This window comes from Coffea arabica, chromosome 1c (assembly GCF_036785885.1).
Source record: "Coffea arabica cultivar ET-39 chromosome 1c, Coffea Arabica ET-39 HiFi, whole genome shotgun sequence".
NCBI lineage: Eukaryota > Viridiplantae > Streptophyta > Magnoliopsida > Gentianales > Rubiaceae > Coffea > Coffea arabica.
This window is the reverse complement of record NC_092310.1, coordinates 48,798,286-48,939,006: the sequence shown is the minus strand read 5'-3', so window position 1 is coordinate 48,939,006 and position 140,721 is coordinate 48,798,286. Positions and strand designations below refer to the sequence as shown.

General features: G+C 36.2%; 14 protein-coding genes, 1 long non-coding RNA gene, 1 other non-coding gene and 1 pseudogene across 40 annotated transcripts in view; 11 read left to right on the top strand and 6 right to left on the bottom strand.

Moving 5' to 3' along the window:
• Positions 1 to 5,651: 5,651 nt before the first annotated feature.
• Positions 5,652 to 6,155, bottom strand: LOC113694843 (uncharacterized). The gene has a single exon (XM_027213739.1). It carries the CDS (start codon positions 6,153 to 6,155, stop codon positions 5,652 to 5,654), a length of 504 nt encoding a protein of 167 aa, XP_027069540.1.
• Positions 6,156 to 10,723: 4,568 nt separating this feature from the next.
• On the bottom strand, positions 10,724 to 16,073 carry LOC140035137 (outer envelope protein 61-like). Its single transcript, XM_072074875.1, has 11 exons — positions 15,835 to 16,073; positions 14,775 to 15,005; positions 14,259 to 14,315; positions 14,033 to 14,161; positions 13,769 to 13,846; positions 13,608 to 13,678; positions 13,392 to 13,441; positions 13,012 to 13,210; positions 11,841 to 12,375; positions 11,406 to 11,549; positions 10,724 to 11,265 (listed from the first exon to the last, which is right to left on the bottom strand). The coding sequence occupies exons 1-11, from the start codon at positions 15,928 to 15,930 to the stop codon at positions 11,119 to 11,121; spliced, it is 1,737 nt and encodes a 578-aa protein (XP_071930976.1). The 5' UTR covers positions 15,931 to 16,073; the 3' UTR covers positions 10,724 to 11,118.
• Positions 16,074 to 28,661: 12,588 nt separating this feature from the next.
• On the top strand, positions 28,662 to 32,515 carry LOC113725785 (uncharacterized; annotated as a pseudogene).
• Positions 32,516 to 35,911: 3,396 nt separating this feature from the next.
• Positions 35,912 to 47,409, bottom strand: LOC113723471 (kinesin-like protein KIN-12E). The gene is made up of 22 exons (XM_027246554.2): positions 46,954 to 47,409; positions 46,027 to 46,182; positions 45,846 to 45,929; positions 45,185 to 45,304; positions 44,522 to 44,635; positions 44,320 to 44,412; positions 43,598 to 43,687; positions 43,422 to 43,492; positions 43,244 to 43,318; positions 43,011 to 43,098; positions 42,384 to 42,442; positions 42,130 to 42,193; positions 41,572 to 41,637; positions 40,854 to 41,012; positions 40,673 to 40,777; positions 40,276 to 40,511; positions 39,991 to 40,060; positions 39,256 to 39,312; positions 39,072 to 39,128; positions 38,702 to 38,761; positions 38,481 to 38,560; positions 35,912 to 38,287 (listed from the first exon to the last, which is right to left on the bottom strand). Exons 1-22 carry the CDS (start codon positions 47,230 to 47,232, stop codon positions 36,151 to 36,153), a joined length of 4,320 nt encoding a protein of 1,439 aa, XP_027102355.2. The 5' UTR covers positions 47,233 to 47,409; the 3' UTR covers positions 35,912 to 36,150.
• A 2,099-nt stretch (positions 47,410 to 49,508) lies between these two features.
• On the bottom strand, positions 49,509 to 51,681 carry LOC113723468 (strigolactones hydrolase CXE15-like). Its single transcript, XM_027246551.2, has 2 exons — positions 50,569 to 51,681; positions 49,509 to 49,990 (listed from the first exon to the last, which is right to left on the bottom strand). Exons 1-2 carry the CDS (start codon positions 51,273 to 51,275, stop codon positions 49,684 to 49,686), a joined length of 1,014 nt encoding a protein of 337 aa, XP_027102352.2. The 5' UTR covers positions 51,276 to 51,681; the 3' UTR covers positions 49,509 to 49,683.
• Positions 51,481 to 52,821, top strand: LOC140035126 (uncharacterized). Its single transcript, XR_011839079.1, has 2 exons — positions 51,481 to 51,617; positions 52,499 to 52,821. It is a non-coding gene; the product is annotated as an uncharacterized lncRNA (long non-coding RNA).
• Positions 52,822 to 52,969: 148 nt separating this feature from the next.
• LOC113723469 (uncharacterized) lies at positions 52,970 to 56,411 on the bottom strand. 2 transcript variants are annotated; one of them, XM_072074852.1, is made up of 4 exons: positions 56,243 to 56,411; positions 55,755 to 55,791; positions 53,260 to 53,343; positions 52,970 to 53,124 (listed from the first exon to the last, which is right to left on the bottom strand). In XM_072074852.1, the coding sequence occupies exons 1-4, from the start codon at positions 56,327 to 56,329 to the stop codon at positions 53,072 to 53,074; spliced, it is 261 nt and encodes an 86-aa protein (XP_071930953.1). In that variant the 5' UTR covers positions 56,330 to 56,411; the 3' UTR covers positions 52,970 to 53,071. The 2 variants fall into 2 exon arrangements, with proteins under 2 accessions (XP_071930953.1, XP_027102353.1); XM_027246552.2 differs by having other exon boundaries at positions 56,000 to 56,400.
• A 1,841-nt stretch (positions 56,412 to 58,252) lies between these two features.
• LOC113723470 (uncharacterized) lies at positions 58,253 to 62,164 on the top strand. Of its 11 annotated transcripts, none has more exons than XM_072074831.1 (8): positions 58,253 to 58,423; positions 59,028 to 59,129; positions 59,424 to 59,545; positions 59,698 to 59,839; positions 59,950 to 60,008; positions 60,092 to 60,284; positions 61,236 to 61,325; positions 62,130 to 62,164. In XM_072074831.1, the coding sequence occupies exons 2-7, from the start codon at positions 59,069 to 59,071 to the stop codon at positions 61,319 to 61,321; spliced, it is 663 nt and encodes a 220-aa protein (XP_071930932.1). In that variant the 5' UTR covers positions 58,253 to 58,423; positions 59,028 to 59,068; the 3' UTR covers positions 61,322 to 61,325; positions 62,130 to 62,164. The 11 variants fall into 11 exon arrangements, with proteins under 11 accessions (XP_071930932.1, XP_071930925.1, XP_071930920.1 ...); XM_072074824.1 differs by lacking the exon at positions 62,130 to 62,164 and adding an exon at positions 61,788 to 62,033; XM_072074819.1 differs by lacking the exon at positions 62,130 to 62,164 and adding an exon at positions 61,679 to 62,033.
• Positions 62,165 to 63,935: 1,771 nt separating this feature from the next.
• Positions 63,936 to 73,491, top strand: LOC113723473 (uncharacterized). Of its 9 annotated transcripts, none has more exons than XM_072074790.1 (9): positions 63,936 to 66,699; positions 66,786 to 66,959; positions 67,726 to 67,800; positions 67,890 to 70,255; positions 70,836 to 70,910; positions 71,596 to 71,641; positions 72,250 to 72,391; positions 72,582 to 72,695; positions 73,117 to 73,491. In XM_072074790.1, the coding sequence occupies exons 1-4, from the start codon at positions 64,371 to 64,373 to the stop codon at positions 70,250 to 70,252; spliced, it is 4,941 nt and encodes a 1,646-aa protein (XP_071930891.1). In that variant the 5' UTR covers positions 63,936 to 64,370; the 3' UTR covers positions 70,253 to 70,255; positions 70,836 to 70,910; positions 71,596 to 71,641; positions 72,250 to 72,391; positions 72,582 to 72,695; positions 73,117 to 73,491. The 9 variants fall into 9 exon arrangements, with proteins under 9 accessions (XP_071930891.1, XP_071930895.1, XP_071930885.1 ...); XM_072074794.1 differs by having other exon boundaries at positions 72,582 to 72,826; XM_072074784.1 differs by having other exon boundaries at positions 71,559 to 71,641.
• Positions 73,492 to 83,085: 9,594 nt separating this feature from the next.
• On the top strand, positions 83,086 to 88,437 carry LOC113723475 (putative late blight resistance protein homolog R1A-4). The gene is made up of 2 exons (XM_072074779.1): positions 83,086 to 85,876; positions 85,970 to 88,437. Exons 1-2 carry the CDS (start codon positions 83,185 to 83,187, stop codon positions 88,315 to 88,317), a joined length of 5,040 nt encoding a protein of 1,679 aa, XP_071930880.1. The 5' UTR covers positions 83,086 to 83,184; the 3' UTR covers positions 88,318 to 88,437.
• A 2,846-nt stretch (positions 88,438 to 91,283) lies between these two features.
• Positions 91,284 to 96,780, top strand: LOC113723474 (putative late blight resistance protein homolog R1B-8). 2 transcript variants are annotated; one of them, XM_027246556.2, is made up of 2 exons: positions 91,284 to 94,158; positions 94,252 to 96,780. In XM_027246556.2, exons 1-2 carry the CDS (start codon positions 91,425 to 91,427, stop codon positions 96,537 to 96,539), a joined length of 5,022 nt encoding a protein of 1,673 aa, XP_027102357.1. In that variant the 5' UTR covers positions 91,284 to 91,424; the 3' UTR covers positions 96,540 to 96,780. The 2 variants fall into 2 exon arrangements, with proteins under 2 accessions (XP_027102357.1, XP_027102358.1); XM_027246557.2 differs by having other exon boundaries at positions 91,286 to 94,158; positions 94,255 to 96,780.
• Positions 96,781 to 103,742: 6,962 nt separating this feature from the next.
• On the bottom strand, positions 103,743 to 104,246 carry LOC140005900 (uncharacterized). Its single transcript, XM_072047120.1, has 2 exons — positions 103,937 to 104,246; positions 103,743 to 103,873 (listed from the first exon to the last, which is right to left on the bottom strand). The coding sequence occupies exons 1-2, from the start codon at positions 104,244 to 104,246 to the stop codon at positions 103,743 to 103,745; spliced, it is 441 nt and encodes a 146-aa protein (XP_071903221.1).
• Positions 104,247 to 108,487: 4,241 nt separating this feature from the next.
• On the top strand, positions 108,488 to 108,594 carry LOC113687221 (small nucleolar RNA R71). Its single transcript, XR_003447722.1, has one exon. It is a non-coding gene; the product is annotated as a small nucleolar RNA R71 (small nucleolar RNA).
• Positions 108,595 to 118,323: 9,729 nt separating this feature from the next.
• On the top strand, positions 118,324 to 122,977 carry LOC113725449 (putative late blight resistance protein homolog R1B-8). The gene is made up of 2 exons (XM_027248641.2): positions 118,324 to 120,486; positions 120,581 to 122,977. The coding sequence occupies exons 1-2, from the start codon at positions 118,614 to 118,616 to the stop codon at positions 122,830 to 122,832; spliced, it is 4,125 nt and encodes a 1,374-aa protein (XP_027104442.2). The 5' UTR covers positions 118,324 to 118,613; the 3' UTR covers positions 122,833 to 122,977.
• Positions 122,978 to 127,232: 4,255 nt separating this feature from the next.
• On the top strand, positions 127,233 to 128,978 carry LOC113725390 (receptor-like protein 9DC3). 3 transcript variants are annotated; one of them, XM_072074763.1, is made up of 2 exons: positions 127,233 to 128,643; positions 128,778 to 128,978. In XM_072074763.1, the coding sequence occupies exon 1, from the start codon at positions 127,592 to 127,594 to the stop codon at positions 128,612 to 128,614; it is 1,023 nt and encodes a 340-aa protein (XP_071930864.1). In that variant the 5' UTR covers positions 127,233 to 127,591; the 3' UTR covers positions 128,615 to 128,643; positions 128,778 to 128,978. The 3 variants fall into 3 exon arrangements, with proteins under 3 accessions (XP_071930864.1, XP_071930856.1, XP_071930845.1); XM_072074755.1 differs by having other exon boundaries at positions 128,749 to 128,978; XM_072074744.1 differs by having other exon boundaries at positions 127,236 to 128,643; positions 128,739 to 128,978.
• A 7,006-nt stretch (positions 128,979 to 135,984) lies between these two features.
• LOC113725693 (putative late blight resistance protein homolog R1A-10) lies at positions 135,985 to 140,061 on the top strand. Of its 2 annotated transcripts, none has more exons than XM_027248997.2 (2): positions 135,985 to 138,862; positions 138,956 to 140,061. In XM_027248997.2, exons 1-2 carry the CDS (start codon positions 136,135 to 136,137, stop codon positions 139,894 to 139,896), a joined length of 3,669 nt encoding a protein of 1,222 aa, XP_027104798.2. In that variant the 5' UTR covers positions 135,985 to 136,134; the 3' UTR covers positions 139,897 to 140,061. The 2 variants fall into 2 exon arrangements, with proteins under 2 accessions (XP_027104798.2, XP_027104807.2); XM_027249006.2 differs by having other exon boundaries at positions 135,987 to 138,862; positions 138,959 to 140,061.
• LOC113741654 (putative late blight resistance protein homolog R1B-8) overlaps positions 139,984 to 140,721 on the top strand; it is a 5,310-nt gene continuing 4,572 nt past the window's right edge. For both annotated transcript variants that reach the window (XM_072074716.1, XM_027269241.2), the window contains exon 1: positions 139,984 to 140,721. This exon is cut by the window's right edge and continues 1,993 nt beyond it. In XM_072074716.1, coding sequence (XP_071930817.1) covers positions 139,984 to 140,721 — 738 coding nt within the window.

Genomic DNA, 140,721 nt, shown 5'->3' with positions numbered 1-140,721 from the left:
TCCTAGAAACTCTTCTACTCTTAAATATTCCAAAATATTTTCTGAAAATATCCAAAATATAATCTAAAAACTCTCTGTTATAACAAAATTTTTCAAAAACACCCCTAAAAACAACTAACCCAAACAGTTTTAGAAAAATAGTATGTTAGATTAATTTTTTCAATAAAGGTAACTAATTTTTCTTAAATTGTGTGGAAAAAAAAACATAACTATCAAAATTAGATTGAGAGAATGGTTGAATTGATTTGAAGCTCCTTTTGCTTTGTAGGGATGTACTCCAAAATCTGAAAGTATCACGTGAAAGTGCTAAAAAAAAAAAACAAATGTCATTACTTATTTAGCAATTCATCACGAAGTGGTCAGAATGCCCAAAAAACAGAAGAACCAGAAATAAATGAGAGCATTTACTGAGTGCTGGAGTTTGCATAGGAGCTGAATTTTCAGTGTTTCATCGCTCACTATGCACATTAGTGCATTGAAACTGTTATGTGGGTGAAAATTTTCGAACCATTCTCAAGCTTTTTTACTGCAGTAACAAATGGAAGGAACAGCATTGAAGCCAATTTACTAGTTACATAAAATCATGATTCTTCATTTCTTCTAGCTCCACTTTCAATCCCTCTTCATTTTTCTTTTTTTTTTTGTAAGATTTTAAATTTTAGAACCAAACAAATTACAGGTACAACATCTTATGAATTTCTACAAAAGAGTGTCATATTCAAACGACATTCATAAAAGATGAATGTGACATTAATGTTTGACGGGCTACAACAATTAGAACAAACATTTACCAATAAGTGGCAAGATTTCAAACGATGTTTTGAAATCATACAAGACTTGCAGAGAGCTTAGGAATAATTGGACGCTAAAGTTTGAAATAGAGCGCGTTTTCCACTCGAGACTATTTCAAGCAAGACTTGCAGAAAGCTTAGGAATAAAGAGTAGTGGCAAAATGTATCACCGAAGAAGTGAAGAGTAGTTGCTAACTAGTACATTAATTTCTCTGCCTCCGTTTGGATAGTGTATTTTACGAGGGTTTCTACAAAATTTTATTATAATTTACTGTAACATTATTAAATAACTTTTTCGTATTTGAGTGTTTGGGAAATATGTGAAATTTTTTTTATTTTTATTTTTCTTTTCTTTTGTTGTTTTTTTTCTCCTTTTTTCCTTTCATCTTTTTCGTCTCTCCTTCCTTCTTCTGTCCCACTGCCGCCACCCTCTTCCTCCCCGCTACCATCAAACGGTGGCGTTGGCACTTCACTCTCCCTACCATTTTTTACCCTTTTCCCTCTCTCCCTCCCTCTCCTTCTCTCTCTTTCCCCTTCTTCTGCTTCATTGATTTGGCTACATAAAAAGGAGAGAAGGAGGCGTGTTGGATAAAGGGAGAGGTAGGAAAGAGGGTAACAGGGAGGAAATGAGGAGAAGGGGAAACAAAAGGAGAGCGAACTGCTCGCGCCGATGTTGGTAGTGGTGGTGGGAGGCTAATATGGGGGCGGCAGTGATGAAAGTGTAAATGGTTAGGAATGGTAGTAGTAAAAGAGGAAAATGGGTGTGTATTTTTTGAGTATTTTGAAATGCGTATTTTCAAAAATGTATGTGTTTTTAGCGGATTTAAAAATTTTGTCAATTAAAAACAAGCTAAAAAAATAAGGATGCCAAACACACCCTATGATTTGTCTCATCCAAATGTATTGGAAGAAAAGAAAGTATAATAAAAGGAGGTTAAAAAAAATTGAACTATACTAGTCTTAAAATCTTCAAAACTAAGACCTCAAATCCAACCGTATAGCTGACCTCTAACGGAAAAGTTCACTAGTTTTTTTTTTTTTAATTTGATTTGAAAGTGAAACCCCTCCCCCAAAAACCACCAAAGTAAAAACAAAGTAGTCCAAAGGGAAGAAAAGGAACATATGATATACCAAAAAATAGTGGAAAAACGATTAGAATGAGGAATGAAATATCGGACAAGACAAGATTCTCTCTGCTATAGGAATTGCACATACTATTTAGCAAAGAGGAGAAGATTACTCCTTATAAACAAGGAAATGTAAAACCAAAAATTATATATGAAACTAATGCATAATCTAAAAAACATAAGCACATTGCGTTGTGAGTACATTGCATTTTCATGTGCAGTGCAAATCATCACATTTGAATATCCAAAATTTTCAAAAATGGAAAGGTATGAATATATATATATATATATATATATACACACACACCAATAGAAGCAATCATGGCTAAAACTTCTTAATAGGGCAAATATAGGTTCCAAAAAGTTGTTGGTGAGACCAGCTGGGTTCTGCCACATTAAGAACACAAAGTATTTTTTTTTACTTCTCTTGAGGTTTTCTTTTGATGTCTTGTGCGTACCAAATAGAACATTTCCTTGTATATATCTCATTCTATTTTTATTCCATATCAAAATTTAACGTACACGCATTTTCAAATTAAAAGGTAATGAAAACATGATCACAATTCTGTCATCAATATCTTGGTCTCTGTCACTTTGTAAGTGATTTTCATCTTCATTGGAGATCAACATAATGTCTTTCCCTTACCGGTTAATAAAAGTGAAAAAGAGATATCTATTCCTAATTATGTGGGTGTCCCAAGTAAATTTTTTTTTCCTTGGAACATGTTTTATGAAAACTAACGTGAAATCTTGGTAAACCAAATCATTAAAAATTACAGAAGTAACTACAACAACATCCAATTTTTTCCAAAAAAAAAAGTTGGACAAGAGCTTTCTTCTTGCTTCCATATATCAAGCCCTTTTTTTTTTGTTTTAAAAATTTCTAGAAGACTACCATCATTCAATATGGAATTGTGGATTGACCTGGTAAAAGAATCCATTCATTTCAAAATCTACTGCTAAAAGTCCTCAATTCCAACACCTTAATCCTAAATTTCAACCATGACTTTATTGTCACAAGTGCAATAATAGACAGCTACTATAGTGACAATACAGCGGTATACAACTATACATAATTCAAAATAGCTTTTAAACCCTTTTACTTTTTTTCAGTTTCGTGTGATATGCAATTGAAATCTTGCCAAAGGAAGGCGAGAAAGAAAGAATTCATGAGAACACAAAAAAAGTTGGGGAGAACAATCAATAAACCCAAAAGACAAAATCTTCCATGCATATGTAAATAGGGAGTTTTTGGGATAATTGTTGACAAATTTCATCTGCCTCATGGAAGGGTAATTTGGTGATTTGCTATTTGGTACCTCGGCTTGGTTGAGCAGATTGTACAACAATTTAATACATGGGAGTCCCCTAGTAAGTACTTGAAATTACATTCTTACCCTTTAAGTGACTATTTATGCTTTCTTGTGCATTTATTTGTCACTGAAGAAACAAACTGCTTTTATTACAAAGCTAATCAATCATCTGTTAGAATTAAGACACAATCAATGAGAATTAGTGGAGGAGCTATTTGTCATGTATGATATGATATCATTGGATTGTTATGTATGATATCATATCATTGGATTGTACCTTCTTTAAAAAAAAAACAAAAAAAAAATTGGGAATCTGCACTTCTTTTTTGGTGGAAGCAGGATTATCCAATGACTGATGATTGCACTGCTAATATTTGCTCTTCATGTCCCCATATATTCATGATGACATGCTGAATACAGATACAATTCTGATCTCCTTTTTTCTGTCTTATTATCAGCTGTGGATGATCATGACAAAAGTTGTCTCCAGATGCTTGATGAAGGCCACAATGTTACAGGTGCGTGTTTTCATCCTAAACTTCCTATTATAATCACCAATACAGGTGATGGTATTGGTACCGTCCACGTATGGCATGCAATGCAACCACCTAAAGGTAATCTATACATTCATCCAGGCCATATGATGGATGCTCTCTAATACTGTGAATTAGGTTCTTACATCACAATTTTTATTTATTTATTTTTTTTGCATGTAAAAGGTTTACTTGAAAAGATACAAGTTTCTCACGCTTGTTTTGGTGTATCAGAAATTTGACTTGTACCATTTAGAAACTCAACATTTCAATTATTGACCTTGTGGGAGTCCTGTCTTCAATTCGTTTGGATTAGCTGTTTTCTGATGTGTTTTTCAAAAAATTTACTGTAACAGTGTATATGAAGATTTTTTTGAGTTGTATACATTTGTGTATTACTGTAATATTGTATTTGAAAAACAGGCAAATCCAAACAGAACGTGTAATTGGCTGTAAATTTACCAATTAAAGCACAATTACTTATTATGACTAATGATTTCCTCAGATTCAAAAAATAGGTCAACTTTCTTCTTAAATGAACATTACAAATTTATTAATCGCAACTTTGATTACTCAATTGCAACAAAGGATTCTTCCCTAATTAAAAGACTAATAACAAGCACTCAAAATCTCCCCATCTACCAAAATCACAAATTAAAGATTATAATTTAGCAGCACTAGAAAGTGATTATTCCACTCATATCAAACGGCTAAACTTCTACACTTTATTGATCAAATAACTCTTGATCGAGTTGCAATACTCCCATGGCTAGGCAAGCCTACAATGGATTGATCAATACAAGTTTTGGGTATAAATTTTCATGTTTTCAATTTAGCAACTTGAAAATAAGAAAGATAGAACAAAGAACAGACACAAAGTCCACAACAAAAGCAAAAGCCTTGCTGCAAATGTTTTGCAGAAACAGACTTCTACTACTAAAAGGGATCCTCTGTTATCTACCACTACAAAATTTGGAGCCACCCCAATAGAAGAAATTACAGCTTCAAGAATCATATTCTCATAATCATAGCCTATTGCAATTGTCTCTGTACTTTGAGATTGCCTCAATGCAGAAAAGGAGCAAGAATGAGTCCTAGTAAATTAAAGATGAAACATCAGAGATATCGAAAACCCTTTGACCTAAAACTAGCAAAAAAATTGTCACCAAAAGTTAAAAAAGAAAACCACCAATAGTAGCAGGTTGCAAACATATTTTAATAGACACACATAAGCTTTTGCATGGTGTCTAAATCAAGAAGAAAATGCATAGGCTACACATTTTCACACTTCAATAAAGTATCAAACTTCATAATTTGGATGTCTAGTTGAATTTTTATAAGATAGCAACATGCTCAAACGTAATCAAAATTGGCAGGCAAAAAAGCAGGAAATACCTAGAAGGCACTTGAGAAAGAAAAAGAAAATGCCAAAGCAAGATTTTGGATAAAAGATGCATTTTGAATTTTTGATGGAGAGCAAAAGAAGCCCTTCACTCACTACATAAAACAAGAAGACAGAAAATACCTTTGAAGACCTTTTGGTTCACTCTTTACAGTTGCCGTATATATACATAACATTTCAATTTTTTGGCCTGTTGCCTATACATTGCATACCTTGAAGAAAAACAAGTGATCAATCAAAATTCAGAACTCCAAACAAAATCACAACCGTCAACCACCACTCATCTTTGATCAATCACAATCAAATCCCTTTCTCAACTACTCATTTTTTCTTTTTCTTTTTCTTTTTCAAGCCAACTACTCATTTTTCATCATCCCAAAAGCCCCCTTACCTCTTTTTTTTTTTTTTTTTGTGGAAAAAAACCCCCAAAATTTACCTCCCAAAGAAAAAGGGAAAAATCTTGGGGGGAAAAAATCATTAATCAATTAATCTTCCCTTTGAGAATGACTTCTCCAAAACCCAGCCCCGTAAAACCGGTCCCACATTTCAGAATCAAGATCAACGGCGTCCATTACACCAACGCCCTTCTGATCATCATCATAACCGTCAGATGATGATGATTCATCATCATGATGATAAATCCCATTCGGCCCACTCTTATTTTCCTCCAAATTCTTCTTCTTTTTCTTTAATAATCTTTTCCTCTTATTTTTCTTCCAGGCCTTTTTACACAGCCCCTTGGGAACTTTATAGACGGCCAAGATGAGCAGGTGCATCACCGCGCATGGACAGCAGCAGCACACGGCGGCGCACTCCGCCGTAGTCACACCTGCAACTTCCCCTATCGTCCTCCCACTCGGGCACTCCCTCTCGTCCTTCACCGCCGCAGTCGCAGTCGCCGCAGCCGCAGAGCCACCGGGTAACAACGGTTGCCTCCTATTCATCGTGGGCGACTCAATCATAACATGCTGAGCCATCGCCGTCGCCATCTCTCTCTACCACTGAGTCAACTCACTACAATCAAAGGAAGGAAAAAAAAAAGACAAAACGATTCTTCACCCCAAGGCAAAATCCAAATGGGTTTTTGTTTCTTCTCCTTTTCTTAATCTGGGTTTTCGACCTAAGCCATGCTTAAGCCCATCTAAGGGGAAAAAAATGATGGGTTCTTAAAGGAGATCAGATTTATGGGGGGCAAATTCCAGAAAGCACTAAAATAGGAAGAGGAGATGAGGTTAAATTTGGCTAGAAGCGGAGAAAATAGGGGGAAAATCTTGTGGATGGAGAATTATAGCAACCTGAATCTTCAATTATAGGGAGATATTTCAATTAGTGCTTGAGTTACAGTGGCAAGAAACAAATTGGGAGGACAAGTGGGAGACGCGTCAGCAGGTGTGCGGAGGGAGACATTTGAGGGCCAGACGAAAGACAGATAAAAGAAGAAACACGCAAGTGCGGATTTAACGCATAGATATCACGATTTTGGAAGTTAGTTCTTATATTATGTGATTTTGACCGGTCACGCAACTGAAGTCTGCTTGTGGGTTCGACATTAATGGGACCAATCCAATGAACCATGGAAACTGCGTTTATTACAATGAGCTCCTTGAGTTTTACCATATTTACTATGGATTGATTTAGGGTAGATCAAATTTGCAAGTTAAACCACACTAATCAAAGGTAGGAGGATTTAGAATTGGCATGTGTTTGTTGAGAAGCATAAAAAATTATTAGTACACAATTTAATCTTTATCGTGTAATTAATAAGGATACAGGTGTCCGCGTCCGTTTTACGGTCTGCGACTAATCTTGTTCGAGCTGCGTCGGGCCCCTTGCAAGAGAATCTCTCCCATCGTTGTTTTTTTCATTCCTATGGGGTTTTGAACCCGAGACCTCATGGTTAAGAGATGCAAGCCCCTTCCACTTGCACCAACATCCGTTGATTAAGGATACCAATTTATCAAGATTAGCTGAAGTCCACTATTATTATCTCAGAAGTGTATAAAATATGAACAAGGTGTAAAATGTGAAAATTTTATGTAAATTGGTATCTTTTCTTGCCATAATATTGCTTGTATGGCAATTATTACAAATTTCTTTAAACTTAATTACTTTTTTTTCCACATATGAATGTTGTTAACTGGGTATTCTTGGCCTGGTAAAATTGTTTAGGCTCTCAATTGCGACGACGTCCCTCTCTATTATCCTTGCAAATTATAAGAGTGGCTTAAAAATTAAGAAATTTGAGGAGAGATCATCGTAATATTTTAAAATTTGGGGAAAATTTTCATTACATTGAGCTCGAGCAAGAGCTAGTCTTGTTGGCCATGAAGAATAAACTAGACAGTATTTCCTTCGAGAAGAATTAGTTTTTGCTTCCAACTTGAAAATTTTTGTTGGAGACAAATTAGGGATGTTTTAATGGTTAGGGACGTGACCATAATATTGGACCTGAAATTTTGATTTCATTGGCCCTATTAGGCTGTTAATTTGTTAAAAAAAAAAAAGTCAAGGTAGCCACCTCCATTTTTAAAGAAAACATTTGATATACTTGTTCTAGAATTTGTTCATTTTCAATCTTGTAGTGTCTAAGCATGAAGTATTCCTTCTTTGTCAAATTCTAATTATACGATCCAGCTATCAACTGCAGTGTCTTTTTAAGTGTTGCCATCAGTGGCTGGAATTTCAAGGATTGCCACCAAAAAATGGCGTTGAATTGGTCATCTAATTACCAAGAGGATCACTAAGTCAGCAAACCATATTCCCATTTTCCATTATTTTTTCTTTTGTTTTTCGAGAGAAGTCACCAGAAATGGGGGCAACCGTATTTCTTATTATTCCCCCAAGAACACAATATAAGAGAAATCCATAGATTTGATCAAAATTTGAGGACAAGCCCCTATTTTTTTAAATTTAAAAAAAAAAAAAGAACTTATGCCATTCTCTCTAGAAGTAATTTTTTTTTCAGTTAGTACTGACAAATTAGTGCTATTTATTTCCCTCTAATTTCCAATCATATTGATATTTGCTTATTTTCAATTCACACGATCTCAATAGTATGCCATATGCAAATACTAATTCTTTTTTTTTTTTGGTAAAAGTAAATATTAACTCTATACTATGTATGTTTCCCAATGCGTGTCAAGGAGCTGAAGAGCAAATTTTTACAAAAAATTTAAAAAAAAAAAAGAAGAATTTTCACGTGTTGTTGCTTAGCAATTAATCCTGAATTAGTGACAGCTCATTTTCTTGAAAAATATTACTGATTGTGTTTCCACACGACATCTAGTACTTTTGCGGAATTAAACCGTTGTCGATGATTGGATTTGATCAGGTGGGAAAGGTCATAGCAAAACATCTAATGACAATTTGTTACTTGGAGAAATTAAGTTCCATGTTTGACTTCTGGTAATCTTGCATTAATGATGTTTAATGACTAGTTTTCGAAATTTAGGCTCCTACGCTAGAGGGAAAGGGGAGACTAAAGAGGCTTGAATTGGGAACTAGCAGGTACACAAATCTTACTAAATCAAAGGATGCTCTGGTTCCACCCTTGAATTTTTTTCACTATAAGTGGGATTTGAACCTTCACCTACAACCCAAGAAGAGACTTAAGTTTCACTTAATGATTTGAACCCTCACCTACAACTCTTGAATTTCAGTTCTACACAGTCAATGGCGAAACTAAGCGGGCAGCGGCAGGGAGGGGCCACCGCCCCCAATTTCTAGAAATGAATACCTTGTACGTCATTAAATTTTGACCCAAAAAAAAAAAAGTACTCCGTTAAATTTTGAGAATTTTTAAAGTTTCCTTTATATATTTGGCTATTTGCCCTGCTATGTTCTAGAAAGTCATGCTTTCTCCTCTTAAGAGTTTGAAAATTTTTCAAAATTTCTTATATATATATATATATTAAGTTAGGATTAAGTTTTTATCCACTATTAATATAGTGAATGTAAATATATGTCACTTATACAAAAAATAAATTTAAAATTTAAAATTGAATTACCTGACGTGCATCTACACGTATTAAAAAAAAATTACCGCAGATAACGTAATTTGTCCCCCAAAACTTTTTAAAATATTTATATTGACTCCACAGTTTACATGTATATATTTCGCCCCCTCAAACTAAATTTTCTAGTTCTGCCATGCAGTTAAAAACAAGTTGTAGTCAAATAAAGCCTCAAGTACACAAGTAGGTCGAATTAACACCAAGAGCATATGGATAGCACTAATAGAGATTTTGGCTATTTGTCACAAAATTTGGGACTTTCAATTTCCTGAGTAAATATGAGAGTGGAAGAAAGTTTGGTGGGTGTGGAGGAAAGTCAGTTTGGTATAATCTTTGTAAAGAAAGTCAATTTGGTGTAATCTTTGTAAAGCTTAAGGGTAGGGGTTGGTGGTCCGATGATAAAGTAAAAGTGCCGCCTAGGGCTTCGATCTCTAGCCTTTTCTTTATAGGAATTTTATTTGTTTCAACAATAAAAATGAAATTTACTCGACAAAAATTTACTCGAAAAAAGCTTAAGATTGAGACTCCATGAACTAAAATTCTCGACTTTTATTCTTCTCTTCCTTCTCTCAATTTCTTAAATCCTACCATTTCCCTTAAAAAAGGTGAAGTGTTTCTTAACAATACAGAATGTAAAGGCAGTTGATCGAAACAGATGATTCATTGTCAAATGGTGGCTATACATCTTTTTCGGACAGAGTAACTGTGGCCTTCGATCTCACAAGCCCACAACTTTTTGCTCTATTGTACTATTTCATTTTGACTTTCCTCGTCATACATGACAAAGCAAACACTCGAACCATAAAATGCCAAATGATGTCGGCTTGGGAAAGGAGGCTGATCCCTTAAAAAAACATGCTTTTGCCGAAAGAACCAAACTGGTCGACGGAAACTGGATCATGGATGAAGCAATTCAGCCGTGGCCACGAGGTTAAGAAGCATTCTGATGTGACCTTGGCTGCCTTCAATGTTGGAGCTTCCAACATTGATTTCACCTTTGACCAGCCTCTTTTCAAGCCTTTAGTCTGAAATGGCCTGCAGCTGGCTCAACAATGACAGTAATTTTACACAGTGATAATAGATGCTGGCATTGCTCATGCCAATGGTCTTCAAGAAGTAATGGCGGGCTAGTTAGTTAAATTTGACGTGGAGAAAATAGACACTGCATTGACTTGGGAATCAAATAAATATTGGTACTATATTATTGAGTGATGGTTTGGCGATGCAAGAATGAAGTTCTGTAAAAGTAACGTGAATCACTTAGTGACAAGGAACCATAAGCGCTGCATTAGCTCTAATCTCGTGTGTTTGGATAGTGAATTATTCGAGATAATTTTGTAAAAAATACTGTAACATTTTTTAATGTGATATATGTGAAATTAAAAGATGATTGAAAAATATGATGATGATACAAACGAGTCAGTGTGGTCAGTGTATGTAAATAAGGTGAAAATAACGTGTAATCCAAACACAATACGTTAAATCCTTTCAGGAATGAGCATTTGTTGCAAATGTATGCACTTTGAATATTCAACTACACAGGGTCGTTCTAAGCGAAAAATTTATAGAATCAGTAGTATTATTTTCATCTTAAGCACTAGAATTACTTATGGCACTTTTACTCAGAATGTTACAGTAGACAAGGGCTCGAACACTTGGTTCTCCCTTCAATCATTTATTCTAAGTTACAAACGAAAGAATTTGATAATGAACATAAAATAATAATAAAAAGAGTGAATTTTAGAGGCTAGCACATTACAAAAACAAACAGAGGATGATGTCTAGGATCCACTGAATGCACCTCCACACAAGTTGGCATATAGGTAGGTATCTTCGGTCCAGGGAGAATTAAGGACCAATGAAGACTAATCAACCCGTTCTGTTGTTAGTTTGAAGATCATTTGTCATTCTGCTGATGCTGGTAGTTGGCAGCCCCAATCTACTTACCAATATAACCCAACCAGTGGAGGAAGACTGCCAAAAGAAGCATGAGGATTGCCAAAATCATACCGGGTCTTCCCAGAAGCCAATTCTTTGCCTTCTTAGCCCCTTCCACTCCTCGTTGCAACCTATCCGCCCACCTCATCTGCAATGTGAGTTGTTCAATGTTTAGAGGGTACATCCAGAAGAAATAAGCATGATAACGAATGGCCTGAAAAAGGTAAAGCAAGAAGGCAAAGGAAAATGCAATGATTTATATAGAGACAATCTCAAAGCAAGAGTTACCATTCTATCCAAGTCTTCCGGTGATAAAGATGACATGGCTTGTTGAGCCTTTGCAGCATCATCGCGAGAAAGCTTTAGTCCAAATTGTTCACTCATGCTTGCCATCATGTCTGGGTTCATATTTTTAATCATTGATGAAAACATCTGCCAGGAAATCATGGAAATGAAACAATTAAGCAACAGATAAATATTCTACATATGCCAACATAGCTGAACTTCCACCAAGTAAACAGACAAAACCTGCTAAATTCCATACACAAACATAAACGAAATTCCATTAAGTAAACAGACAAAACCTGCTAAATATAAGTACGATGCATTTTTTAGATATAGACAGCAAATTTGAGGAAAGACTAGTTTCAGAAAGGAAAGATGTATGAATAAGATGCCATTGATCTCGATGATAATTTGTTCCTTAGAAAATAAGTTAATCACCTGCCGCATAGCTGGATCCTTCATTTGGTTTCTCATTTGTTCTTGCAGATCAGTACTTGAGCTTGGCATACTCGACTGAAAGCTTCTTGAACTCAGGAACTGTTGGGAAGTAATACTTTCACTGGCATTGTCACTAACAATTGCATTGTTTTGAGTATCTCGAGTTTTTGACTGGTAATCTGATCTATAACCACTAGAAGCTGCAGATGATGATGCTCCATCAACCCCTTTAAAAGAAGATGCCATTTCAGACATCTGTTGGAAATCTTCAGGTGACATCTTGCTCATCATTTCTGATGCCATCTTGAGCATGTCAGGACTTGCATCAGTTGGCATTGATCCTCTATTTAAAATTGGGTTACCTCCTTGGAAGGAGGAGGCTAGTTTAATCATCCTTTGAAGTTCTTCAGGAGGCATCTTGCCAATAACACTCGAGGCAGTCCTGATCATATCAGGAGTTATACCTTCAGCTTGCCCATTACCCATAGCAGCTAGGGTTTCAGGATCTGTTTGAGAAATAAGGTTTTGGAAGGATCTGTATTCCAATGCAAAGCAACAAAAGGCTGACATTCAGGAAATAGTAATCCTTTTACATATTTAACTAACAGTATGAAATCAATAAAATGCAAGATCTATTTAATGTTGAACATGCCCATGCATTACAAAGCCTCAATCAAATCAAGATGCAGAATGATGACATGAAAAAATACTTGTTACAAGCAGAATAACGATCAAATGTGCCAATGCAGATACAACCAAATGCATATTAAATTGAACTGAACAGAGTAGCATAAAGCACAGAGAATGTTAAGTAATTATCCAATCTGCATGAAAAATGTCCGAAGGCCAGCCCTGCATTTTATTGTCTCTTTTTTCTTCAAGAACAAATAAAAAGGAGTCCAAGAGACAATTCTAACTTTTATACAGATGAAACTTTTCCTCTGGAAAGAAATGAAAATCAGGCAAATTGTGTACACTTTCCAGCTTCGCCACACCCAACATAGACAAAAGGAAAAAGAAAGAAAGAGTGAATGCACACAGCCCTTGTTGTATTCAGGTTCCCTGACATTGTCACGTCATAGTTTTCAATTTTAGCACTGCATAACTTCCGGTACTAACTTTGATAGAGGACTATTTCTGTCTAATTAAATTGTCATGCAGCTAAAAATACCTGATAGATTCTGGATCATCTTTTAAAGCCTGCAAATACTCTGAACTTGTTGAATGAGGACGCCCAAGGATATCAGGTTGATTCTGAGAGTGGCCACTGGTTTCTTGTGGTTTGGTGAAAAACGATTCTGCAGGAGGACTATCATGGCTTGCAGATGAGCTGGTTGGCTCTTCGTCGGCTATTTCCTCAATAATCAACCCTACAAAATGGAAAGGAAAATCAAGCCTCAACACAATAGAAATGAACATAATCTTAGCACAAAGAAGTTACAAGAGTTATGGCTATTTCTGAATTTTGAGACTCCATCAGATTGAAAAACCAGCATATATGGGCCGGTTAAATCTACATTCCTACTAATTGTTGATGGAAAATCTACATACCTCTTGATTTTTGAGCACGACCTTCTTTCATCAGATTTTCCTTAGCATCTCTGCATGAGTAAGCAGCGCAGACTTAAAACTCAATTTCTAAAAGCTTTGAGAAGTAAAGCAAAGTCAACAAGAACTTACACAGTAGGGAAGATTAGCTTATGAGGTTATATGACACAATCTTTGAATTTTTAGAGTAAAGGGCTGTCTTAAGTGAAAAAGGGATACCTTAAAACATCTGCAATTGTTTCATCATCAGGAGAAACTTCATGAGCTTTACTCAAGTCTGAAACAGCACTCTGACCCAACAACACATGCACTATGTTAAAACAATAAAGGTAGTCAAACTTGCATTTGCAACCAACCAAAAGTCAACTAAGTCAACTAACTTCAAATTGTCCCAATGCTTTATAGGCTTGACCACGGCGGTAGAGGGCCTTGATGTTGCTCCTGTCATATGCCAAAACCTGGAGCAATACACATCACAGTAAGATTTCAGGCAGCATTAATCATTTTCCATAACAATCAGCAGACACTAAAGGTAAGTCTCCAAGAGCAAGTGCTAAAACAGACAGACACAAGAATATGTCATGATGATTTCAGCAATTAGAGCACAAGTATCTGAGCCGAGAGCAAAACAAAGGAAGCCATACCTCTGTACCTTCCTTTATGCACTCATCATACTGTCCAGTTTTCAGACAACAAGACATCAAATTAAGAGAACATGCTGAAAGAAGATTTCTGCCTTTGGAGGTAGGAATGTCTTTCAAGTTATTCTTTGCCTTTAAAAAAAAAGGACAAGTCAGTAATTATCAAGATCACAGTACAGCCCGGCTATGAGGAACCTAAAGATACAAACATCTCTAGTGCTATACTTACTAGCAAATATTTTTGCAGGGCATCAGTATATCTTCCCTGGCTGTGAAATTGGTTCCCCTGTAATATACAGAAAGAACCATATTTATATGCAAATCTAATCCAAAGCACCGACTCCAAAAATAGGGCAGAGAAAAAGATAACAAACAATGACACTTCCATGGAGCACTAAATAGTCATATTTCAGAAGCGCAGCTGATAAATCACTTATAGAAAGCCCACCCTTAATGCAAACTTACATTAAATTTTCAAATTTCATTTGTGCTTCTATTTTCAATATTGAAGTGTAAAAGAAAAAGCAGTCAATATAGAGATTTCATAATCTAAGAGGTAAATTAAGAAAGCAAATATCAAATAAATGTATAGTCACTCAGATTCTAGTTATGATTATGTTAATACTTACTTCCAGCTTATCAATTCATCAGTTTCAAGTCTCTCACTGAAGAAAGTAATGAGAATTCAAAACAACTTCTAAAAGTTTACATTTGCAACATTACTCTCTGGTGGCCAATGAAATACCTGTTTCTTCAGCATCTCAGCAGCATTTATCTCATAAGCAACCTGTGCATCTAAGTGAGTGCGCATAGCTGCAAGCTCTTCAGGCGATGCATTAGCCATCTTCTCACCAATCTCAGCCATCTCTTCTGGCCGTGTATGCTTCATCTGTTCTGCAGCATTCCTTAAGTCTTCAGGCCTCAGGTTTTTCATGCCTTCAGAAGCCATCTTTAATAACTCAGGATTGGACATCATCTGCAATGTCCACATTGACAATGTCCAATTAGGTTGCACTAGGATACATTTGAATTACGGTTTAAAATTCATGCACAAAAGAAAAAAGAAAAACTAATGGAGGAGAAAAGAAAAACAAGAAATAGATACTGTTAACACAACCAAATCGACAAGCAAAGTTAAAAATCTTATGAAATCGAGGATTTAAAATGGATCAAGAGCAAACTCTACTAATTTCCAGGTGCAGCTACCAGCCGTTCCCTAACCCCTAATTCCTTACCCCATTCTCCTTTCACTGAAACTTTGACCAGAAATGAGTGAAACCACATTTAACTCAATTGTACATTGTCTTCGGAGCACTAATCAATATCTTAGGCCCACCCAATCAATCAGTAGAAAAATAACCATAATTGGCAGATAACTCTGAACCTCAAGTTTCGAAACTTAGAACTTCAATAAGACAAAATCATGAAAAGAAGCATGCTCAGAAAGAAACATTAGTAACTGAAGTAAAATGTAAAGAAAACATTAGTTGCACAAAATTACAAAGCTACTCCAGATAAGTGAGACAAGCTAAGAAAATAAAATCATCTAATGAATAGGACAGCTACATAACAAAGTTACATCGTACTACACCTCGTATTTCGTCAAAAAAGGAGCTCATTAAAGCACATATCCAAAACCATAAATCCTCAAAACGAGGTAAATAATGATTATTAAACTCAAAATTACAACACGGCTTTTCCTTAGAATCTAAAAGGGTGTCCTAAACATTCTCAAAAAACCCAAAAAAACAAAATCGAATCCAAAATTCACAAAAGGGGTCATTGTAAAATGCATCCGAAATTACCTGTTGTTGAATCCGGGCTAACTCAGCCGGCGACATCCGGCTAATCTGTTCTTGAGCCAATCTGATCAATTCAGGATCCATCATACCATTAAACATTTTCGTTTCTCCAAAAAGAATTGAAACAAATTCAAGCAAAATTTATCAATTGTAAGTTATGAGCTATTCAGATCCCTATATTTCTTTCAATTTGAAAAACAGACAATTCGTCGAATTTTGATGGAATCAAGAAGGGATTTTGTGGGTTTTATTCGGTTTATACCTACTTATAAAGGGGTAGTTTTTTAAATATATTTCATGAAAAGGACAAAATTATTGTCCGTGTTGAATAGGTTGGACGCCCACCAGAAAAGAAAGAGAAAAATAGGAGTTGAAAAACATAAGGAAAGTTTGAGGGACCCGGAGATGATTGGCATATGCTCCTTCAGCCTTGTAGAAAGGGATAATTTCAGAAACCTCCCCTAGGGTTTCTAACTATTTAACAGGTCTCCGTTCAAGTTTTAAAAATTTATACTAACCTCCCTTAAGATTTATTATCTTGTAAGATATTAGTCCATCCAACAATTAATAAGTGATATTAGAAAAGAGAAGATAATATAATTTCACCACTATTCCTCATCTACTAAATTATTTAATTAAACTAATATTATGCTAAATATTAAAGGAAATACTAGAATTTGCTGTTTATCATCAGGTATTTGTATAACATAGGCATCAAAAATAATATATCATTCAATATACTTCATGTAATAGAAAATCCAAATTGCTCTTTCCAGTTACAAATTCATTGTCAAACATAATCAACAATAAATAATTAAAAAAAATTTGTAAACAAAATATTATAAAGAGTAAACTTTAATACCATAAAAATTTCAATAACTAACCTTAATATGTTGACAAGAATATTTATGATGTTAAAGTTTGTTCTCTATATTATTTTGGTTGCAAATTTATTGATTATTTATTGTTGATCATGTTTGATAATAGGTATGTAACTAAAAATAATAATTTGGATCTTGTATAAAATTTTATACTATTTTTTTATGCTATATGTGATTTGATCTCTAAAGATAAATAGCAAATTTTAGTGCTTTTGTTTAATCTGCAGGTTGGTATTAAATTAATTAAATAATATAGTAGATGATGGAATCATATTATTTTTTCGCTCCTAACATCACTTTTTAATTATTAATTAGATCTAAATGTTACAGGATAATTAACCTCAGTGGAGGTTAATGTAATTTTTAAAACTTAAAGGAAGACCAGTGAAATGGTCAGAAACCTCATGGGAGGTTTCTAAAATTATCCCTTGTAGAAAGTTTGGGAATAAATTTTTAGCCCAAGTTGGATTCTGGGAACTTGATGGCTTTTCACTTGATATTTGGAAAGGGAAATAGATTTATTCTGTTATGAATCTAAGGGTGCGTTTGATAAAATTGAAATTTAAAAATTAAACTCTAAAATTTGAAATTTGAAATCCGAATTTATTAAGTTATTGAATTATTAAGTACTAAATTGAATACATTTGATTGTATATCATATTAAGTAATAAGTGAATAACTTGTCACTTATTATTCGGAACAAATTTTGTCTAGAAAATTCGATCCTACTTAATTAATTCAGATATTCAATTTTTAGTTATCAAATGCATCTGAACATATTAAAATCTAAATATATTAAGTTAAGGTGCTAAATAGGGTTATCAAACGAAGCCTAAGAAGAGGAAAGAAAATGTTAATCATGCAACTTTATTAGATTCTTGAGCTAATAATTAATTAATAGGTCTACGTGTTCATTAAAATAGATGTATTTGAGGTGTTAAATTTTTAAAAAGATAAAACTAATTAGGAATATATATGTTTAAGAAAAGATAATAATTGTTAGTATGTATATACATGGTAAGTTAGGTGAAATTTAAGTGTATTAATAAATACCTACTACGAAAGGAGTAGGTTGGGTGGTTCGGAGGAAAAAGTGTAAGGGAAAATGACCTGTTTCATCCCTCACATTTCGTAAAAATATTCTTTTCGTTCCTTATATTTAAAACGAAGCAAATTGGTCCTTCACATTTAAAAACCTAAGCTTTTACATTTTAGAAATAAACTTTCAATTGTGAATCAAACCATCTAACAACCCGGTTACAAAATTTAGGGGTAGAATTGGTAGATCACTCGCAAAAACATATTTCCAACAAATAAATTAAAGCAATTAAAAAATCTTAATTAAAACCAATTTGCTTCTTCAAAAGAACGAAATAGTGCTAAATGTTTAAGGGTTTAGTGCTTGAGAGCTTTAGCACAATTTTATTCTTTTGAAGAAGCAAATGAGTTTTAATTAAGATTTTTTAATTGCTTTAATTTATTTGTTGGAAATATGTTTTTGCTAGTGATCTATCAATTCTATCCCCAAAATAGAGAGGGAAGGTTTTTTTTTTAATTGTTAGTTATATTTGAGATTTGTATGAATGTGTTTTTGGAAGTGTGTCATTGTAGTATGTATTTGAAAAACTTTTTTGTGAAAAAAATGGTAAATCCATGCAGACCTTAGTACCTTACATCTTTCAAGTGTTTTCACGTGGTTTTAACAATTTAAAATATTAATACCTGAATAAAAGATGAATATAGGTTGCATTGTTTACCATAAATTAAAACCAAATAAAAATCATGTCACATAATCTCATATACCGAGTTAAATAAAATTAAAAATACTCTCATACACCAAGTTAAATAAAATTAAAAATACTATTTCTAGGCGTGCATATAAAAAATGATATGAAAAGGAAAAGAAATAATGATTGATGTAGCAAGGGCACCTTTTTTTTTAACCCAGGAGACCTTGGTCTATTAGTTGATTTTGAGATTATAGAATTTAAAAGTCTTGGGTTCTAATTCCTTTATGCCCTCCCCTGCTAGAGAATTTTTTTTTTAAAAAAAAGTGCACTTTTTTTTTTCTAAAAATATTAAGGAGTACAGTGCCTATAAAAAAAAGTTTGAGAGGATAAATTGCAACTTGGTGTATATTACATTTAATCCTTATGGACACAAATAAAATCTTGGCTCTAGAAACATTTAAACTCCTCCCATTTTAAAACAATAACCATTTCTCAAGATTTACAAAATAGAAAAAATTCCACTTATTTTATGTACATCCTTAAATATTATCTAATAATATTGGCATATGGTATCCATATCCCAAAAAAAAAAAAAAGAGAAAAGAAAGAGAAAGAACATTTTGGACAAGGATTTTTTGACTTTATCATACCAAATCTAAGAATCACAAACATCTCCAATCAAATTCAATGACATCTTTTCTCTCAAGGGTTAGTTTTCAAAAGTATTTAGTGTGTTCCACCTAAAATGCTAGAATAGATGGCAATTGTCGTCATACAATTAAAGTACCAGTGCAATGATAAGTTCTGTTGTGGCTTTGACATTTTCACTCTTTTTTTCTATTGTCCATACTGGCCTAACTCTTGAGCCAATTTGATCACCTTAGGATCCATCTTACCACTTACAGTGGGAATGTTTGAACTTAAAAAAAAAAAAAAAAAAAACTCAAAGGAGACAAGTTCATAAGTTTAGGGTGCAATTTATTCAAATTTTATAAGTTTAGGAAGCAAAGGAAGAGTTAAATGCAAATTGAGGTGTAAAGGGAGATTAGTTCTTTTATTGACATGCAAAGACTACTCTTGTGCATTGTGTGCACATCCCTTAACTTTGTTAATTTTGCTTATGGTATAAATGGGATCCATTTGAGAAATTCAAGTGCAATTTTTTTTTAAATTGAAGTTTAAGATGGAAAGTAAGAATTGAGTGCAAGTTCAGGGGGCAAAGTGAAATTTGTCCTAATATATATATTTAGTCCAAAGAAATGGTCGTCTTCATAATTGTTTTTGGTTAATTATAATTATGACAAAATGAATTTTCTTAGTCATCAAAGCCAACAAAGAAAAGGTATAACTTTAATGTGAATGACAAACAAAACATTAAGAACTGATTCCATTTCAATCCTTACTATATTTTTAAGGACTGATCTTATGCCTATGTCCTGCACAACGATTTACATGATCATGAATTAAGCACAACAAATAATGCCACAGTGTTCTTATGGTCTTTGTCTTCTTTCCCATCTTTTTTGTTATTCAAAGTTGCTAATATAGTAATTTGCAATGAAACTAACAAGAAAAAGTGAAAATTTCTTTTTATTGAAATAGTACAAAAAATTTCAATCATTTAAGTATTATTTTTATATAAAAAGAAATAAAAGTAAGAAAAATTCTTCAATTGTGCATCCTCAAAAGCTGTTCTTGTGGTGTGGAATGAAGAAAAAGTGAAATTAAGAAAGATACTTATTCTAAATATTTGTATCAGATTTGTAGGCTAAAAAACACGTATAAAAAACACTATTCTTGTCGTTATGTTTATTCTATAAAAACTACAATATTAAGCACTCTTATATCTAATAGTATATTCTGCGAAATCATTTGTTTTTGGGTAAAAAACAAAAAAGTCCTATGTGGTAAACCTAATATACAGAAAAATTCTCTGTAATTTCAAAATATACGACACAATACCCCGTGCTTTGAACTAAATTATAAAGGTGGCATAATCCGTTAAACTTAACGGAAATGGATGAAATGACTAGAATGCCCTGATATAATTCAGCAAAAGACAGATCAAAAAATCATTTGTTTTATTCTCTAGATAGAGAGAATTTAGGGTTAAGGGGTAGAATAGGTATATTTGTTAAAAATTAGGTATAATTTTTTTTTTTTAGGTTCCAATAAGTCATTTTCGTTAAGTTTAACGGATTTCGTCATTTTTATAATTTAGTTTAAAATACGGAGTGTCGTGTTGTATATTTTAAAACTATGGGAGGCTTTTCTATATATTAAGTTTATCACATGAGGTTTTTTTGTAGTTTACTCTTTGTTTTTCTTCCAAAGTTGCTGCAACTTCAGCATGAAAGCATGTAAAGAAAGTAATTTTTTCATTGTCACCTATACTGCCTTTTCCTTTTAATTTCTTTTCCGCGACAACAAGCGTGAAGAAGCTTGGATGCTATTTTCTCTTTTCACAATAATTTTCCACCTAGAGCTTCTGAAACATCAAGTATATGTGACTTATCACATCCATACATTTCTGCAAGGCTCTTCAGACCAATCAACGTATTTTTATTTTTTACGTTACCCCAAATTTTCTTGGACTCTAGAAATATTTGGAAAACTTGAAAACTTGATCCTTTTATCTGCAAATAGTTCATACTTCATCTTCAATCCCTAAATTCTTTTCTGCATATTTGAGTTATCAACAACATGACAGTTCTTACTGAATTGTTTCAAAGCTGATAGCTTAAATGGAAAGTTTCCATTCTTCTTGGCATCATACTCAAGAATCCATCAAGATGTCTATTAGCAATAGTTGATTCTCTTCACTTTTGTCCCTATCCAATTTATCTTCTACCTGACCTAATCCACTTGCTTCTTCCTTTGTCGATTGAGAATCAGAATCAAGATTTTTTCTTGAAGCATCAATAGACTCTTTATTTCCACTATGAGCTTTTATACCTTGATCAGTATCTAATGTCATTGCTCAAAGTCATTCTCTGCAGTTGATGATTCAGGGGATGGAATCGATGGCATCAGGGATATCCATCCACTATTATATTAAGTTTGTGTTAAAAATATGAGTTCAATAAAATTTTTCATCATAAATAACACTTGAATAATGCTAATATCTATGAATATTACAAATTGAAGATAATGATTCATTTATCATCAATTCCAGATAGCAAGCTATATTAGCATTGATTTTTATCCACAAATTTTGCCGATGAAATACAAAGTTAAATATAATTCTATGAAATTTTGATATCATATTGCAAATATATTGAAAAAATATCTTATAATTCTTTCTTATTTTTAAAATACATATATATATTGTAATATAAATACTAATATTTTGTCACAAATTCAACTATTATTCGTGAACTATAACACTAGAAAGTTTATTACATATTTGTACTTTTGGTTGGAAATAAGAGGTATTATTCAAAATATTTGACAAATGTACATAATATACAAGTTTTTCTAAATTATATGTACAGACATACATTTATATATATTTATATATGCATATTACAAGCATTTACTAACTATGATGATGAGTAGATAACAAAGTTTCTGTGATTATTTAATTTTTCTTCTATCACCTATGTTTATAACTGTCTACCTCTCTTTTTTTTTCTCTCAACTTATATTTGTGAACTTTTCTTCTCTACTTTCATTAATGAATATCAACAAAATAGACTTTCTAAATATTTTTTTTAGTTCAACATACATATATTTCTTTTGTATTGGTGTAATTGCTTTTGTTGTCATGGGTCTACCATTTATTTTTTGAAAAAAAAAAGATATCTCAACTGTATTACTTTGCCTCTCTATCTATTCACTGCATTAAAAATAATACTGTCAACTACTATAAATAGATGTTGGTGGCTTAGCAAGTCCTAATTTTTTCAATGTCCCTTTGCTTGCCCCTTCAATCTTTTCCTAATTTCTTTTACTATTTTTTTTACATCAAATGACCAATATGAATTATTTTTCCTTTAAGAATTCTTTTCTTCCATCATAACATCACAATTAAGTACTAGTTTTTCTGTCTCCTTATTTGTTTTACTCTTCTCTTTTTTGCATAAGTAACCACCAAGAGTTGAATTCATTCTCCTCAATTATCACAACCACTGCATTCTCTATTTTTTTTCTTATTTTTTGTACGTTTTTCTTTTAATTAGCAATCAGCTAAAATATGGATTTGAATGATCTGGAAAGTTGGATAATGCCATTTTTTGAAGGAATTGATTGAAAATCAATATTGAAAAGATAGATAAAGTGTTGGAAAACAAGATTTTTGGGATTGAATTGGAAGTTTCTCCTGGTCCATCAACTCCTCATAGACTGTTGAAAGATTTGGATGTGGGTCAAATGCTTATTTTATTGTAAATTTAACTCAAGATTATGCTATCCAAAAGAAATTATAGAATCTTCCAAAAGTTATGATGTTGCTCAAATATTTTCTTAACTTTGATCATATTTTTTTCTATTGATTTCCCTAAACTCTACATATGTAACAAAACACTTAACCTAAATAATTTCAAATGTAGGACGGTACAAGATACTTAATAGTGATTTTCCAAGTAAACCAAAGATAGCTATTAATTTTTAATATTTTCAAATAAATCAAAGAGGTAATTATTAATATGTAATATTTTCAACAAATACATATGGAAATATGTCTCATGTTTAAGGCTCAAATGAGCTTAGTCAAGTCAAATTTGGATGTAACTGAGTTAAATTCAACATAATTTTATCAGACTCTCTTTCTCAATTGGGCTCTCAACATCAAATTTGAACTCAAACTCGAACTCAAGTTTGACCACGATGAGCTGAAGTTCAAACCTAACCAAGATAAAATAAAATAACAAATGATTATAATACTTTCAAAATGAATAAAATAAACACTTTACTTCAATAAATAATGAAAATATGGAAGATGTACATGTGATTTTACTACTAATGAAAAATATATTAAAAAATATATAGGATCAAGTAGGTCGAGAAATGTACGAGTTGAATATCTTTGTACTTAGGCTTAACTCAACAACTTGCTAAGTCAGCTTGAACTCTATTCATGCTCTATCAAATCGAGTTTCATCGAATCCAGTTTTGACCTAGCTTGTGAGCCAGATCAATTCACTTGCAACTCCACTCATGTCTAATAAATTAATTTTATTAACAAGAATTTAAAAATGACATTATCATGATTTCTTATTACTATATAAGAATGAGTTTTTGTCTAAGGGTGCCTTTGAATTTCAACTGCAAGGGTAGGGGTATTTTGGAATTGTGAAGTTGTTTGAAGTATAGTTATAGATTGGGTACTACTTAGGGTAGTATGTATTTTCCTGTATTTACCAAAATGTCCTTATATCTTGTCAGATGCAGTGGTGATTTGTTAGTGTGAGATTATTTGATCGCCTTTTCAATAGTGGGTACAAGTCAAAATAGCTTTTGTGTTAGTGTAATTGCTTAAACGTTCTTGCAGAGACATTGATTAGCTTGTTTTAATTCAGTTATAATATCAATTATTACCCTTACTTTACTATTACAACTTGAAGACATTCAAATTCCGTTTTCATCTCAATTAAAGCCAGAACGATGTAGTTTGCTAAGTAATTTATTTCTGAGCATCAGTTTTAGCTTCATTTCTCCTTATGTATCCTTATCAATGTGTGTCCCTGTATTTCATATAACATGAATGTATAGCATATTTATGAGTAAGAGAAATGTTAATATTTAATTAATAAAAATCAGTACAAAATTTATATTGAATGCCTATAATCACAGGAACAACCAACTGGTTCAACTTCTTCTTATTCAGTGCCATCTTCATAGCACCAATGTTCAGTAGCTTATCAATTAGAATTTTACTTCTCGTTCATCAGTTGCTAAAACATGTTTCCTAACATTATTAGAAGTTGTTTCTTTGCTGCCTCTTTTTGCATTTCATTCTTTTCACTCTAATACGCAATTATTGACGTGACTAATTCAGGTGCACAATTTCTATCTATGGCTTTTAATTCCAATTTAGGTGAGCAATTTATTCTAACTTTAGCCTCATGGTTTTCCTGACTTCAAATGCAAATGTCTAATTAATTAAGTTTTGCTCCAAAGTTCATACTTACTATTTCCTTAGTTCTCACACAACTATTCTCATCTTCATTTAAACGAAGAACAATAACTGCTGACTTACTCGAGTTGTTGAAAATTCAACATCTCACTTACAATTACAGCACTGTTATTCAAGTGATTGAGAGATAAAAGCCACACTACTCAAAAGATGGAATATCGAAAATTGTTCTTCATTAATGGTCAAACAATGTACAAAAACACAAATCATACAACATAAATTCTATGTTTTCCTACTTCTGCTTCAATGACTATTACCACAATGGTTGCCATGTATCATTTCACTTTATGTAAATTTACTAGTTTAAAGAGTCATTCGCAGTATTTAAACAATCAATTTCTAAATTACATGCATCATCTACACCTTAAATGATATTTTCTCCATTTCTCATTTCTTCCATGGTATGATCATATCTTTCTTTTCCCTTTTCTTTTGCGTCAGTCTTTCCTTATAAACCAAAACCACTTTCATAAAAAAAAAAAAAATTTATCTAACGTTTTGTTCTAATACTTTTTTGCTGTACAGTGATAAAATGTTGGAACACTAATTTATGTTGTACATATATAATTTTTCAACAAATTCTTCAAAACTTATAAAAGGTACTATATTTCCAATGCAAAAGTTCAACCTATTTTCATCACAAATTCTACAAACAAAAATAAATATTCATGGATTATGAATAACACGACTCCTATCTAATAATTGCAAGAAATTGATAGGCAACTCGTTTCAGATATCTTTATCTTCCACCTTGACAGAAATTATAAAAGGAACGATTTAAATTTTCTTTCAAAAAACTAATAAGTAAGTATGCCTCTTAAATAACACTAACAAAGCATTCATATGTTCAAACCTTCCTGCAATTACTATTCATATTCAACCATAACCTATAAAAGTAGATCCACATACCAGACAAGTCATCAGTGTTGATCAACAGTTCGACTAATATCTGCCCAAATACTAAAAATACATTATAAATATATTTTCATTAACAATGTTATGTAGCTGTCAACCAATGGTACTAACTTTTTGGTATGAAGATACCTATGATGAAAGCCAACTAATGGCTTACAAATATTAAAAAGGAGCTATTAACTCAAAAATGATTTCTGATACTATATTCAATAATTTTGTAACTCTTAACCAATCTACAAGATAATAGAGACAATACAAGGATAGCCACTACTATAACAAACTATTACCATTCGCAATAAAAAGCTAAACGCAACGGACTACTAGTTGAACTTCATGTAAATATTAATACCTTCTAGGGAATGAAACTTATGAATTCTGCTTTTACCTAATCTTCCATTCTTATCAAGTTTAATATATGGTTATTCTTAATTTTTTTCATGATTCTCTTTTTCTGATTACAAATTAGTCTTCCATGCTATTACATCAAATAAAAATTACTACTATCTTAAACCATAGGCACCAAACTCCCACACAACCTAGTAATATTTTACAATTATATACCACCCTTAGAATTAAAAGATTCCTTATACTATATAAGAATGAGCTATGGTCAAAGAGGGGTTTTGAATTTCAATCGCGCAGATAGGGGCATTTTGGGAATATGGAATGATGTGTCACTTTTTTAAAACTATTGGTACAACTCATGCTAGCATTTGTTTAGGTATGTTTATAGAAATGACCTCATAATTGTACATTTAAAGTTTGTATTTATGGAGACATCTGTGTATTTTTGGAATGGGGGATTATTTTGCAATTGTTTGTGCATTGGGCACAACTCATATAAGCGTATGTATTGGTGTAATTACTGAAATTGTGTTATAATGCAATTAAAATAAGGAGACGTTGCTGATAACTAACCGTTTAGGGATATTCAATTGTCTAAAACAACTAACAATTATACCAACATATGAGTTCCCATGTCTGAAACCCATGTCTTTGAAACAGCTTCCACACCAGCAATTAAATAGCCAAAAACGTGGGCTTGTTGATGAATTAATGTCTGAGCATCGGTTATGGTTCTTCCAATGCCTCCTCCTTCACATTCTTCCATTTTTCCCCTTTCGGCTTCCAGGATTAGGCTATTTTTGCTGCCTTTAAACTCAACATTTTAGAATGGTCTTCACCCGAAGTTATTCGTGGTGGTTCAACTTGAGGTGAGTTTTGTTCCATAGTTTTATTATTTATGTGGGTGATTCTTGGGGTTAGCATTGGATGCCGTTGGAATATTGGATCTAAATTACGCAACCAAAGGCTCAAATTTTACAAAGAACCATAACTAATTCGAATCTTTGTTGCCAGTTTACTTGCTGTTTTTGGGTTTCTTTTTCATTGTTCATCTTAATTAGCTTCCTCTTTGTGCTTCCTGTGTAATTTGACTTGTGTGCCTATGATGTGATAGGAAAAGAACAATACTAATGAATAGTAGCTACAGAGGCTACCAAGAGAAAAAGACCGAACACCGAAGAATAGTGAATTCCTAGATTGGAGCCAATGACATATCAAAGAGGAAAATATACAACTATATAGTATATTAACATATTATAACACACTATATAGGTTGTGATAGAAAATTAATCATGCACGTCAACCTATAGTGGTCATAAGTTCTTCTTTTTGTTCGGTTTGTGTGCTTCGATTCATAGTAATGGATAGTAATAGTAGTTTGGCATAAGGTGTCTGTTGAGTGTACAAGGGTTTCTTCCTTGTAACGGGCCTATGGATGATTGTTGTTGGGGTAAAGTATTTTACTATTACTGTCTCCATAGTTATTAAATCCGATCCGTCCCGATGGTTGAACCAGTCAAATCGATGAACCCACACATGGAACCGGACCTGTTTAGCGACTAGAGTTGCAGATGGCTCACTTTGAACCGTTTGATTCGGACGGTCAAACCGGTAACTCGGTAAACTCGGCAGGTTTTGAAAATTTTTCTAAAATTACTTTTTTACCCAATTTTTTTAATTTGACCTGCCACACTAGCATGGGTATTGTCATCTTTTTGTCAATTAGATGAGAAAAATTGAAAAGGGGTTCAGGAATTAGTGTTTATTTCTCTCTTTGACACTTAGATTTATCATTTATGTTTGTATGTAATATCAATATGAATTCATAAACTAAAAAACATGTATGGGTATAGTTTATGTGTGTGAACTGTGAAACATAAAGAGGTTATGACTTGTTAACATTTAAGAATTTATGTACTTATATTATAATTTATATGTTTATTTAATTATATTATATATATTTTTATTATGTAGTGTGACCCAACGATTCAATCAGTAATCCACCGGTTGAACCACTGACTCGCCAGTCCAATCCTTTACCAACCTGATCCTTATGGCAGGTTGATGCCCGAGTTGGTTTCAATAACTCTAACTATCTCTAAATAAGCAGACACACTTAATGTCCTCTAAACTACTCTATTATCTATGTATTTCCTGCTACTCATATTAAGTAGGATTCGGTTAATATGCATTATTATCAGCAACAATTTTATTAATATTACTTAATGCGTTGTTATCCTACTCTTATCTTCATTCATTTGTTCACCTTGCAAAAAATATTGAATGCACATAACTCTTTATTAATCTAAGTTGCCTATTATTTTTTACCTATTGAATAATTCTTTTTAGTCACAGGCACCAAACACCCGCGCATCCCCCTATTAAGTTTCTTATACAAACTAAGTTAAATTACAAGTGTCACTCTTTTAATTCCTCCATCATTTAGATGTTTTTAAGTTGCTAATTTTTTTTTCATGTAAAAAATTACAGCATCAAATTTCTCCTTTAAGTTTTTGGAAATAATTAAACTACTTTTTATGACATTCTTTTTGTATTTGCAGTAATCGTATTTTTCTTCATTACAGTTACATTTTCAAAATGATATATTTTTCATACATTTCTACACCACTTGAATACTTCCACGACAGTTACGGTTGCTTGATTGGAAATTGTATGAAAAAAAAAAGAGCAAATTTCCATCCCAGTAGAATTCAAATCAAGTGTACACATTTTGCCATGCTTGCCCGTCTACTGAGGTTGGGCTTAGTTAACCATAAATGGGCTTGACTACTCCAAAATTACGCAAGGTAGCCAGCAGGCCTACAACACGACCAATCCCAAAGCCCACAATCTCCTCTCTTTCTTCCTCTCTCAGCTAGCTCCCCTGTAATTTCCTATAGAACCTGAAACCCTAAATACTGCAGACTTTCCCAATCTTGGAAGCCCCAGAAAACCTTCCTACTTGTTTCTTGATTCACAATCATGTTCCTTAATCCAGAGGAAAAGAACAGCCGATACAACAAAACACTGAAGTCCAGAGTTACCCCAATTCTTCATAGGAAAGAGCCCAACAGACAATCTCTGCATCCCTTTCTAAAGAAACCTTTTTTGCCTTGTTCTTCTGTATACTTATATCTCTAGCTCAAAATTTGCTGTCTTTTCTTGCTTTCGTTTTATTGGGTTTTCTTCAATTCGAGGATTATTTTAAGAAAACTGTCAAAAGAGTTAACTTTTTGCTGCTTGTACCTGTTTCTTCAAGTTCTACAACTCGGTTTTTGTAGGTTTGTTGTTCGCATAGGTTTTGAATTTTCGGTGTAATTAGGGTGACCTCTGTAATTGTTTATTCTTGATAGTTTGTGGGATTACTAGGGTAGCACAATGGGTGATTTTGACCGTACGAAAATACGAAACATATGCATTCTTGCCCATGTGGATCATGGGAAGACCACACTGGCTGACCACCTAATTGCCTCTTATGGAGGTGGGGTGCTCCACCCTAAGCAGGCGGGTAGGCTTAGATATATGGATTATTTAGATGAGGAACAGAGGCGCGCTATAACAATGAAGAGCTCTTCTATAGCTCTTCAGTATGAGGACCATTCGATAAATCTTATAGATTCCCCGGGTCATATGGATTTTTGTAGTGAGGTATCTACTGCTGCTAGGTTGAGTGATGGGGCTTTGGTGTTAGTGGATGCTGTTGAGGGCGTTCATATTCAGACTCATGCTGTCTTGCGTCAAGCTTGGATTGAGAAGCTTACGCCGTGTTTGGTTTTGAATAAGATTGATAGGTTGATTTCTGAATTGAGATTGAGTCCTATGGAAGCGTATACTCGGCTGCAGAGGATTGTACATGAGGTTAATGGGATTGTGAGTGCATATAAGTCTGAAAAGTATTTGTCAGATGTTGATTCACTTCTTTCGGTACCTTCTGGGGATGTTGGTGATGATAACTTTGAGTTCGTAGAAGACGATGAAGAGGACACTTTTCAACCTCAGAAGGGAAATGTTGCATTTGTTTGTGCATTGGATGGGTGGGGGTTTAGCATTCTGGATTTTGCTGAGTTCTATGCTTCCAAACTTGGGGCTAGCTCCGCTGCACTGCAGAGAGCATTGTGGGGTCCTCGGTATTTCAATGCAAAGACAAAGATGATTGTTGGCAAAAAGGGTATGAGTTCTGGATCTAAGGCAAGGCCCATGTTTGTTCAGTTTGTTTTGGAGCCACTTTGGCAAGTATATCAGGCTGCTTTAGATGAGGATGGTGATAGAGGAGTTCTTGAGAAAGTTATCAAGTCCTTCAATTTGTTGATACCTCCACGTGAACTTCAGAACAAGGATCCAAAGGCTGTTCTTCAGTCTGTGATGAGCCGTTGGCTCCCATTGTCGGACAGGATATTGGCAATGGTGGTTAAGCATATGCCTGACCCTATTACTGCTCAGTCTTTCCGGATATCTCGCTTGCTTCCTAAGAGGGAGACCTTGGACAATGCTGGCAGCTCTGAGGTGCTTGCTGAAGCAGAGGTTGTGAGGAAATCCGTGGAGGCTTGCAATTCCAGCCCTACTGCACCTTGTGTTGCTTTTGTTTCCAAGATGTTTGCAGTGCCATTAAAAATGCTTCCTCGAGGAGAGGATCTGCGTAATTATGCAGATGACGCTAGTGGTGAATCAGAAGAATGCTTCCTTGCATTTGCGAGGGTCTTTAGTGGAGTTCTACATGCAGGACAGAGGATTTTTGTGCTTTCAGCTTTGTATGATCCATTAAAGGGGGAACCAATGCAGAAGCATGTGCAGGAAGCTGAGCTGCAGTCTATTTATCTGATGATGGGTCAGGGGTTGAGACCTGTTGCCTCTGCAAAGGCAGGGAATATCATTGCCATTAGAGGTCTTGGCCAGAATATACTGAAAAGTGCAACTCTCTCATCCACAAAGAACTGTTGGCCTCTCTCAAGCATGGTTTTTCAAGTTGCACCCACTTTGAAAGTTGCAATTGAGCCTTCTGATCCTGCTGATATGGGCGCACTGATGAAAGGTCTAAGGCTTTTGAATCGTGCAGACCCATTTGTTGAGGTGGCAGTGTCTGCTAGAGGTGAACACGTGCTAGCTGCTGCAGGTGAGGTTCATCTCGAAAGATGCATTAAAGATTTGAAGGAGAGATTTGCAAAAGTAAGCTTGGAAGTCTCTCCCCCTCTTGTGTCATACAAAGAGACGATTGAAGGCGAGTTAAGCAATCCATTAGATAATCTGAAGCAATTGAGTGGCAGCTCTGAAGTTATTGAGAAAACTACCCCAAATGGAAGGTGTGTAGTTCGAGTGAAGGTGATGAAACTTCCAACTATGTTAACGAAGCTGCTTGATGAGAGTTCTGAGCTTATTGGGGATATTATAGGAGGTAAATCTGGTCAAGATTGCAAAAGCTTGGAAACATCGAGAGGTAGCATTGTGGATGATGGAAATCCAATTGAAGCACTGAAGAAACGCATTATTGATGCTGTTGAAAGTGATTATACTAATGGAGATTCAGAGGCAGACAAAGAACGATCTGAGAAATGTAGAACACGGTGGCAAAAACTCTTTAATAGGATCTGGGCTTTGGGGCCTAGACAGGTGGGTCCTAATCTTCTGTTGACTCCAGATACAAAGGGAAAGTTTGACGATTCTCCTGTTTTAATTAGGGGACACCCTTATGTCTCTGTTAGATTGGGATTCCTCGATGGCTCTGATTTGAGTGGTGAATCAGCTGATACATCAGGAGTAACAGATCAAACTTTATGGCGAGAAGCAGAGAGTCTCGAGAGCAGTGTTGTGTCTGGATTCCAATTTGCTACAGCATCCGGCCCATTGTGCGAAGAACCTATGTGGGGTTTGGCATTTGTAGTTGAGGTTTATATATCTCCACTGGCTGAGCAACCAATTGAGGCAGATGCTTCTGCTCCACAGTCAGAGCAGTATGGCATCTTTGCTGGACAGGTTATGACAGCTGTTAAGGATGCTTGCAGGGCAGCTTTACTTCAAAGAAAACCTAGGCTTGTGGAAGCAATGTATTTTTGTGAGTTAAACACACCAACCGAGCATTTGGGTTCCATGTATGCAGTGCTTTCAAGGAGGCGCGCCCGAGTTGTCAAGGAAGAAATGCAGGAAGGGTCACCTCTATTTACTGTACATGCCTATGTTCCCGTTGCTGAAAGTTTTGGATTTGCCGATGAGCTGAGGAGATGGACTTCTGGTGCTGCAAGTGCTCTACTTGTCCTTAGTCACTGGGAAACACTTCCAGAGGATCCTTTCTTTGTACCCAAGACAGAAGAAGAGAGAGAAGAGTTTGGAGATGGTTCGAGCATGCCACACAATACAGCAAGGAAACTCATTGATGCTGTGAGGCGCAGGAAGGGTCTTCCTGTGGAAGAAAAAGTGGTTCAGCATGCAACAAAGCAGAGAACATTGGCTCGTAAGGTATAGCAGCCTCTTATGGTGCAATCTTAGTTGACCTTTGCAACTCTTGTAATACGATACATCGCCTCATACACATTGTGGTCAAAAGAATGTAAGGTTGTTGTGAGAATAGTAAATTTTTTCCCCCCAGAAGAAGGCTGTAAGGTATAGCTTATTGATGATATCTGTAAGGTGTATCTTGTGGAGGAAAATTGAGAAGATATGAGAAATATTAATTGTTTTCTATTAAAGGTACGAGTATAATATATGAGAAATTGGCTTGCTAATGATTAGAGGTGTCAAAATGGGTGACTTGGACGGGTTTGGGTTGGGTAAAATGGGTAATGGGTATAAGTGAGTCAACTCATTTATATCCATTTAATTAGATAGATAGGTATAAATGAGTAAGTTAAAAAATGAATTGGGTAACCCAATTACCCATTTATAACTCATTTATTTTAACTTTTTGCAAACTCATTTAAATTCATTTTTGCAAACTAAGTTATCAATTTATACCACTCTTTGTACCCATCATTAGTTTTAAATATTTACTTATAATGTTCAATAAACTTAATTACCAATTTTTTTCATTTATACTTTATGTTACAAAATTACCTATTATTTAATAATTGAATAATACGAATATAAAAATTTGAATTAAGTACTATAAAAATTAATATAAAAACTTAATCCAAAAATTTTGAACCCCTAACATTTTTTTCATATATAAATTTAAAATTTCATTTTATAAAGATAAGAAAATAGGCTAAAATTTATCATAAATTGGTAATACTAAAAAATGAGCAAGTTAACAAACTAAGAAAAAATAAAATAATAAGATAAAACCAACAAATAATAATAATAATAATAATGTTAACATCATGACAAAATGAAAATTTTGAAAAAAAAAAAAAAAAAGGTAGGGGAAAAGAAGAGATTTGGGGGGAAGAGAATTTTAAATGGGTTAATTGGGTTTGATGGGTTACCCAATAATACTCATTTAATAAATGGATATTATTGGATAACCCATTTATATCCATATACAAAAATTTAAAGGCCTGTTTGGATTGCGGTTTTTCTTCGAAAAATTACGTCGTTTTCCGTGATCACATTTTTCTATTACCTTTTTTCCTCACATATATCAAATCGCTACAGTAATTTTTTCATGAAAAATCATGAAAAATACAATCCAAACACAACCTACCCATCTATTTATGGAGGGTATGGGTAAATCTAATTAAATGGGTTGATTTGCCACCTCTACTAATGATAAGACTTCGCATTGAGCTATGCTGCAGCTTATGTGTTGTAGTCCTATAAAAACATAATAACAAAGCCAGTTAATAAATACCTTAATGAGCTTTACGCTCCTGATATGGCTGGAATGTTAACAAACTCAAGAATCTGGTGCATGATAAGTTCCTGCAGCAGGTTACTTACACTCACCTTTCTCATTTCTGCTTTTGCTGAGACACTAATCTGGAGTCTTACTGCTGACAGTGATTGCGTACAACTGTTGCATTGTATACGAGCTTTGAACCAGAAGGTAACTCCTTTCTTCCAGATAATGATGTGCTCAAGTGCTAATGGTTATATTGTTTTCAAAAGGTTCTTGTATCGAATTCTGCCAGACATGAATTATAATGCTGTAATTAGTTCGTGTATAAGAAACTGCAGTCCTAAGGATGTTTACCAAAAACATCATCATTTAATTCCTTTCTGGTATTTCATTTGTCCATCTGGGAAAGTTAACTGTCATGTTACTGCTAAAGATCAAAATTGTTTTGCACTGCCTTTAGGGATAATTTCAGAAACCTCCCTGAGGTTTATGACAGTTTCACTGCACTCTGCTGAGGTTTTCAAAATATCTTTAACCTCCCTTAAGACTAATATTCTTTGTAACAAATTAGCCCAATGCAATAAAATCAACAATAAAAAATGATTTCAAGAGTAAGAAGAATATTTCATACCAAAAATATCCCTTAACTTATTACTAGTTGGTTGACTTAGAATCAAAAGGAAGTATTAGTTAAAAATAGATAATAAAGGCTAAACTCTAGCATGACTGTAATAGAATTTAGTAACAATGACTATTTTTTATAGTACTACATAAAATAGCAAAATCAAAGTATTTGAGAGGAAAACTTGTTATTTGGAATCGAGATTTACGCAAAACATTCCTAAACTCTTTAGTATCAAAATTTGAAAGATTTTGAAAAGGAATTGAACAAGACAAAGTATGGCCTTTTCAAGAAAAAAAAATCACAATAGATGGCTAATGTTAAAAAATATAGAATATACTAAAATATGATTTTTTTTGAATTATTTCTTTAATTAAAAAAAACCAACTCTCAAGCAACATTTGGATTAATAAAAGAGTATGATTTTAATGTAAAAGCAAATAAATCAAAGTAGAAAAATTTTTTTCTAACCATCTTGTTTGGATTACGTATACAAAGAAAAGAAAAGAAACATTAAAGAAAGGAAGAATAGATTTATGTGCAGTTACAATTTATCCATAACGTAATAAAATCTAATTGTAACTATATTTTAATACTTTACCCTCTTTTTGTGTATTTTCATATTCATCTTGTTATTCTTATGAAAAATTTATGAAATAATAATATCTAAATAGTAATTTTAATCCTTTTTTAGGAGAAAGAAATTGCAAGAACTACTAAAATATAGAAAAAGAATTTTAAAATGTTACCAATTATTGTTATAAAATTTAGTATTCAAGATTTTCAAAATTTTTTTATATTCAAAATCATGGTTAATTTAGTACAAGTGACTAAATTGTTTCTCTCCGTATAAATACATAGTATTTCCTAAGTTGTAAGGATAATAAAGTCATTTGACTACCCATGAGGTAAACATTGCACTCCAAATAGTTTATAGGGGGTAAGTGATATTTCTAAAACTTTAGCAGAAGATAGTGAAATTGTAAAAAGCCTCAAGGGAGGTTTTTGAAATTATCCCTTGCCTTTATATGCTATTCCGTTTGATGTGATTATAGTAGTGGGATAATATCATAAACCTATCCTGAAGTTTCTCTTGATATCACCTAGCACTTTCAAAGTATTAAAAATATTACTTACCTTTCTTACTTTTGTTGTTAATGTAACAAAACTTTTAAAAGTTCTAAACTACCCTTTCACTTGCTAAATCAAAATATTCCTAAATCACTTTGTTCACTTCAAGAAAATCATCACCTCAAAAATAATTTCTTGCAGTAGTACCACATCATAATACTAAACCCCATAAAAATATAAATTTTAAAAATAGAAAAGATATTTGAAAAGAAATACACTTGCATCAATTCCACTCTCTATATTCAACCCTTGTCCAAACCGTTAAATTGTATTGGTCATTATAAAAATCAACTCAACATAAGCAATATCACACTTTATCACAATCACAAAAAATAAAAGATAAACAAAATTCAATTTATTATAATTTACAAATAAAATACTGCATAATCATCCAAAACATAATAAGAGAGAATAATAAAAAAAAAAGAAAAAATAACAAAGCAACTTTCGTTTCTCTTTTTTAAATTTTTGAGTCCCATTTATTTGATATGTGAATTATGTGTTAAGTGAGATTTAATATAGTCTTTTTATAATTATTAGGGAAGGTAAGTAATATTTCTAAAACTTTAAGAGTGTCAATTGATATTAAGAGAAACCTCAAGGAAGGGCTCTGATATTATCCCTATAGTAGTGCACAATTCGCACAAGTCAGGGTAACTTCAGATCGGGCAATACATTACAATAAGCATGGGGTGAGACGATCCATATTAACAAAAAAAAAAAAGAGCAGGTTTGCAAATCATGCAGTCAGGAAACTGCATTAACAACAAAAGAATTATCAAATCATTCAACACTCATTTAAGTAATGAATTCAACTCCATAACTGACATCCTTATGCTATGAAGATCCTCCTCAATCTTGTCAGACACAAAGCAGGAATGGCAAGAAATTGCCTCCAACAACTGTGATTTTCTCTCCGTTGCTACTGCTTTTGCTCTCATTAAGTCCTCTATTTTACTTGATTCTGACTGCACTTCTTCATCCAAGATCCTCATTTCTTCCTCTTTTAGTTCAGTTTCAAACATATGTTGATGATACTCGAGTATCATGTTCTCAAATTCATCCCTTCCGTTTTCTTTCATCTCTAAAAGCATCTCTTTTTCTTTAATGATGCTCTGAAGCTTGTGACCCATCTCTTCCACTGACTGCAGAGTATTTTCTATCTCATTACTGACAACTTGTATGTCAACCTCCACCTTCCCTAGTTTATTGTTCATATGCTCAATTTCCTTTCTCGCGAGCCCAAGTTTTTCCCGAGTCTGCTTTACTTGATTTTGCAATTTTGTCTTCTCTTCCTCGGACTTCAAAAGCTCAGTTGCTTTACCACTCAGATGCCAACTCCTCTGTGAGTGACGGGCGTCTGTCTTCTCAAAATTATCTATGGCAAAGAGAACCTTATCATTCTCTAGTCTCCGTGTTTCTTCCTCCACTTTTGACTTCAGGTCAGCCAGGTAGTTTTGCATTTCAATTTCAGACTCTTTTATTTTTACCTGTGCATCCATCATTTGATCTTTAGACGCTTGCAGACGGGCCAATTCTTGTTTCTTCTGGTTTAGATGCATCGATGAAGCACTCAACTTCTCTCTTGCTTGATCTTCACGTAGCTCAAAATATCTAATTGATGAAGAGAAGCTCGACAAAGAGTATCTCAGTGCTGCCAACTTCTTGTCAAGAATGACTCTCCTCTCATGAATCTCTGTAGAACAAACCTTCGATAATGCATACTCTTGTTGTTTCACCTGTAGGCCATTTTCTAGCCTTCCAATTTCTTGTGATAACTGATCAACCTCAAGGATTGCTCTCTCAAGCGTACCAAATATACTCAAACTTTGTGCAGAGTCTGAAATCTTCTCTTGTGCTTCAACAAGCTTCTTTCTAAACAAACTCACATCTTCTGACAAGCAAATTGCTGCTGACCTGTCATCTATTTTTGGACTGCCACCAGATTTCTGATGCCTCAAACCGGTTTTGTATTCAGATGAACCAGCTTCATTCGGAAGTAGGCCCCCTCTTACAGATTCAGATTCATTTAGTATGACAGTTTCAACTTTATGCTGTGCACTTTGCCCTGAAACTTCATTCTCTGCAAGATCTGCTATCTCAGAACAAGTCAAATCTTCAGATCTGTCATTGTCCTGACTACTAACAGAACATTCACTGGCATCCTGCACATTTACTTCATACAAACCACTTTCCACCAACAAGCTTTTTGCATCAACAGATATTGAATTATCTTCTAACTTAAGAAGATGTCCACCCTCCATCATTGTTTCGAGGAAACCCGTTTTGTTAGAAGTAACATTCTCATCAACCGGCATGAAAGATTCTTCAAGCTTCAGATGATTTTCTTCATACATTTCAACAAGCTCAACCGGGCGGTCACACTCAACTCTTTTCTCAACACTTTTCTGTTCATTGGAGGCCAGAAGTCGTTTAAGTTCATCCCTCTCTTGCATGGCTTTCTCATATAGCCCCATCAATTTCTCATTTTCTTCATGCATCTCCAGAAGTTGATGCTTTACATTCTGAACCTCTTTATTCATCTCCAGTTGCTCCCCAGCAAATTGGCTGTCATGATATTGTTCTTCTTCCATCCGCTCTTCGGATTTATGAGTTTCCTTACCATCAGCATGATTTTGTGCAACTGCCGCTTCATATAGTTCTATCAGTTTGTTATTATCTTCAATTAGTACTTTTAGCTTCATCTTAAGTTCATCATTTTCTTTGGACAAGAAAATGGCCATCTCATGAGATTCCGCTTCCCTTTGGCTTGCTGCAGCAATGGCATCAACCATTGTTTTTAGTTCTATCTGCTCAGGTGGAGCAGTATTGGGTATCTGATTCTTGGCCATTGAAGGAAGACCAGGCTGATTTCTCAGTGCATCTTGAGTCCTCTCAGCTTCTAGTTGTCTTACCAAGTCATCTACATGCCTACAAGATATTCGGACACCAAAAGAGTACTATGGGATCAGAAATGTCCAAATTCAACTCTGAAAGCGAAGAAAGGCAGAAGGTACGGGTCAACTATATACTAACACCAGAATCTATTACGTATCACCGTCATCCAGGGACGAGAGATGACATGGGTGACCAAATTCGGGAAAAACAGAGAGCAGCAATATACCTCTGCAATTTTTCTTTTTCATCAACACAGCAATCAAGCTTCTTCTGAAGACAATTCAGTTCTGACTGGTTCTGAATGGCCTGATAGAGTTTACATAATCTTTTTTTAGTTTAAGGAACAAAAGTTTCGGCAAACAAATAACTAGATAAACTATAAACCCTGTTATGCTGCTAGTTGCGTGTATTTTGCAAAACAGAGCTTTCGAACTGCTAGAAAGTTACCTGCATACGAAGGAACTCATTCTCCTCATTGATCGATGTACGCCAGGGTGATGCAGAGCCCTATATTCGAAATATTTTATACGAAATTGGTGCAGTCTGTTAGTCAAGATTTTTTACTGAAAAACTGTAAACTTTTATTTGACAAGTTACAACTCATTCTTTTAGCCGAGTAGCAATGCTGATTGGTAAAGTTTCTATTGCCTTTGTGGGTACTTGTTATCCAAAAAATATACATATGTATTATGTTTTCCGATGGACCCATAACCCAAGGGCTGATGAATTACCCGCCTGCTTACTTTTGCATCTATAGGAAGCAGTAAAGAAAAGTCCACAATAAAGGTAATTAACAAAAAAGTGCAATATGTCTTACATGACTAGAAAGCAGTAGATCGTCACCACTTGAAAGCGTAGGCTCAGAGGTTTCTTTCTGTGTGACATAGATAGAGAACAATGTTATAGTAGCCATAAACAAGCTAGAGACCTTCTCTGGCCCATTACGCTGGCCAAAAAGTAAATAAATGACAAATCCAACTAAATCAGAAGTGTAAACTAACCGGAACAATCATCGGGTCTGATTCGTGCATGAGTTTCCAATCCAGAGCTTCTAGCAACTACATTTCACAAGAAAATTAACAAGGGCTATATTCTAGTGTGAGCCAATATAGTAAAGCACACAGAGCAAGGAGTCCCAAAATGCCCCTAAATGTTATAATTCCTAAGGCAGGAGTAAACTAGGAAAGATCTTTCGCTTCCTTGCTCTGAAAATGGACATCTATCTATATGCATGGATTTGTGTACTCCTTGAACGAAACGCAAAGTGGTATTCTTCCATGTTTCTCTAGTTTTTAGTTGTTGTTTGTCTCATTTCCCAAAGGGAGCAAGCTATCGAATTTTAATGATGAACATTAAGTTTTAAATAGCACTAACAGGAAGCTGATATCAGTGACTGTTCAAAGAAGGAAAAGGTAGATATGGGAAATAGGGAGAAAAGGAGATGTGAGAAAGATAAAAATAATCTAGTAATATATCAACCTTGATAAGTACTCTATCATTCTTGGTCAGCCAATTCATTCAAGAGATGGCATTATCCAATTTTGGGAAAAAAGCAGGCGATTTAATTCAAAAGCCCTTTCCAGAATTCAATTTCTGAGTTGAAATCTACTAAAGATTGTTTGATACTGCAATGTTAGTGTTTATTGCTTCATGCGACGTAGGCAACATTACAGAATCAAAAATAAAAGAAATACAACACTAAGATAAGAAAATAAGGCGACATGCCGTGCATTTACCTTGTTTTGCAAAGTCATTATCTGTTCATTCATTCTTTCACGTTCCCCTTCCTCACAAAATGATTTCAATCTGCATTGTCAAGTATATAACACAATTAAATCATATTCTTCAGAAAAAAAAAAAAGAAGACGTAGATCATGATATTCCTAAGGTGATGCAAAAGCAACTAGGGAAAATTAAACATTTGATTCCTAAACTTTCAAAAGTCCCTGGTCAAAACTATCAAACACGATTGGCCTGTTCATCCATGAGTTGTTGAAAGAAAGAGAGCAACAAAAGCTTGCCTTCTAATCTCTTCTTTCAATCGCAGGTTTTCCATAGCAAATCTTGTCGCCTCCTGGTTGCGATCAACCTGAGCACGTAAGACCTCTATTTCGTTCAAATGCTCCTCCCTTTCTTTTAGCAAGTGAGTCTCAGCCGAGATCTTTCCAGAAGCAACAGCTTCTAGTCTTTTTATTCCTGCTTCTCGAAACCTTAATCTCATCTTGAGACCTTGGATCTCATCTTCTCTTTGTTTGGCCTAATTCATGAAAGGAAACAAAAAAGTTCTGTAAAAAAGTCAAGGACAAACTTCCAGATCAAGTCATCTTCTTTTCTAGACAATTTGTCATCATCAGAACCTGTGCCCAGACCATTTGAAACAGATAGAACAGAAGTTTAAGATGTTTATAGTAAACATACCAGCTTCATTGCAGCCTGACTTTCATCAGCCAGGGCCTTTAGTGCAATGTCTTTATCCTTTTCCCTCCTGAAAGCCCCTACTAGGGCAACTTCATACTCTTTCTTCTGAAAATATAAACTCTTTTATCAATATTCAGAACAGGTTTTAGCAATCTCTACAGTATCAGGAAACAGTACTTACAGTTGACATTCTTTTGTTAGAAGTAAGTGGACTTGATAGACCATTGACTCCTTCCCATTTAAAGTTTCCAGGGGATCCGGGAAAAGATACTGCCAGAGGATCAGTTTCATGGTTCTCAGCTACTCCATTTGCTAGACTCCTTAAACGTGCTACTTCTTTCTGTAAACCACAGGCAAGCAGATAATAAAAATGTACGGTATAATACCAAGAAACTGTTGCTGACAGTGATATAACATAGTCATCCATCATCCAGCAGATTTAGGCGAAGATAATTGCCAATTCTGATGATTTTATAAGCTCTATTTTTGAAGAAAAGTATAAGAAACAGAATAGCAGTATCAGATGATAAAAATTAATCCAAAATGGCATAAACCATAGATGTTTAATCGAGCATTCTGTCTATTTATGGCACTTAATTCTTAACAAATCATTTTCCTTTTCAAACAAATGTAAAAAAATCAACACAGAGATTAACACCAGCAATGGCAAAATTTAACTACATCTTAAAGAAATTACAACAGTGAAAGCATCTCCAGAAAAACAAAGGGTTTCACAGCAAATAACTTGCTCTGAATAGGTTACAGACTCGAGCATTGCACAAATTTTAGGGGGAAAAAACCGAAAAAAGTATAGGATTAGACTCTTTCATGGCTTTTACCAAAAAGTCAATTGCACAACAAGAAGGATGAATGAACAAGGTTTTTGCAGAGCATGATACCTTCAGATTTTGGATCTGAATCCTCATAGCAAGAACATCTCCTGAAGCATCTTCGTTGACAATAGCCTATATAATTAACAGAAAAGATCAAAAAAAGATAAAACAGAGAACAGAAAACACAAAATGTCAGCTTCAGTCAACAGTGATTGTGCTCTTTTAATAAATCTTCAATCAAGTTAAGTTGCATCCTAAGAATTCATTCATTCTGACTCATTTTAAACTACTAATAGTTCTCCTTCCTTTTCAAGACAATAAGTATGACACAGTAAATATAAGCCATTGCATTTAATGACATGCAATTTAAGTTAAGGGACCAAAAAGCTATCAAAGAGAAGTAACTCTACAGTTAATTCTATGGTACACTAATAACTCCAAGTGGAATGTTTCCTGTCTAGACAATCATCCAATTAAGCAAGTGTGAGAGTAACCACCACACCATCATGCCATGGCAACCTTTCAATAGGCATACTAGGTGGGCTGGAATAGGAAACCTCAACTATCGCATGCATGAGATTAAGTTCAAAAACAACATGAAGCAACCAGCTGAATACAGCTTACATGATTTTTTATGTATTTGGCACGTTGGGCAAACTTCAATGTGCTCAATGTCTCCAGTGAACAGCTGCGAGGTACCATTTTTTTCATTAAGAACAAACATATCAATATTCAGAGTAAAAGTACAGGAATAAAAGAAAACATATCAAGTTGCTAAACAGTTGAAAGTGTTGTGGCCCTGAGATACTCTTTAAGAAACTTCTTCAATCATATACAAGTTGATAGGACACACAAGTATATTAGTTCAGATTGCTAACCTGCTAGATGGACTGATATTAGCAATAATACTTGTTTTTGCATTTCCACCCAGTGAGTCCTGAAACACAGGGAATAATCAGATCTGTACAAATACAATATTTGCGCATTTCCAGTTAGTACAAACACAATATCAAGATATCTGTACAAAATGCGAAATGACAGAAGCAACAAATGGCCTGCACAAGGAAATATGAGAAAACCTGTGCATAAATGAAATAAAATAATCCAGATGGCAAACCATCAGAGAAATAAAAATCATTTCTACCATTATAAGCAATGTATAGTTAAATGAAGCTTCTCACTGCTGATGATCATTATTTCTACCATTCAGAAATGATACTTTAGACACATTTATGCTGTCATTTCATCTGAATATGTACTAGTGTTGATATTAGATATCAAGCCATAAATAACTCTAAAGGAAAAGGAAAATCAATACTTAACTGTACTACAAAAAAAAAATCTAAAAAAACTGATTCTCGATTTTTTGTGATCTAAATTGACTTGGCTGCAGTAATATGGTCACAATCGCACCTATTTATTGAACTTCAATCAGCATGCACATCAATCACTCTGTACAAGCATGCATGCAGGAAGAATATGAGTTAAATGATAGTTGTTTTTACCTGAAGCAAAAATGTGAGCTTTGAATCTCTATAAGGAACATGAAGTGACCTTCCATTGGACACATTCACAAGGTTCATAATCACAAGCCTGTGTATCCCATAATGAGTTAAATGTTCAAAGGTGTAATAAAAAATAACAAAACTAAGAATATGTGGACAGGGAATAGCACTGTAAATTTTCAAAAGCTCTTTGTAAAAAAATTAAGGATATTAAAAATATGAGCATCACCAACCCTAATGTGGAAAGAGATTTGTTGATGTTGGTAGCTTCCTTTAAACGTTCGCCTTCTGCACCGGAGCTCTTTTGCCTGTAATTGTAAGATTAACATAATGATTAATAGTTGAATCTCTATATAATGCTATATCATTACTCAAATGAAAAAAATCTTGTCCACCATTTTGTTTATGTACCTCTCAGAACCAGCTAAATCAACAAGATTAAGCCGTGCAAACCTATGGTGAGTTACACCTTGTGATTCCCACTGAAACGAAAGAAATAAGCAAATAGGTTACATTTGTTAAATTGAAAGTTTATTTATAACAAGCCAAGAAAAATAGAGCAAAAACAAGAATTGTATTATTGTTACCTTGCTTTCTAGCGTACAAGTGAACACACTATGTGAACGACTGCTAGCATGATTCATATTGGTTGCAGCAACCTTTCTGTTTGTTGCCCCCTGGATGATAGTCACAGGCAGAAAGGAGAAATGCAATTTGCAAATTACCAGGTTAGAGAAACTCTGGTGAACAAGAATGTAGGACAAATCCTGCAGTTTACTAAATTATGACAAAATCAAAATAAAAAAGTAAAATGCTACACCTTTAGAACCTAAAAGGGATAATAAGCTGTCTGATGTTTTAATTGATCGCAATCTTGGACAAAACCCTGTACACTTCCTAGCAAAGTTTATCTTCTAGGGAACAATAAACTAGGGTGGGAAGGTGAAGTTTTGTTTATTCATTATTTTGTTAGAAATCCATCACTAGACATCATGACCTGCTCCAGTCTATAAATCTGTAAAACCAGTTTTGTCTTTCTACAGCAGCATGACCCAGAATTATGACAAACATAGTACAAAAATGAAGGATACTTCAGTTCCTACAGCAGAGCAATACATTTTGTTGTGTAAGAATTAAAATTTAGATTAACCCATTTCCTTTATTAGGGAAACTTCGTAACAGAGTCACAATCTAGAAGGATATACCAATCCACACTTTGAATTAGAGAACAGGGTATGGTACAACAATCAATCTTGCCATAATAAGACTAAGAACTTATAACATGTATCATAGGCGTGCCATGGCTTACCTGAAGAAGTTTCTGAATCACATCTCGAGCACTTGTCACTTCTACCTCAGTAAGATTCTCTACATAAATTCCCTTCTTATTATCTTCTCTTATCTGCCAAGCCAATCAAAGCTCTCTTAAGTTGTCATTTCACAGGAAAGGATTGTGATAAACGTGAAATTCCACAAAAAATGACATCAGAGTGCTACAAATTGTCAAAAACCTGTAGATTCACAGAGGAAGGATCCAAAAGATCAAGAATTTGCTCATTGTATATTTCTAGAAAAGAACATCTGCAAGTAAATCTTAGTTTTTCCTCTCTCCGTGCCTCCCTTTCCTGTAGAAGCAAAAAAACTGTAAGTTGAGATGGATAATGTGGATCTCTTAACACTCAGAATATTTTGATGATAACCTCAACCTTACAAGTTGATAAGCCATTTAAAGTTAAAGCCAAATGGAACTATCTAGCTGTTTCCATATTAATGTGCTCAGCATTTGCATGAGGGCAATGCACGAAGGATAAGTCACAAGCACATGAATAAGTTTACAACTAGAAGAATGTACTGTGTTTTGATAGTTGTGATAGCAAATGAATAGAGATTTTCCTCATTAGTGTAGGATATTTCACCACTTACATAATTGTTTTGACAAGTCAAAAACAAGTAGCATGTGAGAACTTCTACAACAAGATTAATCATTTCCGAAATATACTCTTGCAATCAAACTCAAGTTGATTAAAAACTCTAAAAAGGAATATTTAATTGCTTAAAACCTTAATGTACCCCAGTATAAAATCATATGATTGAGGGAACTTATCCATCAGTCGAAATATAGAAGCCAATAACCCATGTATGCTGAAGGTGCATCTAAAACGGATTTAACGCACCTTTTGAATTCTTGAAAACAAATACTCAAACACTCTAGGTGTCATCCCACTGTTGACACTATGTCTTCTGGTTCCTCCCTCTATATCTCCAAGCATCGTGTGAGTTTTCCCACTTCCAGTCTATTTTTGGAAAGAAAAACAAAGGGAAATTAAAATTCTTGTATCAAATAGACAAACTAAAAGAAAACACAAAGTTCACTGCTAAATAACTTCATTGTGAAGAATATCTAAGTTCAAACATAATTAATGACCTAAAATTTTACTTCAAAAATCAAAATTTCCACAAGTTTTTGCATAAAGTAAGAAAGTATGCAATTGGTGACAGAGTAAACAACTAGGATGTTTTTTTTACTAGTGGAAAAAAAGGAAAAAAAAAAAAAGCAAGAGTCCTCTAATGAGGAAAAAAAGAACTATGATTTCTTTTTACTAGAGGAAAAAAGTGAAAAGCAAGAGTCCATTAACTGCCTCATCCCAAGCAAACATTGGAAAAGAGTGGTCTCCTATGCAATTTTCACCAGAAGCTTGTTTATTTTGAAACTGGGACTCCAAATTGTATCATCTCTAATTAATGCCATGAAGCCTAACCTTGTATCTAGCTACTGACAAAGTTATCCAGAATGAATTGGAAATGAAACCAATAATCACAGAGTCCTTGACTCACTTGGCCATAAGCAAACATGCAACTATTGTAGCCTCCCATGCAATTTTCCACCATGGGCACCCCAGCCACTTTAAATAGCATCTCCTGTTAACATATGTTCAAAAAAAAGAAAAAAAAAAGTTAGAAGACATGAGGAACAAATGTGAACAAAAAGACATAGTAGCATGAAAGAAATATTTACCTGGCTAACAGTTTCATCTGCAATAAGGTCGAAGGTAAAACGTGATTCAGGATGTCCTGTCCAAGTAATTGCCTGCGAACTATCTTGCCTGACACATCTGCCATGTCCTTGCAATGATATCTCAGAGCTACTCAAAGGACGAATTCTTATAATAACCTGCACATTATCGAGATAAATATAAAAACACAGACCTAAAATGAGTAAAACCTGAACTTAATTAAAACGTTTGAGGATAAATTGAACTCTGGAACAGTTGCCACATACTTTATACTTTAACTATTCTTAACTCTAAGGATAATCCACTTCCTACTAGTATTAACTATTCAAGATTTGCAGATGTCCATGAGCTTGGTGTCTCCTTCCTAAGCTCGTTGAAGAATAGCTAACAAAACATAAATTTTCAACAAACTTTTGACTTTTGAGCTCATCGACTATTCTGCTTAATATTCAAATTATTTGAGTTAGCTATTAAAATTTCATATTTTATTTAATTGAATGAGCAGTATAAAACTTTTAGTAGACAATGAATGATTTCTCTAGTTTTTTCCTTAGCTAGCAACAAAGAATTATGAGAAGTCTATCAAATTCTCTTCTAAAATAAAATCAGCCAACTATCATAATCCGCAATTTCTATTTCCCACAACGAACAGGGAAATATTTAGCAATTCAAATCCTTCTTGCCTAAGAATCTCCTCAGGCAACAAGTTGATGAGGTACAACCTTCAACGCATTAAGTACAACACCAAACTGTTACACATTACAGCCAAGTCCAAATTTTGCAATCGGTTCTTAAAGTCTGGAGCTTGCTAAAGAAATATTCTATTCAGTATCCAAGCTTCAAATCTTTTACCTCAGCTTCATCAATATCAGTTGAAATTCAGCAAAAAAAGAATTGAAAATGAATGTGAAAACCTAGATAATCAGTACCTGAACATTCTGCTCCTTCCAGAAGGAGGGGTCGTCGTGAAACTCGAAACTCCTAACGAACGGCGTAGTTTTGGAATCATCATCATCATTAAAACCACTCTCGCTGAAACTCCTAATAGTCAGGGAGTTCGATTCCTTCGTCGCCGACTTAAACATCAGATCCGGAGTGCTCTTAACTGCCGGCATCGCCGACGAAACTTCGGATGAGGATGAAGAAGCATGGTCGTGATATCTGAATCTGGACTTAATCGCGCTCGCTGCATCAGAAAACAATGGCATTTTCTCAGCAAATTCAGAACTGATGAAGAATTAGGGTTTAGCAAAATCTGGATTAATGGAAAAGATTAAAGGAAAATTTTTGGGATAGTTTGTGAAGAGGATTTTGTTGTTTGGGAGTGGAAATGGGGAGTGTGAAATGGAGGCGTTGGAATTTGAAAGAGGGGGAAAGTTTTGAGTGAGGGAAGATCGGACGGGGGAGGAGGAAGGAGATGGACGGTTAGGATGCGGGGATGGAATTCAAATGTGGAGGGGAGTAAAAGAGAACCGTTAGAGATTTTTTTTTGTTTTTTTTAATGTGAAATTTTGAATCATACGAGTCAAGAAGGTGGAGCCCAAGAGTTTGGCTCCAAGAATTGTCGGCTTTTGGAGTTCAATCTGGGATTTGATTTAATTAATTCAACAAAAGTCGTTTACGAGTTGAAAAACAAAAAGTCAAGAAGGTGGAGCCAAGCGGGGCTGGGGCATGTTATTGTGTCCTCTATTGATTAATGATAATGGCTTTTTATTTATTGCAAATGTTAATCGCAATCCACTTTTTATAATGACACTCTTTTTATCATTTTTATTTACTAAACTATATGATAAAAGAATATAGTGAGAGTGTCATTATAAAAAATTATACCATGACGTCAAAAAATGTTAATCGCACTCTATTTTTTATAATAGTACTCCCGTAATTATTTTTGTCATATTTCATAGCGTATTTCATAAAGGGCTTATTAAATAGGTCTTGCTTTAATTTTTCCCCCCTTGATATACAATTATCTACCAGAAATATCTTTTATTATTTTTTTTTATTTTTCCTCTCTCTCTCTCTCTCTCTCTCTCTCTCTCTCTCTCTCTCTCTCTCTCTCTCTCTTTAAAGTCCTCTTAATCTTCATTGCCCCTTAGTCATTTCTCCTTTTTGAACCAGAATCCTCAGTGCACCAATCATCAATAATCCTCAACCAATCTTTCCTTTAAATCACATCTAACCCATCAAGATTTATATCAAATGACTCAATTTATTTTAGAAGTTTCAATTTAGCTATTTGATTAAAAAGTGAAAAAAAATCCAATATGTAAATTTTTTTTCATGCCTGCAGATCACACCAGCATTGCTTGCCACCATCACAGGCTTGAAATCTAATCGAAGGAGATGAATCGTTGGAGAGATCAAATGTTAGGGGAAGGGAACTAGAGAAAGAAAGAGAATATGCTAGACCAAAAGTGAATAAGTAAAATAATTTCTATTGTTTGAAATGGTGAGCTTGTATTAAAAAGCAAAAAAAGATTGACAATATGTTTTATGATACTTGCTTTCGCTTCTATTGCCAATTCTTTGGTCTTTTTCCCTAGGCTAGGAATGAGTTATGCTAAAATGATATCAGAAAAAGGTGGTAAGACCACAGCAGAAGAATATCTCTTGTTGTGACAAGAAGGAAGAGTTCAGTAAAATAAATGCAAAAGAAAATTTAATTAAAAAAAAAAAAGGAACCAAATTGTGGATGTCATGCAAGGCGAGAACAACTCTTCATGAACTATGACAATCACCTATATACATTGCGTGGCAGATGACTTAAATGATTAACCTAAATGGAAATTTATAACTCATAGAGATAGTCTATGAACTTTCTGTTATTGACAATAAATGTCACAAAAAATTCTACATCTATTCCACACTAATTTTTACATTCTTCGTTAGCGAGTATCAATTATCAGTTACCTTGAAAACATTCGTTTTGGCAGGAAGGTTCTTTGAAATATTTACCTTAGCACTTTATGTAACGTAATATATGTGAGATCAAAAGGTGGTTGGGAAATTGTATTTATGATGTCAGTAAAATAAAATTTGATTTTTTTTTTTTTTTTGCAAATCTTGATAACCAAACATACCTAATTTGTTCTGGTAGTAGGCTAACTACTAGTTAAAGGAAATATCATATGCATTATGGCATCAGGATTCAACAACATGATCACATAAAAAGGTTGTATAATTATTGACCTTTTTTAGCGATGTTGTGAAATAGATATGTTCGAAATTTCGAAATGTCATACTTACCCTTAAATAATCTTCGTATAGAGTTGTGAATTTGGAACGGGACAACTAATTCCCATGAATAAGTTGCAGTACTTTTGTGATTTTAAATTGATGATCAACATCTCAACGTCATTTCAAAAATGAACTTATTCTCTGAGTAAAGAAAAGGTTGTTAAGTCAATTGATTCCTGTGTATCTCCAACTTAATATCATTTGTAAGGTGATGAAACTTGAGATAAAGCACAAGTCAGAGACAAAACAGCAATGGAGGCTATAATTCCTTGGCACAAATTTGTAACATGAGATATTATTTGAGCAATTACGGAACACATGATGACATGAACAGAAAGACGTACAATTGCTAAACACAAATGAGGCCTCAACTGTTCCTTTTCTTCTTCGTTTGAAAAGGCTCATTAAACATTGAGTACTTAGGCAGCATATTCAGTAATAAACTGTTTAATGATTCCCATCAACTTCTTGGAAGCTTCAGAGTTGGGATTTATAGTGAAAAACCCATGTTGCTGTCCTTCAAATTCCTCGTACTCAGCTTTCTTTCCCCAGCCTTTCAACTTCTTTGCATACTCCTCAACCCTATCTTTCAATAAATCACTTCCTGCACAAACCACTAGGATGGGATCAAGATCAGCTATTTCCAGGTTGGGGCTTAAGGGTCCAAATGGGTTTATTAGTGGATGGTCAGTAGTCTCCCCAGCTGGTACTGATAGCCTCCAAAACCTAATTCATCAATCAAAAATAACAGAACATATAACTTGCGAAATTCAAGATGTTGCACTTGATAAAATCACAAAATTTACCCATTTGAATTGCAAGTTTTTGTAGAAAAATATACTGTGGGTTAAAAAAGTGATTACAAAATGTGTCGAGAAAATTTTGCTACGAAAACTCGCAATTCAAACAAGGAATTCACATAACTTGTACGTAATGAGTTCCTTAAACAATTACAATCGCTATCACTTTGTGTCACTTTCGATGGGCATGACACGTTACAACTACTACTTTGCATCACTTTTGACACGTTTAAGTTTATGTAATATGAGAATCGACAAAAACGTAAAAAGTGATCTATTTTATAATTATTGTATAACTGAAAAACAACCTTTTTATTTTTTGTTTAAACATGTATGAGGCAATCTTGGAAAATCACAAAAACCCTTAATAAAAATTTGTAATTTGTCAAAAAATATCATTATGTGTCTAATTAGCCAAAGGGAGAGTATTTAGTGCATTTTTATTGAATTAGTGTATTCCAAAAAATATGAAATTAGTGCTGCATAATTAGCCAGCCAGCTGACCTGTCAATGAGCTCCCAATTCAAGAATGCATCTTTTGGCCCTTCAGCTTCGGACTTGGTAACCACAGTCCCGCCAAAGAAAGGAGCCAGAAGAACATAGCCCTTTACTCTAACCGGCGCCAGCTGAGGTGAGCCGGCTCCAAGCTTAACCGCCAAGTTATGAGATATATTTCCACCAGCCGAGTCACCCGAAATGAACACACTGCCAAAGTCAGCTACATCAGTGAGCCATGTATCCTGCTCCTCAGCCACGGCTTGGGCCTGAAGCCATTTCACTGCCATGAACCCATCTTCAATAGCAGCCGGAAGCCGGTTTTCCGGCGCCAGCCGATAGTCAGGAGATATGATCACCGCTTCAAGCTCCTTAGCCAGCTTGAAGCAGTAGTTCTGGCAATTGGGCCATGCACGTGAGCCAATGCAGAACCCTCCTCCATGAATATAGTAAAAGATCGGGACCTTCTTCGACGACGTCGCTGTAGCCGGCTTGTATAGCCGGAGCTGAAGATTGCGTTCTGGGTCGAAAAAGGCGTCCTTCCAGAGCACAGAGCCGTCGTCTTCTACAGGCACTTCGAAGCTTGGTTTGGTGGACCGGACAATTGAGCCGTCGCTATAGACTCGGAGGACTCCCCGGCATTCGTCCACCTCATACGGTTCAGTGGCAGTGGCAGAGGCAGCCGGCGGAGCCTCCGGAATAGCCGTATCCGACATGTCTATTATATGTTTGATAAATTGTCTGAGAGAAAAATTATTACTAGGAACAATTTTATGTAATCAAAAAAATAGATGGGGGTTAAATAGTATTGACGAAAGTCCTAGTGGTTTAGTAGGACAAAAGGGTCTCAACTACTGATCAAGCTGAATTGGAATTGTTGTTGGCATTTAGTTTGTGAAATATATTTCGTTTTAGAATATTTGTGGATTAGGTTGGAAATGTTTATGTAAGCAAATTCTTTTGAGTTAATGTGGTGCCAAAAATAATGGACAGGATTAAAGACAAAGCTTGTTCTTCCACTTGAGCCAAAAGGCTAATTGCTGAATCACTTGTGAGCTGTGAGTTCTATACTTCTTCTATTGGTTTGTTTCTTCAATTTTTTGACCTGTTTCTTTTGGTGTTTTGAGTTTTGCTCTTTTGTTGAAGCCGAATTGATTCTCTATCCAAGTCATATCTAGATTGGTTCTATAAAATCATAATATAATTACCTCAAATTAGTGAATTTATGGGTGAAAAATTATATTAATTAAGTTTTAGTACTAACATGTAACAAGTGTGCAACTTCTTGAAATTTAAAATGGAAAATATAGCATTCTTTGTATCATGGTGGCCGGAGGAGAGTTGATGAGATTAACCATTATAAGACTCCTTAACAGATGGCCTACATGTTAGTCTTTGCTCATGGTCAGAATACAAAGCTGGCAGGCCTGTCAAATGGAAACTTAGGTAATCATATGCCTAAGATTTCCATCTTATCTAGTTAGGTAGGCCTGTCAAATGGAAACTTAGGTAATGATATGGCTAAGATCTCCATCTTATCTAGACAAATGGAATGGCAAAGTGATAAGTGATTTCTTCATAAATGGCAAAGTAAATACGCCTGCCAATTGGGATCATTCATGTCTTGAAAATAACATGGTGACAGAATTGCACTCTTCCTAGCTAGCGTGGATCCAATAGACAGGGGATGTAGTATGCTTTTGCTTTTATTACCAACCTTCTGTAAAGTAGAAGTTTGTCAATTGATGATTAGTTGTCTTTGCATGTAAGCTCCCAAACAATAATTAGATGTCTTTGAATGCAAATTATGCAATCCATACATACATATACGATCTACTATATAAGTCTGTTTCTTTTTCCTTCTTTTTTTTGGGGGAAAATATAGCACATAAGTCTTGATACAAGTTCTTTTTGGATCATTCCATCCTCACCACTAAAGGCTGGAGCATCGCTCAAGGTTGGAAATTGTAGGAAGAGTAGAAGGAAGAAGGCAGTAAAATGCTACCAAATACCATGTTTTGTGGGATTACCAGACCAAGTGCGATGCATAAGTAGCTGTCTGCAATTGTTAATGGCGACGGTTGAAACATGGAGGGCAGAAACAATCCACGAGTGTCTTTGCGGCTTTCAGCTCCTGTTTCTGTTTCTGTTTTTGTTGTTAACTTGATAGAATTTTCCCAAAAGAGAAACTGATCGATTACCTGGACTACTATTTTCCCACTTTCAGTACAATTTTCCACCTTTTTGGGTGTCCTATAGCAACAGACAGGTGATAATATGCCATACAAATCATGCATATTGACCAAGTCAGGAAGTGTAGATAAAAATGATACTAACACCCCGCACCCTACCCCCCAAAAAAAAAGGAACAAAAAAAAAAGATGGAAACTGTGGAGTGGACCAGTAAAGATGCTAAGAAGATAGTCTTGAATAAATGAATTAGGGATATGACATTATCTTCCATATTGGCAATTACAAGGGGAAACAGCGATTCTGGGGGTTCTAAAGTTCTTTACAAACGTCTTGCATATCCAGAACCTCCGCACTTCTTACACAGTATCAAACCTGTAAAATGATACCTTTGGCTGAACAACACGAAGTGATAAAAGTGCAACAATATCAAGTTTATAAACAATGTATTCTTAGACCTGTTAATGCTCAGAAATATTAATTGTGGTACACAGTTAAAAAGTAACAAACCTGCACCCTTGCAGACCCTGCAATCAACCAGCCCTGTTTCCATTTTCATCTTACCATCATTGCAGAAGACACATTTGGTACCACCTGTCGTCAATTACCAAAGAATAGTTCATCAGCTATGGGGGAAATGACTACTAACACGTAATGAACACTTCCATTTATCAACAGGTATCTGAAATCATCACGGCTTCAAATCCAAAAGGACTACAGATATTCACAGAAGTCTTCAAGCCAAACAAGAGTGATTACGTACTCATTGGTGACCCTAACATAATTCGATCCACTTATGTATATACCAGGTTTTAACTGATTGGAAAATTTTAAAAATGCATTGAGCTAAATAAATCGTTCAAGGGCAATAATACAAAACTCATAAAGGACAAGTAATTGGTCAAATGAAACCATAATAAGGGAATAGCTAAGGGGAATAACTCGTCCAGTACCACTATACTCTTAAGAGTCTGCGGGCTGCAGAGCAAAATCACCGCTCAAACATTCCAGAAATGACGCGCACTTTTGCCTAACTATCCCAACTTGCTCCCACCAGTTAAACTCCTCTCGATATATTATGATTGAGTATGTATACCTTGTAATGTAGTTGACGCTATCAGGTCATCTGATTTCTGCTTCTTCACTTTCCCGGGCAGTGCCTCAGTATACCATATGAAACTTAAAATGACTTTGCTTTTACTTTGGTGATGGAAGCTGTAAGTAAGAGAATTGAGATGATTCATTTAGTTAGACTTCTAGATGGTGGTTGAGAAGTGTTTCCATGGTTCTGGCCACTGATGCATAAGTGATTGGACACTTGAGATTGATAAACATAAACAATAAGGCAAATGACTTGGTGGTTCATATTTGAACTTTGTACAAAGCTGCAGAGGGCTAAGGGTCAGCAATAGGATGGTTTAATCTAGAATCTGTAAAGAGCCATCTCATAGGGCCAATGTCAAAATAGGATTCCCTATGTGCTTGTTGAAGTCAAACTATGTACGCCTGGAACAAACAGACCTTTCTAATATTCTAGTTAGGTTTATGAATCTAATTAGAAGTTTATGCTCATAAAATATGCTCCAAATCTTAATCCTTTATCCTTGGAGCCAACTACATAACATATTGTTAGGAGAGCCTAAAATTGCCCAAAAAGAAACCAAGTGGTATTTTGTCAATCACTCAGAAGCAAGTAGTGAAACAGCAATCCAGTATGACTCATGCAAACGCACATCATAGAGGATATTAAACTAGTAAATTGACTTAAAAACTCCCAAATTGAATTGTAGCAGCTCTATTTTCGTTTTGCTTATGCTTAACCAAAGGTGAAAAAGAGTTACTTAAATCCTGTTCAATTAGCAATTTTGAAAGGTTAAGGTAGGTACAACTTTAAATACCATCTCAAGGATTATGGTGCTAACAAGGGACAAAGTATGATCTTCATTCTTGACCTTCCCCTTACACCATCCTACCCATTCCTCACCCTTGGAAATCAGTTTCTGAAGCCTTGCAACTTCTGATTATTAGGTTGTCACTTTGATTCCACATGGTGCCTCTATCAGTCTATTTTTGCAAAAGGAGCAGCTCAGGCAATATTCTGTTGAGTCATTGAAGCTAAGTACCATCCGAGAAAGAGAGAAACATGGTCTTCTTTATGTACCAAACGAATTACTATGAATTCTGTCAATTGGAATGTAACCATTCATACAGTCTTAGAGCTAAATAGCTAAAATTTCCAATATGGTATCAGTTGGAAATTCGTGAATCAATTGTACGTCAATTCCTCAAATTAAAGATGCTCATTTTGACACTGTTCCAAAAGCATATATCTGATTAATACAGACACACTTTTGAACGAAGTAATACCAGATTAATATTCCACAATCTGCACTTAGAAGTTTATTTTCAATTTCACTGTTTCTTTAACAGACTTAAGAGATTTCTTCTCATTGGACATAGATTTTTCATATTATGAAAAAAGCAGAACTTCAGGCTATAAACCTTTAAATCACATCTGGTAAAAAGATTCCTGAAAAATTCTACCTCCCTATTTTCTTCTTCACTTTCTTTTTTCCTTTTCTAATCAGAAAGCAAAAGAGTAGCTTATATTTGGACATTGAGATGCTTGATTTCCACTTTTCATAGCCTTACACACAAAACATGCCAACCAAAATCTGCAGTGATCATCAGCATTGCTCGACCAGAAAAACCAAAAAATTTCACCTTTGTGGGAACACCAAATAAGACATTAGAGAGAGAGAGAGAGAGAGAGAGAGAGAGAGAGCATGTCTCGAAACTTAACTCTCGACTTGACTTGACTTATAAAGTTTCCTGCCAATCTGCATTAGATTTTTTGTGCATATAAACGAAAACACCAGTTTTTAATACAATAATGTAAAATTGCACCTAAAAATTCACTTGCAATCTACATGCAAGTCAATTGTGCAGACTAAATGCACGTATACTAATGTATAAAGAATTTCGTTCCAAGAAAAAGAGATTACCATTTCCAGCACACCTGTCACAAGGAACAGGATCCCCCTGCACATACAAAACCACAAAAATAACAGCTTTTTAGGAAAAGAAACAAAAACAGTATGCTTATAATTTCAAGCTGCACTAGATAATCCTAAAGCATGAAGAAAATTTAGTGTTAAAAAAAGAACAACCCTTTTGCCTAATAAGCATATGAAGCCAAATCAAGCAGAAACCACAAAAAGATAACAAATTTAATCAACAAAAAGGCAACCTTGAGGCCAAGAAATAGGGAGAGAGCAATGGCAGCCAAGACACTAACAGTGGCCAGAAAGGATTGGGTGTCAACCGGGGGTGTATCAAGGGCAGTGAAGAGCAAAATTGGATGCTTTAGTGTTGTGGTTGTGGCAGTGGAGTGTTGTTGAATGAATTGGAGCTTGGAAGAACAAGAGGAAACTGAGGAAAGAATTGAGATTTCTGAGTTTGTCAGCAATTGAGTGGGAAGAGAAGAGCATACCGTTATGGGACATAAAAGAGATGATGAACTTGAAGAAGATGATGAGGGAAAAGAGTAGAGTGAGGAGTGAGCCAGTGGCTTGGCCATTGAGGGGATTTAGGCATGTGGAGTAAGATCAAATTTGTTTGTGGAGCTCAGCTTTTCTTTGGCCTCTAAAATCAGCTGCTTCACTGGTTTTTTTTTTCCTTCCTATTTTCCTTTTTTGTATGTTGTTATTTCCTTTCCTGCATTTTACGTTGATTCACTTTTTTTTTTCTTTTTTACTTCTGCTTCTTTTGAACTATTAGCCCTTGGTCTATCTTTCTTCCCTTTATTTCCTTTTCCATTGTTGCCATTTGGTTGGTGTTTGAAGAGAATAATGCAAACATTACACAGTGATAAACTCCCACGAAAGTCTATTCTAAATGCATGGTGAAAATTATTTGATCTAGATATTTAACAAGTAGTAGCTAGAAATTTTTTCTACCTCTCAGCCTATAAAAGCCTTTTCAGCTCAATAAGCATTCTATTAAAAGTTTGACATAAATCATAAAAAGAGAGAAAGAAAATAATTTAAAGCTAATTTTTAATAATTTAAAGAAAGTAAGTTGTGGTGACTAGGCATGTTGGCAATTTAGAATAGTGAACTACATATTTCTTTTTAAGTAAAATGATATTTTATAAGGTATCCACGTTTATGCACAGAAACAAAGTAAACATTATTTTTTTATTATTAACTATTTTCACATTTGCATATATTGCTTAAGTAAGTCAAAAAATAAAGTAAAAAAATAACCAACTTCCTTGTTTTTAACTATTCTCACATTTGTGTATATCGTTTGGGCCATTGTCATGTCATAATTTTCAATTATTTAAGCATTTTCATAAAATTTAATTACTTTTTAAATTATTTTTTTGGTTTTGATGTAGCTATAGTTATTCTTAAGCAAGACCATTTTGGACTGCTATATCTAAAATGATCAAGGCAATGATTTTTTACATTACCATATTCAGGAGTTTTTGAAACCAACATAGTGCTGTGTTTCAACTCGCACATGATAAACATCATACATGTTTTTTAGCCTATTTTTCTTTAATTGTTTGGTATTTTTACACTTTAGGATGGTACAATGCAGTTGTAAAGTTAAAAATAATTTGGAGAGAGAGAGAGAGAGAGAGAGAGATAAAAAAAAAAGAGAAGAATATAATCCTTATACACATTTGATGATACTAATGTTTTAAAACTAAACTATTTGGTGATAATATTCTTTTAAAAGCATATAGTAATGAACATTATCTCGGTTGATTTTTGAGTTGGTCCAATCTTCGAACTCGCAAACGTGAAAAAAAAAACCACCCATTTTAATGCAAACTAGAAAAGTTGGATGTTTCAATTAGCAAACCATTAAATTGGGTGAATTTACAAAAATTATTTTGTAGACCTCTATTGTTTTTTGCCAGACCTCTAGTTATCAACCCATAAATTTAACTAAATAATGACAACTGAATTTTTTATTCTCATAATCCTTAAGCTGTAAATAATTGGCATGAAAGGGCTCAAATTTCATTTACCATACAATGAGTTTTTTTTTTTTTTTGGGAGAATACAATGAGTTTTATTGAGCTTAATTTGGTCAGCGTTTATTTTATTATTTTATAGTTCACTTTTTTTCACATTTTTTTTCTTTATTTCAAACATTCCTCCAATTTTCTTGCCTACGCTATTTCACTAAATAACCAAAGAGAACATAATGATTAATATTGTTAAATTTGCTATCTTAACTTAAAAGATGAAATATATTAATGTTAATGATATATTTAGCTTTAAATCTTAGTTCATTACTCTTCAATATTGATTTATGATTTTAGAATACTTGTATGTTTTTACTTAAGATTACAAATTTACCACTTCAATTAATTGTACGAGTCACCCAATCGCTTCATGTAATTTTATTGATTTGTATAATTATCTTTTAGATCATAAAAATTAGTTTTAACATATTTATGATGTCTTGAGTCATGACCCTTGACCCACTTTTTCCGGTTCGACCAATTTGGTCTGGGTTTCAAAATCGCGGGTGATACAACGTCCCCCCATCGCTCTCTCGATTCACCGTCCTTGCCTCTGAGAACTCATCATTTCCTTCAAGAAGAAAAGGAAAAGGACACTATCAGAGCGCAATTTTCCTCCGAAATACCACTGTAAGCTGCTTCTCATGCTCTCAATGTCAACATCGTTCAAATTATATATAGTTTACATGCAGGATTGAATTTTTTTGCTGGGTATTTTTGAATGGTCTTGTCTCAATTTTCTTGGTATTTCCATATTTCATCTGCAACTTTGTGACTACTCACTCCATTTATGTGGAAAAGGCTGTGAATATGGTTGAAATAGACAGTTTGGGCCCTGCTTTAGTTCAGGTTGAGCAGAAAAATCGTTGTTTTTGCCCATGCACCTCAATCTTTTGATAAAATGTCCACATGAGAACCCAAAAAAGAAAAATGCAAAGGAAAGAGAGATTTTGTTGCTTTTTGTGCGTTAATGTGTGAAATTGTGTTTGTGTGCATCACGCGCAAGGAGGCAGTGTTAGAGAGGAAGCAAAAAGAGAATACTCTGGTGTTAGTGGTTGCAATTTGGGATTTTAATTGATTGTTTCTTGAATACAATGTGCAATTTATTGTCATTGAATAAAGAAGACAACAATGGTTGTCTATTAGTACATTTTTCCTACACCTTACAGTTTTATCTTTGAGCCAAAGTCTCAGAAAGTAACACTAATTTAGCCCTGTCATGCACCTTACTCAGGTACAAGTGCCTAGGAGGAGGGGGAACAAAAGGAAAGAGTGATGCTTGGGATTTCTTATGGGGAGCTGTTTCTCATAATTGGTGCTACTGCTGCTCTAATTGGTACGCTATTGGCTATTCCTCCTTGTATAGATTTTGATCTTTACATCTTTTTGATGATTACCTACGTATAATTGATGTAGATTCCAAATATGATGAAAGAATGTAGTAAATTTTATTGTTTGCTATCATGACAAAGTGTGTTGTATTTTGGGGTTTTTCCATTTTTGCTTGGGAGGCTCCAAGGATGATCTTTGGAGATGATACTTTCTATCTCTTGCTCTGGCATATGTGCATATGTATTAGAGTCAACGTTGAATTGAGGTTTATGTGTTGATATTCATAGCTGTAGTTCAGGCCCAAAGGATTTGCCAATAATTGCAAGAACTGCGGGGAGGTTAGCTGGAAGGGCAATTGGATATGTCCAAGTGTTCCGTGGCCAATTCGATAGTGTTATGCAGCAATCTCAGGCTCGTCAGGTCTCTCTCTCTCTCTCTCTCTCTCTCTCTCTCTCTCTCTTATATACATATATATATATATACACACACACATACACACATAGATATATGTAAAGTGCACTTTGTCTTTCAATGATGTTGTAGATGAGCTGTACTAATTTTGTGTTTTGTAGGTGCATAAAGAACTACAAGACACTATTTCCCAACTTGAAGCCATTCGTCATGAGATTCGAACTATATCTTTCATGAATCCTGGTCCATTAACACGCAGCCTTGTGGAAAATGCTGTGAATACATCTCCTACCAATGGTATAGGTCTGCTTACAACTCTTGTTCTTAAATAGCCACAATCTTCTTTTTCCAGGTTTTCACCTCATTAACTCCCCCCCCCCTTCCCCCCAACCGTTTTTTTTTGGTTGACTTAGATGAAACTGGGCTGGGAAAAGTTGATAAAGAGAGCATTTCAGCAATCCCCACTGCTAAGGTTCATCATGTTGCTTAGAATCTACTTCCTGTTACTATTAGCAATGAGTTTTATCAGCAGGGGTTGAATTATGTCTTTCCTAGGGTTATGCTTCACAAGCCTCAGCCTCATCTGACATGCACAGCCAAGCTATAGCTTATGCAAAGTTGGCTGAATCTAAGTCATTGAACCCTGCTTCTGTGAACAATGAAGTTCTGAATGAGTTAACGGATGAATCTGGTCTTACCATCCTACCTGTTTCAGCTGAAAGTGCAGGATTGTTACCAAATCGAAAAGGTGTGAGTCGTTTTCTAGTTTTGGTTTTTGCCAGTTTCTGTCTTTCTTCTTACTCTCTAGTCTTTAATTGTGCTTCTATTTATCATCTAGACTTTTCAGTCTCCCTTTTGCTTTTTGGGTGATTTAGAGGGTATTTTCCAGAACTGACCTATTATCTGGAATAGGCAGTTAAATATCTTTATGTTTGACGATGCTCTAAAAGGTAATTTGGATTTGTATCTTACCTTATCTGTTGGTGGCACTAGATTAAACTTTTATTTCCTTGGTGAAGTTAAGACATGAACAAGTATTACCAGTTTTTATCAGGTGCTTGTTGCCTGGAATGAACTGGTAGAAGCTGAGGAGATAGTTTAGCTACTGCATAGTTATTGCAAATTTGCTTTTTTCTTTTTAGCATGTCCTTTTAGAATATGCTGCTTCATTTGATCTTGGAAATCAAGACTCTTTGTGACAAAGATTAGGCAAGGATTAATATAGTTAGGAGGAAGAGGTGGGCCCACCAGAGATGGAAGCATCTGCCTTGCTAGTTAGCACAGTTGGGAGGCATTTGGCAAGGCGATGTCACCATTACAAGAAATTGTTATTTTCTTTGGTAGAGACTGGGAGCTAGAGCAACAAAATCAGCTAGAATAAACAATAACGCACTCTCCAATCTTGCAGGCTGTTGGAGTCTGCCTGGTATAATGCATCATTGGTGTCTTTTATTTTGTTCCACAACATTAGGTCACAATCTACTGCATCCATTGATTACTAAATCTCGGAATCTTAGATTTTTATTTTAATATTACATTTTGAAAGTAAATGTTGGACTGTCGAAAAAGCTTGTGATTTAGCCTGCTGGTACATGAACCTGGCATCTTTAGGTTATTAGTGAAGCTGCTAGGATTAATTATGCCACAAAGAACTTATTGCTGATAGTGATATCAGATACGGTGATGGGATCTGATATAGTTTTGGAAGCAGTCTTGGAGGCAGAGGTGGCTCGTAATGCAAAAGACTTCTTTTCACAGCCTCAAAATCTAGAAAAACTTGAATGAGAAGGTATTATTCTGTTATCCTGATAAAGAGTTAGTGTGTTTTGCTTTTTGGTATTTATGGATCCTGAAGAGTGATGTTTATATTTTACAAAATATAGAATGTGCTATTGGAATATTGTCAGTTTAAAGAAGAATTACAAATGTTCTGACAAATAAAGAGGAATAAGCAATTATTATTATTAATTATTACTGTTTTTTTGGTAGTTATTAATAGAAAGCTGTGACCTGTTGTTTGTTTTTAGTTTCTTTTGCTGTTCTTTCTTTTTCATTGACCTTGAAAGGAAGATATCTTTGATCTATAATGTGGCTAGTTCTGGCTTTGATTCCGGGCTGTTTGACCGGCTTGGCATGTCCCAGATTTGAACACGATTTTGTTCGACAATCCAGCCAGCAAATTAGCTAAGAGGATCAAGCTCGGTACTAGTTGCAACTAACCACATCAACCTTATGCTTTGTCAAAGCGAAGCTGCCTGCCGTAAAATGGAATTTAAGAACCTCTGTTGTGCTGTTCTACCTTCACTTCTTGCAAATACATGCAACATCATTTCAAAAGGGGATGGATGATGATTTAGCCCTGACCTAGACCTTGGTCTGTTTACTGTACTGGCACCTTACTATTAGATTGTGAATATTGGAGATGCCTTATGCTGTACTCTTACTTTTAACTGATGAACGTCTCCAGCTAAAAGCTGTTTTTACCCCCCCTTCTCTAGATCTTGTCGTCTCTACTGTTTAGGCTGTTCTGTTCAATGTACATGCATGTACCTAATCATGGTGGGCTTTGTGCTTTTTCGTCTCGTAATTGCAGATCAAGATGATTACGACGTCAATGTTTACTTGGTACTTTCTTATTCGACTCTATAAGTATTAAGCTAAAAACAAAAGTTTGCCTTCAGGATTCTTTCTCAACTAGTAAGTGTGAACTGACTAAAGTTTACAGATGACAAAGTTTGGTCCTTGTACAAGCGTTTGGAGTCTAAAAATACCTTTAACAACATGTATTCGGATTCCGAAGGTTTTCCTACAAAAAAAATAAAAAATGAAAAAGCACCGAGTTGATCTAGATATGTTCATTTCTAGTAACTCATTGGAAATTATTCCAATCTGGAATTGTAGCCATCTACAATCTTGGTGGTGGTTGTGAGCCGCAGCTCTCCTATCATGACAACTGAAAATCAGAAGTGTTTTGCTCCATTCTCACGACTCGTGAGTGGCCTTTCTTGTCATATTTCATTCCAAATCTTACTAAGTTACTATATTTCATAAGAAAAATGCAATATAGCTGTCTTCCTGAAATAAAAACTTAACAACAACGTTACACAATTACCCTCAACGATATCAATAAGTCATTCAAATTTGGAGCTAGCCTTAACATGTTACGGGAGGGTTAATGTTGGAAAGCAGAAACTAATTTTTATAAAAATTAATAAAGCAGGAATACTTCTTCAATTTCCTTTGACAATATGGTTTCCATATTTTTGGGTTTAACTTTGTTTTACAGTATGGTTCCCCCCCCCCCACCACCCCCCTTTTTTTTGTTTAACTTTGTTTGGAATTTCTTTTCTTTTAGAATACTAAATTTTAGAAGACAGTAATTGCATCAACACGAATATCCAAAAATATCCCTCATCCAATTCGTATTTGAAGTTTAAGGCACATTTCATTATTTAATTATGCAAGGGTATTACTGAAAAGCAAAAACTGCATTACTAAAACACCAAATCACAATGGTGCTTTATATATATATATATATATATATATATATATATATATTGAAGGCTCTAGATAGTAATTATTTGGGATACTTTCAGAAACCTCTTTTGAGATTTCTGACAATTTCACTGCCCTCCCTTGAAGTTTTAAAAGTTATTGAAAAGCAAAAACTAAATCACTAAAACACCAAATCACGTTGTCACTTTTAATATATATATATATATATATATATACCTAATGTGCAGAGAGAATGTGAAGGCTCTAAATAGTAATTATTTCTCAGGTAGAAAATTTAGCATCACTGAAACATGTAGGTGGACAAATTTTGCGCATTCCTCTCATTTTGAATTGACGTCAACCCACACAAAGATCATAAAAATCTAGTTTTTCAATAAGTAATCATATTGCACGAAGTGTTAACTTTTCTTTCTCTCAATTAATTACTCTGGCGAATCTTCAAAAAAAATTACTTCTAAAATATTGAAACTGATAAATGCAGGTTACATAATCTCCTGTCTGCTAGTTTTTGACACATTTCCGTCAAAAAAAAAAAGCAAACTCTCAGATTGCCTTATTTTGATCAGTAGGGAAAGACAACGTGATTATTCTTCTAAAGTTTTAAGTTAATCCTCTACTTTGGAACTCGTCTTATACGATGAAATCTTTTCTGGGATCAAGATTCTTTTCTTGAAGTATTTTCGTCTTACAAGATGAAAAAAAAAAAACATACAGGGACCTTTGTGTTTTTTGTTTCTCAATTGCATGTTGGGAAAGCAATTTTCTCTCAAAAATTTTTTACATTTTTGTGAATATATTTCTTAATTTTTTTAATTTTATATATCAAATTATTACAATATATATTTTTTTCTATAAAAACTCCACAAAATAGCAATCCAAACGGGACTAAAAAGATTACAAATGTTGTAAATAATACTCAGTAGACAGGGGACACAATCCCGATTTCTTAAAATCTCATGCATTTAACTTGTATCTCTGATTTTGAAAATTACATCTGTGATACGCTACTAGTGTCCTAAAAAAATTTGTGCGTAAAAAGTTTACTGGAAATGATTAACTTATGGATACCTTATTCTTGTATAAGATGAAAAAAAACCAAAATTAGAATACCCATCAGGCTAGTTCTTTCTAGATTCGTAAATGCAACATCGGTGAAGTTTACAGAAGCAAAAGTTTGGCCCTTGACTTAAAGGCTACTCGGTGTTGGCAAAAAAGCATCGTGAGAGGTAGAGAGGAAAAAGATCACCGTACCGGTAGAGGTAGACACAGATCTGAGAATAGTGGAAGAGGGATCATCGGATTCGGCGCAAAGCAGCGGATGGGGAAGTGCGTAAGCTGCATTGATTTAATCTTAGGTAAGCTGCAGTGGCTGGTGGGCGAGGGTTATGATGGCTTAAATAAGCTGAGGGTGGAGTTAGGACTTGTAAGAACATTTCTTCTGTGTGGACGGCATTCTTCTTCAAGCCTTGAAGACTCTGTTGATAAAAATGGGCAGCGTTTTTACTCTCTTCTACTTGAGGATGGATTGCCCCCTGCTGGAGAGGTCTCTTGTTTTCGAAAAGTTGTGCACACATTTAGGGACCAAATCAGAGATGACTACATCCGGATCTTGGAAGCCATGCTGCACAATTTGCAAGGTTACAAGGACTCGGCCGGGTGCATGCTTCGATGCTATTCCGCTATGCTGGATCGCATAGTGGATCGGGATTGTTCTTGGGGTTCTGAATTCCTGGATTTCTTCTCCTCCTTGCTAACGAATCTTGATGATATTCTCTTCAGGGGCGAAGCCTGTAATCCAGGATTTGCCACACTCTTGGCGCCCCTTCACGAGAAGCTAAAGTTCTTGAATGGTGTCTTACAAGGAGAAATCCCGGACAATATCGAACATAAGAAGCATTGTGGATTTTTGGCTGTATATACAGCTTATCTCTGCTTCATGTGTTGGTTTTTGAGAGATTATAATGAAGTGTCTGATTGGATTAAACCAAACATTTCCATATCATTAGAGAAGATTTCTGCTTTTGCTGACCAAGCCCGTTTGACTTATTCTGGTGTCTGGGCATCTAGATCATTCTCAAAATACATTGATTTAATCCTAGATTGCTGCAAGGATGATTGTGGTTTGAATGAGCTGAAGATAGAGCTAAGACTAGCTAAAACACTTATTTTGTGTCAAGGATTTCGGTGTGATGAGACTAGCCATTTTGCATGGATTGTTGCTGAAAAGGCGAAGCAGTTTCACTCTCTTCTTCGTCGATTAGATGATGGATTAGCCCGAGCAGCATCTGATTTTCAACAATTTCTTAGGCAAGAAATCAGTGAATCGTATGACAAGATTTCAGATAAATTTATGTCTTATGTAGAACTGGATTTGTGTCCTTCTTTGGCCCCTTTTTTTTGGGAAGATAATTTCATAGAATTCTCCCAATCTTTGCTAGAGAATCTTGTGGATATTGCCGTCTGGGGTGAAGCCTGTGATTCAAGACTTGAAACATTGCTAACACCCCTTCAAAAGAAGCTAGTATTCTTTAAGAATCTCATTCTCTTTGCCAGGTTGCACGGCAAAAACCAGCTGGAACTTATGAAGTACTGTAAGACTCTAGTACCATTTGCAGCAGGTCTTTGTTATAAATGCTGGTTCTTTAGAGAAGATAATACGGTCCTTGATGAAATGAGCTCACAGATAGCTAAATTAATCGAGAAGTTCGAGTCTGTTGTTTACCAAGTCCGCAGCATCTTGGTTTGCGGATCATCATCGCTCACTGTGTCTACGAAGATGCATATGATTATAGCAGGGGAATTTGTAGATTCTCTCCTAAGTAATCTTTTGGAGCTACTACAACATTGTCCTACCAGGTTTTTGGAATCTCTGCAGCATCAAATGCGGATACTCTATGATGGACTGCAATTTTTGAGAAACATTCTCAAGAAGCAACAAGAGAAGTATGATGGGTTACCTGGAAGAATCAAGTGTATTATTGGAGTTGTGGTCAATGATGCTGGGGTTGTAATTTTCTCACTTCCTCAATATAACATCCCAGAAGCTTTGGCCAAGGAAATAGATATTAAGCTCTTTTGTTTGCTGGGGAAGATAAACACTATCAAGGCAGCCGTTGATGAAAGCTATCCTGTAGTGCCAAGGTTCAACTTCCGTACCACTAATGTGTTGGGGATTATCGATCACCTTCTAGATAAATTGAAGGAACTAGCAAATTATAAAGTTGATCCAGTATCTTCTTTTGCAAAGGACAGATCTGACTTCTTAAGATCATACTTGGAAAAGAATGTGGAGCATCCAACAGGGTGTCCTGAGCTTCAACCTCGAAACATGCAAGATCTTTCATTCCTAAGGTCATTCTTGGAAAATAATTTGGTGCAGCACAAACAGAATGAAAAGCTCCAACTTCAAGCAATGCAAGATGATCTAGTATTCTTAAGATCATTCTTGGAAAGAAGCAGGGAGCATCCCAACTACCATGAAGGGCTCGAAGCTCTTTGGAGTCATGTTGTGAAAGTGGCATACAAGGCAGAGTTTGTTATCGACTCGTTAATAGTTAGAGATGTATCATTTTATTCTCTGTTGTTACTTGATAATGTCAGAGAAGAAATTGTTAACCTTGCCCAGAAAGCTACCGAGATGTCCAAAGGTAATATCTCAACGATATTGAATAGATGATTATATTACGCTGCAAAATTTCTAATTATATTGTTCTCTATTTGGTTTTCAAAACAGCAAGCAATAAGCGGACTATTGAAGCACTCTACCAGGTGCCATCAGAGGGTGGTATCTCAACAAACAACAAAGCTGTGGTAGAATTGAAGGATGAGGCGCAAGCAAAAATTGATCAACTTATAGGAGGATCAACGCATCTGGACATGGTTTCCATTGTGGGTATGCCTGATCCAAGTAAGGCAACTCTAGAACAACAAATCTACCATGTTCCTTTAGTTACATCTCACTTTGACATTCTTTGCTTGGTATTGTGTCTCCCAAACATATTTCAAGAAAAATTTGTTGCTCGAGATTTTGGCTTGCATTGACAAAGAAAGCTCAAGATTCAAAAGAAAAACTCTAATTTACCTGAAAATCTACAAACGCTTGAAGAAAAAGAAATTCATGCAATTCACCAACAACTTTTAGCATCAAGAACAAATTTAGCAGATTTAATTGCAAGGCAACATTTGAAATTTGTGAGACGAAAAAAATCCACACATGTCGGGTATGCCAACCAGAAAGTATTAGCTGCTTTCAATTTTCTGAAATATTTCCGAGCTCTAATTATTTCCTAATTACTATTGAATTGAAGTAAAGGTCCATACTTTTCTTTGCATTCTGGAATCAAGAAAGAAGGCTGTAGGCTACATTTAAACTAAAATTAAAGTTGAATGATGGGGAAAAAAGGAAACATCAAACAGGAAAGTCATTGATTAATTAAACATTGACATGGAAATATTACAACAAATATTTTGTCCAGTAGGAATTTAGAATAATGGAGGGGTAATTTTGTCCAATAGGGGATAAAGTGAGACCAAAAAAAAAAAAAAATGTTAGGGATAAACTGAAAATTGGGGTATGCTTGAAGGAGACTTCTTGTGATTAACGCTATATTTCATATTATCTATTCCCTGGTGTTATTTGATAACATTTTATCCTCTGATGTTATTTGATGAAGTTGCAAAAGGAATTAAGCGTGTTAAGAGTGAAGCCCAAGAAGCTGCCAAGAGTTTGAGGCATCTGACACCACAAGGTAATATCTCAACATGGATCACAATAATGTTAGCACTCCATTTTGTATTAATGATATTTCATTCTCTTCTTAATTTTTTTGGAAAACAGAGATAAGCAAGACGAGTGGAGCATCCTACCAGGTGTCATCATCGGGTAGTATCTCAACAGTCGATAAAGCTGAGGTGGTCTTGCAGGATGTGGAGCAAGCAGTGATTGATAAACTTATAAAAGGTCTAAAGCAGCTGGACGTCATTTCCATTGTGGGCGTGGCTGGACTAGGCAAGACATTTTTGGCACAAAGAGTTTACCGTGATCCTAGAATTACATCTCACTTCCACATTCAGGCATGGAGTTATATCTCCCAAACATATTGCAAGAAAGATTTGTTGCTTCAGATTTTGGCTTGCATTGATCAGAAAACTCAATTTTCTGAGAAGGATGAATATCAATTGGCTCTTGAACTCTGGCAATGCTTGTTGAGACAGAGGTTTCTTATAGTTTTGGATGATGTTTGGGACATCGAAGCGTGGAATGCTTTAAAATCTTCATTCCCAGAGAAAAACAATGGAAGCCGAATACTCTTAACAAGTCGACTTACTGATATTGTTGGCAAACCTTGTAATCTTAGGACACTTAGTGAATCAGAAAGCTGTGAATTACTACAGAAGAAGCTGGCAGTTATTAGAGAAGGAGGCTATTCTCAAGAACAAAACCTTCTTGGGTGGAAAATAGCAAAAACTTGTAATGGGATGCCTCTATCAATTGCCATTATATCTGGTATCCTTGCAACTCTCGGTGAAGCTGGTTGGGAAGAAGTTGCAAAAATGGTAAGTTTAACTGCCATGGTTGGTGCCACAGAACAATGCCGCAGGATACTAAAGCTGAGTTACAGGCATCTGCCTGACCATTTGAAGCGATGCATTCTTTACTTTGGAGCCTTTCGAGAAGATCAAGAAATTTGTGTTCGGAGGTTGACATGGTTATGGATCGCTGAGGGATTTGTGCAGAAAAGTGAGTCGGAGTGCCTAGAGAAAATAGCAGAAGGCTATATAAGGGCTCTAATCAACAGAAGCTTAGTTATGGTAGGGCAACGAAGATACGCAGGTGAGGTCAAGACCTGTCGCATTCATGATTTGTTGCATGTCTTTTGTGTGAAAAAAGCCAAAAAACAAAATTTTCTGCAATTGGTGCGAGGGTATGATGAGGATCTTACATTTGATGAGCCATACAACCCACGTCGATTATCTATTCAAGCTCAACCAAAGCATTTCATCAAATCTAGGATAATTTGTCCCCAGATACGCTCTCTATTATATTCATCTCGAGATTTTGGGGTCCGCCAACTCCGGTGCAATTTTCGTTTCATTTTTCTCCTGAAACTTCTTAATGTGCTAGACTTGGAAAATATTAGTCTAGGTTCTGATTTCCCGAGGGAATTATGGTCGCTTGTTCAACTGAGGTACTTGGCAGTTCTAGGTTGGCTCAAGAATGGCATTCCATCCTCACTTGAAATGCTCTCAAATTTGGAAACTTTTCTCGTGAGAACAAAGGATGATGTTGGTCTTTCTTTGTTGCAAGATACTCTTCTAAAGATGCAGAAATTGAGGCATTTGCATGTGTATGGTGCTTTGATTGATATTAGATTGGCCAATGATAACCTTGAAAGCTCCTCCCTCTTGAACAATTTAGACACTTTTTCAACTATGAAGTTGTATCTGGGGCAAAGCATGGAAAAGATGATTAGAAAGTTTCCAAATATCCGTCAACTAAAATGCTGTCTCGTGGAATCAGCAGAATTTACTGCAGACAGCAATAGAGTCATGGTAATGAACTTTCTGAGTCATCTGGAATCACTGAAGCTGAATTTAGGTAAAGTGACTATGCATTGTGTTGAACTCTATCTCCCCTCCAGTCTACAAAAGTTGACCCTGGAGGAATTTTCCTGGTGTATAATTTCCACAATTGGAAAGCTACCCAATCTTCAGGTTCTCAGATTATATAGACAAGCTGATGGGGAAGAGAAACAGGACAGTCAAGACATGGAAAATAGTGAAGAAATGGAAGACATGGAAGAGGAGATATTCTTCCCAAAACTCAAGTTCTTGAAATTGAAATCCTTGAAGATAGTTAGGTGGAAAGGCTTAGGACATTGTTTTCCCAGTCTTGAAAAATTAGTTTTGGATGATTGTAAGAAATTACAAAAGCTCCCTTCTTGTTTAGGGGAATCTCCTCTTAAATTGATTGAGGTGCATCGATGTCCAAACTTGGATAGGAATTCATTTGAAGGCATTGAGGAACAGCAGATGGATTATGGAAACATGGATCTGAAAATCCTTATCTCGGAAGAATTTGAGGAGTCTTCTTCATGGTCAGATGGAGATTCAGACGGATGGCTACCAGAAGAAATTGATGAGTCTTCTTCATGGTTGGAGATTCAGACGGATGGTCAGGCTAATGATCATCTGCCATAAGAGGTACTATCTTCTGTATGGTTCTGTTTACATTGATGTCGTATTTGTCGTTGTAATGCATAAATAAGTTGCTATGTGTTAATAACAAATTAACGTACTATTTGATTAAATTGATTGCTCAAATATTGAGGATGGGTATGCTTATAATTTTTCCAGCTGTTTACACTTGTATCTCAAGTATCTGTGGAACTTATATGATGGAATATAAACTTACCTTAGTGATTTATACGTAAAAGACATGTTTCATCTGGAAAATGGGAATACGGAATCTGATACGATCTTATATTTGTGCTTATTTAGTTTGTCAAGTGTGTTGTGTCATGTGACATTATTTTTTTAATCCTTAATTTTATCCCCCCACCTGTCTCCACATCCTTCTCACCTCTCATTGTCAAGCCTGGAATTCGAACTTTGAACCTAATAGAGGAGAGAGCTCTGAGAGTGTTAAACATTTCTCTAGTCACTGGGCAAATCCCTGTGGTTACAGATGTTACAGGTGTGATGGTATATACTGTTGGGGTATATTCTGTGCTCTGCTATGCATTTAGCTTGTACCCTAACTGTTCTGCAAATTAACTGCTAGGGTGATGGTGTGTTGAAGGTGTGCCAGCAATGGTTGTTAAGAGTGGGAGCAAAATTTGACAGATTGTGGCCTAAGGTAGTAATTTGATCAGAGGTGTTTCAGTTCAGAACTGTCCTCTGGCTCTGGAACTCTCATCATTACACAAAACTGTCTTTTGAAGTTTCTTCTAGTAATTGCATTTTTAAGTACTTTTCAAGTTTCTTCCATTGAGTGCTTTTTAGGGTTTCAATAATCTTGATTCGATTATTGAAAACTATCTTTCTTTTGCATCTGAGCAAATACCACACGTAGCATATCTAGCCACAAAATATCTTTTTTTTTCCCTTATTTACAAACCATTTGTACGAAGACTAGATGCTGGGCAAAAGAAAATGCCAACTTAGACTAAATAGGGAGTTTTTGTTTTGAAGTGTCTATAGTTATTCTTAGGCAAAACCATTTTGGAATGCAATATCTAAAATGATCAAAGCAAGGATTTTTTACATTACTGTATTAGGGAGTTTTTGAAACCAACATAGTGCTATGTTTCAATTCGAACATGAGAAACACCATACATGCTTTTTAGCCTATTTTTCTTTAATTGTTTGGCGTTTTTACACTTTGGGATGGTACAATGTGGTTTTAAAGTTAAAAACAATTGGCGAGAGAGAGAGAGTTAAAAAAGGGGAAGACATATAATCTTTTTATTTGTATCATTTTGTGATACTAATGTTTTAAAACCAGAGAGTTAAAAGGACCAACTCGGTTGATTTTCAAGTAGGTCCAATCCACGAACTCAGGGCGCAAATTTTCTTCAAAATACCACTGTAAGCTGCTTCTCATGCTCTCAATTGTCAATCTCGTTCAAATTATGTATAGTTTACGTACAAGATTGAATTTCTTTGCTGGGTATTGTTGAATGGTCCTGTTTTAATTTTCTTTGTATTTCAATATTTCATCTGCAACTTTGTGACTATTTGCTCCATTTATGTGGAAAAGGCTGTGAATATGGTTGAAATAGAAAGTTTGGCCCTGCATTAGTTTATGTTGAGCTGAAAAATTGTTGTTTTTGCCCATGCACGTCAAGCTTTTGATAAAATGTCCACATGAGAACCTAAAAAAGAAAATGCAAAGGAAAGAGAGATTTTGGTGCTTTTTGTGTGTTAATGTGTGAAATTGTGTTTGTGTGCATCACGTGCGAGGAGGCGATGTTAGAGAGGAAGCAAAAAGAGAATATTCTGGTGTTAGTGGTTGCAATTTGGGATTTTAATTGATTTTTTTAACACAATGTGCAATTTATTGTCATTGAATAAAGAAGACAACAAAGGTTGTCTATTAGTACATTTTTTCTACACCTAACAGTTTTATCTTTGAGCCTAAGTCTTAGAAAGTAACACTAATTTAACCTTGTCATCATGTCATGTGCCTTGCTCAGGTACAAGTGCCTAGAAGGAGGGGGAGCAAAAGGAAGAGTGATGCTGGGAATTTCTTATATTGGCTGGAAGGGCAATTGGCTATGTCCAAGTGGCCCGTGGCCAATTCGATAGCGTTATGCAGTAATCTCAGGCTCGTCGGGGGTCTCTCTCTCTCTCTCTCTTTCTACATGCACATAGATATGTCTCTGTATGTTTGTGTCTGTCTGTATACAAAGCACATGCATGGCATAGTTAGTGATTGAGGTTCACTGGCTAGACAATTAAAATATAAAGTGTACTTTGTCTTTCAACGATTTTTGTAGATTAGCTGTACTAATTTTGTGTTTTGTAGGTGCATAAAGAACTACAAGACACTTTTTCCCAACTTGAAGCTATTCGTCATGAGATTCGAACTATATCTTTTATGGCCACGTGGACAATGCTGTGAATACATCTCCTATCAATGGTATAACTTCTTCTTTTAACCTTTGTTCTTGAATAGACTGCATTTTCCCTTTTCAGGTTTTCACCTCATTACACGTCCCACCCTACTCTTTTTTTTTTCCGACTTAGATGAAACTGGGTTGGGAAAACCAGGTAAAGACTATCTTTCTCTTATCCTGATAAATAGTTTGCATGTTTCTATTTTTGCAAACTATAGGATGTGCCTATCAGTTTAAAGAAGAATTATAAATGTTTTGAAAACTAAAGAGAATAAGCAATTATTATTACTATTGTTTTTGGTAGTTATTAATAGAAAGCTGTGACCTGTTGTTTCTTTTGAGTGTCTTTTCTGTAGAGTTTCACTCCTGTTCGTTCTTTTTCATTGACCTTGAAAGGAAGATATCTTTGATCTGTAATGTGGCTGGTTCTGGCTTTGATTCCAGGCTGTTTGACAGGCTTGGCATATCCCAGATTTGAACAAGTTTTTGTACGACAATCCAGCCAGCAGGCTAGCTCAGAGGATTAAACTCAGTATTAGTTGCAACTAACCACATCAACCTTATGTTCTGTCAAAGAGAAGCTGCCTGCTGTAAAACGGGTTTTGCGAATCTCCGTTGTGCTGTTCTACATTCGCTTCTTGTAAATACATGAAACATCATTTCAAAAAGGAATGTATGATGGTTTAACCCTGACCAAGACCTTGGTCTATGCATTGTACTGGCACCTTCCTATTAGATTGTGAATGTCAGAGATGCCCTATGGTGCACTCTTCCTTTTTAACTGATGAATGTCTCAGGCTAAAAGCCGTTTTTCCTCTAGATTTTGGTGTCTCTACCATTCAGCCTGTTCAGATCACTGTATAGGCATGTATCTAATCATGGTGAGCTTTGTGCTTTTTTGTTTCGTAATTGCAGATTAAGATGATTTCTATGTCAATGTTGGCTTGATACTTTCTTATTCGACTCTTCATGGATTAAGCCAAAAAAAAAAAACAAGAGATGGCATTCACGCTTCTTTCTTAACTAGTAAATGCGACTTCACTGAAGACAAGTTTGGTCCTTATACGGCAGTTGAATGATAAGCTTTGGTGGCATCTAAAGATACTTTTAACAACATGTATTCAGATTCCAATGGTTTTCATAACAAGATTCCTTTTGATTGGCAAACTTTTTGAATAGCTTCTAGGACGAAAGATTCTTACAACATTGATATGAATCATCATCAACTGTCTGTCATGGATTTCCTACTTTTACTTTTACGTTTGTTATTCAATTTTTCCAAGTCATAGCATAATTCGCGCTGCTTCAGTCGATTGCTGTAGCAACCAAAGTGGATTATGCATACTTCATGAGAAGCGGATCAGATGCTATTGTCTAATTAAAAGCTGCTTTCTTGATCTTTCAACTTGTTGAAAAGATTTTTTTCTTTAAAAAAGTTCTTTCTTTTGATTCGTAAATGGTTATTCCACTCAAGTCTATATATGCTAGAAAAAAGTTGGCTGTCTATTGGTAGAATAATGTTTTCAATGAAGGAAAAAACTATAATCACTTCTTATACTCGATGTTTTACCAGTACTTTTATTGGAAAAACTGGGGGGTTTTGATCATACTCGGTTATTGAGAGGCAAAGAAGAAACGAAAACACTTCCCATAAAGGTAGAGAGAAATCTGAGAAAACAAGAAGAAGAGGGACAATGGCAAACAGAACAAAGTAACATGGACTGCATAGACCGTGTCGGTTAATTACTACAGGATGTCAGCTATCCAAACAACTTATAATAAAAACTGAGCACACTTTTTTTAACTTTTTCCTAATCTTCTACGGTTGGGTATAAATTATTGTTCTCTATCTCTGAATTGGAAAAACTTCTTGACACTTGAGAGCATAAACTAGCATCATAATAGCTGGTTATTAATCAATGAAAGTACTCCAAATAAGATTATAGAACTTGTTAAACCCACAATAAATGCATATCACTTGAAAGTGCAGGCTATCATAGGACCTTTTTTTTTTGGAGTTAGTAACACTTTATCACCTACCCCAGCTGGTGATAATTTTGGAAGGTTGCATGAAATTGCAGGAGCTCCCTTCTTGTTTAGGGGAATGTCTAACTCTTCAATTGATTGAGGTGCATCGATGTCCAGAGCTTGTAGGTTGTTTAGTTCAAGACATCAAGGAAGAACAGATCAACTGGGGAAATGAGGATCTAAACATCCTCATCTGCGAAGAAATTGAGGATTTTTCTTCGTGTTCAGATTGAGATTCAGAAATATGTTGACATTTGTAGCAAATGAATGTACCATTTGATAAATGGATTTCGAAAATGTTGATTACTTTGTGCCAAATGGTTATACATGCATCCCAAGTATTTGTGCAGTTCATTTGACTGAATGTAAATGTAAAACAATCCGATTGTAGATCTTTTTAGTCATCTGTGTTGTGTCATGTGAACAAACTGGTGATGGTGTGTTTTGTGTGTGCTGGGAAATGCTGTTTAGAGTGGTAGCTGAACTGGATACATCCTGGCCAAAGCTGTGAATCTCAGGCATGTCGCTCTCAAGTTTACAAGAGGTTCGCTCTCCAATTTTGTTGGAGCAGAATATTTATGGTCCATTTTCTGCAGATTGCAGTTGGAATTATCATATCTTCTAGTTGATGTCAACCAAAATAAAAAACAAAAAAAAAAGAGAGAGAAGAACTAAATCCAGTCTTGCTATGATCAATAGTATTTTTAATAAAATTATCATTACGGCCTTTCTTTCCCCTCGATAATAGAGAAAACGGAGTCCAACTGTGCTTGCCTACTTACTGGCTTGATGTTCATAGCTAAGACCTAAATGAGCCAAGGCTGAGAAAAACTTTGGTGATTCTTCTGGAATGATTAGTGTTCAGGGATTGAAATTGATCAGTGCAAGTGATTCAATGCTCCTTCCTGCTGCTAGTTTGGATCCCCAAGTCTATGAGAAAGTAATGGCCTACTTATCTTTGCAATGGATCTTCTCTTTGTGTAACAATCTTGATTCTCTCAAAAGTCCTTTCTTTCAAGAAACATGTCAAAGAGGATACACTATATCATCCATTCTCTATCAACTGCAAATAAACTGAGATACACATCAGAATTGAATGGAAAAGACACATGGAATTTTGCCTTGATAGATTAGACAGTTGCTTTCCTGGAACATTCATTGTTTGTTTGACCATTCAGAATCTCAATGTAGTCCAGATTTCTGAGCAAGAAAAGCAATCAGGGAATAAAAGCCTCATTTCCACACCTCTTTTTGCAGCCTGCAATATATGATGGAACTTGGAAGTGCAGTAGAGGTGGCGTGTGAATGGAATTACTTAGTAGTGATAAGCAAGCTGCAAAAGCATTTCAATGTTAAAAATTAATCAATAATGCCTGTAGAGCAACTGCACAGATTAGGAGAAAATGAAACATTTGCCACTTCTTCTGATCGACAACATTTGACAGCAGAAGGAATTTTTCTGTCCAAACATGACTCTTCAAAAAAAAATAATAATAATAATAATGCATTCTGAAATTTTAAATTTTTTTAGGGGCTTAATTGGGTACTTCTCAAATTTGTTGTTTTCCTCCCATATCATATTTGAAAGAATTTTGTGCTAAATTTTTCTAAAGCAAGTCCATAAAACAAAAGGAAAGCAGATAAAATAAAAGAAGTATGCCATGTCTTGTTACCAAATAATTCTACTTCACTATTAATAAGAGTATGCATATGGATTTTATTATTATAATTATTATTATTATGTAACAGGGGCCACCTAAATCACACTAATAATTATCGCCTAACTTGCATTTGTCCTTTGAATATATACAGCTACAATTACTGACTGCCTTGAATTTATATACTTTTGTCATTTAATTTTACTTTTTAAAAATAAAAATTAACACCTTAATCCAATTCTAATGAGTGTCTGATGGACCCTTTTTTTATATATATGTGTGTGTGCGTGCGCGCGCGTATATATATATATATATATATATATATATATATATATATATATATATCACATGACAAGGTCAAATTAAGTACAAAGTAAATTCATATGAGTAAAAATTGTAAATCTCTATTTCTGCATTATGTAAACATGCTTTCTATTATTAGGAAAAATATGAGCCCGCTTGGATTGTTATTTTCTAGAGTTTTTATAGAAAAATATACTATAGTGATTTAATTTATGTGAGACAAAAAGTTGATTGAAAAAAATGTTTGCGAAAAATACAGAAATTTTTGCGTGGAAAATGATAATCCAAACAACGCCAATAACTTAAGCATGCATTCTAAAGAGTAATGGGTTTTATATAGTGTTCTAAAAGCCAGGAGAAGTAATAATGCCCAAAAGAGTTGGTCGGTAACGGGCTAATGGCCTAATGGGGTCCTCCTTTGAGTGCCCAAAAGAATGAAAAGATAAACGGCATATTTACTTTGCTGTTTTTAGAATCGAAAAAGAAGGGAAGAACGACAACATTCTACTCTTCCACCTCCTTCCATGCTGGTTGGTTACGTCCCCCTTCTCCCCTGCCTTCCTGCTTCATCTCTTGCAAGCTCTCTTTCCTATCGTCTTTCTCCATCTCTCTCGGATTTCTAGTACTTGGGACTTAGAGATAAATCTCAGATACTGGAAGAGGGATCATGCTCAGTAGAAGAAGAGAGCAGCTAGACTGACTGCATACTTTACATTGATTTAGCCTTCCTCAAGCTGAAGAGGCTGGTGGGCGAGGATGATTTCTGCAAGAAATATCATGGATTGAATATGCTGAAGGTCGAGTTAAGACTAGTGAAAACATTTCTCCTCTGTGCTAGCAAATTGGGGGTTCTCCATTCGCAGCATTCAAGAACATGCTCGTGAAAATTTGCAGTGTTTTTACCCTCTTCAGGGTGGATTGCCCCTTTCTGGAGAAGACTCTTGTTTTCAACTCAAGAGCTTAAGGAAAGTAATTAGAGATGCATACGTATGGATGTCAGATTCCATGTCCCAATCCCTTTCTCACCCTGGATTCCTGTCCAATACAAAAGATATTGAGCCATCGCTAGAGCTGCAGCTTCAGTGGCACTGGAAGCAAAGGATGCCTGAATGCTATTATATGTTGGATTGCTTATTGGAACTGAGTTCTTCTGACAAAGGTGAATTTTTGGATTTCTTCCACTCCTTGCTGGAGAATTTTGAGGATAATCTCTTATGGGGTAAAGCCCGTGATTCAAGATTTGCTACGCTCTTGAAGCCCCTTCAAGAGAAGTTAGTATTACTGAAAGATTTCATATGTTTTGTCCGAAAGCAGGGCAAGTACAAGAATGAATTTATGAAGCACTGTGGTGTTGTGGCAGTGTCTGCAGCACATCTTTGTTTCCTTTCTTGGTTTTTCAGGGATGATAATCATGTGCTTGATGGAATGGACTTGAATATTTCTGAATCAGTAGAGAAGATCAACCCTGTTGCTGACCATGCCCGTTTGGCTTATACGGGAATCCGGGAATCTGGATCACCATCACTGACTCTGTCTAACGACGATGACTTGCATTGATTCAATCTTAGATATCTGCAAGGATGATCGTGCTCTGAATGAGTTCAAGGTAGAGATAAGACTAGTGAAAATAATTTTTCTGTGTGCAAGGAAATTGTGTCATCCCTTGAAGACTAGACTTCTTGGAAGTTCTGTTTATCGAAATGGGCAGCAGTTTTGCTCTCTGCTTCTTGAATTAAAGGATGGATTGCCCCACAGCAACTTGGCCGGAGCAGCCTTTGATTTTCCAGAAACTCTAAAGAAATTTAGGGAAAACACAAATAAACTGTACGTTGAAATGTTGGACGCCTTATCGGTATCTCAGTCAAGAGTTATATGGGATACAAGAAATTTTGAGCCATCTTGGAGGCGTGATTGGCATGACTATCCTAAGAGTCAGGCATCGTCTCGCAGTATGTTGGATATCTTTTTGGAATCCAGTTCCCCTTCAAGGGATGAATTCATGGAATTCTTGTACTCCTTGTTAGAGAATCTTGTGGATATTGTCATCGGGGATGAAGCCTTTGATTCAAGACTTGAAAAATTGTTGGAACCATGGTTCAAAGTCGCAGTCGTAGTCCAGACCGTTTCACATTGATCTCGACATATCGGTCGCAGTCTCAACGAGACTCGAATTTTTGATATATTTAATATTCTAAAAATTATTAAAAAATATGAAAAACAAAAATTATTAAAAAATATGAAAAACAAAAATAATTAAAAAAATTAGTAAAAATAATAAAAATTCAAGTTGATTCGGAATGACTCGGAGTGATTTGATGTGATTCGACCGTTTCAACCATTTACGGTGACGTCTCGGCGAGTCAAATATCTTGGAATTGTATCGTTCCGATATCGTATCGGGAAGGTTCGAAACGGTGACAACTCGACCGAGTCTTTGAACCATGATTGGAACCCCTCCAGGAGGAGCTAGTATTCCTTAAAAATTTCTTTCTCTTTACCAGTTTCTTAGCAAGCCAAAGCGGAAATTTATGGAATTGTGGCTCTATCTGCAGCACATCATTGTTACATTTGTTGGTTTTCCAGAGATGATAACCAAGTATTCTCTTTACTTTTTAGGAGATATACGTTCTTCTCTTAGAATTTTATTTTTACCTTAATAATATGTAAATGTATTCAGTGACCAACGGAAAGTGCTCATTTTAGGTGGCTTTAGAAAATTTTTTTTTGTCCAGAATAATACGTTGAAATTCAACATATCTGTATAAATAAATTGATAGCCATTCATAATATAAAAAAAGCAATTTATGTAATTTTTTATGACTACAAGCATAACCCTAATGCTTATTTAAGAAGTTAGTCCAATGGTGAGGTTTTCCCATGCACAGAAGATATGTAGTTTAATGATTGTAGGATTTGTGGGTTTATTGCATTCTTGTATATTTTTATTAAATATCTGTGTTGCTATTTGTTACTACTTTTAATGTGAATATTTCACAGAGCTAAGTAAAATTGTGCTGGCTCCACCACTAATTTTACATACAAATATATCATCTCTTGTTACCTCTGCTTTTTGGGCTATTTAGGTATCTAATCATAATGATCTTTGTGTTTTTTTGTCTATCGTTTTGCTAATTAAGATGATTCTTGCGTCAATCTTTACTTAATTCATGGCTTTCGCGTTTGACTTTTTTGTTAATGTAATATTATAATTTCATTAAATTTGCACAAGTGATAAAAATTACATTAAACGGATTCAGATACTATAGATGTAAAGAATTAATAAAAGAATTACACTGTGAAACTCAAAAAATCAACAAAAAGTTACCGGTGGGGCTAAATCCACACTCTCTAGTCTAAAGTCACACATTTTACGCCAAAATGTCTATAAGCCCGTACTATTTATCAGGATTTCATAGAAACTTTTTCATTAGCAAAACTAACCTTTTGTGATGGAAAAAGATAGCGCCAATGAAGTTTATTTTCTCTCCCACTCAATTGCATCCTTTTATAATTCCTTTTCCTTACTTTATGATATTCACAATCCATAGCGAACAACTATTATCATCAGCTGCAAAACTCCAAACTTCTAGTTCCAAGTGAGTATGAAATCATTGCCATGATCATTATTTTTTTTATTATCAATAGATATTTGAAAATCAAGTATCACTATTCAGTCTTGATCCTGAAATTTTTGTTTTTTTATTATCAATAATATTGGGTTTTCTTGATTGGATATTTAGATTTCAATTTTCTATGGAGAACCCATATTCATGTGTTTATTTGGATATCCAATAGAGATCCTTACATATGTTAATTTCTAAATTTCTTAACGTTTTTCTTCGTTCCTTTTGTTGGCCTTGGTTGAAACAATGCCAACAAATGTTATTACTTCTCTTATTACGTATGAGAAGATGAGAACTGTTCTGGTAAATTTTTGCTATACTCTGGTATATTTTAGTTGATGATGATAGTTGTTACTATAAGTTTTCAGTATTGGAAGGTAAGGATGGGGAATGATAAAAGGATGCAGTAAAGTGAGAGAAAAAATAAACTTGATTGGTTCCATATTTTACCACCACAAGAGGTTAGTTTTGGTATTGAAGAAGTTCCTATGCAGTCTCGGTGAATAGTGTGAGCTTTATAAACATTTGGGTGTAAAAAGTGTAGATTTATATTAGAGGGGGGTGGATTTAGCCCCACCCAAAAGTTACACCATGAAACACAAAAAGTAAGGTAAAACACTTATAGTCCCAAGGATAATTGTACATATTTCCAACCACCAAATTTGCTACCTAATTGCTTCAAACTCAGATGCTAGGGTGTGATCTGACGAAATAGACCTAAGGAATTTCATATATGACAACTAAATCTACAAAAACTCACATCTAAAAAAAAAAACAGAAAAATTATGAAAAACTTCAACTATGAATCCTTCGGAGAAAAGAAAACTTTTATTGGGAAACTTTAGGAGAAAAAAGCTCACATTAAAATACCCTAAAAAATAATAAATTCTTACTAGAAAACTCTAGAAAAGACTTTATTAAAAATATAAAAGAGAAAAACAGAAGCCATGAGAGGGAAAGAGTTATTGTGTTCGAGAGAGGAGGGAAAGCTAGTGCTTTCGACACGCCAAAAGAAGAGGTCAATGAGTATTCTCACGTGAGTTTAAGGGTGCGTTTGATAAACTAAAGTCTGGAAACTGAAGGCTGAAATCTGAAATCTGAAGTCTGAAATCTGAAATCTGAAGTCTGAATTCATTAACTTATTGAATTGTTAAGTATTAAATCTAATACATTTGAGTACATATCACATTCAGTGATAAGTGAATAGTTTATCACTTAATATTAGGAGCAAGTTTTGCCTAGAAAATTCAGTGTCATTTAATTAATTTAGATGTTCACTTTTTTGTTATTAAACGGTCTGAATATGTTAAGATCTGAATTTATTAAATTTATTAAACGGTCTGAATATGTTAAGATGTGAATTTATTAAATTTAAGTGCTGAATTAGATTATCAAATAGGCCTAAGTCTTAAGAAAACAATAGATGGCCTTCAGGATTCTCTCTTCAATTATAAATGCAACTTCACTCAATCTTATGGATGAAAATTTTGGTCCTTGACTAACACAAGCAATACTTTGACTCAATCCAGCAACTAATTTGAAACTAAATTAATGATTTTAATATAAAAACATGTCAAAAACTAAAATGAGTCGAAATTCCAATGCAAGAAAATTTTCAATTAAAATGATAATTTCTTTCTTGGATTTACATTTGTTTTGTCGTTAATATATTTTCTCAAAGCATTGAAGATTTTAAATATAAGTTAAAATTTTCGTAGTTCTAGATAGGAGCAAAATATGAGTTTTATGCATCTTGGTGCCTCCATTTTTGTGGTTTTCATTAAAAGCATCATTTTTGGCGCTATGGTGAATTCATTATTTTGGCAGTAGAAAGATAAGTGTTAGCAGAAGATTTGTCATATTTATTTTTAGGAAGAAGGTTATATGTATCATTTAACATTTGAATCCCTTAAAAATAGCTTTCTAAAATATGAAATAATTAATGCATTAATTAAGCAGGTTGTTTCTTATCCAGTTAACGAGTGCCGAATAGGCACCCATTATAAAATCCTACTATATAATATACATAATCTAGCAAATAAAAAAAAATTTTACCATTATTATTAAGTCCTTCTTTGAATTGTAGGTCGGAGATTCAAACCCTATCTGCAGTAAACAAATTTCAAAGGTGGTGTTAGAACACCTTTTTGATCTAGTCAGATCTTTATATCTGCTAGCTCCTTACACAGCCTCTCCTCGCTATAGGATATGATAAATTATGCTATACAAATATTATCGTTGCAGGCAAAAATAAAAAAATAAAAAATTTTTACCATCATTATTAAAACAATGTCATCAAATGTTCGGAGCCAATTCAGGCGTCAATTATCACCACAACACTTTGACCCAAAAAAAGAAATCCAGCCCTTATTTTACAATCTAAAAATAAAAATGTTACCCTCATTATTGAAAAAAAAAAATGCCATGACAAGTTTAGCTCCAAGTTAGGCGCTTGAATCTGTAGTCTGCTGACTATTATATACCAAACACAATGATGAGTTTTGACCTTAGGCTGTTGTGCGCTCTTGAGAGTTAAAAAAAAAAAAAAAAAAAAAGAAAAGTAGTTGATGCAAATTGTCAAAAAAAAAAAAAAGGAATTAATTTCATTTTGGTCCTCCAAAGTGAATGGAAATTTTCATTTGGTCTCTCAAATTTTGAAAAATCTCAATATGGTCTTGCGAAATAGCAATAAAATTTTCAATTTGGTCCCTCAAACTGAAATAGTCTCATTTTTTGTACTCTAGAATAAAATGGAATTACAACTGTTCGTTTCCTTTTGACGAGTGAAAAAGTTTTGGGTGGTGGTGACTTGTGAGTCCATTTCGATGGGGTAGAGAAGAAAAAAGTCGACAGACTTCCGGAGATAGAGAAATCTCAGACAAAATACTGGAACCGGACTCATGGATTACAGAAGAAGGCAGCAGGACAGCAAGTATTGCCCTGAAATAATCTTAGAAAAGCTGCAGTTGCTGGGGGACGAGGGTGTTTTCTCCAAGGATGATGGAAGTTTCAGGATGCTGAAGCGGGACTTAGAAGAACTGAAAGACTTTATCCCGAATGCGAGGGCATTGGAGGATTCCTTTTTTAGCCTTGTAGAATTTGTTCATCCAAATGGGCAGCAGTTTTACTCTTATTTTGGATTAGATCAGGATTTTTCCCGCTTCCACTTGATTGGAGAAGACTCTAGTTTACGGGATTTTCTGAAGAATTTTATGCACCAGATCAGATGCCTTGAAGAGTCTGTTCATCAAAGTAGGATGCTGTTTTCCCCTTTTCATGTTGGAGAAGCCGCTACATTTCGAGATATTCTAAAGAATTTTAGGCAAGATATCGGATGCCTTGAAGATTCTATTCATCAAAATTGGAAGGTCTTTTACTCTCTTCTTCTTAAGGATGGATTGCCTCCCACTGGAGGCTCTTGTTTTCAAGAAAGTCTAGAGAATTTGAGGCAGCAAATCAGACATCTTTGTGGAGAGCTGTGGAATTCCATGGTGCAATTCTTTTCAGAGTCTGCAGAGATATATTCGAAGCTGCTTTTGGAGCATGGCTGGACGGGTGAATGGTATTCCAGTATCTTGGATCGCTTACAAGGAGAGCATTCTTCTTGGACATATGAATTAATGAGATTATTCAACTCATTCCGAGAGAAGTTCTGCTGTTTTCTCCGCGTTGCCAGACTCCGTGATTCAAGACTTGGTCTGGTCGTGGCTATTTTTGAAAGGGACCTAAAAGCATTGAACGTTTCAAGTGACTATCTCTGGAACTGGGCGGAAGGCTTTATTAATGAGCAAAATGTAGTTGTGGCTTTATTTGCAACACATCTTTGTTGTTTGTTATTCAGAGGTGATAATCAAGTATTTGATGGAACTGACATTTGTTTGTCTACCAATACAATGACTTGCATTGATTCAATCTTAGATTTCTGCAAGGAAGATCATGCTTTGAATGAGCTCATGGTAGAGTTAAGGCTGGTGAAAACATTTTTCCTTTGTGCAAGGAAATTGTGTAATCCCTCAAAGACTGGACTTCTTGAAGATGCTGTTAATGAAAATGGGCAGCAGTTCTGCTCTTTTCTCCAGTTAGAGGATGGATTGCTTCCCAGAGAATTGGCTGGAGATACCTCTAATTTTAGGAGGATTCTAAAGAATTGTAGGCAAAAGATCAGTAAAATGTACGTCGAGATGTTGGACTCCTTGCTAAAATCTGTCTCTCAGGGGCGTGACAGGTATGACTATTGCAACAAGAGTCATAATTCATATCTGGAGAGCTTTTTGGAATCCAGTTCTCCTTCGAGAGATGAATTCTTGGAATTCTTTTATTTTCTCCTACAGAATCTTGAGGATATTGTCATCTGGGGTGAAGCCTGTGATTCAAGACTTGCAAAATTATTGGAACCCCTTCAAGAGAAGCTAGTGTTCCTTAAAAATTTCATTCGTTTTGCCATTTTGCAAGTCAAGCCCAAGAGGAATCTCTTGGAGCACTGTGCAGTGGTGGCTTTATCTGCAGCACATCTTTGTTACATTTGTTGGTCTTCAAAATATGACGATCAAGAGCTTGACGGATTAGGCATAAAGATTTCAGAACTAATAGACAAGATCAAGCCCGCTGACCACCGAGCCCTTCTCACATATATCCGCGTCGTTGAATCTGGATCAACATCCCCCACTCTGTCAACCAAGCAGGATATGATTATAGTGGGTGAATTTGTAGATTCTCTCCTAGGTCATCTTTGGGAGCTGCTACTAAATTGTCCTCCCTGTTTCATGGTATCTTTGAAACATCAATTGCGGATGCTCTATGAGGGACTACGATTCTTGAGAAACATTCTCACTAAGGAGAAGTGTGACGGGCTAGATGAAAGAATCAAGGATCTTGTTGGAGCTCTGGTCAGTGATGCTGGGATTATAATTTTTTCACTTTATCAGAACAACATTCGAGAAGCTTCAGCCAAGAAAATAGATATTCAGCTTTTTTGTTTGCTGGAGAAGATTAAGATTATTAAGGCAGAAGTTGAGGAAAAGTATCCCGTAGTGTCAAATTTTAACTTCCTTACAACTAATGCACTGGGGCTTATTGATCTTCTCCTAGAAAAACTAAAGGAAGTAGCAAGCTATGAAGTTGATCCTCTATTTTCTTTTGCAGAGGATAGAGTTCACCTCTTAAGGTCATACTTGAAGAATGCCATGGAGCAGCACAACCAGGATGCAAACCTCCAAGCACAAACAATCCAAGAAGATTTGTCGTTCTTGAAATCATTCTTGGACAACAATTTGGAGCAGCACACAGAGAAGGAAAAGCTTCATATTCAAATGATGCAAGATGATCTTGTATTCTTAAGATCATACTTGGAGAACAACAGGGACCAACGCAACCACCTTGAAGAGCTCCAAGCTCTTAGAAGTCGTATTACGGAAGTGGCACACAAGACAGAGTTTGTTATTGACTCCTTAATAGTTGGAGATGTATCATTTTATTCTCTAATGTTGTTTGACAAAGTCACAGAAGAAATCAAGCTTCTTAAAACCAAGACAAGGGAGTTTGACAGCATCAAAGCCGAGAAGCCTACCAATAGTTCGAGGGATGTGCCACAAGGTAGTATCTCACAATATTTGAAAAAGATGATGATTTTAGCTGTCCAGATTTTGTTCATGATCATTCATTCTCTATGTAATTTTTTCAAAACAGCAGGAAGCAAGTGGACTGGAGCATTCCACCTGGTGCCATCACAGGGTAATATCTCAACCATTCATAAAACTTCAGTATATCTCAAGGATCAGGAGCAAGCAATTATCGATCAACTTATAGGAGGATCAATGCAGTTGGACATCATTTCCATTGTGGGCATGCCTGGACTAGGTAAGACGTTTCTGGCACAAAGAGTCTACCATGATCCATCAATTGCACCTCACTTCCATATTCTTGCATGGTGTTGTATCTCTCAAGTATATTGCAAGAAAGATCTGTTGCTTGGGATTTTGGGTTGCATTGATCCAAAAGCTCAATACTCAGAGATGGATGAAGATGATTTAGCTCACAAACTTTGTAATCACTTGAGGAAACAGAAGTATCTCATAGTTTTAGATGATGTGTGGGATATTGAGGCATGGAATGCATTGAAAATATCTTTCCCAGATTATGCCAATGGAAGCAGAATTATATTAACGAGTCGGCATCATGGAATTACCGGTAAACCTCACCATCTTCGGCCACTTGATGAAGAAGAAAGCTGGGAGTTACTAAAGAAGAAGCTGTCAATTACCATAGAAGGTGGCTATCCTGTAGAAGTAAGTGTTCTTGGAAGGCAAATAGCAAAAAACTGTAATGGACTGCCTCTATCAATCGTCATCATATCTGGAATTCTCGGGACTCTAGATCAAGGTCGTTGGGGAGAGGTAGCAGAAAGGCTAGACTCAAACAGCAAGATTGGTGCCACAGAACAATGCAAGAGTATATTAGAGCTGAGTTACATACATCTACCTGACCATTTGAAGCCATGCCTTCTTTACTTCAGTGCATTTAGAGAAGACCAAGAAATTTCTGTAAAGAAGTTGACTTGGCTGTGGATCGCTGAAGGATTTCTGCAAAAGAAGGAATCAGAGAGCCTTGAAAAATTAGCAGAAGGCTATTTAATAGATCTAATTAACAGAAGCTTAGTTATGGAGGGGCAAAAAAGATCCATTGGCGGGGTCAAGACATGCCACATTCATGATTTGTTGCATGTCTTTTGTTTGGGAAAAGCTAAAGATAAAAAATTTCTACATTTGATACAAGGATGTGACGGATTTCTTAATTTTGATGAACCACACTACCTATATCGGTTATCCATTCACTCTCAGCCAAAGCATTTTGCGAAGTCAAAGATATTTTGTCCCCATGTACGCTCTCTATTACATTCTTGTCGTGGTATTGGGAGCCGTGGAGTATCATACAACTTATCCTTTGTTTGTCACCTGAAACTTCTTCAAGTGTTGGATTTGGAACAAATTAATCTTGGTTTTACTTTCCTATGTGAATTAGGGTTGCTCATTCAGTTGAGGTACTTGGCTGTTTCGGGTTGGATCAAATACATCCCACCCTCGCTGGAAAACCTCTCGAATTTGGAAGCGTTTTGTGTGACAACATATTATCCTGATTTTGTTCTTTCATCGTTGGAAGATATTTTTTGGAAATTGCAGAAATTGAGGCGTCTACAAGTACGTGGTGCTTTGATTGACATTAGGTTGGCAAAGGAAAATCCTGAAAGCTCCTGTATGTTATACAATTTACACACGTTTTCCACTCCAAAGCTTTATCTTGGGCAAAGCATGGAAAAGATGATGATGAAGTTTCCAAAAATGCGCAGACTGAAATGCTGTCTGCTACAGTCAGAGCAATCTTCTAGTGAGGGTACAAGGATCGTGGCAATGGACTCTCTGAGTCAGTTAGAATCACTAAAGCTGCTACTGGGTAAAGTTACTGCAAATTGTATTGAATTTCATCTCCCCTTGAATCTGAAAAAGTTGACACTGGAGGACTTCTCATGGAGTATAATTTGCACAATCAGAAAGCTACCCAATCTTGAGGCTCTCAAATTAATCCGACAAGCAGATGCGGAAAAGGAATGGGACATGGAAGACATTGAATACATGGAAGAAGAGGAAATTTTTCCTAAACTCAAGTTCTTGAAATTGGAATCCTTGAAGATGGTCAGGTGGATGGGCTCAGGAGAGCATTTTCCCAGTCTTGAGAGATTAATTTTGGAGGGTTGCGCGGAATTGGAAGAGCTTCCTTCTTGTTTATGGGAAACTTTTACTCTTCAATTGATTGAGGTGCATGGATGTCTATACTCTGCTGGAGATTTAGTTCGGGACATTAAGAAACAACAGATGGATTATGGAAACATGGATCTGAAAATCCTTATCTCGGAAGAAGTTGATGAGTCTTCTTCATGTTCAGATGGAGATTCAGACGGATGGTTACCAGAAGAAATTGAGGAGTCTTCTTCGTCGTCGGAAATTCACACAGATGGTCAGGCTAACGATCATCTGCCGTAAGTGTTATTATCTTCTGTATGGTTCTGTTTACATTGATGTCATATTTATCATTGTACCGCACAAATAAGTTGCTATGTATTAATGTACTATTTGGTTAAATTGATTTGTTCCAGATGTTTACACTTGCATCTCACGCATCTGTGGAACTTATATGATGGAATATAAACTTACCTTAGTCAAATGTGTTGGGTCAAAATGGGAATTTTTTTTTTGTTAATTTGTATCATCCCATCCATCTCCACACCCTTCTCACCTTCCACTGCCAAGCCAAGAATTTGAACTTTGAACCTGAGAGAGAAGGGAGAACTCTAAGAGTGTTAAACTTTTCTCTGGTCACTGTTCTGCAAATTAGCTGCTGGGGTGATGATGTGTTTCGAGGGTGTGCCAGGAAAGGTTGTCGAAAGTGGGAGGAAAATTTGACAGATTGTGTCACCTAAGCTAGTAATCTGATCAGGATTGTCTCAGTTCAGAACTGTCCTCTGATTTATGGAACTCTCATCATTACGCAAAACTGCCTTTCGAAGTTTCTTCTGGGGTGATCACCTTTTTATGTACTTCTCAGAGTTTCTTCTAGGGGATTACCAACATAAGTGCTTTTTGGAGTTTCAGTATTCTTGATTCGGGTATTAAAGACTATCTTTCTTTTGCATCTAAGCAATATCTAGCCACGAATATCTTGTTTTTTTTCCCCTTATTTACAAACCATTTGTACGAAGCCTGGATATTGGGCAAAAGAAAAGGTACTTCTTGCCAGATGACAACTCATATTTTCAGGTTGAGATTGTTTGTTGTACATTTAACTCTTCCTAAAAAAGTAGAAAAAAAGAAAAGAAATGAATCTCGTTTGACAAATTTTCAAGGACTATATTTCACACGTTAATAGCAGCTTTGAGTAATTGTGAACATCTTTACCCAAAAGCATTACTTAGTTGTTGTCAATCCTGAGATGAGAAATAAATAATTCTATAATTTGTAGCATTTACTAATTTCCGAGCAACTTTTCAGCAATACAAATGGGTAATATTTTATGACAGTGATAATAATAATCTTTTTTTTAATATCTTAATAAATCGATTTCTTATTCTACTATTTGTCCCCTTATTCGACATTAAGTTTTAAGTTAGAGACAGAATATTGCTTTCAAGCTTCTTTCTTGATTTTCAAAAGCAACTTCGCTTAAAGTTATACTACATAGGAAGAGTTTCGTTCTTTACTTGTTATTCAATAATTAAAGAATATGCTGGAAATCTTTTAGAAAATCGAAAGCAGCCCAAAACTTTTTGTCGAGGGATATGTTTAGTTTGAGGAGAATGATTACAGACATAAATGCAAATTTACTCTTAACTTGATGTTTACACATTTCAATGTATTCTTGACAAGATTCCCTAATTTGCAAGTTCTTGGATAGCTTTTGAATTGGAGTACAAAGGAGCCTAATCATAGCCATACCAAATCTCTCTAGTGTGTAATTTGTTCGGGATTGAAATCATATTTAAACCTAGACTTGTTTATTGAATGAATTAAATATGAACGAGCTTTGATTCTATCGAATTCGAAAATTTTGAATTATTTACGTATAAATTTTAAATTTTATGCTTGTTGAATCAAGCCAAAATCACTAAACACAAAAATTGTATTCATGTTTGACTTAATTAATTGACGAACAAAACAAACAAGCTTTGACAAAGTCAGGTTTAAAAATTATATATATATATATATATATATATATATATAATAGGTATATGTGACATTGAAAAGGTTGGAACAATTCATCCTCTTCTGTGATGCATTTCCTACTCTAGTTTGACCCCTTCAGGAATATTGGCAAGACTTCAAACAAACTTTGATGTTTTAAATAAAAAGTCCACGCTTTATTTACAGCTTTAGTTAAAAACAAATAAATAAAAAGTCAATTAAAAAATTATTGCCAAATATAAAAGGTAAAAACTAATAAATAACACCAATAATATTTGGGATGAACACGGACTATTTATTACGTACCATTAATTACGTCCCTTTCTTTTTTGTTCTAGTAATAATGATGTCCTGTTTTTTAATATGACAATTGGTATGGTTTTTATTTGCTTGTCATCACTTAGAACTTTGCCTTTAAGGTATTTTGATCAAATTATTCTTGAACAGGATAAAAAAGAAAAATTCCTGTTGCCAAAATGAAGCCATAAAGCGTGCATTAGTTTTTGCGCCATCATTTTATAAGTGGCATAATATCCTAAACAATAATTGTTTTCCTATCCACAGCTTTTACGAAATACCACAAACCTAAATAGCATTCATGATACTAAGAGTGTCGTCAATTAATGGTACGTAATAAATAGAATATTCTTACTTTTTCAACAAAAAATGCAAGAAAAAAAATTAAAATTAAGATAATGCAAATCGTATATATCAACCAAATATCAATAGAAATGAAAATATTATACACCAAACATTATAATTTTCTGAAGAAAAAATATTGCCAGAGAGAGAAAGTTAAGCGTGTAAAACTTTTGAGCGAATGCCAAATAAATTTAACAATCATACGGAAGAAATATCTATGAAACTTATTCAAGATACTTGTAAAAAAAAAAATTGGTCAAGTCAAGGTATGGGAACATAAAATAAAAGTCCTTCCTTTTATAAAAAGCTGTATGCTTACTACTTTTTTTATAAAAAGTTTATTACATTCTTTTGCGACGGAGATGCTTACACTTTTGCTTACAAATGTGCAGAGAGAATTTGAAGAGTCAGTTGGTCAAGGCAGTTGATTAATCAGGTAGAAAAATTTAGCATTACTGAAGCATGATGTGGTTGGACAAATTTTGCTTATTCCTCTGATTTTGAGTTGATGCCAACCAACACAAAAGGCGTAAGAATCTACTTTTTCCAAGGAGCAACGGAGTCCGCTCACTAGCAATCATAATACGTGGACTCCACTTACAAAAAGCAGCTTAAAAGTCACAAAAGGCATTTTTTCTTTTACTTTATAATTATCGCTCGTCGTATTAAGTTGGGGAATCTACGAATGCTTCTAAGAGACATGTTATGGATAGTGCTCCTGTCCGCTGGTTTTGACAAATTTCTATCAGAAAAAGTGTAAACTCTCAGTCATGGAGGAGGTTCTTCCGGGAGGAGCATCATTTATTCGGAATACTGAAACGATCTTGGATAAGCTGCAGTTGCTGGTGGAGGAGGGTGTTTTCTTCGGAGAGGAGGATCATTTGGACAAGTTGAAGGGGGAACTAGAAGAAGTGAGAAAGTATTTTCGGGCTGCATGGAATTTGGAGATGTCTTTTAAAAGTCTTGTAGATTTTGTTTGTGACGAAAGGGAGCAGATTTACTCTTCTTCTGAATTAGATCAGGCATCGTCCAGCGTCGACTCAATTACAGCAGCCTCCATTTTTGGAGATTTTTTGAAGAATTTTAGGCAACAGACCCGACTTTTTGACGATTCTGTTCATCAAGGTTGGCAGGGTTTTTACTCTCTTCTTCTTAAGGATGGATTGCCCTCCACTGTAGCAGATCGAGAAAGTATAGTGAATTTTGGGCAACAAATCAGAGATTTTTACAAACGGATGTGGGATTCCATGGTACCACTCTTTTCGGATTCCAGAACGAGATATTTGCAGCAGCGCTGGGTTAATGACTTGACGGGTGGATGGGAAGAGATGTCTTATGAGAAAAGGAGACTCATTGATCTTTTCACATCCTTCCAACGGGATGTTGAGTGCATTCTCCGCCTTGGTATACTCTGTGATTCAAGATTTGCAGAAGTCTTGAAACCTGTTCTTATTTACTCAACATTACGGAAAGGGCATCCTATCAAGCGATTTCCATTTGTGAAACATTTCAGTTCGGGCTGGGTGAATGGCCTCAAATTTATCAAGCGATTTCCATTTGTGAAACATTTCAGTTCGGGGTGGGTGAATCGGGGGAATCTCAGTTATCACTGGATGAATCGCCTTGAATATATCGAGCGATTTCCATTTGCGGCTCTATTCGCAGCTCGTCTTTGTTGTTGGTTTTTAAGAGATCGAATTCACTTGAATACCTCTGAATCGGTGGAGCAGATCAACCCTGCTGCTGACCAAGCTTCTTTGGCTTATACTGGTGTCTGGGAATCTGAATCGCGGTCACTCACTCTGTCTAGCGAGGCAATGACTTCCATTGATTCGATCATAGATTTCTGCAAGGATGATCATGATCTGAAGGAGCTGAAGGTTGAGTTGAGCCTAGTGAAGATATTTTTCCTGTGTGCAAGGAAATTGTGTTTTTCCTCAAAGAGAACTGAAATTCTTAAAGATTCTGTTCGTCAAAATTGGCAGCAGTTTTGCTCTTTTCTTGCTCAATTGGAGCATGGATTGCCCCCCAGCGAATTGGCAGGGGCGATCTCCAATTTAAGAAGAATCTTAAAGAGTTATAGGCAAAAATTCAGTACATTGTATGTTGAGATGCCGGACTTTTTATTCAACAGGTACGGCTATTGCAGCGAGGGTCATAATTCGTATGTAGATAGCCTTTTAAAATCCAGTTCTGGCTTGAGAGATGAATTCATGGAACTCTTCAATTTGCTCTTAGAAAACCTTGAGGATATTGTCATCTGGGGCAAAGCCTGTGATTCAAGACTTGCAAAATTGTTGGAACCGCTTCAAGAGAAGCTAGTGTTCCTTAGAACTTTCATTCTCTTTCCCAGTTTGCAAGGCAAGCCCAAGAGGAAACTCTTGGAGCACTGTGCAGTTGTGGCTTTATCTGCAGCACATCTTTGTTACATTTGCTGGTTTTTCAGATATCACTATCAGGAGCTCAACTGGATGGACTCAAAGATTTCTGAATTAACAGACAAGATCAAGCTTGTTGATCACCGAGCCCATCACACATATATTTGCGTCCTTGAATCTGGAACAACTTCCCCCACTCTGTCTACCGAGAAGGATGTGATTATAGTGGGTGAATTTGTTGAATCTCTTCTAGGTCATCTTTGGGAGTTACTACTAAATTGTCCTGCCTATTTTGCGGTATCCTTGAAGCATCAATTGCGGATGCTCTTTGAGGGACTGCAATTCTTGAGAAACATTCTCAATAAGGAGAAGTATGATGGGATAGAGGGAAAAATCAAGGATCTTATTCGAGCTGTGGTCAATGACGCTGGGATTGTAATTTTATCACTTTATCAGAACGACCTTCGAGAAGCTTCAGCCGAGGAAATAGATGTTAAGCTCTTTTGTTTACTGGAGAAGATTAAGCCCATTAAGGCAGAAGTTGAGGAAAAGTACCCTATACCGCCAAAGTTTGGCTTTCCTACAACTGATGCACTAGGGCTTATCGATCTTGTCCAAGAAAAACTGCAGGAACTGGCAAGCTGTAAAGTTGATCCTATATTTACTTTTGCGAACGATAGAGTTCACTTCTTAAGGTCATACTTGAAGAATGCCATGGAAGAGCACAACCAGGACGCAAAGCACCAAGCACAAACAATCCAAGAAGATTTGTCGTTCTTGAAATCATTCTTGGAAAACAATTTGGAGCAGCACACAGAGAAGGAAAAGCTTCATATTCAAACAATGCAAGATGGTCTTGTATTCTTAAGATCATTCTTGGAGAACAACAGGGATCAACGCAACCACCTTGCAGAGCTCCAAGCTCTTAGTAGTCATGTTGTGGAAGTGGCATACAAGGCAGTGTTTGTTATTGACTCCTTAATTGTTGGAGATTTATCATATTATTCACTTATGCTATTTGATGATGTCACAGCAGAAACTAAGCTTCTTAAAACTAAGACATGGGAGATTGACAGCATCGAAGCCCAGAAACCTGCCGATAGTTTGAGGGATGTGCCATCACAAGGTAGTATCCTGCAATATTTTAAAAGATGATGATATTAGCTCTCCAGATTTTGTTAATGATCTTTCGTTCTCTCTGTAATTTGTTTTGGAATAGCAGGAAAGAAGTGGAGTGGAGTATTCCACCAGGTGCCATCACAGGGTACTATCTCAACAATCAATAAAGTTGCGGTATGTCTGAAGGATCAGGAGCAAGCAATTATTGATCAACTTATAGGAGGATCGCTGCAGTTGGACATCATTTCTATTGTGGGAATGCCTGGACTAGGCAAGACGTTTCTGGCAGAAAGAGTTTACCATAACCCTTCAATTACATCTCACTTCCACATTCTTGCATGGTGTTGTATCTCTCAAGTATATTGCAAGAAAGATCTGTTGCTTGGGATCTTGGCATGCATTGATCCAAAAGCCCAATATTCGGAGTTTGATGAAGATGATTTAGCTCACAAGCTTTGCAACCACTTGAGGAAACGAAAGTATCTCATAGTTTTGGATGATATTTGGGACATTGAGGCATGGAATGCTTTGAAAATATCTTTCCCAGATCATACCAACGGAAGCAGAATTCTCTTAACAAGTCGACATCATGGGATTACTGGTAAACCTCACCATCTTCGTCCACTTCATGAAGAAGAAAGCTGGGAGTTACTACAGAAGAAGCTTTCAGTTACTAGAGAAGAAGGCTTTCCTCCAGAACTAACTGTCCTTGGGAGGCAAATTGCAAAAAACTGTAATGGACTGCCTCTATCAATCATCATCATATCTGGAATTCTCGAGACTCTAGATCAAGGTCGTTGGGGAGAGGTAGCAGAAAAGCTAGACTCAAACAGCAAGATTGGTGCCACAGAACAATGCAAGAGTATATTAGAGCTGAGTTACATGCATCTACCTGACGATTTGAAGCCATGCCTTCTTTACTTCAGTGCATTTAGAGAAGACCAAGAAATTTCTGTAAAGAGGTTGATGTGGCTGTGGATCGCCGAAGGATTTGTGCGAAAGAAGGAATCAGAGAGCCTTGAAAAATCAGCAGAAGGCTATTTAATAGCTCTAATCAACAGAAGCTTGGTTATGGAGGGGCAAAAAAGATCCATTGGCGGGGTCAAGACATGTCACATTCATGATTTGTTGCATGTCTTTTGTTTGGGAAAAGCTAAAGATCAAAATTTTCTACATTTGATACAAGGATGTGACAGATTTCTTAATTTTGATGAACCACGCTACCTACATCGGTTATCCATTCACTTTCAGCCAAATCATTTTGTGAAGTCAAAGATATTTTGCCCCCATGTACGCTCTCTATTACATTCTTCTCGTGGTATTGGGAGCCGTGTAGTATCATACAACCTATCCTTTGTTTGTCACCTGAAACTTCTTCAAGTGTTGGATTTGGAACAAATTAATCTTGGTTTTAATTTCCTGTGTGAATTAGGGTTGCTCATTCAGTTGAGGTACCTGGCTGTTTCGGGTTGGATCAAATACATCCCACCCTCGCTGGAAAACCTCTCGAATTTGGAAACGTTTCGTGTGACAACATATTATTCTGATTTTGTTCTTTCATCGTTGGTAGATATTTTTTGGAAATTGCAGAAATTGAGACATTTCCAAGTACGTGGTGCTTTGATTTGTCTTAGTTTGGGAAAGGAAAATCCTGAAAGCTCCTGTATGTCATACAATTTACACACGTTTTCCACTCCAAAGCTTTATCTTGGGCAAAGCATGGAAAAGATGATCATGAAGTTTCCAAATATCCGCAGACTGAAATGCTGTCTGCTACAGTCAGAGGAATCTTGTAGTGAGAGCACAAGGATCGTGGCAATGGACTCTCTGAGTCAGCTAGAATCACTAAAGCTGCTACTGGGTAAAGTTACTGCAAATTGTATCGAATTTCATCTCCCCTTGAATCTGAAAAAGTTGACACTGGAGGACTTCTCAAGGAGTATAATTTGCACAATCAGAAAGCTACCCAATCTTGAGGTTCTCAAATTAATCCGACAAGCAGATGGGGAAAAGGAATGGGACATGGGAGACATGGAAGAAGAGGAATTCTTTCCTAAACTCAAGTTTTTGAAATTGGAATCCTTGAAGGTGGTCAGGTGGATGGGCACTGGAGAGCATTTTCCCAGTCTTGAGAGATTAATTTTGGAGGGTTGCGTGCAATTGGAAGAGCTCCCTTCCTGTTTACAGGCAACTTTAACTCTTCAATTGATTGAGGTGCATGGATGTCTATACCTTGCTGGAAAGAAAGTTCAGGGCATTAAGAAACAACAGGATGACTATAGAGAAGAGGATCTGAAAATCGTTATCTCAGATGAAATTGAGGAGTCTTCTTCATGTTCGGATAGAGATTCAGACGGATGGTTACCAGAAGAAATTGATTCTTCATGATCGAAGATTCAGAAGGATGGTCAGGCTAACGATCATCTGCCATAAGCGTTACTATCTTCTGTATGGTTCTGTTTACATTGATGTCATATTTGTCATTGTAACGCATAAATAAGTTGCTATGTAGTAATGGCAAATTAGTGTACTATTTGATTAAATTGATTGTTCAAATATTGAGGATGGATATACTAATGATTTGTTCAAAATGGGAATACAGAATCTGATATGATCTTGTACTTGGGCTTATCCAGTTAGTCAAGTGTGTTGTGTCATGAGATTCAGATTTTATATTCTTAAGCTCAGAATTCGAACTTTGAACCTGACAGAAGGGAAAACTCTGAGAGTGTTAAGCATTTCTCTAGTCACTGGACAAACCCCTGTGGTTACAGGTGTGATGGTACGTGCTACTGGGGTATATTCTGTGTTCTGCTATGCATTTAGCTTGTACCCAAACTGTTCTGCAAATTAACTACTGGGGTGAGTGTGTTGAGGGTAGTGGGAGGAAAATTTGATAGATTGTGGCCTAAGATGGTAATCTGATCAGGATTGTCTCAGCTCAGAACTGTCGTCTGGTTATGGAATTCTCATCATTACACAAAACTGCCTTTCAAAGTTTCTTCTGGGGTGATTACCTTTTTAAGTACTTTTCAGAGTTACTTCCAGGGGATTACCATTAATTGCTTTTTTGGAGTTTCAATATTCTTGATTCGAGTATTAAAGACTATCTTTCTTTTGCATCTGAGCAGTATCTAGCCACGAATATCTAGCTGGGCAAAAGAAAATGCCAACTTACACTAAATAGGTACATCTTGCCAGATAACAATTATTTTCAGGTTGAGATTGCTAATAAATTCCTATATATTTCAAGGACAAATTTTCAAGTTTTAACATAAGAAACGGCTCAACATTAAGTTTTAAGTACAAGGATTACATTCAAGAAGAGCTCAAGATGAAGTTTGTTTACGATTACATGTTTCATTTATTATGCAAAGCTTTTGAGGTTTGAGCCAAAAATCCCAGAGGGAGCAATGGAAATATGTTCAGAAACAATGGCTTGCCATTCAGATGGAACGGAAAAGAAGTTCATGTTGGAGTCTTTGGTGAAGAGTGTATGGCGAAGAGTCTATCCGATAATACTCGAGTATTAAAGAAGTTCATGTTGCACTCTGCTCCCTCCTCATGAAACTCGTGATAGGTTGCAATTTTATTGACAGGGTGTCGAACCTGTACAATAATAATAATAATAATAACCTAAATACCACTAAAAGTTGTCAATAATTAATCCTAGGTACTGGAGCAGGGACTCTAGGTGTGCAATGGGTTATTTGATTCACCCTATTCCCGAAGAGTTTGCTTAATCCGATATACCATAATTAATTAGTTGACAAAAATTACTGAAAAGTAGCCAGTGGCAAGTAGGGTTGTCTCCTTAGGAACTGGGGATATTTGCTTCCTTTAAATTCCAATTGATAAGGGGGAATTTCACCAGAATGAAATTAACAATCACTTAAACAATTTAACTGAAAATGAATAATCAACTAGCACAAATATAGCAGAAATTAAATCAAGGATAAATAAATTCTAGTTAGGATGCAACTACTCAGACACAGTCCATTTATCCGATCATCGATGCAAGGGAGGTTCTCTTAATTTCTTAATAGGCTAGTTAAAGTCGCCGATGAACTTTAACAACCAATTTTTCCTTAAATTATTGATAACCAAGGTACGACCATTGATCATCCCTAACCAAAAAATACTCCTAGGTACGACCGTAGGAATTAATTTTCCAATTGCATTAATAACTAGAAAAACCTAACCCTAATCAATAACACGTTACGAGGGTTATTTAAATTAGATTGCACGTTCCCTTAGTGTGCAAACACACCAGTTGCCACTAATATTGATCAATCAAACAATTACGGATTTAATTGACTAAATTGGCACGAGATTAATAAATCACATTGAACATCGGGCCCTTGACATCCAATTAATAAAATAATCCCATGAAAATTCAAGCAGACAACTTGCAAATATTAATAAATTAAGGAACGCGTGAAAACTAATTAGATCTCACAGATTTTCGGGACTGCGCCGTCAAGTTGACCCTTGACTAGATGGAAGACTTAGTCACGCCGCATAATTAAATCACCACACGAATTAATGAATTGCAACGGCATTGCGATTTTTTACTAGAAAGTAAGGAATAAAAGATGTTTTTTTCGTTGGGGAATATTGTCGAACACCTGGCGTGTGTGTCAGAGGCCAGTTAAAAGAAAGAAAACTAGAACTAAACTAAAAGCTAAAACCAAAGCCGTCCTTTGCTTCTGTACGTTGTTCCCTTTTAAAGCACCAAAAGAAAGATGACTAAAAGCTATCTAGGTGGTCCCCACACATGTGGACAAAACCTCCAAATTACTTCTTCTTCCAAGTCTCTCTACGTTGCTTTCTTTGAAGAGCCCAAATGACTAAATATCTTTCACTAGCTTTGTGGTCCCCACCAATTCAAGGGCCCAAGGACTGAAACCCTTAGAAATCTCCATTTTCTCCATAAAATCCCTCCTTTTTGGTAGTTTTCTGCTTCATTCCTGAAATTAAGTCATGGTACCAAATATAAGTAGATATCAACAATTAACACAATATTTGGCAGGGATGAAAGGGAAAATTAATAATAAAATTATTAACAAATGATACCCTATCAATTCCCCCCACACCTGAATCATGCTTGCCCTCAAGCATGGGAACAATTCAACCCAACAATGGCCAGCTTTAACATTATCATTGCCAGCTGTGCTTATACCAAAATCAAGATTCAGTGGCTAAATGTCAAGTCATATCCCTCCCGGTTAGCTCCTAAGTTCATAGACCCGTCCCATTCATGGCTAACCCACCTAGGAAATCCAAATATTAACTAGCAACAGTCAGCAATTAAGTCAACTTGCGACCAAAATCTCAACATTGCGAACCAAGAATCGGCAGGCCAACATGATCATAAACTCACATTTTCCACATCTGATTTTTTTCTTTTTTTCTCTTTTTTTTTGGATTTTTTTTGATTGCACGAATAATGCTTAGTCCCAAGCTATTCAAGTCTTTTGACGTGAACTCTGACATTTTTAGATGAAAGAGTCCAATTACTCAACTTTTCACAGCTCCAGGACCACTTACTCATAGATGTCGCCACTTTTTGACGCGAGAGCCGACACGTGTGGTGAAAACTCCCGGTTACTGGATAGCGACACTAGCGGAGTATAATCATACGTTAGTCACCAATAAACACCAAAATACCAAGTAATTAAAGATCATAACTGGCGTCATGTCCTAAATATGGAGAACTAAGGTCAACAGGAGACCAATCCACACAACAATGCCAGCAAAATATTTACATTGCCTAAACAAGTTAGCCATAAATTGCACCAAGTCGTTAAACTCAAAATATTCACCAGGACAGCATGCTCTTACTTGCCATCGAAACTCAACTCATAGTATAAACTACAACTAGCAATAAAAGAGTGAGCTGCCAATATATTCACCAAGATAACAGCAAGGGAAAAACACCCAAAAGAAATAAAGGAACGACACCTAAATAGAAAACACTTAACTAAAAACATGGGAAAAACACCCCAAAAATAAAAAATCGGAAATATCTAGCACTCAAACTGATCCCCCCACACCTAAGTCACACATTGCCCCCAATGTGGTAAACCAATAATAAAAAAAAAAGTAAAGAAAAGGGCAATGGTACTTCCCTGTAGTCGTCAAAACATGGGAGGGTTAGGCGCAAACTGAGGTTGAAACCCGGCTTGTTGCATAAATGCCGCCAGATTCTATGCCATATTATGCACGTTGACATCAATGTGTTGCAACCGAGTTTCCAGCCGCTCAACCGTGTTCCGAAGTTGAAGCCACTCCTCGGGCGTCGGGTTAGGAGGAGGTGGAATGGAAGTAGATGGACCGGAATCCCCGCCGGTAGTGGAAGGTCGTGCAAAAGAGGACCGCGGGGGGGGGCATGAATCGGTCCCTGGGAAACAACCTCCCACCCGCTGTCACCCTCCCTTACCAAGTCCATCCGCTCTAAGCACGGGATGTCTAAAGGCTCCATGTGACAGGCGACATGCAAATCATGGTAAGAGAGATCAAGCAAGTGCAAGTTAACAGCCAAATGGGTAATATACGACCCAAGAATCAAGGGGCGCTTCTTTTTGGGCAAAACAGACTTAAATTGAGAAGCGAGTCAGCACCCCAAATTAACTTTAATATTATTATGCATGCACCATATAAAGAAAAACTCTGGCTTAGACAAAATGCTCGAACATCTCGCCTACTCGAGAAACTGTAAGCCAAAAAGCGGTGGATATAGCGAGACGCCGGGTCCTTCAGATAAGAACCCTTAGATAGACGAGGGTCATAGTTATCCCTGTCTACGGACATCTCATCCCAAATATGGCGATAGCGGGAGAAAAAAGGCTGGATATAATCACAGGCACTCTCGGCATACTCACGGGACTCGGCATAGGCCGGATCAATAAAGCCAAGGGCTAGATTGAAGTCAGTTATGGAATGGTGGAACTTCTGACCCATTAAACGGAAACGAATGACATCAGGGGTAGAAACTATGTAACCAGTGGGGAGGTCGAATTCAAATGTCGCATAGAACTCCCTAACCAACTCAACAAAGGCCGGGAGGTCAGTAATACGAGAATAGGGGAGCCATCCAATGGCCTCAATCAAATCGTCAAAACCAACCCGAATATTTAGAAGGCCCAAGGTGGCGGCGTCCCGATAACGGCATGGGATAATCCGCCGTTCACAAGCCGCAGCATATCGCCGCTTGTCGGCTGCCCTGGTGAAGTCCAAATGACCCCGAAAATGTACAGGGTCAGAGATATGGACGCCTCTTTGTCGTCCAAGACGAGCCCTCCTCCCAGAGGAAGAAGGGTCGTGCGAGGGGTCAGAGGCGGGAATGGAGGGCTGAGGTGGAGGGGGCTGAGAGGTCCTAAAGGTCCTAGACCTAGAGGAGGAAGACCGAGGTTTGACCATGGTGGCTAGCAGTTGACCCGATCAATAGAAAGCACAATTCAAACACCCACAGGCTATAAGAATCACTCCAACAAGACAGCAAATGCAATTAAGAAATAGCAACGATTCCAATGGAGTTCAATATAAGAACAAAGCAGCCCAAAAGTGTAATACTACTCCAAATACCCCAAACAAGTTAATAAGACACAATCGATCAGCAATAAACAAAGGAATGGCACAATAGCCTTCCAATTCAACAAACAGGCACAGAAAAATACCTAGCCAACGCCACTTCAGGGGTACAAGATAGAAATTAACAACATAGAACTCAAGTGCTACCAACAGGGATTCCAACAGAGCAATGAATTCAACTGATTGAAGCAAGTGAAACTTAACAAATGTCACCAATTGGACAGTCAAATACCCAAGTCAAATGCTCAAAATTAGTACTTGGGCCAAGGAACCAGCAATTCCAGCAACAATCGAATAGAAATTGAGAAAGTTTAAGAATTTTAAATAACACCGCAACCAGTACCACTGGTGCACAGACAGGAAAGAATTAAATTCAACGACAGCAACTCAACCACAAGAACGTAAACTTTAAAATAAGCAAGTATCTTCAAATAGCAGCAACAACGATATGCAAAAGATCTCAACCAGTACCACTGGTGAGTCACAGGGAAAAAGTAATTAAGCGGCCAACAATTCAATAAATAGTAGAAAATATCCCCACTATGGCAGCAATTTAAACCCAATCCTATCCAAAATTTACCCTAGAAAATGCCCAAATTATCACCTTCTTGTATCCATCAAGAAATCCAACCACAAATTTCAGAGAGTGAAACTAATTGGAGAAGAATTCACAATACCTCCACTTGTCTAAATTGGACAGGTGGTGACAGTCGCGCGAGGTTGGCGGACGAGAGACATGAAGCTGGTGGCAGTTGCCGGATGGAGAGCGGCAGGGAGAAATTGGAGCTGGAAGTGCGGCGGCCGACGTCGGGCTCGTGGCCGCTCCTAGTGGCACGCGAGGAGTGGAAAGCTGGCGGAGGAGGTTTGCGAGCTGGTGGAGCTGTTGGCGGTGGAAGCTGAGCTCACGACGGGAGGGGAGTGATATCTGGTGGCGGAGGCGCGCGGAGAGACGGTGGGTAGAGCTTCGTGCTGCGCGCGGCTGGGGGCGGCAGATAGCAGCGGCGGAGTGGCGAGCTGAGGCGGCGGCACTCACGCAGGTGAAGGGCTGGTGGTGGGGCGCGAGCTTAGGAGGAGCTGCGCGTGAGGGAGAAGGAGCCGCGGTGTGCAGCGCACGAAGCTGAAGGAGAGACTGTTGGCGGCGGACTGAGCTGAGGAGGAGGCCGAGAGCTATGGTGGGTCGGCGGAGCTTTTGGCGTTGGCGGCTGTGAGGGAGAGTGACGGAGATAGCGAGGAGAGGCGAGGGGGAGGAGATGGTGGTGGCCGCGAGCTGTGGAAGAGGAGCTAGCAGCGGCGGCGGGGCTTCGGACGAAGGAAAAGAAGGAAAAGGGAAAGCAGGGGCAGCGGGGAAGAAGGAAGAAAGAAAGAAAGAAAAGAAAAGAAAAGAAGAAAAAAAGAAAAGTGAAAAAAAAAATTTTCAAAACTATCGCCCAACCTTGAAATTCCCCTTTTTTATTTATTTTTATTTAATTTATTTTTATTTTTTAAATTTATTCCCCAAATTTTTTTTTTAGAAAGAAAATAGTCTTTTTTTTTTAAAGTAGTAATAATAATAAAAAAAAAATTTTGATTGATGTTTTGGGTCGTCAAACACTGCGTGGGTACGCCAAAATTACAAAACATCCACTAATCTCGGGAGACACAAATACCGTGTGGGTACGCCAAGATTGGTTTTCGTCTTCTGATCTCAGGAGACACAAACACCGCATGGGCACGCCAAGATTACAAAACGTCCACTAATCTCAGGAGACAAAAACACCGCATGGGCACGCCAAGATTGGTTTTCGTCCTCTGATCTCAGGAGACACCAACACCGCGTGGGCATGCCAAGATTACACATCCTAGGCATAGTGAAGGGAATATTAATATTGATACTACCCAACGAGGAAGCGACAAAATGAAAGAAATGAACAACTAAAAACAATAAAATCAATATTTGGGTTGCCTCCCAAAAGAGCGCCTTTCTTTAGTGTTTTTGGCTAGACATAGCCCATAATTTGCTTAAACCAAGCAAATTGGGTCCTCCAAAAGTATCGTCTCTACCCGTTCAACTGAAGTCCCATCATAATATGGTTTGGGACGATGACCATTCATCACAAATTTCTTCTCCATCTTAAGACTCTGGATCTTCACTGCGCCATAATCAAAGACATTAGTTACAAGGAAGGGACCGATCCAACGAGAACGTAACTTACCTGGAAACAATTTCAATTTCGAATGGTACAGTAGAACTTTTTGCCCACATTCAAACGTCTTCCTAGAGACCTGCTGATCATGAAATATCTTATTTTTTTCCTTATAAATCACAGCATTCTCATAGGTTTCATTGTGAATCTCCTCCGGTTCTTGTAACTGTAGCTTTCTTTGAATTCCGCCCTCCTCAATATCCATGTTGCATTGTTTGACCGCCAAAAATGCTCTATGCTCGAACTCGACGGGGAGGTGACATGGCTTTCCAAATACCAAACGATAAGGGGACATGCTGATTGGCATCTTGTACGCCATTCTATATGCTCATAAGGCATCTTCAAATCCTATACTCCAATCCTTTCTATCGGGTCGAACCATTTTCTCCAAAATCGACTTGATCCCCCAGTTCGATGCTTCCGCCTGACCGTTTGTCTGAGGATGGTAAGAAGTGGAGATTTTGTGCAAGACACCGTACCTCTTGAAAAGCGCAGCAATCGTCTTGTTGCAGAAATGGGTACCCCGATCACTTACAATTGCTCGCGGCATCCCAAAACGAACAAAAATATTAGATTTGACAAATTTTGCAACCACTTTGGAATTATTAGTACGGGTGGGCTTTGCTTCCACCCATTTCGAAACATAGTCTACGGCAACCAATATATATAAAAAATCATAAGACGAAGGGAAAGGGCCCATAAAGTCAATACCCCAAACGTCAAAAATCTCAACAAAAATTATTGGGGTTTGGGTCATTTGATCCCTACGAGAAATATTACCTACTCGTTGACACTTATCACATGACTTACAAAATAAGTAGGCATCCTTAAAGAGGGTCGGCCAGTAGAATCCACTCTCTAGAATCTTACGAGCCGTCCTCTTTGGTCCAAAGTGACCTCCACATGCGAAAGAGTGACAATAAGCTAAAATAGATTGAAATTCATTTTCACTTACACATCTATGAACGATTTGGTCTGCACCACGCTTCCAGAGATAAGGGTCATCCCAGATGTAAAACTTTGCATCATTCCTTAACTTGTCCCTTTTTGCCTTAGGCCATACTGCAGGAAACTTGTCAGTAACTAGAAAATTAACAATATCTGCATACCAAGGCAAGGAAATATTGACAGAAAATAAGTGCTCATCGGGGAATGTTTCCCTCAGTGGGAGGTCGTCCTCGGTGGCTTGTACTCGATTCAAGTGATCTGCTACCAGATTTTCGACCCCTTTCTTGTCTCTGATTTCCAGGTCAAACTCTTGAAACAACAGTATCCATCTTATAAGTCACAATTTTGCCTCTTTTTTGGTCAACAAATACCGCAAAGCTACATGATCAGAGAAAATAATAACTTTAGCACCAAGTAAATAGGACCAAAATTTCTCTAAAGCAAAAATTACAGCTAAAAGCTCCTTTTCGGTGGTCGAATAGTTCAACTGAGCTCCGGTCAAGGCTTGAGATGCGTAGTAGATAGCATGAGCTACCTTCCCCACTCTTTGACCTAGCACCGCGCCCACTGCGTAATCGCTGGCGTCACACATGATCTCGAATGACAGGTTCCAGTCGGGCGGTTGGATAATAGGTGAGGAGATCAATAGCTCCTTCAACCTATCAAACGCCTTCTTACATGCTTCATTGAACTCGAAGGGCATCTCTTTCTGCAAAAGTTGGAACAGGGTTGCTCCAATTTTCGAGAAATCTTTGATAAATCTTCTGTAGAAACCTGCATGTCCCAAGAAAGAACGCACTTCCCGCACATTCGCAGGGTAAGGTAAAGTAGATATAACATCTATTTTCGCTTTATCCACCTCAATACCCTTAGATGACAATATATGACCCAAAACTATTCCGTGCTCGACCATAAAATGGCATTTTTTCCAATTGAGCACAAGATTAGTTTCTATACATCTAACCAAAATTAATTTCAGGTTATCTAGGTAGATGTCGAAACTTTTCCCATACACACTGAAATCATCCATAAAAATTTCAATAATCTTCTCAACATACTCTGAAAAGATACTTACCATGCATCGTTGGAAGGTGGCAGATGCATTGCATAGCCCAAATGGCATCTTCCGGTATGCAAATGTTCCAAACGGGCACATGAAGGTAGTATTCTCCTGATCCTCGGGTGCGATAGCAATCTGGAAATAACATGAAAATCCATCCAAAAAATAATAGTAAGCTCGACCTGCTAATCGCTCTACCATTTGATCAATGAAAGGAAGGGGAAATGATCCTTTTTCGTGACGGCATTCAATTTACTATAATCTATACACTGCCGCCACCCGGTGGGTTTTAGAACTGGTACGAGCTTGCCCTCCTGATTTGACTCTACCGTCACCCCTGCCTTCTTCGGGACCACCTGTACCGGACTCACCCAGGGGCTATCTGAGATTGCAAAGATTATCTCCACTTCAAGCAGTTTTAAGATTTTTTTCTTCACTACCTCCATCATGAGAGGATTCAGTCTCCTTTGAGCCTACCGGATAAGTTTAGCACCCTTCTCGAGTCGAATTCGATGCATACATACTGCTGGGTTAATTCTTTTGATATCGGCGATGGTCCATCCTATCGTCTGCTTATGGTCTCTCAAAATCCGAAGCAATTTGTCTTCTTGGACTATTGATAAACTGATGGAGATAATCATTGGGAGTGTCTCCCCCTCACCCAAGTACGCATACTTTAGGTGTTTCGGCAACGGTTTCAACTCCACAACAGGCGCCTGCACCACAGATGGGAGTAGCCTTTGGTAAGGTTCAGATATAAAAATGGCTGTGAGATTATACCTTATTCTTGTGGTTGGCAATGTCTGCAATGCTCCAAACACACATTTGAGCTCTTCACTCAACTCTACCCCAGCAGTCATCTCTGACTTGAGTTGCCTGGTCAATGCGACTTCCAACTCATCACTGTCTTCAATTTCGAAAACTTCTCGTACAGCATGGTCAATAACATTTATAGAGAAAACAGAGCCAGCATGTGATTCTGAAGGATATTTCATGGATTCGAAAATGTTAAAATGAACAACCTCACCATCAAATTCCATAGATAGGGTGCCCTTATTAATATCAATTTTAGTTCGAGTTGTGCTCAAGAAGGGTCTACCTAACAGTAAATGTAATGGATCGTGAGAGTGTTCATCATCCATATCAAGCACGTAAAAATCAGCAGAAAAAACCAATTCATTAATTTTCACTAAAACATCCTCAATCAACCCGTTAGGGTATGCATTGGTTCAGTCAGCCAATTGGATTATTATTCCAGTGCCTTTCAGAGGTCCTAATTTCAGAAAAGCATATATAGATTTCAGCATGACATTAATTGAGGCTTCTAAATCTAACATAGCCTTTCCAATCAAGGTATTACCTATTCTACAAGGAATAGTGAACATACCTGGGTCCCCGCATTTTGGTGGAAACTTTCGTTGCAGAATTGCTGACACATTCTCCCCCACTATCACTCTCTCATCTCCCTTCAACCGCCTTCGGTTGACACACAGATCCCTAAAAAATTTTGCGTATCTGGGTACCTGCTTAATCGCTTCTAGAAGGGAAATATTGATCTCCACCTTGCGAAAAATCTCCAGGACCTCTTTTTCCTTGTCCTGCTTCCTTGGTTTCTCCAATCTGCTTGGGAAGGGAGGTGGGTTAGTTCTAACTGGAATAAGTAGGTTCGGAATTACCTTTGAATTTTTATTGCCTCCGCCTTCCTCTTCCAACTCTTTCTCAATTTGATTTTCGTCCTTGTTCTTAGGAATCAATGGGTCAGGTCCTTGGACCTCCTTACCATTTCTCAAGGTCATGGCGCTCACATTCTTCGGGTTCAACTCAGGTTGAGATGGCAGTTTTCCTTGCATTTGGGACTCCAACAGATTGAGCGTGATGGCCATTTGATTTACCTGAGTCTGCAATGATTGTACTTGTCCCCACTGATTTTTCATAGCTTGTAGGTCTGAATCCGTCTTCTGCAGATTCGCAAGTAGTTGTTTCATCATATCTTCTAAGGACGGATTTGAGCTCGAAGGGGTAGTAGTAGGCGAGGCTGGTATTGCTGTTGATGCCATTGTTGTCTATTTGGTATGAAATTAGACAGCTTGTTCCCCTCATAACTCAGGTTGGGGTGGTCCCTCCAACCAGGATTGTAGGTACTTGAGTACGAGTCGTACTGTCTTCTTGGCGCGGGCGCGTGGCCAGCCATGTTCATCTGCTCTGCATTTTCCTCTTGAGCTAGTGGGCACATTTCTGTAGGATGGCCCAGGGCAGAACATACCTCACACACCTTGACTTGTGAGGCACTACCCACAGCTAGCTGCCGCACAAAGGATGTCAATTCAGAAATTTGTTGTTGAATAGAGGATGTTTCCACCTCATTCACCTTACGTGTCAAGGCATCCTCTTTAGTGTCAAACTGTTGCGAATTTTCAGCCATCCCCTCTATCAATTCCCATGCTGCCCGAGGAGTCTTGTTCACTAACGCCCCTCCACTTGCAGCATCGATTATACTTCTGTCTCTGAAAAGTAGCCCCTCGTAGAAATATTGGATGGGCAGTTGCTCACTTATCTGATGTTGAGGGTATTTGATACATAGTTTCTTAAACCTCTCCCAGTATTCATAGAGGGACTCGCCTGGGTGTTGTTTGATGCCGCATATCTCCTTCCTTAGGCTTGCAGCTCGGGATACTGGAAAATACTTGTCCAGGAATTTCTTCTTCAGTTGGTCCCATGTGGTGATACTACCCAGTGGTAGGTAGTACAGCCAGTCTTTTGCGAAGTCCTTCAAAGAGAAGGGGAATGGCCTCATTTTTATCTGCTCCTCGGTAATTCCCGGGGGTTTCATGCTGTTGCATACGACGTCGAACTCATGCAAGTGCTTATAGGGCTCCTCACCTGGTAACTCATGAAAAGATGGTAAGAGGTGAATTAGGCCAGATTTCAACTCAAAAGATGTGTTATCATTTAAACTTGGAAAAGTAATGCACAAAGGTTGCTGATTTAAATTAGGCGCAGCCAACTCCCTCAGTGTTTGTGAATTTGCCATGGTGGTTTCCTCTTGGTCTGAATCACTTGAGTTATCATCAAGCAAATCCGTCAACTCAACCTCTAGATCAGGTCCTTGAGGTGCAACACTGGACTGCTCTTCTTTGAGCTGTCTGGTCTCTTTCCTCGTTCTACGCGCGATTTTCTCTACTTCAGGGTCAAAAATCAATTCACCTGTACGAGAAGACCAAGGCATACACTAGAAAAATACCAAAAAATTAGGACAAAAATGAACTTAAAAAAAAGAAATAAATAATAACGCCAGTCCCCAACAACGGCGCCAAAAATTGACAAGGTGTCGAACCTGTGCAATAATAATAATAATAATAACCTAAATACTACTAAAAGCTGTCAATGATTAATCCTAGGTACTGGAGCAGGGACTCTAGGTGTGCAATGGATTACTTGATTCACCTAGGGTTGTCAACGGTCCGGGTCTGGATCCGGATCCCCGAACCCGCCAACATTTGGTTGGTATGGGTAGGAATATAGACCCGCGACCCGGACCCGAACCCGGACCCATATTATCTAATACATTTGCGGGTCGGATACGGGATATATCATTCCGACCCGTATCCGACCCGGACCCGTTTTAATTAATTAATAATTAAAATATATATACCTGGCTATCAATTATTCATACCAATACTACTTTCATAATTTCATTCCCAAATCTTTCGAACCCTAATACCTACCGCCGCACATGCACCTCCCTTTTCCCCTCACTCTCTTTTCTCTTTTGCTCTGCCTCCCACCTCCGCTAGTGACCACTGACCAGTCCGCTCTTCCATCTCCATTCTCCAGCTCCATCTCTCCATCTCCGGCGACGCTCTCGACTCTCTCCAGCTCCAAAGAAGCCCAGCTATCATCGTTACCGTCGAGTCTGGCCAGCTCCAAAGAAGCCCAACCCGGTCCAGTCTCACTGTCTTCTCTCTTGCACTCTCCATCTCTGACGCCGGCGAGCTCTCTCCATCTCTAACGCCTGGCGGTTGCAGCTCCGGTCAAAGCCCAACACTTCCAGCTCTTCCAGGCTTCCAGCAGGCCAGCTTTCTTGTCTCGTCTGCTTTACCTTTTTTATCCCCCTTTTATTTAATGGGGAGAAGAAAAATTAGAAAAGCCGAAAAGAATTGTAAAGGAGAAGGCACGTCTCCAGAAAACGTCAAACCTACAATTGAAAGTGGACGATATTTGCATCGCATTCTTTCGGTAACCTCATCTCAGATGCAAAAGTTTGCTGGATAGTTATTGGATTGTGCAGCAACTGGCTCTTTGTTTTTTTGCTCCTACAAGATATGATACCATGACAATAAAGTAGGCAAGTGGATCACTCCCAAGCATTTGAGAGGTTCTTGTTGAAAGGAAAAAAAAAAAGAAAGAAATCCAAAGCCCTGTTGCTCGGCCTCTAATTTTCACCAAGAAAATAATTTGTTATTATTTGGTCTCTGCACAAAGTTATTTGAAAGATTTTGCACTCCAAAAATCGAGGAGCAAAATTCAATAATAATGCGTCTAGATTATGAAAAATGGAAAAATGCGCTTGATTGCTATAACTAGTTATTAAGGTCAGCAGAAAAGGTGAAGATGATAGAAAGAAAGGATCTCAGGTAGATAATAAAATGAGGGCAAGGATAAAGATGAAGGTGTAAATCAGGTTTTTTTACTGGTCTTATCCGGGTAGGCCCGATCCGGACCCGGGACCTGTCGGGTGCGGTTCCAGATAAAGATTAAGAGACCCGTCGGGTATTTGGGTCGGATCCGGAATTAATACGGTATTACGGGTCCGGGTCCGGATTTATTGATTCCAACCCGGACCCGACCCGTTGACAGGCTTAGATTCACTTTGTTCCCGAAGTGTTTGTTTAATCCCATATATCAGAATTAATTAGTTGACAAAAATTACTGAAAAGTAGACAGTGTCAAGTAGGATCGTCTCCTCAGAGACTAGGGATATTTGCTTCCTTTAAATTCCAATTGGTAATGAGGGATTTCACCAGAATGAAATTAACAATCACTTAAACAATTTAACTAAAATTGAATAATCAACTAGCACAAATATAGCAGGAATTAAATCAAGGATAAATAAATTCTAGCCAAGGATGCAACTACTCAGACACAGTCCATTTATCCGATCATCGATGCAAGGGAGGTTCTCTTAATTTCTTAATAGGCTGGTTAAAGTCGCCGATGAACTCTAACAACCAATTTTTCCTTAAATTATTGATAACCAAGGTACGACCATTGATCACCCCTAATCAGAAAATACTCCTAGGTACGACCGTAGGAATTAATTTTCCAATTCTATTAATAACTAGAAAAACCTAACCCTAATCAATAACACGCTACGATGGTTATTTAAATTAGATTGCACGTTTTCCTAGTGTGCAAACACACCAGTTGCCACTAATATTAATCAATTAAACAATTACGGATTTAATTGACTAAATTGGTACGAGATTAATAAATCACATTGAACATCGGGCCCTTGACATCCAATTAATAAAACAATCCCATGAAAATTTAAGCAGACAACGTGCAAATATTAATAAATTAAGAAACGCGTGAAAACTAATTAGATCTCACAGATTTTCGGGACTGCGCCGTCGAGTTGACTCTTGACTAGATGGAAGATTTAGCCACGCCGCATAATTAAATCACTACACGAATTAATGGATTGCAACGGCATTGTGATTTTTTACTAGAAAGCAAGGAATAAAAGATGTTTTTCCCGTTAGGGAATATTGTCGAACACCTGGCGTGTGTCAGAGGCCAATTAAAAGAAAGAAAACTAGAACTAAACTAAAAGCTAAAACTAAAGCCGTCCTTTGCTTCTGTACGTTGTTCCCTTTTAAAGCACCAAAAGAAAGATGACTAAAAGCGATCTAGGTGGTCCCCACACATGTGGACAAATCCTCCAAATTATTTCTTCTTCCAAGTCTTTCTACGTTGCTTTCTTTGAAGAGCCCAAATGACTAAATATCTTTCACTAGCTTTGTGGTCCCCCACCAATTCAAGGGCCCAAGAACTGAAACCCTTAAAAGTCTCCATTTTCTCCATAAAGTACCTCCTTTTTGGTAGTTTTCTGGTTCATTCCTGAAATTAAGTCATGGTACCAAATATAAGTAAATATCAACAATTAACACAATATTTAGCAGGGATAAAAGGGAAAATTAATAATAAAATTATTAACAAATGATACCCTATCATTTATCATTTATTTTATTATTAATTTTTCATATTACCTGACCCGATGTGGATTAATTGCTGGATTCTACTCATTTTTAGTATTTGATATATATTTCAGGGAGTAGAATGAAAATATCATAATAAGTGCCAATTTGATAGTTATCAGAAAAGAGTTCAAGTAGCAGACATCCAGAGTATTTTTGAAATATCAAGACGCGACCCTCTTTGATAATTTGCGGAAGACAGCATAAAAGAAAAAAAGGAACGCAGGGCTGCGGTCCTCTTCCCCCCGGGGGGAGTCGCCGCACATGAGAAGAAGCATTGGATAGAAAAATGTAGCAGACAATTGGGAATTACTTTTGGCTTACTTTTGACTTTTCCGTTTTCCGTCTTTGAGTGGTGGCTCCCTGTGCGAATGTGTGACAATGAATTTAGCTTTTGTAGGGACAATCACTTTTGTAGTTAGCTTTTCATTTCATGATTCGAATCGAGCTCTCAAAATCGGAGACCATGGCCGCAATTACTTCTGAATTTTTGCGTGGGTCTCTTGTGTCAGGGATGAACTAAATCCCTTTTTCTAGTCAAGAAACAATGGATGTTTTGAATTACCTAAAATTGTGAGATTAATTTAATTTTATCTTTTTCTCTTATTTATTAGTATTTGCATATTCTCTGATTACAGTGCTTATGGTTATTTAATTAATTGATTGTCTTGGATCCGAATAATTAATTAATTTGATAATTTATTGTCAATTAGGGTGTTAAATCCGTAATTGTTTAATTGTCCTGAAATAGTGATAGCTGGCATGATTGGATTTGTGTCAGGGGAATACGCAGGCTAACCTAAAATAACCCTGGTAGTATATTATTTGATTAGAATAGGGCTCCTCTAATACGTAAGGCAATTGGAGAATTAAATCTTATGGGTGTACCTAAGATTATTTCTCAATTAGAGTAGTGATTAACGGGCGTACCTTAATCACCGACACAGTAAGGAGGGGTTGACTGTCATCGCTTGTTTGGCAGTTATAACCTATTTATTAGTAAATAATTGGAATTGCCTTTGTTTCAATGATCAATTAGGTGAGCCATTACTGAAATTATTCCTTGGCTAGATCCTTAGTTATCATTCATTTGATTTTAGTAAATTGTTATTTAATTTTTAGTAGTTCCTTGAATTTTATTTGCATTTATTTGATTGTCACTCTCTGCGCAAAAACACCCCCCTTGTCACCGTGAATTTGAAAAGAAACAATTACTACCAGTTCCTGTGGATTCGACCCTATTCACCGCTATCTACAGAAATTACTTTTAATTTGAGCAAGTTTTATTATTGCACAAGTTTTGACAACCTGTCACCTCGCATTCTTGGAGCCTTTCTCAGAAAAAAAGCTAATTCAATCCGGCAAGTGGAACCACCAAGCCCTTGGGCTGGTGGCCACCACCAAGCCTTAAGGGTGGGAGGCAGGGGTTCAATCCTTGCCTCCCACCAATATGCCAAAGAACCCCTGCCTCCCACCAATATGCCATCTTTGGCTTGCTTCAAATCCAGACGGGTGCGTCGTGCACCCGTTTGGTCCGGTGGTGGTTCTGTCCCCATCGGTCCCCCTAGGCTCAGTTGGGCCTCCCCGTAGATAAAAAGTAGGAGTAGGAGTAGAGTTAACATTGACAAAAAAAAAAAAAAAAAAAATCCGGCAAGTGGAGACCTGGGAAAACAATTTCTATGAGAGCCTTGAAAATGGTAGCAAGAGCAAAAAACTTCCTAGGCTGACAGGCTTGGAGCTCTTTTTTTTTTTTTTTTTTGGTCTTTAATCTCTTTTCGAGGCCTCATATTGATTATTCTTATGGCCTTGAGAGAACACCGGCACAAAACTGCAAGTCAAAATATACAATTTCTTTCGAGATGGTACTATATATACTAACAAAAAAGAGAACTATTTTTTTTTTGTTTTAATTAGCTTATTACCAATCTCTACTTAATAATTCCGTAGAATGCAGTGATTAATGCAGTGTAGAAGAAATTGTATATTTTATAGGTTTTTTTTTTAATGGATAGCCAATGAGCATTTATTAATATACCTTTAACTCTTTATTAGTGAATTCCTAAAAAATTTTCATTTGACAAATTTTCAAGGATGTTTAGAGTGTAAATGCAAGACTATATTTCACACGTTAATAGCAGCTTTTGAGTAATCGTGAACATCTTTACCTAAAGCATTACTTAGCGTTTGTCAATCTTGAGATGAGAAATAAATAATTCTCCATTTGTAGCCTTTATTAATTTCCGAGCAACTTTTCAGCAATACAAATGGGTAATATTTTATGACAATGATGAAAACCTTTTTTTTAATTTCTCAATAAATCGATTTCTTATTCTCCTATTTTTTCCCTTATTCGACATTAAGTTTTAAGTTAGAGACAGAATATTGCCTTCTTTCTTGATTTTCAAATGCAACTTCGCTTAAAGTTATACTACACAGGAAGAGTTTCGTGCTTTACTTGTTAAAATTTATTGCTAAATATAAAAGGTAAAAACTAATAAATAACACCAATAAAATTTGGGATGAACAAAACTTCAGCCAAATTTTGGAAATACATAAGATACAACAATCATAAATCAAGTTTAAAAGTAAAACTTGAAATTAACTTGGTCATTCTTATTTTCTTTCTAGTTTTTGGCTTTGCATGAAATCTGTTTTTGTGAAATTTAGAAAAATTTGCTTGACGCTACTTTTTATTGCTTGTTTTCTGAAATAAGCTAAAGGGGATTGTGAAATTATCTGTTGTGGTTCAATGCCCTTTCTTTTTTTTTTTTTGGTTGCTGTAATAGTCCTTTTCTTTTCTGTTCTGATAATAATGATGTCCTGCTTTTGAGTATAACAATTGGTATGGTTTTTATTTGCTTGCCATCACTTAGAACTTTGCCTTTAAGGTATTTTGATCAAATTATTCTTAAACAAGATAAGAAGAAAAATTTCTATTGCCAAAATGAAAAAATGGGAATACACAATCTTGTGACAGAAAGGTTAAAAAGTGCACCGGTATGACTATGAACAGGAACTTCTACCAGACATATACAACTGGATACATGCTTACGTCCAATTATCAGTTCTGCTTTGTAGCAGATTTGTACGCCGCAAAAAAAAGAAAAAAAAAAGTTAATGCCCATTGAGTTGTTCTGGAAAAGTAAAATTTATTTCCGACCACATCATTGAGTTGTATGCCCATTTCCACAGCGTTGACTGACTCGAGCAGTCAGGGAGAGCCGGAGAGGTAGAGAAGAAAAAAGTTAAGACAGAGAGAGAATAACGGAACAGGAGCCATGGCATCCAGAAGAGGGCAGCAGGCGTTTCATTGAAACGATCTTCCATAAGCTGCAGTTGCTGATGGACGGGGGTGTTTTCTCCGTGGAGGAGGATCATTTCAACAAGTTGAAGGGGGAATTAAGAGAAGTGAGAGATTTTATTCTGGAAGCAAGGCGATTGGAGGATTCCTTTAACATACTTGTAGATTTTGTTCGTGAAAATAGGGAGCGGCTTTACTCTTCATTTAAATTAGATCAGGCATTGTCCGGCGACGACTCAATTGCAGCAGCCTCCATTTTTGGAGATTTTTTGAAGAATTTTAGGCAACAGACCCGTTGTCTTGACGATTCTGTTCATCAAGGTTGGCAGGGTTTTTATTCTCTTCTTCTTAAGGATGGATTGCCCTCCACTGAAGCAGATCGAGAAAGTCTAGAGAATTTTAGGCAACAAATCACAGATTTTTACAAAGGGATGTGGGATTCCATGGTCCTACTCTTTTCGGAATGCAGCATGAGATATTTGCAGCAGCGCTGGGAGCATGACTTGACGGGTGGATGGGAAGAGATGTCTCATGAGAGATATGAATTCATTGGTCTTTTCATATCCTTCCAACAGGATGTACAGCGCATTCTCCGCCTCGGTATACGCTGTGATTCAAGATTTGCAGCAGTCTTGGTACCTGTTCGAATCAACCCAACATCACTGGAAGAGTTACGTTACCCTAGCCGGAGGAGAAAGCTCAATTTTATCAAGCGATTTCCAGTTGTGGCTCTATTCGCAACACGTCTTTGTTGTTGGATTTTAAGAGATGGAATTCACTTGAAGACTTCTGAATCGGTGGACAAGATCAACTCTGCTGCTGACCGAACTTCTTTGGCTTATACTGGTGTCTGGGAATCTGAATCGCCATCACTCACTCTGTCTACCGAGGCAAGGACTTGCATTGATTCGATCATAGGTTTCTGCAAGGATGATCATGGTCTGAACCCTGAAGGAGCTGAAGGTAGAGTTGAGCCTAGTGAAAACATTTTTCCTTTGTGCAAGGAAATTGCGTTATTCCTCAGAGATAACTAAAGAATTCTAAAGAATTGTAGGCAAAAAATCAGTAAAATGTACGTCGAGATGTTGGACTCCTTGCTAAAATCTGTCTCTCAGGGCCGTGACAGGTATGACTATTGCAACAAGAGTCATAATTCATATCTGGAGAGCTTTTTGGAATCCAGTTCTCCTTCGAGTGACGAATTCTTCTATTTTCTTATCTATTAATTTATTTTTCTATACAATTATAAGATTATCTAGTATAATTATAAGGAAAAGGTTCCAAATTTTTTATGTCTATACCTACTATTTAATAAACAAATATAATAATAATTTTATCATATGATAGGATACTTTTGATGGTACCTTATTATGCATTTAGATATATAAGATAGAAAAGAAAATGTTGAAATAATTCATTTAGAGTTTATGAATTTTTCGGATAATGGGATTATCATAATTTGGTAATGATTTTGGGTCATTTCTTTTTGATTTATTGTTAATTTTAGTACCAAAAAATAAAAAACAAAGATCAGCAAAAACTTTGGATTACATATAAAATTAACTCGTAAAAAAAATTACTAGTTTGACATTTGGTTACAATAGAAACTAGAAGCAATAGTGTGATAGTTCTACAGTTTTATTTGTGAAAAATTAAAAAAAGGAATAAGAAGGAAAAATAATAAAAAAAATAATTTTAAACCTCATTCTAAATATAAGCATACCAAATAAGGGAATCTCATTAAAATATTTAACGATAAAATTGTCATTTTAAATGATAAGGGTGGTATGTGTAATTTTTCAAATCTCCAGAGAGATCAATGAAATTGTCAGGAACTTCAGGGGAGGTTTCTGAAATTATCCCTAAAATATTTGAATCCAAACTAGGGTGAAAGTTGCTTATCTCGCAGTATCACATTCAAAAATTTTATAGTCTAATTACTTTCTTTAAGGAGATTTTTAGGGGAATATTTTGAAACGTAAATGAGTAAAAATGAGAAAATCACAAAACTATACAAGAGGCTACTGCCTTCAAAGGAGAGATGGGTTAGGTAGAATGAGGGCAACAATTTTTAATGACTTGATAGGTTTCACTTGATAGATTTCAATGACTTTTAGTGAAATTGCGAGACTATGATTCACACGTTAACAGCAGGATTAAGTAATTAAGAGCATCTTACCTAATGAATTAAATAAATCTCAACTTATAGCCTCCAGGTTTCAACCAACATCGCCCTCAATGGCTTGTGCTAATGATTACTATGTCAATGTTTAATTATTTAATCCATCGCTTCGACTTTAAGTTTTGGGCCAATCACAAAATGCAGCCTTCAACTTCACTGAAGTTTCATTCGCAAAAAATTCAATAAAAGTTAGAACAAGAAGAAAAAAGAAGGGCTCGAGTCCGAAAATCTTTTATATATAAAAATCTGAAAGTTATCTTGATTCGCAAATTTTCCAACAGCTATTTAATAAATGATAACACCCAAAATTAAAAAAAAAAAAGAAACCAAAAGAATTATGGAATTGTGCTTATTCCTTCAACATATAATTTCTGTCTTTTGATTAGCAAATGGTTACACCTCCACTCAACATTATTTTAGAAAAAGTCGGTCCTCTATCATTAATTAGAGTGAAGTTGTCGGGGAATAATTACTTAATTAGTATCTCTACTCCGCTAATAAATCCTAATCGAGGATGATAGCATCCGAGGAAAGTCAACATTTACTTGACAATAATATCAGAAAACTAAGATAAGCGCCATACTATTCTATACCTTTAGGACACCGGATTAAAAAAAAAAAAGGTAGGTTCGATGTTACTTTCTTTGCAAAATTATGAATTTTTTAAGCTTTTCGGGGTGCTTGTTTAAAAATAAACAATTAGATAAATTGTGTTGTTTGATAGTAATATTTCAAACTTTGAAAAGTTCATTTACACTTTGATCATATAAAGTTGATCTAAATATTTTTTATAAATTGTTTTTTTTACTCAATTAATGAATAATGCATTAGTTAGTACTGGTGTTTTGAAAGCTACCAAATCATTTCATTGAGAGGTAGAAACAAACAATCACTTACTGAAAGGGTAGAGATAGAAATCTGAGAATACTGGAATAGGGATGTATAAAAGAACATGGCAGATGGAGTTGATGACTTGCATTGATTCCATCTTAGATAAACTGCGGCTGTTGGTTCCCCAGGGTGATCTCTGCAAGTATGATCGTGCTTCGAATGAGCTGAAGGTGGAGCTTGGACTTGTGAAAACATTCCTTCTGTGTCAGTGGAAATTGGGATATTCCGGGGGTGGTTTGGAATTATCTGCTCATGAATATGGGCAGCAGTTTTACTCTCTTCTTCTTGTATTCGAGGATGATGGATTGTCCCCCAGCGACTTGGCTGGATCAGCTTCAACTTTTGGAGGCATTCTAAAGAGTTTTAAGCAAGAAATCAGGAAATCCTATGTCGATATTTCCGATTCCTTAGCGAAATCCGTCTCTGAGTCTAGAATACGATTCAATACAACAGATTTTGAGAAAGGGGGCTCTATTTTTTTGGACGGTGAATCATACGGGAAAAGGTATCCCAGTATGTTGGATCGCTTATTGGCATCCAGTTCTTCTTTGACAGATGAGTTCATGGATTTCTTCCACTCCTTGCTAGAGAATTTGTTGGATATTCTCAATTGGGGTGAAGCCTACGATTCGGAACTTGAAAAACTGTTGGAGCCCTTGCAAGAGAAGCTAGTATTCCTCAAAAACTCCATTCTCTTTGCTAGGTCACAAGGCAAGCAGGAGCGGAAACTTATGGAACACTGTGGAGTTGTGGCTCTGTCTGCAGCCCATCTTTGTCAAAGTTGCTGGTTTTTCAGAGATGATAATGAAGTTTTTGTTGAAATCAGCTCCAAGATTGATGAAGTAAAAGATCAGATCAAGCCCGTTGTTGAGCCAGTCCGTTTGGCTTATATCAGCACCTTGGAATCCATGTCTTCATCACTTGGGATGTCTACCAAGGCTAATATGTCTATAGTGGGGGGTTTTGTAGGTTCTCTCCTAGGTAATCTTTGGGAGTTTCTCGTAAAGTGTCCTGCCTGGTTTACTTCATCTCTAAAGCATCAAATTCGGATACTCTACGAGGGACTGCAGTTCTTGAGAGGCATTTTGATGAAGCAGCAAGACGATTTTGATGGGCTTCCGGGAGGAATCAAAGATCGCTTTGGGGCTGTGGTCAGTGATGCTGGGATTGTAATTTTCTCACTATATCAGGACAATGTCCGAGAAGCTTCAGCCGTGGAAATTGATCTTAAGCTCTTTTGTTTACTGGAGAAGATCAAGCTTGTTAAGGCAGAAATTGAGAAAAAGTATCCTGTAGCATCAAGGTCCAAATTTCCAACAACCAATGCACTAGAGTTGATCGATCTTGTTCTAGAAAAGTTGAAGGAACTGGAAAGCTGTGAAGTTGATCCAATATTTTCTTTTGCAAAGGATGGAGTTGACTGCTTAAATTCATACTTGAACAAGATCCAATGCACTAGAGTTGACCGATCTTCTCCCACTGGTTTTCCTGGGCAAGAACTTGCAAAAGTGTACAAAACACCCTGGGCCATTGATGTGGAGCGGCAGATCCGGCTTGAAAAGCTCCAACATCAAAAGATGCAAGCTGATGTCCCATTCTTAACGTCATTCTTGGAGAATAATTTGGAGCAGCACATCATGAATGAAAAGCACCAACTTCAGACGATGAAAGATGATCTTGTATCTTTAAGATCATTATTGGAAGGAAATGGGGAGCAACACAACCATCAGGAAGATCCCCATGCCCTTTGGAGTCGTGTCATAGAGGTTGCATTCAAGGCAGAATTTGTTATCGAATCCTTACTAGAGGATATCTCATTCTACTCTCTGATGTTATTTGATGATATTGCACAAGAAATTAAGCTCGTCGAAAGTCTAGCCCAGGAAGCTACCAAGATTCCGAGGCATATGACATCACAAGGTAACATCTCAACAATAGTTGAATGGATCACAATGTTAGCACTCCATTTTTTATTAATGATATTTCATTCTCTTTTTAATTTTTTTGAAAACAGTGAAAAGCAAGACGAGTGGAGCATCTTACCAGGTGTCATCATCGAGTAGTATCCCAACAGTCGATAAAGCTGAGGTGGTCTTGCAGGATGTGGAGCAAGCAATGATTGATAAACTTATAAAAGGTCTAGAGCAGCTGGACATCATCTCCGTTGTGGGCGTGGCTGGACTAGGCAAGACTTTTTTGGCACAAAGAGTTTACCGTGATCCTAGAGTTACATCTCACTTCCACATTCAGGCATGGTGTTGTATCTCCCAAACATATTGCAAGAGAGATTTGTTGCTTCAGATTTTGGCTTGCATTGATCAGAAAACTCAATTTTCTGAGAAGGATGATTATCAATTGGCTCTTGAACTCCGGCAACGCTTGTTGAAACAGAAGTTTCTCATAGTTTTGGATGATGTTTGGGACATTAAAGCATGGAATGCTTTAAAATCTTCATTCCCAGAGAAAAACAATGGAAGCCGAATTCTCTTAACAAGTCGACTTACTGATATTATTGGCACACCTTATCATCTTAGGACACTTGATGAATCAGAAAGCTATGAATTACTACAGAAGAAGTTGGCAGTTATTAGAGAAGAAGGCTATTCCGAAGAACAAAATTTTCTCGGGTGGAAAATAGCAAAAACTTGTAATGGGATGCCTCTATCAATTGCCATCATATCTGGTATCCTTGCAACTCTCGATCAAGCTGGGTGGGAAGAAGTCGCAAAAATGGTGAGTTTAACTGCCATGGTTGGTGCCACAGAACAATGCAGCAGCATACTAGAGCTGAGTTATGGGCATCTGCCTGACCATTTGAAGCAATGCATTCTTTACTTTGGAGCCTTTCGAGAAGATTCAGAAATTTGTGTCCGGAGGTTGACATGGTTATGGATCGCTGAAGGATTTGTGCAGAAGAGCGGGTCGGAGTGCCCAGAGAAAATAGCAGAAGGCTATATAATGGCTCTAATCAACAGAAGCTTAGTTATGGTGGGGCAACGAAGATGCGCAGGTGAGGTCAAGACCTGCCGCATTCATGATTTGTTGCATGTCTTTTGTGTGAAAATAGCCAAAAAACAAAATTTTCTACAATTGGTGCGAGGGTATGATGAGGATCTTACATTTGATGAGCCGTACAACCCACGTCGATTATCTATTCAAGCTCAACCAAAGCATTTCATCAAATCTAGGATAATTTGTCCCCAAATACGCTCTCTATTATATTCATCTCGAGATTTTGGGGTCCGCCAACTCCGGTGCAATTTTGGTTTCATTTTTCTCCTGAAACTTCTTATTGTGCTAGACTTGGAAAATATTAGTCTAGGTTCTGATTTCCCGAGGGAATTATGGTCGCTTGTTCAGCTGAGGTACTTGGCAGTTCTAGGTTGGCTCAAGAATGGCATTCCATCTTCACTAGAAAAGCTCTCAAATTTGGAAACTTTTCTTGTGAGAACAAAGGATAATGTTGGTCTTTTTTTGTTGCAAGATACTCTTCTAAAGATGCAGAAATTGAGGCATCTGCATGTGTATGGTGCTTTGATTGATATTACATTGGCCAATGATAACCTTGAAAGCTCCTCCATCTTGAACAATTTAGACTCTTTTTCAACTATGAAGCTTTATCTTGGGCAAAGCATGGAAAAGATCATCAGAAAGTTTCCAAATATCCGCAGACTGAAATGCTGTCTGCTACAGTCAGAGGAATCTTCTTGTGATGGCACAAGGATTGTGGCAATGGATTTTCTGAATCAACTAGAATCACTAAAGCTGCTTCTGGGTAAAGTGACTGCGCATCCCATCGAGTATCATCTCCCCTCGAATCTTAAGAAGTTGACGCTGGAGGACTTCTCATGGAGCATAATGTCCACAATCAGAAAGCTACCAAATCTCGAGGTTCTTAAATTACTCCGACAAGCTGATGGGGTAAAGGAGTGGGACATGGAAGGCAAGGAAGAAAAGGAAATCTTCCCTAAACTCAAGTTCTTGAAATTGAAGGATTTGAGCATTGTCAAATGGATGGGATCAGGAGATCACTTTCCCAGTCTTGAGAGATTAATAATGGAAGGTTGTGCAGAGTTGGAAGAGCTCCCTTCTTGTTTAGGGGAATCTCAAACTCTTCAATTGATTGAGGTGCGTAGATGCCTCTTCTCTACTGGGGATTCAGTTCGAGAGATTATGCAACAGCAGAGAGACTATGGAAATCCGGATCTTAAAATCCTTATCTCAGAAGAAATTGAGGAGTCAGATGGAGATTCAGATGGATGGTGAGGGTAAACATCATCGGCTTCAAGTGCTACTATCTTCTGTATGGTTTTGCTGAGAATGGTGTAATATTTTTCGTTGTATTGCATGCATATGTTGCAATGTATCAATATCAAATGAATATCTTACTTTATAAAATTGATTATGAATATGTCAATGATGGATATACTGCACTTTGTGCCAGATGCTTACACTCTGCATCCTAAGCTAAAAGATTTTTGTTTTTCATTTTTCAAGATGAAGCACATTTTGGGGTCATATATGGGATTGGAATTTGATCTAGTTCAATTCAATAAATATGAATAGAATATTTCGATCAAAAATAGGGTGGGAGATGCTTTTTTCTAGGAATTATATATCAACACATTTTAAGGTTTTGAATTACTCTCTTTTTCATATCAAGATTGTTTCTTGTACATTTACCCCTTCATTAGGTGCGCTTGGCCAGAGAATTACTTAGTATTATTTGGAAATTTCTTTTAGAATAATACTGTAATTTTTTTTTTGTAATGTAATGTGTGATGAAATAAAAAGATGATTGAAAAATTAAAAGAAAAAGATAATAGAAAACGTGTTTATAATGTGAACAGATAATTGTTTATCAATAAAGAATAATGCAAACACAGAGAATCATATGAGAAATTTTCAAGGCCTGTAATACAAGACAATATTTTAACACCAGCATTAAGTAATTGAGAGCATCTTAGCCAGTGGATTAACTAGTGGTTGTCAATTTGGACGGACAAAAAAAAAAAAAGGATTGTCAACTTTTAGGCTTAACGTTTCAACCCAAAAACTTCATCCTCATTCCTCAATTTTATCACCACAACAAATGGGGAATATTTTGTGGTAATGATGGTGACCATTGAGCCTTTTTGTCTCTTAATTAAACATAAGATGATTTCTACGTCAATGTTTAATGAATAAATCGCTTTCTTATTTTAACTTCTTTTTTTTTTCGATTTTGCTTATTCAATTTTAAGTTAGAAAAGAAAAGATAGCCTTTACAGCAGAAAATTTGGGTCCTTTATTTGCAATCATTCATTATCACAAGATAAGTTCTCGAGTTAGTGGATCTATTAGAAAAATCGAAAGCCGTCCATACTTATGCCTTAGGACTTTTCATTAAAGGATAATATTCAGTTTAAAAAGAATGATTACCAGAAATACACACAAATTATGTTTTTCACATTTCAAGGTTTTCATAACAAGCTTCCTTAATTTGCAAATTTTTCAATAGCTATCTGGTAATAGATAGCAAACCAAAAAAAAAAAAAAGTAATTCATTATTGATTTGTGCTTATATAAAGTAAAGCATGTTTTACAAATCATCATCAACTGTCATACGTTTCCTATTTATAGTTTGACCCTCAGGCACGTTGGCATGATTTCAAATTTTAGAATGGCCATTTATTGAAAATAGTAGCAATGTATAATTGTTCTTTTCTTTCTCTTTTTTTTTTTTTGTGGCTAAAATCACTTTGTTTGCATATTCATCTATTAGAATTTCTTGTAAGATACAAAACTCAAACATTTTTAATAGGTACAAGTTATGACTTTCCTCCCCAATTCATATCATAAAGTAGGCTTTTGATTTTCTAAAATTTAAAGATCTTAACTTTAAAAAAAGTATCAAGGTTTTAACTTGATAAATATTAACTACTTTTTAAGTTAGAATATACAATTATTTTTTATTTGATATAATTTAATTAAGAAAAAAAGAATATTTTTTTTGCAGAAAAGGAACTAATTTGTTATTTTTTCTTTAAAGCTTTAGTAACAATTAGTTAAATGCAAGAAAAAATTAATTATTAAAGGCACTAATTGACTTTTTCCTTAAAGCTTTAGTAACAATTAGCTAAATGTTAAAAAATTATTATATAGTAAAAAAAAAAGAAATTTTTTATGTAAGGAAATGTTAGTTGGAAACAATTCTAATTTTTAATGAATTCTTCTCCCATCCAAACAAAGAATTTGGAATTCCAAATGAATTCTGTATCAATTCTATGCATTACCCAAACAAAAGAATTCCAGTGTTTTGGAATTCCAAGTCATAGAATTCTAATTCAATAGAGTTCCAATTCCAATTCAATTTCAATTCTGTAGAACCAAACACACCATAAGTTTCGAAGCATCGTTTCAAAATTGCTAGGTTCATATCTTAAAAACTTATTGAAAGAGAGATCAAGTGAAACTAGGTTGGAAAGGTGTGATATTTCTGAAGCAAATTCATTTTCGAAATTTGAAAAATGAGAGATTGAGGTGGGTCAAAATTTTTAGCGAGCCAAATCGGTGTGAAATTGTTAAAAGCAAGGTTGAGGCTGTGGAGATGGGAGAGATGGAAAAGGCTAGAGTTTGGATGGATGACTCCCTGAAGCTGGCCACAACTCAGATCCAGCCGAATCACACGACCGGTGAAGTTGTGGCATGTGACGCCGTCCCAATTGCAACAATCTGTATCCGCTTTCCAATGTGTTGTTTTTGGATATGAATACTGACCCAAATCCTCACAATCTAGATAAGCATAAGTTGAAATGCTAAACATTTCTTTGAATTGAAGCAGTGCAACGGCGTCATCATGACGGCACAAAGCACTAAAAAATGTTATTTGTCTCTTCATTCTTGCTTGATAAATTTATGATCAGCATAACGGTTTATATAAAGGTGTGGAGGAGGTCTTATTCAAAGAAAGTTGTAAGAGGTTTTTCTTATAGGTAGAGCCAGGTGACAGACTATTATTACACGTAGAACAACGTATACAAATGATGAGCAACAAATTGCATCACTTTTTAAACCCAATGGATTTATTGATCATGAAGATGCTTCAAAGTCACTTATCAAACATTTACCTTGAAAAAAAATACATTTACCTAAACCTAAGGATGGCCTGTGTCAAACCTCTTATCATTTCCTTCAAAAAAAAAAAACCCTCTTATCAGTTTTGTGTACATCTTATAGGAAAGGTATTTCTATTTTGTGTCCTGAACGTACAGAATAATAGGTGGAACTAATTAATTTATTCAACAAAATTTTAAAATTTCTATCCAAAAGTTTACACAATTAGGGGTGGAAATAATGTTAGAATTTTAAAGGGGGCTTACTCCCTCTGTTTTGGTATGCTTAACTTGTACATTTAGAACAAAGTATTATAAAAGCCTTACAAGAACCTACACACTTTTGAACGTATGCTTGTAGTTTGTTCGAATTAAAAGTCTTGTGTGAAATTTTAACGTTCTTTAGTCATTTCACTATTTTCAACTCTTGAAAGATCAGTTTCATACTTCGTCTAACAACCATTATTCTTTTCGTACCCTAAAAACAAGATATTTAGTCTGTACTCAGGGATGGAGTTTAAATGGATACTTTATATATCAGTATATTCTATATTTCATAGTCTTTTTTTTTTTTTAATTTATGGGGAGACTCCAAACCTTATAAGAAGAGGCCGGACAAAAAAAAAAAAAAAGAAACACTTGGGGATTAAACTAAAAATGTCTTGCTATTTCACATTTTCTGAACAATGTCTTTCTATCGACCTTGAATCACTTTAAAGTTATCAAAATAACAAACTGGCAAGATATCAAAATCTATTTAAGAGCGTTATCGCTTTTATCGGTGAGCATCTCATCCGAGTTGAGGGTGAATTTTTCTTCATCTTTGACGTATCTAGACCTCATGGATATTGGAATAAGAGGTAATCTACCGAGTAATGTTTTTCATCTGCCAAATATGCGAGTTCTCTTCTTAGGTGGCAATGAGAATCTTACTGTTAGTTTACCTAAGTTGAACTGCAGCATTTCAAATTCTCTGAGGTAGTTGGACCTATCACATGCAAGTTTCTCCGCTGCACTGCCAGATTCAATTGGGTGCATGGGGTCCTTAAATCATTTGGATCTAAGTTATTGTCAAATTTTCGGTGTCATTCCTGAATCAATTGGCAACCTTACACAGCTTACTGAATTGCATCTGGACGATAACTATCTTCGAGGTAATATTCCAGATAAATTTTTCATTTCACAAAAGATAAGTAGGCTGTCACTTGGTCATAATTTATTGTTCGAGAACATTCCGATCTCACTTCTCAACCTTAAGCATCTTGAATATTTAGATCTCTCCAGTAATCAACTAAGCGATTCAATTCCTCCATCAATTTTTAGCATTCCGGCCCTATCCTACCTTGACCTTTCATCTAACCTTTTTACGGGGGTAAGACAAGACTTATATGTGAACTCCAATAAGCTTCAAAACAACGCTTTTAGTTTTAACAGTGAAGCACCATGGAACACTACAAACAATGTGAGCATTTCCTATCCAGATTTCCGGGTCTTGGGATTGTCTTCTTGCTAGATAAAGGAGTTTCTAGAGTTTCTTAGAAATTCAGAGAGTTTAGAATTTCTGGACCTCTCAAACAACATGATTCGCAGCAAAATTCCAAGCTGGTTCATGTCTAAGATTTTGGATCAGTTGTTCCACTTGAGCCTTTCACATAACTTTTTGACCGGTACCATATAGACCCACTACCTGTTACTCCAGATCTATATTCTCTAGATGTGAGTTCCAACTCACTTCAGGGCCCAATACCATCTTCTATCTATAACTTAAGTTTTCTTGGTATTCTTGATTTGTCAAATAACAATTTGTCCGGCCCAATTCCTCAATGCTTGGGAAACTCCACCGCGTATCTAGAAATTAGGATTTGGGAAATAATAGGCTTTTTGGCACCATTCCCACAACATTTTCAGATGGAAACTATCTGCGGTTTCTTATGCTGAATGACAATCAATTGCAAGGGTCATTGCCACGATCTTTAGCCAATTGTGAAGGTCTGGAACTCCTTGATTTAGGGAACAACAAGATCGATGATAAATTTCCAGTTTGGTTGGAAATTCTTTCTAACCTGGGGGTCCTAATATTGAGATCTAATCGATTTCACGGAGCAATTGGCAATTGTCAGACGAAAAGTCCATTTCCTCTGTTGAGAATTATTGATGCATCCCACAACGTGCTCACTGGTGCTCTACCTACGGAAATCCTCAACAACTTCGCAGCTATGAAAAGTTCAGAGGATGACCAAAAGGGAGTTGAGTATATGACAAAGGACTCATTTTTTGAAGGAAAAGGACCTTATTACGTCCATTCTGTGAGTTTGATTATCAAAGGGGTGGAGTATAGTCTTGAAAGAGTCCTAATAACTCGAACAGTGATTGACCTCTCAAGCAACAGATTCGAAGGACAAATTCCCGAGAATATCGGATCCCTTCATTCTCTTCAAACACTCTCTCTCGCTCATAATAACTTCAGTGGCCCAATTCCTAAGGCATTAGGGAATTTGAGTATGCTTGAATCTCTGGACCTCTCTTGGAACCGACTTGAAGGAACCATTCCTACGGAGCTAGTGAATCTGGATTTTCTTGAATTCTTAAACTTTTCTGAAAATCGTCTTGTCGGACCCATTCCAAGAGGAAGGCACTTTGATACATTTGGAGACGATTCATACAGAGGGAACCTGGACTTGTGTGGATTTGCACTGGCCAAAGATTGTGGAGATACAGAGGCACCACCACCAGCCACGCCATGGGAAGCTAAACAACAATATGATGATTCTGAATTCTTTGATGGGTTCACTTGGAAAGCTGTTCTCCTGGGATATGGCTGTGGATTAGTGCTCGGATCAGTTATGGGAGGTCTCGTATTCTCAACTGGAAAACCAAGATGGTTTGTACTGATTGTCGAAGAGTCGGTCAAACTGCGAAGGCGACCGAGGAAATGGATCCACATACGCACTTAAGAAGGGCAGAGCGATAATTTACATAACTGGTAAGCAAAGCATTCTTTTTCTACCCCCTATTATCAAATAATTAATGTTATTCCTTTGCATAATTACCAATTATAACATTATCCTTCTTCTTTAGTTTTTCCCAGGTCTGAAAAGCTTGACTTCTAATGCCCAGGTCTATCCATGGAGTGGAAATAAGAAAAGATTTGGTTCATTTGCAGTCGTATGTGCCCAGGTCTATCCATGGAGTGTTTTTTAGGCTTGTTTCTCGTGGTTTTCAAGCCTCAGAGCCTTGTGGTTGCTTGCGGCTGAATCTGTAGGTTTATAATTGTAAGCAAGAAGACATTTCAATGGATAATTACTATTAATTGCGTAAGTAGTTCAGTATGGCAAAGTTGTCCGGTCTTAATTGTGTTTTAACTAATTCCACATGTGAAAAATGCTTTGTTCAAAAAGTTTGTCCAAGAAGCATAGCGAATTAATTATTACTAAAAGCGGTAGTTTTCCCATCTTTGCTGTATTAATTCTTGTTCAACGACATAAATATTCCGAAGAATCAACCGACTTGCTTTGAAGACAAATTCCCACAGCATATTCCTTTTTTTTAGTTCCAGAGTTTTAACACATTGAACATGCAATCGTCCTATTCCCTGCCAGTTATCTTTCACACCTCAATTTCTTGCCAAACGGAGCGTTTAAAGTGGGTAACCAAATTGGTCACACACACACACACAGTAGTGCACTTCCAGTCGCTTCCAAATACGGTTCTCCGAAGTTAGATAGTGAGTGTTTCCCTTAACAAATATGAAGTACTAATGACAATTGAATACTGGGAGGGGTTTGGGTTGGGTAGTTAAGTCCTTGGGTTGGCTCCAAGAGTTGTCGGTTTTTGGAATTCAATCTGGGATTAGGGTTAATTTCTCAACAAAAGTCTTTGCTTGAGTTGGACAAAAAAGACAACCAGCTCTGGGATTGGGTACTTGGGTGGTTGGATCCCACTTAGCAGCAGGGTTCCCCCTTTAGGTTGGTTATCCCACATCGGTTCTGAGAGGGGTAGTTAAGTCCCTGAGTTGGCTTCAAGAATTGCTGGTTTTTGGAGTTCAATCTGGGATTAGGGTTAATTTCTCAATAAAAGTCTTGACTTGAGTTGAGAAAAAAAAAATGACAATTGAATACCATTATTAGACCACATAAAGTTCATCTCTTAAAAAAAAAAAAAGGAAATTCTTCATTAATGGCGTAGTGTTTGGCTTTTCAGATACCGTAACCAATGTGCAGCAGCAAAAGTTTCTGATGAAACTTCCCTTTCTTTTGCCCCACCCGGAAAAGTTGTGCATATGTGGTATGAAAAGTAAGAAAAAAAAATTGTAAACTTTAGAATGGTCATATTTGGGACAATTTATTGTTCGCTTTCCCCATTTAACCATTAAAATTAAGTTCGCCTTGTAAGTAGAATGTTGATCTCAACTACTTTGTATTTTGTAATGAGATTCTTGTAATGATTTATTTTCAAGAAATTGATGAAATTCAAGAAATTGTTCACTATCTGTAGCCCCATGCGGCTAGACCTTAGATGACTATTCCATTTTGCACAAACTCTTGCTGCCTTTAGCCTCCGTCTGACCCAAAAAGGGGGGAAAAATCCTTACAGCCTTTTTAATCGCAAGAAAGAAAAGAAAAGAAAGGAAGAATGTTTTACAAAATGCCTAATTAGATAAGAGTTCACAGTTTTACAAAGAAGCATTTGATCTTAGGAAGTCACAAATGTCTTTCTGAATGTATATATATATTTTCAGTCTATATCTATTCAATCTCTCTCTATATGTTGAATAATCAGTTCCCCCTAGCGTCACACACACACACACACACACGACTCCTACTAGCGTCACACACACGTACATGTTTTCTTTATTGATCCACCAAGTTCGGATTGCTGTTTTCCTCTAAAAAATTGATACGTTTTCTGTGATCATATTTTTCAATTACATTTTTACTTCATACATATCAAATCACTACACTAATTTTTTCTACAAAAAACTCAAAAAAATAGCAATCCAAATGCGGGATAATCAAAGGAGTAATATATTAATATGTATCAAAGTTGACACCATTTCGAGCGTTAAGCTTTCCCGGGTTTTATTCGCTTGTAGGTTATGGACTGGTTTATCTTCTGAATGATTTTAGGTTTGTAAATTCTGCTCATTTCATGATTAATTTATTTTCCATTATTTGATCATCTTCTATGGTTTATGTTTTCTCCCTCATTCTACATTTTTTTTAATCTTTTGCTTTCCATAATCTGTGCAAATGATTATGTCTCTTGTCCGCTTTTTTTTTTTCTTTAATTTAAAAAATAACCGAAAAGTGACGGGTGGTTAGACCTAAAGTCTGAGCTGTTTATTAAAAAATTTCAATGGGTACATGATAAAGGGTAAATACATCATAATATTTTTAAAAAATATCTTGTCAGCTTGTTTGTACATGATCCAAGTATAGTCTTCAAGACAATTTAAGTGTGTTTACATGAATCTAAGTATTTGAAGGCATTTGTTAAAAAGAAAATTGTGAGAAGCTCATTATCCGTATCTAATTTATTGTCCTTCATCTTTTACGCTTAATTTATTTGATCAGAACGATGACTTTCCGAAGCAAGCAACATTATCTCCAATGACTCAAATCGACTAGTTATAGTTATCAAGAAATCTAATTGTTATTTTTTATTGGTCATTATTCATTGCCATTAAAGTCTAAAGAAAATACATTGCCATTAAAGTCTAAAGAAAATACATTGCCATTCTCTGCCTAACCGATATTATATGGATGTAGAAACCATTTTCTGAGGAAAATGGGTTTTTTTTTTTTCTTGTGCAAAGAAATGTTAGAGATGTCAGTTGGGCGGGCCTTAGGACTTGGGCCCTTCCTAAATGCTATTTACTAGATTTTAATTCAAAGTGTCACACAATTGTTAGTTGGGCCTTATGTTAAGCCTTGCAAGAATTTTAACAATGTGGAGCTGAAGTTGGACTCATAGGTCTTCCATGGAATCAATCTGGGAGCTGCCCTTCCAGACTAATCCTTGTTTTCCTAGACTAACTAATTGTAATAGGCGAAAAAAAAAATAGTTAGCACAAAGTTGCCCTTCAAAGGAGTGATCACTTTAATGTAATTCGGACAAAATTGTAAATATACATTCCCTTCAATTGGAGATTGTTAAGAAGGAAAAGTAGGATGCTTCATTTTCAATTTTAACAACAGAGCCTTTGATTTGCTATCAAAAAAAATTATTCATAATCTAATATATATATATATGATTGCCTTTTGTTTATACCGTTTAACACGATAATTAACTAACTCTGAAGAAAATTGGAAGCCCTTGACGTTCCCAACACGCATATAAAGGTGACATGTTTCCAACATGACTAACTCGGAAGTTTTCCAAATTCCAAGACTTGGAAAGCTATTTGGTTTTTTGGACCCATTAGCACTTTGAAGAATCAATCAACTTACGTTCAGAAAAAAAAAAAAAAATTATGTTCGGAAGATTTACAGATATCTCCAGCAATGAATTCACTGATGTCGTCTCTACATTACTTCTCAACGGTTTAAAGGCTGTAATCAGGCCGTGCCAATATCATCAATTTGAATGTAATTTTGTAATTACATCACTTTCCTGCTTAGAATTCTGTCACAGATCAACTTGTGGGGCTAATTTCTAGAGATCATCAATTCAACATATTTCCCTATCGTTTCTTCATCACATCACTTTACTACAGAGAATATTACATACTGTCACAATGTTTTTCTATGCTAAGCATTCCAATTAAGACACGCTAATGTGTTAAGTCTTGCAGAAAATTTAATGATGTCGACTAGAAGTTGGACTGTTAGGCCTTCTACGGAATTGCATTCGGACAAATATGTAGTGAGATCTATTCTTTTCTCGATTAACTTATTGTAAAAGGTGAAAGAAATGTTAAAAGTCAGAAACTAAAGTCTTTCTGACCTAAAGAGGAGAGGTGGTCTGTGTATTTGTTATCTATCTGATTTTGTACTGGATGTCTTACTACTTCATGAATTATGCACAATACTAAATTTTAATATCTATTTTGCTTCACTTTTTTTCTCTTATGAACCCTTTCATTGCTCAATCACGCCAATAAATCCTTATTTGTAAAACTTTTTTAGCAACTAAATTTCTAGCACGTTGCAGGTAAAATTAGAGCACCATTCAAGAAATATTTCAAACAATTGCTATCTTGTATTAATTACGTGTATATTTCCGGATTAAGAAATTTCATAGATCCACGAAAGTTTCTATGAAAATCAAATTAAGCATCACACTGCTCTTGTATAATTTCAGAAGCTTTTATCTCCATAATTCTTTGAAAAGTTCTCCAGAAATTTGGAGACAAATGAAAGAATGGTTTGGCACTATGCATAAAATCTTTTCAGCTTTTAAGTTGTGTTTCTCAATTGCTGCTTTAATGTGGTCCTGATATGGACAAGAGGAACAAGAATATTGGTAGAAAGTCTTCGTCAACTATGTCATGGAAGTCTTGAAGGAGCATGGCCCAAAGGCTCTGCAACATTATTCAAGTCATTGTTATTTTTTCACCATCCATAAAAGAAAGGATAATTTAAATTCCGCCATATTTTTTTCTCAAAGACTGAGTCAAGACGGCACTATGACAAGTCCGGTTATTCACGTATAAACATGCAACTAGCATTCGGTATTCTGTTAATACAACTTTGAACAAATTGTATCAACTAAAGATTTAGATACAAAAATCATTTGATGGTATCTAACTTTTCTTCCTTCTATTGGAGGCTCACGAACTCCTCAGTTTTTCTTTCCTGGAAGAACTTTTTTGCATCAATTTAAAGAAATTTTTAGGACAAAAGCAGCAATTGGTCTTTCCTAATTTCGTGATCTCCGGGTCTGTATTAATTTGCGAATATGATATCTTGGAAAATTAGTACAGATCGCTGCAAATGGGACAATATCAAACAATTATAAGTTGTCTTAACATAGTGAATTGACCCTGAATTTTACAAACTAAAATTTTCAATACGACTACTTATAAAATCCTATATCATAGTGTGACTTCACATTTTGTGGCCAACATTTGAGTTAAAAATGTGAACTAAGACATGAATCAACATCTCTGAACCCCAAAAATATAGAAATTTCTTCACTAATACAATTTTCGGAAAAAAAGTAGAAGGATCTATGTTGTGATTGGCGTGTTTAATGGGTTATAAGTCAATAGTATTGTCATTGGCGTTGGCGTGTTCATATTGTTGTTGGCGTGTTTGAAGTGTGCTTAATGGGTTATAAGTCCTTAACTTTAGCTTGAAACTTGAAAGTAGCATCCTTCTTACGCCCATTTGGCACAGCATTTGGATAGCATTCTAATTCTAAAGGAGTAGCCTCCTCTCCATTATCCCTTCTCTCAAATTTTCCTAAGCATATCTTTGGATAACAGACACATGTATAATGTAATTTTCAACCATTGACTTTAGCTTTTTTAACCATGTTGCTTAACCTAGGTTTTTCTTTCAAAAATTTTTTTTTTTTTGTCTTTCTTTAAAAATTTTTCTATGGAAATGCCTAGGTTTTTCTCTTTCTTTCTTTCAACTCCAATAATTCTAAATGAAAAGTGACACTAAGATTTGATAATAGAAAATTTCGTCCTATTCTAAGATATTATTTACATTGACAATATTATATCTTATGTTTCCACATAAGACATGAAATAGCTAAATTTACAATCTTAATTGGAGATTTGTAATATTTTCACCGGTATAAATATAAAAGTAATTGTGACAAAATTAATTTAGTTTTCAAAACGGATTGTTAAAATTGTAATTTCATTTTTGGTCAAACCCAATATCAAATTTTATTACTACATGTTGTACATGTTCCATTGTGCAATACGAAAAGTAAAATATAGACTTCCTGATGCTCAATTTTTAGTTTTATCATAAATACATGAAATTTATTCAATCTTTAGCTACTGTAAAAATTTTTTTATTAATAAACTGCATTTAAATTGAAATTAGAATAATCTTCAACTAAAAATTATGAGCCAAATAAGGAAAGCTTATAGTTGTTAACATAAAATAGGAATTTTTTTTTTTTTGTAATTAAGCTTTCTTTACTAACAAATTGTATTAAAAAACTTAACATAATTCATTCTAATTTTTTCTTAGTAAGAGGAAATGAACATATGTACTAACAGGTAGCAAAATTGTGCTATTAACTAATACAATGGGTTATATTGCAAAAGAATGAGTTTTCATCTTTCAAGTTACAACTTTTAAATGAATGGCATAACAAAACTATTTGCTATTTGGAAAGAATATACACTATGCTACCCTATGAAAATGAAAACTAGAACAGTTAACATTAATTTAACTTGGCAAAATAAAATATAAGTGTGAGGCACTGACCATGAAAATAGAAAAAGAACAACAATCCCTTTATATATTTTTTTTTGTCTTTTTTATATATCTTTTTGAAACACATCTAGTTTTTTTTTTTTTTTTTTTTTTACATAATACTGTAAGGGGCTTATATAGATATTTTCAAACATTAGAGGATTATGTGGTAATATGCAGAACCACAAATATATATAAACAATACTTTAAAGTTTAAACCTCTTTTTTCTTTTCTATTTTTTTTTTGGGTTGTGTGGGGTGGGGTTTGGGGATTGAACATTTCATACCAATTTGCACGTTGGAATTCATAATTTTTCTTAAGCATGCCAAGACTTTTCTGAGGTTCGTGGAATAAGTGTTAGATAACTAATAACTAAGAGGTTTCTTCTTAATCCAAGGATGTTGAAACTTGAAAGTGAAACTCATGTAAGCAACTTGGATAGAATTTACTCCTGAGTAGACCTAAAAATGAGGGGACCAGCGCAATTGGCTTCAGATATTCCGCCCCAAATGGTACGACAATTTTGAGAACAAGGGAAGGGAGAATTATTTCGAGAGAATGGCCTTTGATCAAAACTACCACAGGATGATAAGAAAATGCATCTTTCTAAAGAAAAAATATCGCCAGAGACAGTTAAGCATGTAGAACTTTTGAGTGAATGCCAAATAAATTTAACAATCATACGGAAGAAATATCTATGAAACTTATTCAAGAAAAATTGGTCAAGTCCTTCCTTTTACAACTTTTTTTTATAAAAAGTTTATTACATTCTTTTGCGACGGAGATGCTTACACTTTTGCTTACAAATGTGCAGAGAGAATTTGAAGAGTTGATTAATCAGGTAGAAAAATTTAGCATTACTGAAACATGAGATGTAGTTGGACAAATTTTGCTTATACCTCTGATTTTGAGTTGATGCCAACACAACACAAAAGGCATAAGAATCATACTTTTTCCAAGGAGCAACGGGGTCCACTCACAAAAGGCATAGGAATCCACTTACAAAAAGCAGCTTAAAAGTCACAAAAGGCATTTTTTCTTTTACTTTATAATTATCGCTTGTCGTATTAACTTCTAACTTCTAAGAGACATGGATAGTGCTCCTGAGTCCTGTCCGCTGGTTTTGCCAAATTTCTATCAGTGTAAACTCTCAGTCATGGAGGAGGTTCTTCCGGGAGGACCATCATTTCTTCAGAATACTCAAACGATCTTGAATAAGCTGCAGTTGCTGGTGGACGAGGGTGTTTTCTTCGGGGAGGAGGATCATTTCGACAAGTTGAAGGGGGAATTAGAAGAAGTGAATAAGTATTTTCTGGCTGCATGGAAATTGGAGATTTCTTTTAAAAGTCTTGTAGATTTTGTTTGTGACAATAGGGAGCGGATTTACTCTTCTTCTGAATTAGATCAGGCATCGTCCAGCTTCGACTCAATTGCAGCAGCCTCCATTTTTGGAGATTTTTTGAAGAATTTTAGGCAACAGACCCGACTTCTTGACGATTCTGTTCATCAAGGTTGGCAGGGTTTTTATTCTCTTCTTCTTAAGGATGGATTGCCCTCCACTGTAGCAGATCGAGAAAGTACAGTGAATTTTGGGCAACAAATCAGAGATTTTTACAAACGGATGTGGGATTCCATGGTGCTACTCTTTTCGGAATCCAGAACGAGATATTTGCAGCAGCGCTGGGATAATGACTGGACGGGTGGATGGGAAGAGATGTCTTATTGGAAAAGTGATGTCATTGATCTTTTCACATCCTTCCAACAGAATGTTGAGGACATTCTCTGCCTTGGTAGACGCTGTGATTCAAGATTTGCAGAAGTCTTGAAACCTGCTCTTATTTACTCAACATTACCGCAAGGGCATCCTATCAAGCGATTTCCATTTGTGAAACATTTCAGTTCGGGCTGGGTGAATCGCCTCAAATTTATCAAGCGATTTCCATTTGTGAAACATTTCAGTTCGGGGTGGGTGAATCGGGGGAATCTCAGTTATGACTGGGTGAATCGCCTTGAATATATCGAGCGATTTCCATTTGCGGCTCTATTCGCAGCTCGTCTTTGTTGTTGGGTTTTAAGAGATGGAATTCACTTTGTCTGGGAATCGCGGTCACTCACTCCGTCTACCGAGGCAATGACTTGCATTGATTCGATCATAGATTTCTGCAAGGATGATCATGATCTGAAGGAGCTGAAGGTAGAGTTGAGCCTAGTGAAGATATTTTTCCTGTGTGCAAGGAAATTGTGTTATTCCTCAACGAGAACTGAAATTTTTAGAGATTCTGTTCGTCAAAATTGCCAGCAGTTTTGCTCTTTTCTTGCTCAATTGGAGCATGGATTGCCCCCCAGCGAATTGGCTGGGGCGATCTCCAATTTAAGAAGAATCTTAAAGAGTTATAGGCAAAAATTCAGTGAATTGTATGTTGAGATGCCGGACTTTTTATTCAACAGGTACGGCTATTGCAGCGAGGGTCGTAAGTGGTATGTAGATAGCCTTTTAAAATCCAGTTCTGGCTTGAGAGATGAATTCATGGAACTCTTCAATTTGCTCTTAGAAAACCTTGAGGATATTGTCATCAGGGGCGAAGCCTGTGATTCAAGACTTGCAAAATTGTTGGAACCGCTTCAAGAGAAGCTAGTGTTCCTTAGAACTTTCATTCTCTTTCCCAGTTTGCAAGGCAAGCCAAAGAGGAAACTCTTGGAGCACTGTGCAGTTGTGGCTTTATCTGCAGCACATCTTTGTTACATTTGCTGGTTTTTCAAATATGACTATCAAGAGCTCAACTGGATGGACTCGAAGATTTCTGAATTAACAGAAAAGATCTTGCGTGTTGATCACCGAGCCCATCTCACATATATTTGCGTCCTTGAATCTGGAACAACTTCCCCCACTCTGTCTGCCAAGAAGGATGTGATTATAGTGGCTGAATTTGTTGATTCTCTCCTAGGTCATCTTGGGGAGTTACTACTAAATTGTCCTGCCTATTTTGTGGTATCTTTGAAGCATCAATTGCGGATGCTTTTTGAGGGACTGCGATTCTTAAGAAACATTCTCAATAAGGAGAAGTACGATGGGATAGAGGGAAAAATCAAGGATCTTATTGGAGCTGTGGTCAATGACGCTGGGATTGTAATTTTTTCACTTCATCAGAATGACCTTCAAGAAGCTTCAGCTGAGGAAATAGATGTTAAGCTCTTTTGTTTGCTGGGGAGGATGAACATTATCAAGGCAGCTGTTGACAAAAGCTATCCTGTAGTGCCAAGGTTCAACTTCCCTACTACTAATGTGCTGGGGATTATCGATCTTCTCCAAGAAAAGCTGAAGGAACTGGCAACTTGTAAAGTTGATCCTATATTTACTTTTGCAAAGGATAGAGTTCACTTCTTTAGGCTATACTTAAAGAATGCCGCGGAGCAGCACAGCCAGGATGCAAAGCTCCAACCACACACAATCCAAGAAGATTTGTCATTCTTGAAATCATTCTTGGAAAATAATTTGGAGCAGCACGTAGATAAGGAAAAGCTTCAACTTCAAACAGTGCAAGATGGTCTTGTATTCTTAAGATCATTCTTGGAAAACAACAGGGATCAAAGCAACCACCCTGAAGAGCTCCAAGCTCTTAGTAGTCATGTTGTGGAAGTGGCATACAAGGCAGTGTTTGTTATTGACTCCTTAATTGTTGGAGATATATCATATTATTCTCTTATGCTATTTGATGATGTCACAGCAGAAATTAAGCTTCTTAAAACTAAGACAGGGGAGATTGACAGCATCGAAGCCCAAAAACGTACCGATGGTTGGAGGGATGTGCCATCACAAGGTAATATCCTGCAATAGTTTAAAAGATGATGATATTAGCTCTCCAGATTTTGTTAATGATCTTTCGTTCTCTTTGTAATTTGTTTTGAAATAGCAGGAAGGAAGTGGAGTGGAGTATTCCACCAGGTGCCATCACAGGGTACTATCTCAACAATCAATAAAGTTGCGGTATGTCTGAAGGATCAGGAGCAAACAATTATTGATCAACTTATAGGAGGATCGCTGCAGTTGGACATCATTTCCATTGTGGGAATGCCTGGACTAGGCAAGACGTTTCTGGCAGAAAGAGTTTACCGTAACCCTTCAATTACATCTCACTTCCACATTCTTGCATGGTGTTGTATCTCGCAAGTATATTGCAAGAAAGATCTGTTGCTTGGGATCTTGGCATGCATTGATCCAAAAGCTCAATACTCAGAGATGGATGAAGATGATTTAGCTCACAAGCTTTGTAATCACTTGAGGAAACAGAAGTATCTCATAGTTTTAGATGATGTGTGGGATATTGAGGCGTGGAATGCATTGAAAATATCTTTCCCAGATTATGCCAATGGAAGCAGAATTATATTAACGAGTCGGCATCATGGAATTACCGGTAAACCTCACCATCTTCGGCCACTTGATGAAGAAGAAAGCTGGGAGTTACTAAAGAAGAAGCTGTCAATTACCATAGAAGGTGGCTATCCTGTAGAACTAAGTGTTCTAGGGAGGCAAATAGCAAAAAACTGTAGTGGACTGCCTCTATCAATCGTCATCATATCTGGAATTCTCGGGACGCTAGATCAAGGTCGGTGGGGAGAGGTAGCAGAAAGGCTAGACTCAAACAGCAAGATTGGTGCCACAGAACAATGCAAGAGTATATTAGAGCTGAGTTACATACATCTACCTGACCATTTGAAGCCATGCCTTCTTTACTTCAGTGCATTTAGAGAAGACCAAGAAATTTCTGTAAAGAGGTTGATGTGGCTGTGGATCGCCGAAGGATTTGTGCGAAAGAAGGAATCAGAGAGCCTTGAAAAATTAGCAGAAGGCTGACTTTGGAGAACCGAACCAAAAAAGGCTGACAGACCTCCGGAGATAGGAGAATCTGAGAGAGAGAATACTGGAACTGGAACAGGAGTCATGGCATCCAGAAGAGAGCAGCAGGACAGCAAGTGTTTCACTGAAACGATCTTGGGTAAGCTGCAGTTGCTGGTGGCCGAGGGTGTTTTCTTCGGGGAGGAGGATTATTTGGACAAGTTGAAGGGGGAATTAGAAGAAGTGAGAAATTATTTTCTGGCTGCAAGGAAATTGGAGATTTCTTTTCAAAGTCTTGTACATTTTGTTTGTGCCAATAGGGGGTGCATTTACTCTTCTTCTGAATTAGATCAGGCATTGTCCAGCTTCGACTCAATTGCAGCAGCCTCCATTTTTGGAGATTTTTTGAAGAATTTTAGGCAACAGACCCGACTTTTTGACGATTCTGTTCATCAAGGTTGGCAGGGTTTTTATTCTCTTCTTCTTAAGGATGGATTGCCCTCCACTGTAGCAGATCGAGAAAGTATAGTGAATTTTGGGCAACAAATCAGAGATTTTTACAAACGGATGTGGGATTCCATGGTACCACTCTTTTCGGATTCCAGAACGAGATATTTGCAGCAGCACTGGGATAATGACTGGACGGGTGGATGGGAAGAGATGTCTTATTGGAAAAGGCGAGTCATTGATCTTTTCACATCCTTCCAACAGAATGTTGAGTGCATTCTCCGCCTTGGTGTACTCTGTGATTCAAGATTTGCAGAAGTCTTGAAACCTGTTCTTATTTACTCAACATTACCGCAAGGGCATCCTATCAAGCGATTTCCATTTGTGAAACATTTC

Bases quoted from the DNA above. Each gene is read 5' to 3' on its own strand.
- LOC113723475 (XM_072074779.1), top strand. From the start codon at position 83,185: ATGGATTACAGAAGAAGGCAGCAGGACAGCAAGTATTGCCCTGAAATA. The intron at 85,877-85,969 runs GTAGTATCTCAC...TTTTCAAAACAG, and splicing joins TTCGAGGGATGTGCCACAAG to CAGGAAGCAAGTGGACTGGA.
- LOC113723473 (XM_072074804.1), top strand. From the start codon at position 64,371: ATGGGGAAGTGCGTAAGCTGCATTGATTTAATCTTAGGTAAGCTGCAG. The intron at 66,960-67,725 runs GTAAGGCAACTC...TATTTGATGAAG, and splicing joins TGTGGGTATGCCTGATCCAA to TTGCAAAAGGAATTAAGCGT. The intron at 67,801-67,889 runs GTAATATCTCAA...TTTGGAAAACAG, and splicing joins GAGGCATCTGACACCACAAG to AGATAAGCAAGACGAGTGGA.
- LOC113694843 (XM_027213739.1), bottom strand. From the start codon at position 6,155: ATGGCGACGGCGATGGCTCAGCATGTTATGATTGAGTCGCCCACGATG.
- LOC113723468 (XM_027246551.2), bottom strand. From the start codon at position 51,275: ATGTCGGATACGGCTATTCCGGAGGCTCCGCCGGCTGCCTCTGCCACT. The intron at 49,991-50,568 runs GTCAGCTGGCTG...TTGATGAATTAG, and splicing joins AATTGGGAGCTCATTGACAG to GTTTTGGAGGCTATCAGTAC.
- LOC113723474 (XM_027246556.2), top strand. From the start codon at position 91,425: ATGGAGGAGGTTCTTCCGGGAGGAGCATCATTTATTCGGAATACTGAA. The intron at 94,159-94,251 runs GTAGTATCCTGC...GTTTTGGAATAG, and splicing joins GAGGGATGTGCCATCACAAG to CAGGAAAGAAGTGGAGTGGA.
- LOC113725449 (XM_027248641.2), top strand. From the start codon at position 118,614: ATGTATAAAAGAACATGGCAGATGGAGTTGATGACTTGCATTGATTCC. The intron at 120,487-120,580 runs GTAACATCTCAA...TTTTGAAAACAG, and splicing joins GAGGCATATGACATCACAAG to TGAAAAGCAAGACGAGTGGA.
- LOC113723470 (XM_072074816.1), top strand. From the start codon at position 59,069: ATGCTTGGGATTTCTTATGGGGAGCTGTTTCTCATAATTGGTGCTACT. The intron at 59,130-59,423 runs GTACGCTATTGG...GCTGTAGTTCAG, and splicing joins TGCTACTGCTGCTCTAATTG to GCCCAAAGGATTTGCCAATA. The intron at 59,546-59,697 runs GTCTCTCTCTCT...TGTGTTTTGTAG, and splicing joins AGCAATCTCAGGCTCGTCAG to GTGCATAAAGAACTACAAGA.
- LOC140005900 (XM_072047120.1), bottom strand. From the start codon at position 104,246: ATGGCGTACAAGATGCCAATCAGCATGTCCCCTTATCGTTTGGTATTT. The intron at 103,874-103,936 runs GTAAGTTACGTT...ATTATGGCGCAG, and splicing joins GAAATTGAAATTGTTTCCAG to TGAAGATCCAGAGTCTTAAG.
- LOC113723469 (XM_027246552.2), bottom strand. From the start codon at position 56,329: ATGGCCAAGCCACTGGCTCACTCCTCACTCTACTCTTTTCCCTCATCA. The intron at 53,344-55,754 runs GTAATCTCTTTT...AATTGACGACAG, and splicing joins TGACAGGTGTGCTGGAAATG to GTGGTACCAAATGTGTCTTC. The intron at 53,125-53,259 runs GTTTGTTACTTT...ATCATTTTACAG, and splicing joins CAGGGTCTGCAAGGGTGCAG to GTTTGATACTGTGTAAGAAG.
- LOC113725390 (XM_072074763.1), top strand. From the start codon at position 127,592: ATGCTGAATGACAATCAATTGCAAGGGTCATTGCCACGATCTTTAGCC.
- LOC113723471 (XM_027246554.2), bottom strand. From the start codon at position 47,232: ATGCCATTGTTTTCTGATGCAGCGAGCGCGATTAAGTCCAGATTCAGA. The intron at 39,313-39,990 runs GTAAATGCACGG...TGTGAAATGTAG, and splicing joins TAATGACTTTGCAAAACAAG to TTGCTAGAAGCTCTGGATTG. The intron at 38,561-38,701 runs GTAACTTTCTAG...AAACTCTATCAG, and splicing joins ATGAGTTCCTTCGTATGCAG to GCCATTCAGAACCAGTCAGA.
- LOC113725693 (XM_027248997.2), top strand. From the start codon at position 136,135: ATGGATAGTGCTCCTGAGTCCTGTCCGCTGGTTTTGCCAAATTTCTAT. The intron at 138,863-138,955 runs GTAATATCCTGC...GTTTTGAAATAG, and splicing joins GAGGGATGTGCCATCACAAG to CAGGAAGGAAGTGGAGTGGA.
- LOC140035137 (XM_072074875.1), bottom strand. From the start codon at position 15,930: ATGTTTAATGGTATGATGGATCCTGAATTGATCAGATTGGCTCAAGAA. The intron at 13,679-13,768 runs GTTAGTTGACTT...TTGTTGGGTCAG, and splicing joins AAGCATTGGGACAATTTGAA to AGTGCTGTTTCAGACTTGAG. The intron at 13,211-13,391 runs GTATGTAGATTT...TCCATTTTGTAG, and splicing joins TCGTGCTCAAAAATCAAGAG to GGTTGATTATTGAGGAAATA.